At 38.4% G+C, this 144179-nt stretch overlaps 3 protein-coding genes across 4 annotated transcripts; all 3 read right to left on the bottom strand.

Annotated features, from left to right (window-relative positions):
• Positions 1 to 24914: 24914 nt before the first annotated feature.
• On the bottom strand, positions 24915 to 60531 carry FAM171B (family with sequence similarity 171 member B). 2 transcript variants are annotated; one of them, XM_055812805.1, is made up of 9 exons: positions 60225 to 60531; positions 40644 to 40712; positions 37647 to 37880; positions 36831 to 36923; positions 36380 to 36538; positions 35100 to 35267; positions 31257 to 31373; positions 30328 to 30451; positions 24915 to 30086 (listed from the first exon to the last, which is right to left on the bottom strand). In XM_055812805.1, exons 1-9 carry the CDS (start codon positions 60382 to 60384, stop codon positions 28751 to 28753), a joined length of 2460 nt encoding a protein of 819 aa, XP_055668780.1. In that variant the 5' UTR covers positions 60385 to 60531; the 3' UTR covers positions 24915 to 28750. The 2 variants fall into 2 exon arrangements, with proteins under 2 accessions (XP_055668780.1, XP_055668781.1); XM_055812806.1 differs by lacking the exon at positions 40644 to 40712.
• Positions 60532 to 63829: 3298 nt separating this feature from the next.
• Positions 63830 to 111134, bottom strand: ITGAV (integrin subunit alpha V). The gene is made up of 30 exons (XM_005237080.4): positions 111124 to 111134; positions 109654 to 109784; positions 97610 to 97701; positions 97018 to 97132; positions 95661 to 95722; positions 94025 to 94070; positions 92326 to 92451; positions 91873 to 91917; positions 91641 to 91684; positions 91497 to 91553; positions 90975 to 91027; positions 90359 to 90561; positions 88063 to 88254; positions 87909 to 87954; positions 87234 to 87335; positions 86413 to 86471; positions 85240 to 85394; positions 83565 to 83702; positions 82748 to 82815; positions 81400 to 81547; positions 80129 to 80221; positions 79012 to 79091; positions 76760 to 76840; positions 75604 to 75709; positions 74546 to 74704; positions 73005 to 73118; positions 71345 to 71458; positions 71141 to 71248; positions 69982 to 70104; positions 63830 to 69613 (listed from the first exon to the last, which is right to left on the bottom strand). The coding sequence occupies exons 1-30, from the start codon at positions 111132 to 111134 to the stop codon at positions 69518 to 69520; spliced, it is 2967 nt and encodes a 988-aa protein (XP_005237137.2). The 3' UTR covers positions 63830 to 69517.
• Positions 111135 to 127537: 16403 nt separating this feature from the next.
• Positions 127538 to 139366, bottom strand: ZC3H15 (zinc finger CCCH-type containing 15). The gene is made up of 10 exons (XM_055812614.1): positions 139148 to 139366; positions 136735 to 136836; positions 134650 to 134761; positions 132790 to 132942; positions 131608 to 131699; positions 130368 to 130550; positions 129541 to 129687; positions 129273 to 129377; positions 128905 to 129031; positions 127538 to 128345 (listed from the first exon to the last, which is right to left on the bottom strand). Exons 1-10 carry the CDS (start codon positions 139223 to 139225, stop codon positions 128152 to 128154), a joined length of 1293 nt encoding a protein of 430 aa, XP_055668589.1. The 5' UTR covers positions 139226 to 139366; the 3' UTR covers positions 127538 to 128151.
• Between the last annotated feature and the right edge of the window lie 4813 nt (positions 139367 to 144179).

Genomic DNA, 144179 nt, shown 5'->3' with positions numbered 1-144179 from the left:
ATTAATCCTTATCAAGAAGTGTATTATCAATGAATATTTTAGTAAGGTTAGTCTTCTGAACTCTCATTACAGCAATCTGTATGATTCCCTTCTCTATCTGTATATATTACCTGCAACAGCAAATAAAGAAGCATTAGGTAAGATTAAAGTATCATTGGCTAGTCCTCAGTAAATCACTTAATTGTAAATCAAGCTGTAAATAACATGGCTAGTCCCACTACATGCAGTAGAACTGCTTATTGTAACAGGTGAGGCCTTAGGAAGTTTTGTTTAGCATGGGAAGTTTTGATATCGGATCTTAAATTCTAACTTTTTAATGTTTTGAATAATAATAAAAAAAAATCACTAGGACCACAAAATCCTGACAGTGACATAGCAAAATTCTAGCATGGACCCATCTTTCCATAGCCAGCAGAGAAATACAAGACCTATTTATTTTATTATCCTGGATACCTTATGCTACCATGATCTGTGAGGGCATACCTCGACGTCTCGGAAGTCTCATAACTGTAGAAGATTTATTTAAATCCAAGGTAAAAATTAAGGGATCCATTTCCGAAATTTTCCAAAAGGAAACTTTCCTCCTAATCCCTTCAGAATATATTTGCAATTTAGATTAGCTCTTTTGACTTAATTTTTGAAACAATATCTTGTTCTAAGCAGGGCCACCATCATGAACTGATTTGGAGACAAAGCAGGCCATGAACGGGCAAGAGCAAAAGTTATGGTAGCAATGGAGAGAAAACCACCAAGCCCAACACAATCTGGTCTGCACAGGTCACAGTCTTCTTTAGAATTGGGGAGGAAAGCAAGGAGAGTGGAGACTACGGCTTGATGCATATATTTTCTTTCTTATTTGTCAGGCCTGTTGTCTAGGTGAGCTGGCACAACATTAAAAGGAGCTGGGAAACAGGGGCTGCAGAGGCATGAACAGAGAGAGTCACTAACTACAGCCTTAAATATTTCTCAGTCTGCAGTAGCTGAAAAATATCAAAACGATAACAGTATGATTTTACAAGAAAGTTGAAACAGTAGTTGTGTTCTAAAATTTAGGACAGAAAATTAAAGACACTATTTTCATTTCTATTTCTTATTGCTTTGCTTTTTTTGGAAATTATCCCAGGACATTTCGTGTTGGTCTTTTTACACTTCCTCAATTGCTCTATGGGGACTTCTAAAATCCAAGCTACAAATGAAGATGTGTATTTTATAATCACATCTAACACTGGGCACTATTAATAAAGGAAAAATTGATGTGCTTATATTAGTCAGAATCACATAATTTAGAGAGGCAGGCGTAGCAGTCTGGGTAGACTGAAAAACTGTATTCTCTGTAGACAGTACATAGATTAAAACACTGAACACTTCTTACATCCTTTCATAGTATTAGGCAGAGGCCTGACATCATGATTTGAAGACTAAGCAGCAAAGTCAATAAAAACTGTGCTCATTCCTTCATATTCCCTCATGCCATAGTTAAACAGAGAAAACTAAACTGGTAAGAAGTCACATGAAGTCATCTAGCTTATTGTTGACTGGCCACGACAAACTGTTTAAGCGATTTGATTTAAAAATAAATTACTTATTTCACCAAAATGCTGAGGCTTAACAATTTTCTGTTCCTGGGAAAATGGGATAAAAGGCACTCTAGGGTTCAAGAACAAGTTTCTTTATATGTACTTTTACGGGATTTTTTCATGTCATCTTGACCATGTAATTGATTCCTCATCTGTCTATTAGCTTCTCTCTTATGTGTAGATTACAAACTTTCTAACACAGGGCCAATCACTTGTAGTGTATGCTCCCCTGCATAACACAGTGGATACAGGGCCCAAGAATAAAATTCCTAAACACTACAATATCATGAAATACTATTGACAGTCATCAGTTTAGCTGTATTCCATTGATGACCACACTACATCAATTTAGCTTATAATGAACGACAGAACACAAACTGAAGATTATGGCCCACCTTCAGTGTAGTGCTTTGGGCCTTGATTTAAAAGCTGTGTTGGGTTCCAGCATTTTAATGAAGCAGAGCAATTACGTACAAGTTTCAGCAGCTTTGCTCTTGCTGAAAATCCATTTACAAACTGAGTAGCTATATTGTAATTTTATGGTTCCCCATCAAGAAAGGCATCTTAGCCAGAATTACAGACTATCACCAAATATCCTACAGTTGGAGGAGTAGGCAGGAAGGAGAAAGTCCTTTCCTTTGTCTGGTAATTAAAACGTAAAGCCTTCAGAGCCTGCTCAGCCTTTTCATTATGCATTTGGACAGTGCCCAGCAAAGTGAGCCCCAGAGTCCCCAATTAAAGTGTCTATGGTCCATTGCAGCAGGAATGAATATGCATTGAATACCTTCAATAGACAGTCATTCTTCAGACAGCTTAGGGTGATTTTTGTGTTTCCTAAAGGAGGAGGGCTTGAAAGGAAGTCACTCCAGCTGTAAACAGGAGTTTATCATATTCCACTTCCTTCTGAATTGTGTAACGATTTTTCTTTTTATGGCTATCTGATTTATGGCACCATACAAAGCTCAGCTGCTTACTAAAAGTGAATCTTAGCAGCACCAGAGGCTCCTTTCCCAGATTTTAACTCCATTCCCACTATGCCCCACAGCATCCATCTAGCAAATGTTTGCTGAAAGCAAACTGGTCTATAGATCAAGTAAAGATAATCACAGCACTCAAGTCTGCATTCAAGAGAAAGACATTAGTTTCCCACATTCTGAGGGTGTTCCTTTGCAATGAAACAGGAACAACCTACAGAACCAACACCTCTAATCCTTTTCTTGCTCAATTCTATGGTAGGAAGGAAGATACGGCTTATGCCAGTGTATCTAATATCTGAACTTTAAACTCACATGGACATTAAGGCACCTCTAGTCTGATCATCTGTATTTTTGTCAGATTACAAGAACAGATGGTGATATTTGATACAAAATAATCAGCTAATTTAGCAAGGAGTTGGGTATACATTTTCATAACAAGACATCTGATGAGGCTGATAAATAAAACTTCCCACGGGAACAGAATACTGGAAATACCACCCTTATAATAGAAAAATATAACTAATTAAAAAAAGAGCAAGTGAAGGTACACTTAATTATAGAAACCAGTGTTTACAACCTTTAGGCTACTGGAATTACATTTGCAAAATAGAATTGTGAAAAGGTGACTTTCCCACAGCTAATATATGCCAGTGCACAAACTGCTTTTCAATGTCACACTCTTTACCTAGAGAATCATTTTGCAGTATATACAGGTATTATCAAATAAAATAATTGGAAATAAAGCTGGTCAGGAAATTTTTATTAATTGTTCTTCAAAAAACATTAATTTTTATTACCATTAATACTGATTTTTTGGCAGAGAAGTCTTGATTGATTTCTTTGCCCCACAAAATTTTCCTGAAGTGTCTATTTCTATGTAATTTTTCACAAACAAAATTAACCCGCTTTTTCATTACTTTTTTGTATCAGAAGAATTGTCATTTTAAAAGTTTTAGGCTAATAATTGTGAGCTTTGCTTGCTGATTTTGCTCTATTAATTTTCAGAACTGAAATATATGACAGATTATTTTTACCATTCCTTCAGATTGTATTTTTACTTGGGAAGAGTATTATAGCTATTATAATGAAGCATCTCACCTGTGCTGAAAATGAGGAAAGAAGTTTATTTAAGAGAACAGGACACAATACAACTTAACTTCGTCTGATGTCGTGTATGAGAAAACACCCATTATCGACAATGAGTCAACAATGAGTTCAGCTATAAATTGAGTTAGCTGCTGCCTCTGCACATCTCAGAGAAATAAGCATAATACTCTGTGCAGTCTTTAAATGGGCTTTCTTAAACACACAGTAAATCTGCATCATTCGTATTGCATATGCTACTCATATTATACTCCACAGTTCTTACCAAAGGATATTCAAGATCACGGGATAACACTGCTTTGGCGTCAATGCAAAATCACTGGGGCTTGGTATTCCAGAGCTGAATGCTTCATTGTGCCACTATCACTCTGTTTGGTTCATTGCCCAGATTGTACACAAATTTCACCTGAGATTAACAGGATTCCACAATGCAAGAGCTCTGCCTGTATGCAGACTAACGAAAAGCAACATGAAAACAGTAACTACATACCAGGAGCAACAGCTGATGGGCCATCTGGTCTTTTATCAGGCTAACCTGTACAGGTTAAATGGGTTACTCATATCATAGAGTAACTGTCTCCAGCATAGAATAATGAAGTTATTCAGGCTGGAAGGAGCTTAGAGTTGTTGTGTAGGCCAACCTCCTGCTCAAAACAGGGTCAACAGAAAAATAATTGTACCCTGCAAATATATGTCTTAAAAGATATACAAATATAGTAAGATCCCCTGTTAACTGTCGCCCTTGTAAGTTCTGTAGAACTTGATATCTTTAATATTAAAAGACAATAAGTAAAACTAACAGCATCAGTAGGCAGGTCTTCCACACAAAATGGTATTCTGCTTGGTAGTATAGTATGAAACCTGTTTCTTTGAGCTTATGTACTGATTTCTCAGCAGGAAGACAAGAAGCAGAGGTATGTTTATTTGAACAGCTGAAAACAGAGCAAACCATTTATGACAGGAAGACTGTGACCTACAAGAATCTTCCTTATTAGCAGCTGTTTTTAAAAGCTGTATAAATCTGAAACTCTATCACATATAACAAAGAACTAGGAATTTCTTAGTAAAGCAAAAGATCTAAACTCTCTAGCTGATGTCTCAAACAGAAATTAAAAAAATTATAAAAATGGGGTTTTTTCTTTTGTGTCTACATGTCTTGTTCTTAGAGACAGTAATCCCTGCCAAAACAATAAGATTTTGTTAGTCTTCTTCACATCTTTCAGCTGGGTACCAAGGTCAGAACAAATAATAAGCTAGGAAGAGGTAAATTGCATGCAGTCTACAGTTCATGGTGCACAGGTAGTGCCTACCCTCACATTTTGAATTCTGGGTCACAAGAAAGTAGTGCTGAAGCACATGTGCATGTTCAGGCTGCATTGTAAAGAAAAAGTGGTGTGAGGAAAAGAAAGAAAAAAAAAGAATTTGAAAAATTCTTCAGTGGAGAATCAATTGCAAATGTAAGGAAAAGCATTTCTGACTTGAAAACAAGAGGAAAGGGTCCTCGTTTTATTGACAGAAAACGGGACAGAGTTAATGACAGTATCTCATAAACTCCAGTAATGAATTTGCATCATATTTGGGTTAAAAAATATGTGTCACATTTTAAATATAAAACACCATGATGATCATAAGCAAGCATTATATAGATTCGTTCAAGTGTGGGAAAAAGAAAAGTGTGGGAAAACACAAATGGGAGGGGTAATGAAACTTGTGCTGACCTTTGTAAAAAGTTCCCAAGAGTAAATACAAAGCAAATTGTAGCTCACATTGTGGCAAGTTTTTATGATGCCCTACATTTGATTTGTGAACTCAATAACAACAGTAGAAAACAGTGAGGAAATAATCCTTCTTTAATTCTTCAGTAATTCTAAGACAAAACCCACTTAAGTGTAAGCTATTTTTTTCACCCATACAATGCCCAAGAGATTTTTTCTTCTGTTCTTTTTTTCCCCCTCTTTTTTCCTTTTTTGGATGAGATTTTCAACAGAATATCAAAGTAAACTAAACAAAGCTGAAAGGAAAAAGCTGTGTTCCTTCTCAGGAGCAAAAAATGGGCTTCCATTATGCTGTTCCTCACAAGTGATGCACAGTCTTCTGACTATATGCTTTTATATGTGTTAACAGTGTTTAAAAATTATTCTTCCTGACTTTGCATTTATTAAAGTAATATTTTTCAAAGTATATGTACTGTTACCTGGAAATAATTTCTTTCCTAAAAATACTGCATTTTTTTGCATTCTATTAGTGTAATTCTAAGAAAACTCACGTAATAAAAGTTCTCAGACACTGGAAACATTAAGGCATAAAACAAAAAAGCCACTGCCACAGCCCTGCAAAGCCACTCAGCTGTGTACAGAGATCTTTCAGGAGCATTGCTGATGTTTTAAAAATCTTGAATTGCTGCCAGACTGCAAAATATGAAAGTAGTTTATTACTGCGAGGTGAGGTTTTCTAAAGGTCCAACTCTCATAATGCTTACAGGCAGTTAATACAGACAACACAATAGAAGCACAGAACGTGGCTAATGTAGATAGGAGTGGAAAAGTTTTTCTAAGAATTAGGGGCATATAAAAAATACTTCAAAGAGAAATGACTAAGTTCTTCCCAGAATTATAACAAGGAGATTTAGATTTCCCCACAGACAGAAACAGGATTTCTGCATTATCTTTGTTGCATCATAATGATTCCCTAATGCTTGAAACAAAGTCTTTGCCATCATTTACCATTTGAGACAGCAGTTTTCTTCTCTGAACCTGGAGAATAAACCTTTCCACACCTTTTCTTCACCAAATGTGAAAGACATCACCTCCACAGTCACATCATCCTATTCCATTATGAGAAATGGAAGCTTAGTCATTTTCATATCACTGTCTGTGCTTTTTCCCAAGAGTTTTCAAGAATGCACTTCTCCTCCTAGATCTGCATATTTAGAAGTGAATGAATGAGCCAAGGATGTACAGAATCCTCTAACCTGTCAGTTTCTTCAGAGATTATCCAGGAAAAAAAACAAATGGACCTAGAGTTCTATTGTTACTTTTTCCAAAATCTGTTCACAGTGAGGATTCCGAAATAGGGCACTGTTATTTGCCACTCTACCACAAAAAAAGAGGATAGCCATTATACAGGATGCTGGCATAAACAGGTGCACAAAACATCATTCTTTCATTTACTTTAGCCTGGTTAGCTCATACTTGGATTCACCTTGTAATGATTCCCTAAAGAAATGCAGTTTCTATCAGAGATTTCCACCCAACTTCTATTCTGTGAATCTCACTGCTTAACAGTATGACCATGCCCAAGAACGCTTTTTACATCCTAATTTTTACAATTATGTATTTGCCATTGAAGTACAAAATAAAAAGCAGTATGGAATAACTGTTTTCTTACTAACTGCTCATTGTTTTGACCTAAGCTTTTCAACTATTTTATAGTCTATTATTTAAAAACAGTACAATCCAACAATAAGTCCACAATGGGAAGGGCTGCTTTTATTCTGAAAAACCCCAAAACAGCCACCAAAGCACGCTCTCCTAGTTAAAGCTGACATCAGCTTGTACAAATTACAAAGAACTCCACCGCCCTCTTGTGATAAACGATCAGAAAACAAGCACAGTGTCACGGGATGAAGCAGCTTCCATCGAAATAAAATTCCTTTAGAAAGATAGTGAGACTGGAATGAAATAACTTAGATGGAATTATTTTTTTCTGCATTCTTCCCAACATCAGAACAGATATCATATGAAGAAAAGCAACACAGTACACTGAGCGTATTCTGTTTCTGCTTGCTCTCTAGGTAATAGTTGTTTGGCTTCCTGTAGTCATGATTCTATCATAACTTACACAGAGAGGTAGCCATCAGATAAAATTGCACAAGATAAAAACAAAAAGCGTTTACCAGTCAGTATGAATTCCTACCACTTCTGTCACTTAAGGACTGTTTCTATGCCTACTATCCCTCCAAACAGAGGATACCCAAAAAAGCTCCAGTGGCTTTATATCATCTAGGAATTTTTCCATGCCACAAAAATCCTCAGGTATAACCCAAGTGATTCATGGATATAAAAAGCAATTTCAGTATAACTCCTTGTGCTGGTGTTGCACAATAAACATAGCTTTCAGGACCACTATAATATCAGCAACTTCTCTTTAATCAGAGCACTTTTAGCTTAAATTCTTCACAAACATGGTTTGCAGAAGGGCAAGTGACTAAAATGGAGGAACATATGTGGCAAAATGCCCATTAAAATTTGACCTGGTCTGACATATCTCTCTCTGTATCTGCATCTATCTACACACATACATGAAACTACTCACAGACCTTGTATCTCAGAAATCTCATTTCAACAGTGAACAGAATACCATCTTATACTACACCAGCTTACTGACTCTACAAATGGCTAAATTCAGTGCCTATGTAATATCGGTGTATTGGGAAACCACCAGCATCAATTTTCACTGCTGTTAATAGAAATTCTTCATAGACCTATGGAAGGTATGAGAAAGCTAATTACTTTCAGAACTCAAGCAGGATGCCAAGCACAGGGTAAATTATCATGGTTCAAAAGGATTAGATTGACTCTTCCTTCCTATACAATATAATTTCTAACCCAGGATTTTATCCACAGGTAGATAAAATACATTGTAGATATTCTCAGTATGCAATCTCTATACAATGTAAATTCATCCAGTTTATTGTTCATTCCTTCCCTCTTGTTGCTTGGTTTTGAAAACCAGCACAGTAGCACACAATTGCCTGTCCAAATTATAGCCTACTTCTCACCCCTTGACATTTAGCTCTCAGTCGAGGGGAGCTGTTGTCTGGTAGCATCTCCCCTCAGCTCCCTAGCAATCTGACTTTATCTCTTGGTAGGTGTCCCTTCCTTCAGCTGATTATGCTAGCAGCAGACTCACCCTTGTCTCAGCAAGTGTCATGATTCTAGAAAAAGTCCTGGAAGTGGTTTCTTTCTGCTCTGGAAGTGGTTTCTTTCTGCTATGCAGACTGAAAAAGTATTTGGGGTCCAGAACATGATCATAGTTCAGAGCTCTGATGGGCTGACAACTCTGTACAGACATACTGGTCCAAGCTAACAAGCCTCCTATTGAGCATAACTACGAAAGAGCCTATTGTTTCCAACATGCACAGCAACATTTGAAGTGCTTGTGCAAACCACTTTCTGAAAATTTTCAAGATACAAATGCTCTGAACTACCCCCTGATGCACTGATGGTATTGCAAAGTTTTCATTCTAAACCTTCATAGAGATAAGTCCATTGAGACACAAAAGCTCTCTTAGTTGTTTCCCAAATAGTTAGGAAAGTGCATTGTCATCAGATGTGTTTGAAAACCTTTTTGTTCTTCAGAGCATCTCCAGTACCTCCAGTCTGCATATATAGTTCAGAGTTGTTTCACTGGAGGCTACAGACATCTGTACTAAGCAATACAAAGCTTTGAATAGAATTGCTAAGAATCAGTCTAGATTATCAGAACTTGACATGTTTAATGCCATTTCTATGAACTGCAGATAGACAAAGATCAAAAGGTTCAAAGTAATTAAGATGATCAATTGTACATTCAAACAGCTTGCCTACTCAGACCTTATCTGAACCAAATTACTGGACCTCAACAGTTCAACTCAAATTAGTCCACTGACTATCTTTGTTCAAAAGGTTGAGTGTTCAAAGCAATTCAATAATTACAGAAGAAAAATAATACCAGTCATATGTCCTGTAGAACCACAAGCATACATCCTCCAAGTATATCTTCTTTGGGTGGGCTATTGTCTCCAAATGAGCAGTTTAGATGTTCACTGAATAAAAGATCCCACTTAGCCTCAGCTCTTCTTTTTCTAGTTTCACCACATGTCTAATTTTGGACATTTCCTCACTGACTCCTTTTATCTTTTACTCTATTGGTGAGCGTAGGTTTTTCAGCATTTGGATTTTAGTTAACAAGAAGGGAGGCTGAGTATGACTTACAAATTGCTGTAGTGATGAATATCTCAGTTCGAAATCATGGAAAGGTATATTGTTTTTAGCCAAGCTTAAAGCAGATGTAGAATGGTATGGCCATACTGTTAGCTAAAACCATAACTCTCATTTAATTTTTCATTCAACATCCTATCTTCCATTCTGTTGCCTGCCCTTGCTCCTACCTTTAGCCATGCTTGACACTACATATCTACTCATCCTGCCTACACAGGCACAAGCTCTGCCATGTCATGTGGTCACACATCTCTTTTCCAGCTGGTAGATAATATTTTACTGTTAACGATCCACTTCCTCTCCCTTTTCTATCACCCCAGCAAAATCCCAACAAACTTTTCTGATGTATTGTAAAAACAGACATTTACACATCCACAAATTAAGTCTGCAGTAATGATACAGACTATAATATAAAACCACGTTCAAGCACTTTCACTCATGAGTAAAACAGAAGAGACTGACAGGACCATAGTAGGATGATGAGCAGAGGCTAGCTGTTTATACCTACAGTAGCACCTCTATAATGGAGCAGCAACAGCTACTTGCCATGATGGCCTGTTTCTCATAGGTCATGACCGAAAGCTCAAGTAACTATTATTGCTACTGTTACTCTCTACCTCAGGGCAGTGACCTAAAATAGTTTAACACCAGTAGTCTTTAGGGACAACCTCTGACTCCAGGTGGTGCCATCCCTTGGGTTAGGTGAAGAGTTTGACCGTGGTCTCTGAGCTTCAGTTGCTGTGAATGTACCGTTTCTTGCTCTTGGCGTCCCCTGCTAGACTTACAGGTGGACTAGGAACTCAGAAGGTTAGGTCTGAGTCCTATTTACTCATCTATCGTATCTCTTCACAAGACATTCATATCAGCTTACTGCTTCCATCCACAGAGCAATCCACAGTGGCAGGACACTGGCACTGGATGCTGGATCTATACCTCTGGAAGTCTAAATCCCAACTACTGTTTTCACATTTAAAGTAATCTAACAAGCTCAGCACAGGAAGCAATTTTAAGGCCTTTCTGAAAGTATATTAAGCTCTTGGCATAGCCATTGAAAGTGTGAAAACAAAGACATAGCAGGTAGAGAGTTGGGACAAATTGCAGTAAGACAGTTCACTGATGCAGTGCTGGCAGTGCTGCACACACTGGCACTGTCACTAGAACAAAGACGCCATTCCTCACTTCCCTAAAGGTGTGGGCAAGTAGTGGGCTTAACTCTATTTCTGTAGTCCTCGATTCCCACAAACATCTGTATGTGTTGTTTATGGTGTGGCCTAGAACTTCCAGGTAGTAGCAGCACTTCTTAGTAGAGCTTCAACTGGTCCTTAGAGACAGGAGTTGGAACTCAGTGTGCTTGACCTGATTTGTTCTGTGCTGAGCAAAAGCCAGAGAATAGGAACTCATATAATATATTGGGAAGACTTTCCTGAAGCAGTAAACAATGTACCGGAAGCAGAAGACAAGCTGCAAACAGTTCCAAATTTAGCACTAATGAACATGGTTCCAAACTACTAGCTATCAGTGCTAAAAACCTAGAGCTCCTGTTAAGCCAATTTTGCATTCCAAAATTACAGAGAAGTGGAAAACCTACTTTTACCAATGCTAAGATGTCATGACCCACAGCATTTCATTACATGAACTCACTAATATATTGTACATCATTTTGATCTCATTATCAACATACTGTATGTTTAAATGAGGGAATTTAGAACAAATATAAGGCAATTCACATTCTGTTTGTTAATTGGCAGTGTGAAACTGTATCTGTTCAGATGAACTTCATCTTCAATTCATTATCGCGTAATCCCACTGCAGCTTTACTTTTTATGGAGTAAGTAACTACTCTTTTAACATTATGGAGCCCCATGTCAGATGATACCACCTGTAAAAGGTTTGAAATGGATACCTGTACTTAGGCTATAGTAATATTAAACTGATCAACAATAGATAACAGTAGATAACCACCCTTCCCCGATACTGAAACATACAAAGCATATAGAATAGCCCTATTGGTTTATAGTATTATTAGCTATATACTACCTTAGCAGAGCTCCATCAGCTTTTAACTAACCTGACGCTCTTCCTGTATTTGTACTTTGTTGAACACAAGCAGGCTCAGAGCTTCCTGTGTGATGGTGATAACATATGTCTGACTTTGTTGCTGGCAGCTGGAGTGAAGGGGAAGACAATGCCCTTTGACCTGTGAAAAGCAGTATAAAGCTTATCAGATCCTCTCCAGATATCACCGAAGGAAATGGGCTGGAAGAGTTGGCCCCACATAGGAAATATATATAAAAAAACTGTCAGTACTAATCTTTTTTTAATGTCATTAAAAACACACTTTTGCAAATCTGAGTCCCTGCTAGACAATGTCATTTGTAAAAACTGAACTGAAGCAAAAGTGGAGAGGAAGAATTATATACCACACATTAAACTTAGGTTCATATCACTTGACATGACTCAGTAGTATTAAGACTGCTTCACTTTATGGTGCCAAAATAAATTTTTCTTAGTGATTATTCCTCTGTTCCACTTCTGAAGTAGACCTTTAAAGGTCACGTATTGTATAAAACATTATACACAACTTTGCCCACTAAACAGTTCATTTGGGGGTTTTGTTTATCTGCAAGGCCTTCTAGGTGAACTGGGGTAAAGTAAGATCATGGACCAGCTCCCACAAAAACCCCATACCTAATGAAAAACATATTGGTAAGTTATCATTAAGATAACATCCTTACTGCCCTGCCAGATACTGTAAGCACCATATTAAGCATTTAACAAAGATCATGCTATTAAAAATTGCTAAAACACCTATCTGATTTACCTTGCACTACATAGTTACAAAACCAGTTAAACAACATCAACACATCAGTTGAAAAAAGAAAAAAATACTACTTGGACTTTTTTTTTCATATAATCATTGAAAAAACCAAAACCTAAACAGAACAATGACAATGAACACAAGATTGAAAAGGTTATGAGCAGAGATTCAGGAAACCAAATTCTTCCTTTGATATGCTCAATTTGTGGCTACGACAACACCAGTTAAAAAGTCATTTTTCAGCATGTCCACTGACATAACAGGGAACATTACCAGCCATTTCAACTGGAGATGGATGCAAGGAGAAAAAAAAAAAAAAAAATGTAATCCATCAACTTTACATTAGGTAACTGAGAGAAAAAAAAAAACAAAACAAATCTGCAGTTGCCTTACCTGGCAAGCAACTGTAGCACTCAAAAATCTTTTCAAGGAAAATAGTTTAATTTGTTGGGGTTTTTCATTGCCCCTGTACCAGCATTAATACACAGTCGCATATAATAAAGTTTCGTGTTTCACACTCAGAACCCTAGTCCTCTTAAACAGAAGTATATTAAGAATGTATCATTTATCCTAAATCATTTAGGAGTCAGGAAATCACACTGGAGATGATGCTGATGGCATCAATATAAGAATAAGTAAATATTATTTCCATATTATTTTAAAATATATTTTAAAATAACATCCATGCAAGATTATTGACAAGACTGAACACGCAATGTTCCACCGCAGATCTGCCCCAGTTTATCAATGCTGTGCTCCGTTCCAGGTATCTGTCAGAACCTAAGCGTCATACTTCTGGTAGTGAGAAAGAGGCAAAGTAGGTTTTTCTGATCTGGGGTCTTTGTTGCATTTTCTTATATTTACAGCTTCTGAAATTACATGGGAAGAATACAGCTAGCTGATGTGTGCCAGAGTTTGTTACCTGTATGGCTTTACTCAGAAAGTACTGTTCAGTTCCAGGAGCTCACAGAAGTTTGTGTTCTATTGAACAAATTCAAATCCCAAACTTATGATCTAAACAGACAAGGCAGGGAAAAGGAGAAAGGAAACATTCCAGATAGAAAACTGAGGCACTTAGCAATTTTGCTCAAGGTCACTCAGGAAGTCTACAAAAGAAGCAGGATGATTAGTCTCTCCTCAGTCCTGGTCTATCGTTAAGCCACAAAGTCTTCCTACTTTTTAAGCCTTTCAATACTTTGGTTTTTTACCACTAAGCTAGTATCTCTGACAGGAGGTATATCTTCTATTTTCGTGATTACCAGGATATTGCAGAAATTTAGTAATTCTTTTTGATTTCCAAAATTTTTGATCCTATGCATCAGTCAATATTTAATATTGTGTATCTGTCTTCTACTTACTCATATTGTGTTCAATAAAGTTTAATACCGAGAGATTATGCAAAAAACATGTGCATAGACCAGTATATAAACTAGCAAGATAAAAAGTCACCTTCCTGCTCTCTGGCGCAATCAATCTTGATTTACAACAGCACAATTTCAACAAGAGAGGGGCAGAGTTCCCTTTCCTGTATGATTTCATGTAGCTTAAATTCTGGAAATCAGACACTTCCCAAGTAGATAGAAAACAGAGAATTGATCTTCCACAGAGGTGGGAACTGAAATTTTCTTCAACTTTCCACTTCAAAATTAAATTCAGAACTGGGCTGTAGCAGTATTCAGAACTGCATCCCATAAGGGTGAAATAACCCACCATTATCTGGACACTTCCTGGTAACAGTTTAGATAGATGGATAATACCACCTATCTGTACCTCTTGCAGTCAACAAAACTTAGGAGTTCAAGAAGCTGTTATGCACTGACATTAAAGATGAAGCTCTCATTGCCTTAAAATACAATAAAATAAATCAAGAGGCACATGCCGTCCCAAAGAACGGTAGAAAAAAAAGGCACTATTACACAAAAGTTATTTCTAAAGACCATTAATACAGCTGGATCTTGCCACATTGTGTGAGGGTTCTTGTACTAGGAATATGCTATTCAAGCTGCTAGGCATGCTGGCAAAGATATGTATCAGGTGATCTGCTTTGATGGTGAAGAAAACAGTGTCATTTTGCATTCAGTAACATTTCAAGAGGATGAGGGTTAAGAACGCTTGTACTCTGAGGCTAGTAAGTCAGACAGAACAAAAGGTGAATCAATACCAGACAAGCTCTAGAACAGGAATACTTCAAAAGCCAATTAATTTGTAAGAGAAAAATTACACATCTTGTGTCATGTTGTGGTACAGTTTGTGGCTGTAAATAGGAACTGTCTATCACATGTTATACATAATAAACAAATAGAACAACATGCCCCATGTGCTCAGTGAAAGGACTCCCTGTGCCACAACTTGGGAAAATTGTGTGTCCAAAATATATACCATGTAGCTGTTAATCTGTAACATTAACTGCAACAGTTTCTTTTCTGAAGCTCTTTCTCTGAAGATGTTCAGCAAAATCTGAAACTTCGTCCCTTATGTATGTTCATAATCCTATCCTTCAGAAGTACAGCAACGCACGTGGATTGCTAGGTATCTTTCTCAAACCTAGCATTGATAATTGCAGAAATCACAAGACCGTGGATTGGTCTTAGCTACTCTTAAAATTCCTCTTCGGTCAGAGCAGATACGTTTCTGTATGGCTGTTAACGTTATGACATCAAAAAGCGAAATGTATTTTTTTACTAAAACATCATTCATGAGAGTTGGCACAGTGGTGAAGAGAAAGAAAAGGACATGAACAAGCTGGCCCAGGAGATTTTGTAGAAAGTCTGTGATACCTAGCTAAAAATTGTACTCCAAGGACTTTGCTTAAGAATGTTGCACCAGGGGACACTGCCTATTGATCCTCTTCCAGCTCCCTACCCTTTAGCCTCAGACAGCTGGCAGGTGCCCTTAGAAATTTGTTGAAAGAATAAACTCTGAGGATTGACACATCACTTTAAGAAAAAAGTTAAAACCAGCCACTTGAGTCCTTCCAGTTCTACTTGTCTACTTGAGTCGACTCAAGTCACACTTGTGGCCAGCTTACCTACTTGCTGTGTCATATGACTATCAAGTCCCTGTGTACTTAGTGCCTTCCACAGCAGACAGTTCTTTCTGCCCCAGGCCCTAGGGTCCCCAGCTGTTTCTTTTGTGAACCTAGCACTTAAAACCAACTTTCTCTCTAACCTTGTTCTCACCTCTGCACTGATCTGAGTCAGGGTCCCGCAGCTAGATCAGTTTTTCTCTGACACTCCTGGTCTGCCGTGGTGGGTGGCATCCATTTTGCGGTGGCGCGGTGCCAGGCCCCAGGCTCCTGCTGCCTTCCCATAACCTCAGCTCAACTCCTCCGCCATCCCTGGGGGCCCCTCTGCTGACTCTTCCTGCCTTTCTGGGAGCTCTGTCACTTCCCAGCAGGGCTTAGTCACTTCTGTAACAAAAAAGCATCTCAGAGAAGGTAGCACAGGACAAGAAAAGACTTTCTTACGCCTTTGAAAAAGGTAAATGGGAGTTAGAGCCCCCATCACCACGTTATATCTGCTTATATGCCAGTAAAAACTATACAAATTACTCTGATATTATCAAAGGACTAGTAACGATTAATTGTTTGAAGAATCGGGACAACTTTTAACGTAAAGGTGAAACAAACGCATGTTTAGTCTATAGGGAGTGCAACAGTCCCCCCTAGCGACCGCGACACAAAATGGAGGCCGGCCCGCCCTCCTGGTACGTGCTTCCCGCCCTGTTCTGCTTTACGGAACGCACACGTCAAACCACGGGTATTACAAGCGCACTAAAAAGAACCGACGGGTGCCGAGGAAAGAGAGCAAAACCGGGTGAGGCGGCGGCCCTTCACTTTCTGAAAAGATCCCGCCGATAACGGAAAGCACAAGCTCGCACCACACACCGAGGGCGGTCACGGCTTTAAGAGACCACGGCTGCCACACGCCGCAGGCAGCCGGGGGAGCAAGGGCGAGGCCCGCAGGTGCCCGGGCTGGGCACGACGACCGCCGCAGGGACCGCCTCAGGCAGCGGCGCCGCTGAGGGGAGCGGCGGCCCGCGGAGGCCGGCAGCCCGCCGGGCGGGCGCTGAGGAGCCCCTGGTAACGGTGGCCAAGCGCTGCCACGGGGACCGGCGGGCGAGGCGGGAGCGGGCGTTGGCGGGAGCGGGCCGGGGCGCTCAGCAGCGCGGCCTGGCAGCGCGGCGCCACCGCCCACCTGCACGGAGCTGCTCGGGTTCAGCACGGAAGAGGCGGAGAGGGGCGGGAGGTATGTTTCTGTCGGGGCAAAGATAAAGCTGGTGTTAAAACCAGCCGGGCCAGATCCGTGTCAGACTCGCGAAGATAGCGACGCGGCTCCCGCCAACAGCCCGCGCAGGCCGCGCGGCACCTGCCCCCACGGGTCCCGCCGACGCTCCTGCTGGCCCAGTCTTCGCCCCGTTCCCCCTCGCCCGCAGAACTGGCCCTGCACTGGGGCAGGCTGAACCAAACCCCACTTCATCAACATAAAGTTACTAGAGTTTGGGCTAGGCTATTTTTTTTGCAGTCTAATAGAGTGGAAGGAAGTGAGCCAAAGGTAATCGTGGAGTGGGACTATGCCCTTGATTTAAATTAATTTCATTGAATTGCTTTAAATGCATTAAACCAATTTTACTACAGCAAGATTACTCAGTTCTCTCATCACGCAATGTAAGAACGGGTAAAACTGTTATAAGGCTGCTCCATTTAAATTGTCAAGTTAAACAACTACCTTTAAATTGATATTTTTACGTATCAGGTATTTTGATTACAAATATAGGGCACTACTGAAAAAGCATTGATGACCAAGAGATCATAAATGCAAGTACAAGCCTCTCTGTTATGGCTTGCACGTAGAGCTTAGGCACCTCAAATGCACAAAGCACGTCCTCGCAAGTTTTCATAAAATTTCTTTACAGATCACTATCTTGTTCCTCCTCCCCTTCTTCCACTTGAAAAAAAGTTTAGTACTCCCAGTCATTTTCCAATTTGTTTCATTTTTTCCGATACAGAAGACCTTGTGTTTTACCACTGACGACAACTGCAGTTTCAAGAAAAAAATAATATGCAGGAAAAGCAACAATTTAAAATACATACAGCAAAAGCTACTGGTTTATAAAAGCATCTTGTATTGAAATTAATCTAGTGCTCTTAAGGTAGTGGGTAGCCACTTACAAATTCACTGCTTCATTTAAGAAATTAGCTGTAGAACTACAATTCATCTTTTATCAGTTTTGTGTAAGCAAGTCCTTCAGCATAAACTAATACAGCTGCAATGACTTTCCTAGTTTAGGGTGATGTTTTTACTTTCACATCATGTAAACTTCAGTATTTCATGAATGCTGCAGATGTCATGGAGACTCGCCCTCAAAGCTATGGGTATCTGAAGTAAGCGAGCTGTGCAAAATGGAATCCTTTACTTATTTGACATTTGTGGCTTTCTGTCACCAAAACCACAAAGTTTACTAGTCCAGTGGGCATAATCTTTATAGCCAGGTTAGCTTTCTGGCATGAGTCAGGCTACTATGATCCAGATTCTCAACTGGCTTGTTAGATTTCATTTCCTAGAACCTTAGGAACTCAAACAACACAGAGAATAAACATCCCACAAAATAATTAGTCTAGAGGTCTTTTCCCAAGTAGTAACAAATGAGCTAAACACAAACAAACCCTAAAGAATAACCACCACTCAAGAAGTCACTTATTAAAAAAGTTACATACAAACCCAAACATAGTCAGTTGCACGTAGTCAGAACCTAGCTTGTATTTTTCTATCTGAACTAGATTTCAGAACATTTTACTTTTGGAAGTTCTGTATAGGCAAAATAAGTTCAGCAGAAACCAGCAAGTTGGCTTTCATCTTCACTCATCACTAGAATTTGTAACTAGTTTCTGGCTACAGAATATAGTGATGTGTGGTACCATAACTGTTCCCCGGGGGTCCGAGTTTCAGAGAACAGACTTATTTGCCAAAGCTGACTGTTATAGCAGAGAAATTTCCTACCTTGCATCATCTTCTCCTTGTGAAAATAGGAAGCTTCAAGGAAGGCCCTTCAGTGTTTTATTAAAGCACTAGCATTTACGAGATTAGCCTCCTGAATCTTGAATGAGAAGCAAAACACATTCAATTCACAAGCGTCGTGAATTATATTACAGAAATTTTTACTTCTTTATTCCATGTTTCAAATGATGGTCTAGGGTGTAATTATTTGGGGTTTGAAAAGCATTTTTAATGTTTGTTTTAACAGAGGTGACTAGAGAGAAAAACACTATGCTGTTTATCTTTCCAAGAAACAGTATTTCTAGAAAATCCTCCATAGTTGTTCATTTCCAGTACTTAGAAGCAAAAACTTTTTTACTCTGACAAACCTATTTACAAAGGCCTCTTAGGATTAAATGCTGCTTTCATCAATACATTTAATGAACCAAATTTAACTTACTGAAAAATTACTGAAAACTTCACAGTTTAGAAACATTTTTTGATTTAATTTTCCCTTGGACACTATTTTAGGTAAGAACTTGCATAAGTAATATTGTTAACAGTTTCTGTGCAAGTTATTAAAAAGAGTTTATTATTTTTTGGGCTGAAATGTACTGCAAATACTTGTTAGAGAGTACTTACTGCATTTCATAAATGGCAAATTATTACAAGTGAGGTAAGTGTGGAGTTCTGCCAAAATGCTTTTAATTTTTCTGTTTACTTTTGCTAGATGCTTTTTAAGTTGGGTCTTCTGGAAAGAAATGGGAGGATAGGCTCCAGTGATTGCATCAAGAATGAACACAACCTCGAGGAAACTCTTCTCACAAACACTATACCGGGAGAATGATAGATGCATTGATCAGAAAGAAACTGATGAAGAGGATGTTTGCCCCACTTGTTGGGAGAAGTTATTAAAGAAAATGCTTCTCATCACTTCCTGCAGATTAAGTACACAATTTGTTCTTTGTCTTCCTACATTTTTAATGATAGAATAAATGTTACAAGATCTGCTAATATAGCTAGCTTCTATATGCAAGGAAAAATACCTAACAAGTGTTATAGGCCTTTTCCAATCCGGAAAAATTCAGCAGTCCTACAAGTTGAAGTGTGGGTGGAGGGGAATGAAGAAAAGAAAAGGGAAGACTACTTAGCATTGCTATGTGATTTTTCTTATATGCTTCTGGAGATTAAAGAAATTGGTATTCTGTTTTGGTAGATACAGCCATGGTAACAACGTTCACATAACATGTATGAAAACTTGGCCTGACCACCAAGACCAACTGGAGAATGACTGTAGTGAAACACCCACTTTGAGAAGAAAAATTTGCACCTCTGAGGATCATTGCAGAAGAATTTAGAAACTCTAAGTAACATGTGACTGCAACAAACAAGACTTGATAGGCACCTTGGAATCCCTCCTAGTAACTGTAGAGTGTTTCCAGTGTTATGTGCTACAAGTATTTTTAAGCAAGTATTTTGACAGTGATACGCCTTTGAGTATATCTTACAGCTTGTTGCCTATTTCTCTGCCTTTATTGTAAGTAACTGTTTTCACCTACAGACTAGACAATATGTGCTTTGTAAACAAATAAAAACCCATGGAAAACAAAGCAAAGGGGTTTTTTTATTTTTAAACTTGCTTTTAGCGCGACACATCTCCAAACAGTTCTGTAGTAGGTATTTGGGATTGTCCTTTTCCAAATAAATTTAACTACTACTTTATCATAACATGTTAACTGCTTGTTACCCTAGCTCCTTATTCTGTTGATGTGGGTTTGGTTTTCCTTTTAGGTGTACTGTGTGTGTTGAGTATCACCTATGACATGAACGTTTCACTGGCTTTTGCCATTCTCCAAGTTTTATTTTTAGAGATTTTGCTTAAGATGTTTAATTGTATTTGCTACATCAAAACGTTAGGAAACAGATTTGTTGAATTGTTCTAAGCCTCTCTTATCATCATTTAAAAGAGTGTTTATCATCTCCGAGTTCAATTTGTCTCAATTACTTTTGCACATTACAGAAAAGAAATAAGAAATGGGGAGCTCTTCAACAGTGTTCAGAATTATTAGCCCAAGAAAGAACATTTAAAAGCTTTAACTCAGGAAATAATGCTGAAAAAGAGACATTATATCTTCAGGAGAAGGAAGATACTTACTTTTTTCCATGCTACCTATCATGACAAACATAAAATATTCTTTTAACAGTTTCTTTAACAGTATCTGTAGAAAGGGCAAAAAAAAGATTTTAAAGCACGTACAGTAATTAATACTGCTAATGAAGCAACAAGTAATCTTAACATAGTTAAAATTAAATATACCTAGAAAACTAAATAATTCTCTCCATGTCGTTTAGAAATACATAGCAAAATTACTGAAAAAATATTTTAGATTTTCATAGTGAAACTATTCCGTGGCTAACAGTATTTTTAAGAATGTTATTTTTTCACTTATATATATTTGATACAACAAATTATCAGAACCTAACTGACAGCTTTATTGCACAAAAATGGAAGAGATGATACGCAGAGAAACAAACTGTTGGCTACTGCAGCAAAGAAACGCATCCGATTGATGAATATGTCATATACAATCCTCTGACTTGGAAGGATATGCCAGCCAAACATTGAAACTACCCAACAGGCTCTCATGCAAATCTTAGCAAACCTGCAAAGCAAGTGGAACCAGTGGATCTACCTATCTGGAAATGTATTATTTCTCAGGGAAATATAATCTGAAAATTCTCAGAGTAGCTCCAGAAAACTTTCTAGCAAAGATGTGCCAAAGTCCCAGAAGGATTTAAGATTTTTTTAGCAACCTCCATTTAGGAGAATCTGATAAGAACAGCAGTAGAAATCAAAGTGATTTTTCCAGGCATATTAATGATTACACTCTAAGCTCTTTTGAAACAGCCTTTCTTGCAAAGTCCCGTACCATTAAAAAGGATGACATTCATAATGCTTTGAGACGCCAGCACCAGTTTGACTGTGGCAATACAAAGTAGCTATTTTCAAAAGAGATAGCTGTAATAATTCCACAACTCTAAGATATCCGAGGAAGTTGAATTTTGAAATCAATTTGTTCACAGGAAGCCATTCCTCAAAAACGGACAGTATGTGGGAAACGTCAGCCATCAATGGAGGCTCATAACAAGACCACCACCTAAACATAATAATCTGAACATTAAAACAAGAAAAATACATTTATTATTGGAAGGAATTACACTGCATACCAGTTCATGGTTGTCTTGTTTTAGATAACATTCTTAGTTTAATACTCCACATCCAGTTTTCTTAGAGACCAAGAAACAGTAAGTGACTAATAAAGTGTCATGAACTGCAAGTACTGTAAAAATTAACTCAGTGCTGCTCAATGCTGTGAGAAATGCTCATATATTAAATCTTCTCAAATAAATGGAGCAACTGATTTGGCTGGTGTAGATGTAATTTCAGAAAATAGCCACATACATGTAAAATTATCACTATTTCTTATTTGCAAGTTTTAAACCTTCAGTCAAGTAAATTACTCAAATGTAAAATGTAGAAAGCTTTTATATCCCTGAAAGACCAGTTAGGTAATGGTTCTTATTCAGAGGTATAATAAATCCAGACTCATTTCAACATTACCGCTGAAAACAATGGAGTCAGATATCCCATTTTCAAATGCGCAATAGTAAAAGCAAGATGGAAACCCACCTATTTATAGCATCAGGTACATTCTGTAAGATCTGATATGGTTTCCTGGTAGTTAATACTCAAAAGAGAAGCTAAGCCTCCAAGGAGTATACAGGAACCACCCACTTGGCCATTTTCAATCATGTACAGATGGAAAAACCAAAGAATTCCTCGAGTCTAACAATTATTCCCTAAATGGTAATATAATAAAATTTAAATTTTAGTAATTTTGGTTTTAAGGTTGACATTACCAATAATCTGGAATGAAGATTTAAACCTCAATACCTGCAACAAATGTAAAGCCTGACTGAATGAGAAATGCTTTTATTTCAACCCAGTTGCCAGCTGTTGATTAAACAGAACAAAGAGACATATATAAGAACCTGCCATTTTTAAGTTTTAGTCTAAGAATCTAAGAAAAACAGGAAATTCTTGTAGCTTAGTCAGATTTACAACTTGATTTTTTCAATTTTTTTTTAAATAGAAATCAAAATTTGATAGCACATTTTACAACTTATTTAGAACAAAAAACCCAGTATCACCTAGTCACATGTACTTTAATTCTTATTTAAATAAGTAATCTGTATAGTTTGGATTTTGCATTTTCTATGATGACACAGAACAAGTTAAACTACAGTCAATTTCGACATAAATATCTGTATTTACAGATTAGCCAATGACTAAGATGTAAGTGGAGTATGCCAGAAAATACTGTTCTCTTTTGTTCAATTGGAAATAAAATTCCTGTGATTTCTTCAGCTCCCTGTAGTAATTTCACTCCATCTATTTTGAAGTATCTAATGGATTTGCAATGGTTAAAAAAACCCAATTACTTCTCAGGATGGCTGAAAATACAAAAAAAAAAGCTGTGAAAGTAAAAAGAAAACCAATAGTTTATTAGAAGACTGTAGTTTCTCAGAGCATTAAAGGAGTGATCACACAACTCATGCAAGTGCCCCCCATGGTAGGAAAACCTTTGCAATGTGCTTGCCTGCAGTCTTGCAGGCTTTCTGAACAATGGTGAAAACACTGAAATGTGGCTTTTGTGAAGCTTAGAAAAAAAAAATGCTTGAGAAATACTACTGTCAGACACAACTAAGAATAGGACATTACACCCTGCAGTTTAGCTTAAGATCTTCTATCTCACAATATTGTCTTCTTCCACCCGTAATTAAGTACTTTGAGCTTATTTATAGCTGGAATTGATGCCTCTATCCCATGCACTGTGCAGACATACAGAAACAATATTTTATTTGTTCTTGGAGCCACAAAAAGTCTCTAAATGAAAGAATGGAAAATAGAGAGATTAGACATAAGAACAAAACCTGAGAAAATATTCTTCTCTGGGTTCTTCTTACCAATTGCAAAAAAATCAATTTACACAAGGAATAATCTTAGCTGCACTAACCAAGAAACAGGAAACTGATTTAATGTGGCTGCAGAAGTCTTTCTTCAGCAGAAATGGAACAGAGAATGTGACAATTAGAACTGGTAAACTTAAGGATAACAACTTTCTTTTGTCATCGGAATTATGGTGATGGAAGCAATACACAATTTTAGTAACATTTAGCAAAAAAAGTTTAAGTGAGAAGGGTATGTTCCTAAAAAAGTATGACTTCAAAGACATTAGAAAAGGCACTGATGACTTTTTAAAATCTTTATTATATTGCATAAGCTATAACATTTTACAAATCTTAGTTATAATTTCAGCAACAGATACACTGATACTGTAGTAAATACAGAGATGAAACACCACCTCCGAAAAAAGTAGAAAAAAAAAAAAAAGGTAGAAATACTTAAAACCGGGATGCAGAATATCAAGAATGTTTTACATGAACAATATCCATACTAGAGTGTTTTTGAAAATGATTGCCAAGGTAATGAACTGTTTGTGAAATATAAGGCTCCAACGTGCAAGGCGGTGAGCACAGTCAGTGCCATCAGTTCACCTACCTTTCAGCATCTCAGAGCCAGGCTTCTTATGAATTCCATGCTCTAACAAGCACTGAAAAGAGACTTTCTACACAGTAAGAGGTTGTAACTACTGCTCTAACATGGACTGAAGTGCAACAAGTGCTTCAAAGGAACTGAATCAGTTACCTGGGGAATAAAGTACCAGTACATTTTGGGGAGGGGGAATATAGGAACGTTCACTAGGTCTTAAAGAGACTGGAAAAAAAAAATAATTTTGTAAAATAATTTTCAAGCTGAGAGTGCCGATAATGACATTGTTGGGTTTTTTTAAGACTGGCAGGGGAAAACTACCTGAAGCTTTTTTTTTTTTTTGGTAATCAGAACACTGCTTTTAAAAGAAAATGAAGCTCAGATTAAAGTAATTTAAACCACCTTTCATATCAATTCATTAACACAAAGGCAGCTGCCTACTCTTAGAAATGTGGCACAAATTAGTGCAAACTACTATAAAAGAATGCTTATTTTTAACTCTGTAGGCATATTACTGTGTTTTTGTAATTCCACTGAATTAAAAAAAATTAAAGAGGAAAAGCTTGGGTTATATAAACAATACAAGTTAGGCTCCAAATTGAGGTAAAAATTGTTTCTAGAAAGTAAGAATTAAATACCTATCTCCATACGTTCCTTGCCATAGATGCAGAAAGTGTTAGCAGCTGAAAAAAAGGATTTTTATCATTATAATAGTTTTATATACAAACACATAGAAATTTCATTTTTGAAGTTTAAATGCCCATCAGATTCATACCTGTAAATCCAGTGGCTTCAAGACACTCTTGATTTATGAAGCTGAATCAGGTCCCATATGTGCATTTTTAAAAGATACTACTGTTCAGATTGCTAAAGATATATTTTTTTAATTTCTTTTTAAACATAAAATACAAAAAACAGGGTTTACAACAATTACCATCATCATCAACATGCAGGAGTCAGTATTCCAACATAAAAAACACTTGATCCACCTTTTAAAATATAAAAGCTAATTCTAACTATGAATTGAGGTTTATTTGGCTAACAGAAAGATGCCATAATGTGCTTTTCAGATAGTTAGGTGTCCCACTGATAAAATAAGTCTGATGAAAGAGAAAGGCACTTCAGCAGGCTAATTAATCTCCAGATTTTCCTAATATGCAGTACTAGACAACAAATGTAATATACTTTCTTTTAATTTGCACAATATTACATCAGTAATATTGTTAACCTGTTTTACTTTTTAACTAATGACAAGAGTTTAGACTCAAGCCCATTAATTTCATCCTCTTTGGTACAAATTACTGCATAAAACCAAAGCAGACAACTAAACATTCCTACAATACTGGATTATTTTCTATGCATTATCTCTAGCTCTATGTTGGTAAATAATATCCCTAATCATCAAATCAGTTTTGCTTTCAGGCTTATAAGGTACCAGAGTTCTTTTATTTTCCAACAGTAGTATAATTTTCCTGTTAATCAAATGGAATTTTCTCATATTCTGACACAGAAAAGAAGTCATGTATTTATTTTCAGTATAAAATTCTGCTTTAGAAAAGCCTTTTCAAGTGTAACCAGCAGCATAAGACATTATGTGATGCATGCTAGCAAGTTACAGACAGAAAAGTTGGTGTATGGGATCTACAAAGCAAGCAAAGACGGCTGTTGCTTGACTGGCATGGACAGAAGCAACAGCCAAAGACAGTCCCGGAAACGGTATTACCAGAACTGCAGCGTGCACACTCCAGAAAAGAACTTAAATACTCCACTACAAGAAATGTCCACATCCTCCTTAAGCAAAGGAAGAAGCTACTATCTAGTAGAGATACCAATCCTACGTATGACGAGATGCCTGTTTTTCAGAAAACTTTTTTCTATCTTTCCTCCTAGTACTGAGAAGCCCAGCAGAAAGAAACTCTTGCAAGAAGATCTGTTGCACTCCGACCTGCTTTGCTGGCTAAAAGCTCAACTGGATGCACAGCCTTTAAAGGGGCCATTTTGCACTACCATAGGTGCAGGGTAAAATTGTGACTAATCCAGACAGCCAAAGGCTCCTCTAGAAGGATGGTACGGAACCCAGCTCCACTCTTGGCCCTTGATCAGCTAGCAGAACAGAAAAGAATCTGCATTACATCACTACACCTTTTGGCACCATTGCCTTGAAGTTCCAAAGTTCTAACTGATCTTTCCAACACTTCTAATCTTTTTTCTTTGGTGACCAGATACCTACTCTGGTGCACAACAAGAACAGTGGAGCGCAAAACTTCATTCCTTTGAACTCATATGAATAAAGCCATTTACAGTAGTCTGTGTTTTTTAACAATACAAGCAAGTTTGAGGAATTAGGTCTTTTTGGTACATACAATGAAAAAAATACGTTAAAATCTGCAATATATTTTAAGTTACTGTAGGTGAACAAAATTACAAATAGAGACATATCAATTTAATATCAACTCCTCAAAACCATTGGCTTGTCAGGGATTTTCTGTTATGTTCAACAGAACAGAATATTCTTTTTGAAAAGGGAACCATTCAAACTGATGCAACTCTAAGAGCAGGGCAATATTAAACCTCAAAAGTCAAAGCAGCTTTCAGAAGAAATGTGCATCTACACAAAATATAGGAATTGATTCCTACTAATTATATAACAAAGCAAAGGATGAAAATATCAGTATTTGGGACTAGATTTTTGTCACCTACAAAATCCAGTGCAACTGCATATAGAAAAAAAGTATTGTGGAAATGTATTAGGTATAAGAAAACTGAATTACAGTTACCTAAAAAGACTACCAAAGGCATCTTCACCCCTGAAGTCGATGAATCATACAATTAAACTAGTTCTTTTGGCCAATTTAATTGTAGACTTATTTGCACACCTATCTCAAAAAACTTATTTTGCACTTTCATGCTTGTGAACTCAACAAGAACATCCTATTTTGTTCACAAAGCAACTGCACACCAGAAGTTGGACTGACGTACTGCTAGTACCGTTTTGGTTACTTTGCATATTCTTCTAGAAAGTGGACCAGACAACCGACAACCCCAATGCAACAGAGATACTTCACAGTAAGGTTTCCTGAGTAAATATTCACAGAAGCCCAGCTGCACAGGGAATTTCCCAACTCTCGAGTGTACTACAGGGCAGACAACTTAGTGCATCTCACCCCACAAATCAGATACAGGCAGTGTATGTTTGGGTCTTGGTACAGAACCTTAACCAAGCTCTAAGGGAAATATTTATAAAGCTTTTTTAGGATGATTTATAATCAAACTGCCAAAGCCAAAATGCTGTAGCTTATTTCATCAGGGAAACAGCTTCAAAGCCATGGAAAGACATTCTATATACTATATGAAGCACATTTAGGGATGCATCTACTTTTCTGTTAGCCAAAGTTGAAACTATCACTTTGACAAGATGAACATTAAAAATAAAGGATAATCCGATGGCCTTTTCTTTCCTCTATACATATCTTAGTTACATTTCATGCATTCATGACTTTTGGTAAATTTAAGAGGAGTCATAAGTAGTAGTTATATTGCATTATAGACCAAATTTTGTGATCTGCTTGCTCATGCTCATAAATCTCCCCAACTTTTAAAGCCTGCTGAACCCCCTCTGTGATCCACAACCTAGACAAAAGCAGCTCAGGCTGGCAAAATGTAGGCACATAAACCTCTGATGATCTTCCATTTGTTTTAAAACATAAAATAAAAACCAACAGTGCTGAACTTTCTTGCTAAATGAAACTATTTCAAAGGTATAATTTGCCTAAACTTGCATACTTTTTCATTATGGGCCAAACTCTAATTTACAAATAGGCAGGTACTCGGGACTACATTGTGGAGCACTACGGGCTCAACAGCATGCAGAACAGAAGATTTTAACTGACAACGAAGCCAAAACAAGACATGGCGATTACAAGTAGCAGCAGCTTTGACTGCTACCAGAACCAGTCTTTTTCTACTGGATGTGGACACTTGATAGCAGGTGTCAGTCTTCAGCGTCCACAGTTCATAACAAAGCAGATTAAAACAAAGCAGATGGGCAACATCTTAAGACAGCAGGGACGACGAACTGCAGCGGCCACAGAGCTTGTACGCTTCTCTGTTCTGTCACTGCTATATGACACGCCAACCTTTTGCACATGGATGGGCACACAGGGAGGGCAGTAACGCTACAGAGCTCTGCTGATAAATCCCACAGAGCTCATCTGCTGGTGTTGTGGGACTGACGAAACATTTTACGTTATACAAAGAAGTAGTAACAGATCCCTAGAAAAGTTCACATATAAAACACTGTACAGATGGTCACATCGATTAGGAACAAGGCTGAGGAATGGCTTTAACTAGTCTATCAACACATTAACATGTATGAAAAAAATTAAAATATGTGCCTACATTTCTCACCGTGCATTCCCAGAGGTGCGTCCAAGAATGACAGTCTAATTAAAATGTGGGCCTTCCCTATATTGCCAGCAAAATTAGAAACTGGAAAATCTTAATAATAGCATTTCCCTGTTTTCAATTCACATTGAATATAAATTGCCCAGTTGAAGTTTAGTAACTCAATCTGTATTTAAAAAAAACGTAACTTTTCTTGATACTAGAAAACAACATTTCCCTTGTAAACCCAACACTGCAGAATTACAGAAGCAGCCAAGAGGTCAATAACCAGCAGGGAGAGCAACACCACGAAGAACACTTTTAATTTATAGGAATAAGTGGCCTCTCCTCTCTTTTCTTCCAGATATTGGTTTTGCTATCTCTTTTGGTGATAGACAGTCTATCTCTTTTTTTAGCAGAAGAGACAGCCGGTTCATGACCTCCCGAAATAGTTTTTCTTCTTAGACCTTCTTCATCGCGCTGTTCTATGACTGGCCCATTCCCTCCATCCATAATGTGCCTCACAGCCTGGTCCTCTGGAGTGCAAACAGTGGTCCCGCTTTCACTGCTACTCAGATCCAGATCTTCCAAGTAAAGGATCTTAGAATGCAGCATATTTTTAATGAAAGTTTTCTCTCTCTCCAGTTTCCTACTAGGATGATGCTCATTCATGTCCACACCAGAGTCCAGACTGGTATCATTGCTCTCTGTTTTTCTGCCCTTCTTCAGATCTATGAAAGAATGCCTCACTTGAGCGATTGGCTTTCCATCCAGGGACACAAACCATGCTCGAGGATGCGGAGATGGTTTTCCTTTAGAGAGTTCCAATAATGTTTGTTCTGAAATACCTTGAAGTTCAGATGAAAATGGAGTCATTACAACTGCTTCATTCAATGTCCCAGGAACGGAGACAGATTCCAGTAAGCTATTAGTGTACCGGCCCCAGTTTGACGTTTGAGAAGGTAAGCCCTCTTCACTATCTAAGGTACTGTTTTCATCTCTGCAGACAGAAGGCTGCGGATGACAGTGCACTGGCATTTTCGGTAATGTTTGCATGTAACCATCACGATTCATGGGTTCCATCATGGGATTATATACTAACTGCCCTTTTCTTGGCAGAGTTGCTGATTTAGCAGGATGTAATTGTTCTGGGGAGTGGAAAAGGTCAGAGGTTTGAAGAATAGCAATAGGTTGATTGTAAATATGCATTAGATGTTCTGGGATATGGGAAAGCCCATACATCTCCTCTTTCAGTGAAAGGTATCTATTTTGGTCTTGGATGTCCCTAGGAGCCTGGGAAATAGCAGTGTTACTATGCATCGGCTGCTGTAAATGCCTAACTCCAGCACTGGGCTCCAACGAATGGGCTGAATTTCTTGGCTGACCAGTCTGACAGGATGACTGATAAGGAGCATCCTCTGTGTAGATTTTAAAATTGTCTCGTGATTTTCCATCTTCTGTGTCTATGGACATCCTTCTTTGAGGGCTGTATGAAGAAGTCTTCGGTGTATATAACTGTGACTTCTCCTTCAACTTGAAAGATTCTTTGACAGCATTGATGTGATTTATGTGAGTTGTTGATGTTGTCTGGTCTTTTTTTATGACCTCCAGCTTAGTTGTATTCTTCTCCTTCTTTTGTGTCCGACCACATTTATCCCTATGCAAAAGAGATGCAAGGTGACTGCAGAGCATACTAGACTGAAGATTATATTTTGGTTAAGAAGTTGTAGTGTAATACGACGTCACAAAGTTCAGTACAGCAGTAACTGTAATTTTTGAAGAAATATTAAACTACACATTATAGTTTAGCTGAGGGAACATGTCTCAACCTCAAAAGACTATTTGATCAATCAAATTTCATTCATGCTGAGATTATTAGAGCTTCTGGTTTTGCTTACCTGCAGTAACAAAGAAGAACAGCAAAAAATCCAATGATAATGACAACAGTACCTCCCAGTATGGCTGTAAGGAACACTGTATGATAGGCTGTTATGTCCTTGGAAACCGCACTAATAATGGATTCTAAACAGTCAAACAAAATCAGAACAGAATTAGTTCTCAAAAACAAGTCATTCCACTTGATATGCAGGGCTGTAGCTAATAAACCGTACTTTTCCTGTGATTTTGTGTTCTATGACACTATGTTCATCCTTCCCTTTTAACCTTGCTATTTCAGCAAACCAGAAAATACACAAATAGTGGCTACAATGGAACGGCTCTTCAAAGGTTCATCTCAAGTACTAAAGCCTTACCATCCACTTAATTACAGTCAAATTACATTTGTATTAGTTGCCCAGGCTGACTTAGAAACATGGTCTAAATTTCCTATTTAATGCTTCTGACAGAAAGAGTTATCTGTTTTTAAATGCTGAATTCATATGAAGAATCCATATTCACCCTTCATATGAATTTACAAAACATGCAACATGTCTACGGAAAACAGAATCCACTGGGACTGTTCTGCCCAGGACTAATTTTCTTGCTGTATTTCCTCCTGTCATACATGAGCGTCAACAGTAAGGGCTATAGTCCCACTAATTTTTAGATTTTCATAATCACAGTTCCCTTGCAGGCTTCTTCCAAAAGATGGCTATAGTATAAACATACAAGTTCAAATACAGTCTGGACTTGTCCCCTATAGCATTTTAAGTTCTGTGGTTATATGCACAAAGGCACACTATCAGGATTCAAGCAGAAGTTATCCAGCTGTTGAAATTATTGTGTCATTTTTCCCCTTCTGTTGTTAAATAAAACAATCAGGCTGACAGCCTTGTAATACATTGTTACTTAGGTTACTCAGTAATTTCTTTGCCAGTAGTTGCAATACCTCTTGTTCCAGGCAGTGGAGCTGCTATCCAGTAGCCTAAGTGTTGAGCAGTGTATGTCCATACTAATTGACCATCTGCTTCCTTTACCATTCCTAGCCCACGGCTTACCCAAGCACCTGGGGAAAAAAAAAAAAAGAAAGAAAAAAAAGGACAAAATATTGCACATGCTGTGCATGATTCCTCCATACCTCAAATCTAAACTATTAACAAAAATACACAAGGTCACAAGGAAAACTGAAACTTCTGGCCCATACACTATTATTACACAGCTTTAGCTAAACATGCAAACTTTGTGTCTTGACAATTTCATTGCAAATATCCCTGTGTGGACATTCACTTTGAAACAAAGCATCAACATTACTTACCAGAATTAGTTTAATATAATACTTTTTCTGTTAACAAATGTCTTTCATAGATATGCACACAAATAATTTAAAAAATCCTATTATATGAACGTAAGCATGTATGAAGGCAAAGACTGAAAAAAACCAAAATCAAGAAGCAGGTAATTAAAGCATACGAATACCAGTTTAACATTAGCTAGCAGCACTTAGTGGGAAAGCATTTTCATCTAATAGGCTACAACAGGATAATCAATGTTTGTCTTTAATGTTTCTGTCCTCCTTCCTGCCCCCAGGCAGGAACAGTTCAGTTAGCACAAGGAAGGTCTATCGCGAGGACACAGATTCCACACCATCTGTTTGGCTGTGCAAAGGTATTATGGTATGCCAGTCTCTACAATTAATAAAGCATGCAGTAGAAGAGACAGAATTATACTTAATGCACTTGAACACATTTATTGTGGGCCATCTGTGAAATTGTAACAACAGAAAACAACCCATATAAACAACCTTACATTTTCAAACTGCAAGTATTGAGGAGGGAGAACCACCAGCTTTTTTAAAACAATAATCAAAGCATGCAAAAAGTATAATTCATATAAGCCCTATAATTTCAACTTTCCTCCAGGACCCTTCTTAAAGCAAATCAAAGGAAATATCAATAAGACAGGAGATAAAGATGAGAACTGACATATGCCACACGTGCACACGCACAGACACAAAATATCATCTGCAGTAAAACTTGCAGCCTTCTCCTGGTACTTGTGATGGCTGGCAGAGGGCAATAGCAGCAGGAAACCACCTAGAGCCCTGAAAGAGGTGGTTTCTTAGTTACTTGAAAAACCACTTGTCCAGACTCAGGAGCAAGACCAGCTGGAAGAGTCTTCCATCCCTAACTCTGGTATGAAGGCAACAACAACAGACCCTCAAATTCTCTGTCCTACCAACTCTAAGGTAAGATGTCACTACACTGCAAAACTATTGTTTTACAAGTACAGAGATTGGGCTACTGCTAGGCAGATAAAATAAAACACAAAACACATATAAAAGGCAAAATCCAAATAATATAGATCTCCAGAAGTTCTCTTGACTGAAAAATCTGTAAGAAGCTATATATAATCTTTGCTGTCCTCCGCTTCAGTAAATTCTATCTCCTCCCCAATATATTCCATAGAAAATAGTCCAAAGAAAAACATTAAAAAGTGATTTATGAGTAAGCACATATTCTCTATGATTTACTGCCATTCAAACAGAAGGATATTGTTCTCAATTTAATGTTGCAATGCAAGCTTGCTTTTTTGTAATTGTATTAAAATCCACAAAGTACTTTCAGTACTAATGAGGCAAAATATTTAGTAAGAAGGAAGCCACATTCAATATACATCAACAAATTCTGCACCTATGGCAGCTGGAATATAATTACAAAGCTTATTTTCCAGGAACAGCCTCAATACTATTACACTTCAAGTAATCCCACAAACACTGCACAGACAGACATGTGAAAGCAGTTTCTGTCTTTTTTTTCTGGTGCATGTGGACCAGTCTACGCAACACCAAACACAGACCCGTTCTCTTACCACTATCGATGCTGACACTGAAGGTCTGGTTATTATCATTATGACATATTACACAAGGACTTCAGAATTTAAGTGCGTGTCAACATCTTGTTGGGGACATCCCACATGCAACATCTTGGATGCCAGAGCCTCGTTATTCAGTGCAGTGGTAGCCCTCCATTCAGCTCCGATGAGGGCCTACTGCTACTTACGGACAGTCTTGAAAGCTTGCTGGCGAGCTAAGATGTTCAGCTGTCCCCAGTCACCAGAACCTTGACTAAGGAATGCCTTGCTATTACTCCATTTCCTTACAAAAAAGTCGCTTTGCACGTGTCAGATCAAAGGTAAAAATACAAGAAACATGTTTAAGATTAAACATCTAGAACAGCGAATACAGTTGCAAATTTTCATGGTAGAGAAGAGATGAGGAAGAGGAAGAAAAAGCCCCCACAATTCTCCCTCCTTCTCCGCAGTTCTCCTTGTCATCTCCTCTGCCAGCAGTGAAGGCTCCATGCAAACACTATGCCTCAGTGAGCACCCATCACAAAATATTTACCTTTATGGAACCTCTATCAGAGTACACCTCGTCTAAGAGGAAAAGAACGTCTGTTGTAATTATTTTTATTGGGTCAGCATGCCATGCTCCTGTTCTTGCTCTGCCCTCAGTGCCAACATGCCTAAGGGGACATGTTGAGTAGGCCCCTCAACACCTGCATACCCCCACACACACACCCCCCTTACGCTGCTTTATACCCCAACCCAACCATGTGACAGAGCTGCTCTAGCTCTGTCAACTTTTTGTTTTAGTAACATTGTTGACCTAGTTTTCTGTTTATTGAGTTAAAACAGCTCAGCATAGGTACAGATGAGCACAGGAGCTGGCAGAAGTGGCTGTGGTAGCAAGAAATTAAAACCTTTTGTTCTATTTTACCATATCAGACTAAAACTCTTTCTTTGATGAAGAATGCTTTAATTGCCAGTTACCTCTCTGAAGTCTTCTAGGTGTATTATCTTCTATATTAAAACTTACCCTATACACACTTTTCGCAAGAGACGACCTAGCCAAATTTTAATGTTCTTTGTTCTTCATTAAGATGGTAAGTTTATTTCTTGAACATGTAAACAAAACTTTGTGAGTGTATGTCCTCTCCTGTACTTCCAACAGTGGAATAACAGCTTTTTGCCTTAATAAGGAGTAAGACACTACCCTCTGCACTCACTAGCTTATTTCAAGATGAAGTGTGATGGAAAGTGTAAGGTACAATGTAAGACAATCAGTACGGTCATGCACACACACCTAATACAGGACATCTAAATGGGATAAGTGTATGCAGCTCATTACTCACTCTTGACTAAAATTAGACATGAAGAGATGACAAAAGGTCCAGAATGTCTAATCCCCAGCCCCTTTTTCCCATGCATATTCTAAGAACTGTGTTGTTCCCTTTGATAACTCTTACTTCCCCTTCATTTCACTTTATGAATTGCTTTTGTTAACTGAAGTAATATCTATTCCAGTTTCTGCGCCAAAGGATCTTTAGAGCTATACTCTAGGAAAAAAGCATCCAAATCTTCAGTTCCGATTCGTTTTCCTCTAAGGTGGCATTCAGAAAATTACCAGGTTTAAAATTTAACATCACCTTTTAAGGTACGTTACCTGAATCCCTAGCCTCCCATGAAAATAAAAATTATGTTAAAATTTGTTCAATAGGAATGCTGATGAATTTTACTAAAGCTTTTTGAACCAATGAAAGCAGGGAAATTCCTTTGAACAACTCGAGCTAGTCAATCAAAAACCAATACAGAACCACTAAGAAAAATCATGACTATTTATCACCACCTCATATATTTAGTGCCATCACTGTTCCATGACACACAATGTCATGTGCCCAAAACTATACACCTGTGTTAAAAGGTAGAATAACAAATAATGTAGTCCACTTACCTGTTTTCATATCAAATGTCCATGCAGGTATAGCATCTCCTGATTTTACAGTACTTGTGGGAAGAGGAAGCGTAATCTGAATGGGACCATTTACTTTCAGTTCTTTCCCAGTCAAAAGAACGTTTACACATATTGCAGCAAGAGGAGCCAATTCCATGCTTTTGAAACCTGAATATGAGAAATACCTTGCCTGTAATTCTCCGTTCATAGTGTATTTTAAAGAAAAATATTTAGAATTAAGAATCTATCCTCTAACTAAAGGCAAGCCCTCATTCACATCAAGCTACACAGTCAGCTGTCACCGACTTGGTCAAGTAAAAATCAACATCTCTTCTGGACTTTTAAAAATCTTGTGATTAAAATAAAACCCAGTTATTTCTATACCATATCTCTAAAAGAGAAACAGACTTTTGAAATACACGTTCAATGCTGACTGTAGAACCAATAGTTAGGCAAAACTTTGCTTGGGGGTGGGAGAAAAAGGGTTCTTCCCCTCAGATGATTTGATTACAAAAAAGCTAACCTATGTGAAATATAGATAATATGAGGAGTTTTGTATAATTGCTATATATGTAACGTTGAATCAAAACTGAAGACATATGCAAATATGACTGCTGAATTTCTCCTTAGTTGAACAGTCCTCTTAAACTTTCCTGTAAGGATTAACTTCCTAATTTGGCAGTTATAATTAACCGAATAGTTAATCATAAGGCTCAAAGCACTCAGAGGAAACATTTCATATAAAAAGCTTTACAATGCAGCCTGAAAGTTTGTTTCCTTTGTTTTCCTTACACTACGCAGATACTTCAGAATGCACAAAACGACAGGATGGTGAAAGCCGCTGAAACAGAATTAGTAAATACCAGAATAATGTTAAATCTATGCAGGCCCTTAGGAGCTGGTTGTGAGAAAACTCCTTGTGCATCAGATATCAATTAGCTTCCACATGCCCTGAAAGGAAGCTTATTCCTTTAGGAGTATATGAATAATTTAAAACACATGCCAGACATTGAAAGAAGAACTCAAAGGGGAGAAACAATGCTCATTCCCTTACGCTTTACATTTACAGAGGTAAAATATAGATAAGAAAAGTTTTAAAATAGGTAAGTCAAGATATCAATATCTTATTATTTTAATTCAATGAAAATTAAAGGACAGTGACAAGTTCAAACAAGCCATGTAGTGGCCTTCTCACACGCTGAAACACTATGTCCTCATATGTGTTACAATTTGAAGATTTCTTCTTCTTGGGAAAACACTTAAATACTGTATTTACATACCTGATTTATTGAGAAGAATTCCTGCTGTATAGAGAAAGCTGTCCACTTTCAAAAATTGCTCTGGTACTGTCAGATAGGCTGTAACATTTGTAATGTTGTGGTTTGGTGGAAGCTTTATTAAAGATTTTGGAAACTGAACACTTGGTTGAGATTTGGCATCTGTAAAAGAGTGATGTCTTGTCTTAGCAATGGTAAAATACACAAACAGTGTTTTTGTAACTGTTCAGAAATCAATTTAGCACAACAACCTGTTTTCACCCATTTTCTCCATGGTTTGTGTATTTCTAGTCTAGTGGTTGTCACAGCCACACATACAGCTACACAATTAACTGAAAATCTGGCTTTGAGTAGTACATGAGAATATAAATTGCTAGATTTATTTTTTGGGGGGTATGTGTACAGATGGTTATCACAAAGCGTTTAGATTATGGTCTGCATACAATGAACTTACCAGACAGCTTTCCAGTAATTAAGACTGTATCTTCAAACAACCATATATTAGCTTGACTTTGTGGGAATAACGAAAGCGTCACAGATGAGTATACTGTGGAAAGCGGTAACATCTGTTAGACAGTGCAACCGAAAAAAATCCTGCAAGATCCCCGATTCTAAAGGAATAGTGAAAAGAGCAGTTGAAAAAAACCCAAAAGAGAACATCTGAGAACTGGATAAATAAATTACTCCTGCTGTCCAGAGCAGGAATTTTAGTGGCTAGGCAGGAAGACCTCTGTGTATGTTTGCTACTGTCTCATACCTTCTATAGATAAACAAGTGGCTAGAATTTTTAAGAGTCCATCTTGATTTTTTTAAAAAAAATCATGTCACTTTTTAAAAAGTATGCAATAGTTAAACATGAAAACTTGTGAGGAAGCACTGCTGAAAGGAAGATATAACTACAGTTATACGTGTCATAGTATATGTACAAGTACTGGCACTCCAGAAATCACTAAGACAACGTGATTTTTGTCAAAACACATTACCAGCCCTTTGTTAAGTCTAGGTAAACAATCTCTCACAATACACTCGGGTATGGCAATATAACCTACTTAAGAGTTAAAAAGGTCTGTTTTCTCTTTTTACAATAATAAGAATTTTGATAACTCTAACAGATCATTCACCATTATGTCTGCATTGACAAGCACATCCCTTGACTGACTTAATTCAGTCATTTCTCAGTTGACAGTAACTACCCCGACTGCTGAGGAAGACAGAAATTTAATTACCGGCAGATACAGTTTAATAATAGGACTGTAAGGCTCTTACGTACTTGGCATTCTCCCAGTCTTCCAAGGCAAAGGTGTTAACATGTAACCATCCTTGTACGATATGATAGTTAAACTTAATCCTAATTTGTAAGGAACTTTTATTAATACTGCTCCATTGTTTCCAGTAAGGGTAGAATTTGTCTTCGTGTAGTTAACAAACACTTCTACAACTGCCTGTTGCAGGTACTGATGGCTGATGATGTCATTTACTTGAACTTTTAGTGTAAAAACAGATCCTATTAACAGAAAGAAAAACAAGAGGTCATAATACATCATAACTAAGGATCACAACTTAAATTTTTAAAGAAAACCTACAGTTTATGCCTTAGCTATTCATCATGTACAGTGGGTCTCTATCTCAACAAGGGGTAAGCTCTGGCCAAAGGGAGGGGTAATCATACCCCATATTTATATCCCATAATTATATACCACAGAGAAGAAGGAAGCAAAAATCCTTGAGATGGGGCACAAAGATGCCAAAAAGCATTTACCAAACTCAGCAAATGTAACACCTAACCAATCAGAAAAAAAAAAAACCAAACAAACCCAAAATTACAAAGCACTTCTTCCTCTTTTTGTTTAAGCTTGAACAACGCATCTGTGACGTGAGACTCTACGTGCCTGGCAAGTGCTCTGCAGGATCACACTGATAATAGAGACGGACTTGTTATCCAAGCGTAACCCTCGGCTTGGGTCACACATTGGAAGATGCACCTTGAGTTTCTAAAAGCAGAGAACCTAATGTCTGCAGACTGTGGGATAACATGTTTATTTTCACATGTTCAAGATCATTATGAAGTAACCAAATGCATCCAGACAATTTAACTCTTAAACTATGATCTCCCACCATCTCCCAGATTTACAATTCTGGTCTCGTTTTCACTCTTCTGTATTGCAACTTCTAAATAGTATTTGTCTACTGCTAATTAAAGGATTTGACATTCCTTTACGATACCTTTTAAGAGATCATAATCAGAGTGACTGTGCAGCATGTTTAAAACAGTATGCTTGAACAAGAGTCTCAAAGATGCTCTTAATTACATTCAGTCTCTCCCACCTTAATTACAAATAATTAGGGAGTCTTTTCATAGACAGCAGGTACGTGAGAATAGACAGAATTCCATGTTTCATCTAGTGTGAAATTAATTTATTACCTTAAATTAAAATATGTATAGATCACTGTTGAAAATATTTTAAATACTGATTTTCCAGTATTTTGGTTATAGACATAATGCTATTCAACACCACTGTACTACATTATACCCAAAAATTTTCAAATACATTAATTATGAATACACATTTCTATTTACATCAAATATCAGGCTAAGATTGCTTGAAATTTATCTACATAATTTCATAATGAACATAAGTTCAATTTCATTATGTTATCTCCTCTATAATTGAGATGGACATCTCACCAAGAGATTACTACCATTGACCTCGATTTAAATGAAAAGGCCTTGAGAAGCTGAGCATAATCCATTAAAAAAACAAAACAAAACAGAACAACAAACCCCACAGTATGTAGTGAAGACATCCAAGTTGGGACTCCCTGAAATAAGTATTTATTTAGACCTGCTGTATGCATGCAGCATACCATATATTCAAGCAAAAAATAACCTGCACACAACCAAAGCTACACTGGCCTTAATTTATTACTATTTATCGCATACGCAGCAAAAACTCACCAGCTGTGCCAGTTTGATTCTCTACATTGTTACAGAAAAATCTACGTGTCCTTGTGAAAATTAATATATACTTTCAAAAAGAGATCCCAGTGGTACTCAAACATATTTGACTGATTAGAACAGAAAAAGCACAATAATCTTAGAACAATGTCATCTGTATTTTTTTCCTTATGCATGATATTTTAAGAATAAAAATGCTTTTAAACTGGTGTTGCTAGAGGGTTTTGAAATCACATAATGATTAAAAGAAATAATTTATGTCATGTAAGCAAATTATGGCTACTAAACAGATCTTCCAGGTGTTGATACAGTTACACTTACACTAGCATGATTCGAGTGGTTTCCAAAATTTGGAAGACAGGTCACTGGCCCTTGGCCAACGACTATTTAAAAGGTAACCAAATAGGGCAAGGACTTGTGTATGATATTTGGATCCTGTAATGGCTTCGAAGCCAGGAGTATCCCATGACCTGTTACCTAAAAGGTAAGAACTTCAGCTGTACAAAATTCAAGCTCATGCCAGTAAGAATCAATACCAGAAATGTCTAGTTTAAAGTAGTATTTTACCAGCTGGAATTAAGTCACAAGAAAAAGTGTAGTATTAGCAGCTGAAATATATCATTAAAAAAAATGAAAACCTAGAATACACTTAGAAAGACACTTCCTTCCAATCATTTCACCCTTTTAGTGTGTATTTTTCCACTTCCTGATAACAAAAAGCCTAACGAAAATGCAGTGATGGGGGAATCGCTGCATTCCTCCTCCAGCTGTTAGTAAATTTAAAGGTTATTTTGGGCAAAAATATTTCTTTTTCTTATCCCCTTCAGTTACATCCATATTAAACCCCAGGTTTTTTTAAGAAGCTTTTGGCTGAAAAAAAAAAAAAATAGACTGCAAAAATGGAGAAAGGTCTACTGTTTTCACTTTTTCTCATTGTGAACTGGCAAATATCATTGGTTGCCTGTAGCCATGCTCAACTTTCCTTACTTCTTTCTTCTACGGGTTCAGACATTGCCGCAGCTTTTCAAAACAGATACTCTTGCCTGAAATGGTGCTGAGAAGATGCTGAAGCATAGTTGTAAATGCAGACTGAAATCCTGGGGGGAGGGGGGGAGTTACCGAGACAAAGGTCTCCCATGTGGAAACAGGCACAGCCCTATACAATGCAAGCTCTGGAAGAGCAATTGCCTGTGTATTACTGTCATATGTAAACAGCAGTAACCCAAGTGAAAAATGCTCACTTCTCACCTGCTAATATTAAGAAACAGATTAAAGGGGACTATCTCCAGCTCTCACTGCTTTTGGCCTTACCTTTTGTGCCAACACAAGAGTCTTTCTGACAAGGGAAAGTATGCCAGTTAGCTGGGCCTTGTTCCCTCCCTGCAAGCAATATATACAAGCAAAATCGTTTAGATTTACCAATATCAACCAGAATACACTCTGCTAACAGTCACTTGAAGTTTGTGTGCAATGGTTTTGGAAAGACTTTTAAAATAATAATAAAAATCTCTCCATTCTTCAACAGTAACAGTGTGGAAGACACGACAGGCACACAGTATTATGCCTCTGAATCCAACTACTAGTGAAATGACAATATGTAAAAAATCCCAGTTAAAAAAGCCAGATTCCAACAGTAACAATAATTTTCCTCCCTCACAGCTACGTTTCACCACTGCTTTGTATACAACAGTGTACCAGAGCATCCTACGGCAGGCCAGCTTTAAGAGCCTAGTTAAAAGCAAAACAAACACAAAATCCCAGGAGCTCAGACCGTGTGTGCAGTGGTTGTACCACATGTATGACTGATCTGTACCTTCCCAAACATGACACCCCTTGACCAACTTCCTCCTCAAACCAACTCCCTCAAATGCCTTTAACATGCAAATTCAACAGACATTTAATGGCATGTCGTATTAACACTCAAGACATCTAAGAAAGTCCTGCTTTTTATTTTCTTTTTAGAAAGATCTTAACGTACAAGTCCTTAAGGACACTTTTAAGTCTCAAATATGAAGATGGCTGTGGTAGGATTTTTAAATCACAATAAAATGTACTGAAAAACATTTCAGATGCAAAAATGAACTGTTAGTTAACTGTTTAACAAAACCAAAAATTCAACAATAGATGAAACTTGTGCTTTTTTTCTGGTCACTAACACTTGCCAAACACAAGTGGGTCAGCTGTGTCTCAATATTAAACAGATCTGACAGAACTCCTACAATCAGAAGAACTCAGTCTTAGCTAATTTGATTTGTGCTGCCTCAGAGGAAGGGAGATTTGTCTCTTGGCAAGTCCACTGGAAATGCCAGCTTCTACGACATTTGAACATTTGCTGATAGATGTTCATACAAATGCAGCAGTTGACAAAGGAAAGCAAGGCCTTCTACCACATTTAGCTACTTCAGAAATGTCACAGCCAGTAAAATGACCTCATTTCTTCAAGCATCATCATCCAATGCCTGGAATTTGACTTCACATCATTGTCCTAACTCAGAAATCGTATCACAGAATTAAGCCAAAGAACTGCCTGGAATTGTAAGCTGGGTACAAAACACAACAGCGAAAAAGAATACTCTCATTATAACACCCCTATGCAATTTGTTCTAAAGTCTACCTGAAGATAAGCGTGTCATCTCATCACCATATCTATGGAGATTAAATTAACATGGTCAAGGCCAGAGACCTTACAAGTAGCAGTATATTCCAAACTACACGTATCATTAACTGTGACATATAGCAGTGAGCACACACATGCAGGGCACTGCCCTGAAAGCACCCCTACACATTCTGCAGCCCAGCCATAAATCCCTTTTCCTATTTATCAACAAGGGTCTATAGCAAAAGAGGTTCTACACCTCGAAGGAGGCAGTTACCCTCCTCAGACACACAACTACCCAATTAAGTGATTATCTTATGGAGCGGAAAGAACAGTAACTACAATTACATTATTCATTAGTTTCTTCCTTCGAAAGAGACCTTTCTCATCCTTGCCTAGAGATGTCTAAACCCATGCCAGACTAGGCACATGCTTACATGTGTTTTATGAAAACTGTCTACACTGTATTACATGCTTAACAGCTCAGCAGATAAAATGCATGCTGTGCAATTTGCTTGGTCTTAGCTGACTGAACAATCATTCTTCCATCTTTTACATTCATAGAACACTGTATTTTTTGGCTTAATATAATTAGGAATTTGAAAGGTATGCTGATCTGTAAAGAAGAAATCACATGTTCTAAGAATATCAGGCTTTACTACACATTCAGTATTGCAATGGATATCACCACGGGGGGGTGGAGCGGGCAGGAATCAATGTTATATATAATTTAGACAGTCAACACACATCTGGCTTTAGTAAAAAAAGGGCATATAAAAGCAATCCTCCTACACACAAAACCCAATCATTACTTCTTAAAATTTCCTTAAAACTACAGTAATGCCAGTGACAAACTACAAAAGCATATCTATAAAAAGTAAAAGCCTATTATACCTTTAAAGCTCATTAAAAATCCATGTACATAAAGGTGAGTTGTGGCAGCAGCTAACTGACATGGAATGATTTAACGCTGAAGTAAGCTGTCCTCACCACAGTGCACCATCAGTCTGCGGTTACCTTTTGCTCTTTATTAAGGTACAATGCACTGACACAGTACAGATTTTTCTGCCTTGCACAGTGCATTAAAATGACATAATAGGTGACCCCTAAACTCCAATAACTATTTTATGGCTATATTCTGAGAGTTACTGTCAGATACTAGGATAAACTCTCCGACCAGTTTCCAATTATGCTTCATATAGATATCAAATAGCCTGCAAATCTCATTAATAACCCCTACATCCTAACATAGTCTTCATTTGCTATTCAGTGTTCTTTTTATGTTCTCTCACTCCATACAGTCATTTATAGACCCTACATACAGATGGGCATGTACATGTATAAAGACATTTCTGACTCTATACAAACAATTCTACATATTCCAAACTGGTAACAGAATATCTGATTTAAAAACTAATTATGTGATTCTTTATAAAGACATTTATATGCTATTTATATGCTGTTCCTTTGATTAAAATAATAGCATAAAATAGATGCAGAATATTTTTTCTCCCTAAAATGACACAGGAATACTACTAAAATAAAAAAAAACATTGCGAATGTTTCTCAGTATGCAATTTTAACTTTGTCTTTACTCATTATTCACAAGTAAAATCTACACATTTTATTTTGAATACGTTGTAACCAAACTGAGAAGCAAAGAACTTCGCACAGTTCACAAAAGGTCTGAGAAAATTCAACAAATACCTAACCAGGTGTAAAAATCTATTTATCTGGAAAAGAGAATGCTACATTTACCTAAAAACAACACACACACAGGATAACAGATACAATCATTCTACCTGGCTGAAAAGAGAAAACACCTGAAATCTAAGAACTAGCTGACACAGTTTCATTCTTGCACTTAGCACAAGGTTAAAAGTTGTACTGCCCCTCTCTGGAATTACTCCAGGAGTTAAAACTTTCATCTAATTAGCAAACAGCCATGCAACTAACTATAACTATGAAGTGACCAGTAAAGAAAACGGGTGCATAATGACAGACCTGGGTTACAGTCATAGCCAAAGCCTGCCCTTGTTTAGGTTGATCTTTTAAGTAAAATGGCAGAACAATTACTCTAATTTTAAAGCAAGTATAGACTGCTCTTTGAAATGCACTTTGGAGAAAGAAAAACTGACATTTTACTGCCCTGTGTCAGGGATGCTGTTCAATAGTGTTCAACTATAGAGACTTACAAAGAACTGCTTTTAAGCAATACACAGATATTGTAAAAAAATAATATTAAATAAATCTGAACCCGAAGCTAATCAACATTTACCACCACATAATCTATACAGTACAGTTCTGTAGCTTAGCGCTTAGCAGTCTCTTTAAAAAAAAAAAAAATTAACACAAAATTGAACTTTAAGGTTTATATTTAGAAGATCAACTTTGGCACAAATTTCTGCAGCGGCACAAAATACATCACTGACTTCAGGGACTCGGCAGTAAAACCAGGTCTGAGAAAGTAGGACACCACAGTGTTCCCATTGCCCTATTTCTGGTCAACCAATTTCCACAGAAGCCATCAACAAAATCCCAATTATGAAGGAGCTAAGGCTAGATCCTGAGGGGGAAAAGCAGTGTCTTACACAGAGAACGGCTGTTACAGTCATTTTACAGGAGACAGTTTAACCCAATCTAGTCAAACCCAGATGTCTTCTACAAGCACTTCCTTCATATTCAAGAAAAACTGTAATAGATTAGAAATTAGAAAAAAATTGAACACACTGTTACTTAGGTGGGGGATTTGTCACCCATGAGGCTACTCTGGTGAGCTTTTGCTGGGGGAAGGGGGGGGGGATACATTTCTAACTTTGAGAGCTTTTCAAACATTTTCTTTCACATTTTCTTCAAATAAACCATTCTTTCAGCTACAGAGAAATGCTTCCTTACTTCAATAATGTATATTGTGATAGGCACATGCAGACCGCAGTGCCAGAGTCCTTAAGCACCTGTACACTGGTAAGAAAAAAAAAAGTTATTTACTAGAGGCTCACTCATGTAGATACATGCATTATTCCAGCACATACCGTAGTCTTCGAGTGGCCCTTCTTCCCACCTTACTAGGAAGAAACAAAAACTTTATGTCAGAAAACATTTCCTACACTATCCAATTCCTCAGTTCTGAATGAAGACTAGGCTGCATCTCTTGAAACAACTGGATACGTTTGCTTTTAAGACCTGAACAAAACAGCAGTGTAGGAAAGATGTAAACCCAACAATCTACCATAATCTCAAATAAAAACCATGTCATCCTTGCTCCCATTGCTTTCTGCTCATTCATTGCTTTCTGCAAACAGTCTTTCCCAGTTCCTATTTCTCCATGCATTTCATAGTTCTCTTGGTGGAGCTCTGCTGTCTCCTACCTCCCAGCATTCAGAGTAATCTCTGTGATGATGACTGCCCCTAATATTTTAGCCTTTGAGATTGCTGATCATGAAAAGATATCAATACTTTTTTTAAAGGTGAGGTTTTTTTGCAAGCTTCATAAACCAACAACAGAGGAGTAACTGCATTACATAAAATTAACTGCATTGAATCAAACCCATCAGGATGTACACCTCAAATGGAGACTTCAAATCTAGCAGACTGAAAAACAACAGGGGATTGCCTGCAGCAAATCAGCACATGATCCTGAGCAAACTTCAAGGTCCTAAGTAAATTAGTAGGTCAAAGACTAATTATTCTTTTAGTTCAAAAACAGACCCAAAATCCAGTTTCATGTTATAATAAAACTGCATCAGACAGCATGGAGAAGCTGACCATCTACTGAAATACATGAAAGTGTGATGTGTTTTACAGATATGACCAAGGCCTCTTTCCCTTCTAAAAGGGATTTTGGTAGCAGAGAGAATAGAAAAATCACACTACTTTAGAAATAGACTGGTTTTCTCAGTCATATATTCTAGGGGTTTTGTTCCAGCAATTTATAGACTTAGCACCACTTCCTTACATAGAAGTAACACCGAATTTTTATTGATGCTTTTGAATTTATTTACTTAAAGCAACTTTGTTGCACTTCAACAGAATAATTATTTTCCTCTTACACCAACCTATTTCAGGGGTTCTATTTTGTCTGCTATGCCTGTGCCTATATAAACACACTTCTTAAGCAAACAACAGAGGAAAAGGATGTTTACTTCTTTTTTAATGAGGAAGGTAAAGAAAATTACAAAGAAATCTTACTAGAAATCTTGTCCTTAACTATTAGTTTAAATGTATACCTTATGAGTACTTAGGCACTAAAACAATTTCCATAGTAGCAAATAGCCATTACATCAGTGTAAATCAACAAACTAATTTCCCCACAACTTTTGAAATCAGTTCCTCCAAACTCAGAAGCAACTTAGAAGAAAGATAAAATCTAATCAGGACTAAATATGGACAACATTCAACACTGGCAAACTTGAGCTTTCAATTTTTGATAGAGGATATACTCATCTAGCATCAGCTAATTCTTCAGAGAAGTCAGAGAGTTTAGAAACTCCTAGTATTTTTCAAATAGACATAACATTCCAGCTATCTAGTTCCGTGACACACTTGCACAGATACTGCCTGCAGCACTACCTTGAACTCTTTATTTTTAAAAAAATTACCACACCTCACAAACATGCAAACTGCTAATGCTTGCAATCATTTTATTTGATTTGGATCAATTTAACATCTGCACAGCCTTAGAGCTCAAAATCTATACTATTGCATAGGTAAAATAACATTTCAGCTTTTTCAATTTTAAGATCTGTTGTATATACAAGTGGACTGATTTAATGAAATATTTAAATAAATAAAAACAGCAAAACAACTGTCTTCTACAACCAACAGCTGAGTAATACTATTATAAATGGTTACACTTCCAACCAAGATCTCAGACCAGATGCATAAAAAAACCTGAGTAAGCATGATATTCATTCCACAAATGTTGACACGAACCAAACATTGATGAAATTAAGGTCCAGCAAAATCAATAAAATAAAATGGATCACTATAGACTGTGTCCTTCATGATTACTACTGTATAATCAATAAACACCTTCCTGGAATGATCATGTTTGTAAGAACTACGCAAGAACGTCATCAGGCTAATCCATAAAGCTGCTAACAACTCACCTATCCAGTGGGAACGTACCCCATAACACTTTCAAGTGCACCTAGTTAGATAAAGAAAATAGAAAGAAAACAAGCATTTCCTTTTCAATACTTTTATGGGCTACCTAAGCAAGAGCTATGAAATGTAGACATGAAAGCAGCTATGAAATTTACATCAGATTTTTTTTCCTGTTTTCCTTTAACGCTGTGTGGTATACATGTCATTAAAAAAACCCACTGAAACATTTTTAAGTGCACACCGTGTTCTGTGGTAAGGTACTCATTTGCTAAGTAGCTGCATTGTGTTTTTTCACCATTAGATGCTTTCCTCATTCAATTCACATACTAAAATCAGAATGTTTCACCACTCAAGACAGAACATGAGAACTCACAGGATTTTTTGTTACAGCATTATAATTCACATGTCTTGCTGTACTGGTATATTGTCATAAATAATAAGAACTTCAATACAATTCAAAATTTACACCTGCTAGTAAAGCTATGACAATTCCAATTACCATAGCAACTTTGCATTTTTATTTGCTGCTATTTCATTGCATCAGCCAGCCTGGTTTGGTTACTATGGAAGACGGAAGCTCAGAAATTCACCTTCCTGGGGCAAGGGGGAGATGGAGCAGACAAGATGAAATGCTGCAGTCTGCAGAACTTCACTTACTTAGAATTCATTCATTTTAAATATCATCTTCTGTAATCTCAGGTAAGTGAGATAAATGATTACTATTACAAGACCAAAAATCTTAAAAAACCTTATATATCAACTAAAGATAAATTTGCAAGTGAAAGATGTGAATGAGCAATTAAATACTAGCAACAGAGCTCCTGAAGCCTACAAAATAGAACACCTTTGCCCAGGCATTTCAGAGGCCATTATAACATTATTCTTTCATGCTCCATTTACTCACTGGCTAATACTAAACCTACGATGCTGCTCTTTTATTTTTTAGATGACTACCTGTATCATTCTACCTTGCATCATTGTTGAAAGAATGAAAAAATGAATATTCAAAATCCACAGTTTGTTATGGAATACTGGTGGAAACGTACAGAAGGAAAACATCAAAATCCACATAATGTAGTATTTAAAATATTATCTTAAATACCCACCAGTGCAACTGCAAGTACCTATTAGGTGATAAGCAAACATGCATTTCCCACTCATGAACTTTACAATCAAACCTTCATTATGTAAACAGAAAAAATATGTCATTATGCATCATCTTGACAAAATGAGACCATTTCTTGTAATTTCTAATGGCTTGTCAAACCTACCCTTTAACAGTCAATTGGACAGGGTAAGAATATTCCAGTAACCCTATAGCATGAATCAATTTTTTTTAACTCAGTGGGTTAGGTACCAGATTAGTTTCATGTTATTCTTAGTGGCAGCTAGTGAGTGGAATTAGCTGGAAAAAGAAAATCTGTGCAAGTTCAAACATTCCCTTAATTTGGCAGAGTAGAAAAAAACCCAAAAGGAAAACAAAGCAGTACTGTCTTCAAACATGACACTTAATGCCCTGAAGGTTTTAACCTTAAGACAAATATGCCTGCATAAACTCACAATGTTATAATATAACCTACAAACTAGTAATTCAAACGTCAGTGCACGTTACTCACTAGTCACAAAGGAAAGCTACTGTTGTATTCAGTGACATTATTCAATAACATGCTGGTCACTCTTCTTTCCTGAAAATACCTTTCTTCCCCCAAAGCTGCATAATTTCATACTACTTAAAGAAAACTATTTGCAATGTTACAGCACTGTTTATCTTCCCTTATAGGAAAAGACCCTCTAGTCCCTTGGAAGAAGGCCAGTGCGTAAAGACATATATGGAGAAAATAAAATTGCAAGTTTGCAGGCCAACATTTCCTAACTGTAGTCCTGTACATGCAGGACAGGAATTTTTTAATGCACTGGTTAGGAAATCCATACTGCAGCAACAAGAGCACCCAACAATCTACCATCTTTTCATACATAAATTTTTATTAAAGTTGAGTTTCATAAAATGAATGATCAAAAAGCATAGAACAACAATAAATGACAATTGATTTTTAGAAAAACGATTGCAGAAGAAAATGACTGCAGATTCCTACTAGTTCTAATTAAATAAAATTCCACAGATGCCGTAAAAAGAGTTTAAAAAAAAGAGAAGGATCTGTCAAATCAGATCATAGGATAAGGCAAAACAATTTAATCAAGATTACCCTCACAATAATGTAACTCTTCTGCACACATGGATGCCATTGAGGTACGTGTCAATAATGCATATATTAATGATTCGGCCACTGCCACCAAATCATTATTGCCTCTCTACCGCTCAGCACAGGATGAAGTGCTCCAGGACCCACAGCTGAAGGACAGCTGTTAGAGATGAACACGCTGCCCACCAACCGTGTCTCCAACACAACCACCACCACCACAGACACACAACTTCTCCCTTCACAGCAAGCGGCCAAATTCCTGTAGGGAATAATTGGAAAACAACTTAGCACCATGGAAACCTTTCTAAGATGATGGAAATATTTTTATTGGCACCAAGACTGAAAACGGAACAGTTTTCCTTCCCAGATTCTCAGATTCATTCAGCACCTCTGACATTGTGAGAACTGGACTGGGGGGAAGCAAATGCACTTAAGTATTTCTAAGACAATCTGTTCCATGAAACACTGAAAAATCCAGGAGGCAGAATTGTAGAGGGACACGTTATCTATACTGCGCTTAGTAAAAAAACCCAAACCCACCCAAAAACAGACAAAAGGGGGAAAAGGAACCTGACAACTAATTAAGAGGCATTCAGCCATGACAGATTCTTTTGCCCAATGCTGCACCAAAACTACACAGCATCTCACTAATGTTTTGCTGGGTCTCCATTCCAGTCAATTTAATTACAGGATTTTCTCAACATCAGTGGTCCATAATCCAAAGAAAAATCTCTCCTTCAGCCCAGTGAGTTTTCTCCCTTGCTCTCACAAACAATGAAATAAGCTCCTGTGATAAATTATCACAAGGCATAATTCATGTTATTAACAACTTCTATTATTCCAAACACAGTCTACTTATGTTGGGTAAATGCAGCACATCAAACTACTAATTTCTCCTGTTCAGTCACTTAATGAAAGCCTTCAAATAAGAGGAACATTTTCCACAATGACCCAAAAAAACTTTATAACTTCATTAGTGTCTATAATAGCTGGAGAGGGCAAGCACCTCCTTATTTATTCCAGCGAAACAGCCTATATTTTCAAATATCTTGACATCATTGACCTTTTTTCTAGTTTAGCTCGCATTAGCACAGATAAATTATTAGCCAGATTTGCTACCTCATAGAAAATAACTTATATGAGAGTGTTCCATTCAGTTTCATTTGGGAGCCTTGCCTATATAAAGTCATTAATAATAAGTAATTTATAATAAATCTGGTGTCTTAACAAATTTCATAACCAAAAGTCCATGCTACACACTAGTATCTATTTCAATGGACTGAGCCAACTGTATATATCATATTTATAAAACAGCCCCAAGTCTGCAGCAAAGGATGTAATCCCACTTTCTCCTAGTTTACATGCATTAGAGGAAAACGGCCTACCCAAAATGAAATGCAAAAGTTTCAAGAGAAACAGCAGCAGCTGACACACCCCATAGCTGTGTACAAGTCCAAGTCAGTGACTTGAGGAGGGGACAAAACGCACCCTCAAAGTCTGTAGGTGCCAATGAGCTGAGGATGCAGTCAATATGCTCCAAGGGACTTAGACAGAGATATGGACCAACAGGAACCGGGTGAAATTCAACAGGGATAAATACAAAACGATGCATCTGACCCTTTCCACCAGTACCAACAAGAGATTGACTGGCAGGGCAGTAGCTCTGCTGAGAACGCCAGGGAGTCCTGGCCAGCAATAAGCTAAACATGTCAGGAGTGCACCCTGGAAACGATGAAGGCTAACAGCACATCACACTGCATCAACAGAAGCAAAGCAAACAGCAAGAGAAGTAATTAATACCTGCCACTTAGCACTCGCTACACTGCATCTGGAAACCACATTCAGTTTTGGACCCACACAAAGAAATAAGCCTTGTTTAACCTTGCAAAAAAAAGGCTTTGGGGGACCCGAACAAGCCTTCCAAAACCCATGAGTTTACCCAGAAGGCAGATGCATAGCAGGATAACAAACAGCAACAGTCACAAATGGGTAGGAAAGGATCTGACTGGACACAAGGAAAATTTTTTTCTCTCTGAGGACAATCATTGGAATAGGTTGTCCAGAGAGGTTCTCCATTCTTGGAGGCTTTCATGGCCTGACAGCAAAGAACTCCCACAGCCGAATTCAGTATCAACCCTGCTTTAAGCAGGTCAGACTAGAGACTCCTCCAGCCTACATACCATCATGGTTCCAGATCTTCATAGTTACTTTCAAATCACAGAAAACACTGAAAGAAAAAAAAAAAACCAAGAACAAACATCATCTTCACTTGATGGTGGCTTATTTCAGCTGCTAATTTTAATACACTTAGCAAATCTGACTGGATGTTTTAGTAGGAGTACAGCATCCCATGATAATTTGGTGCTCACAACCTGATGCAAATCTTATGCTTTATTAAGGAAATGGGGTGAAAAGATGTACTTTAACTTGCTTGGCCTTACTCAATAACACTAGACATACTTTTTCTTGCATGGCCTAACTTAAGAACACCTGCAGTGCATAAAACCAGAAACACTGATTGTAAAAGTAAAATCAGGGTAATTAAAGGGTTGCTCGGACCTGCAAATAAAACAACCTACAGCATGAAACCTGAAAGCTACAGGCACGCTCCAGTGGAAAAGCTCAATTGTTGAATACAGGTAAAAGATTCATAAGAAGTCAAGAAATAAAAGTAGTATCTCAACCAGAAGAACACATTTCAGAAGAGGCAGATGAACTACTATTGACCGTCTACAAACTAAAAAAAAAACCAAACAAACAACCACCTGAATTCAGCTCTTTCCTGCAAGAAAAACTGCATCATAATGGGTCAGTGCTCCAATTTATCTGACTATAACTACACCATGTTTAGTAAAAGTGCTCAAGCAAATACTCAGTTGTACAGGCTAAAGCGCTCATTAATCGAACGACACTCCACAGACCTTAGAGTGCTTTTGGGGTGCAGTGGTCATGTCAATAATGCATTTCAACAGCAGCCTGTCAGGGACATGATGAAGCAGTTGTGAATTCTCTGTATTTTGCAGCTTCATGACCTCTTAATGCACATGATTCCATATGAGCCTCGCACTCATACCTGTAACTGCTGCATCATATTCAACACAGAAAACCCACTCCCCAGCACAGCTATCCACCACCATTTGCAGGTTAACCTGCTATAGGTGTCGGTTGTACACCTAAGACCAAGACCAAAACAGACACAGTTTTCAAAATAAGACAAGGAAAATCAGGTTGACTGCCAAGATTTTTTTTACCCTCTAACCCATCAACAGCCACAATTTATTTCCACGTAACCTCCATGAGAAACCACCTCTTGCCTCTTCCACTGGTAGGACCGCACTGTCTCAGGTACCTGGCACCACCAGCAGTAAGTGCAGAATGCTGAAGTGAGAAAGGTCATGTGGGAAGTCCAGCAGGAAGATCTGACCCGGTGATCCATCTCCTTCAACTGTCTCATTTCCATATTGTAAAGGGTAACAACTCTGCCCTGAAGTCTGACTTACATCTTTCAACCAGAAGAGCCCCCACGATGAAGCATCATCACAACCTCAGGGAAGAGAGAGAAGGACAAGTAATTGAGGGGGAAAGAATAAGGATAGCATGGGAACCCAACAGGATTCATGTTTGCACTTGGTGAGCTTTAGGGGGCTTATACATGCACAGACAGGAAAGAACATCGTTCCTCAGCCCTGCCAATCCCAGCAGGTCACACAGGATGGCTCCTGGGAGCTACACCAGACAAGAACACACATCAGCAGGATTGAGCCATGCATGCACCTTCCCAGGTGCTCTTGCATAAAAGCTATGAGGCTCTGCAAGTGGAACTGAACAATGACGAGGACGATGGTTCACCTAGCACGGAGGTGTCGCCGAGGTAAGGTCAGCCTATGTCCTGCATCAAAACTGCTCCATCAAGTAAAAGAAAAGACAGGTCACTGTCATGGCAGGCTCCCTTCTGAAGGGAACAGAAGAGCCAATATGCCGGCTGGACCCACTTCTTTGGGAAGTCTGCTGCCTCCCTGGGGCCTGGGTTAAAGATGGAAGAGAAAGCTGGAAAGTTATGGCAGCTAGTCCAACTGAGATGGGAGGAGATTGTTTTCACATCATCTACAGACAGCTGACAACTGCTTGTGAAATTCATAGCGTACAAGACAAGTTTTTTTGACAGAACTGCTGGCACCACACATTAGTCTAGTGTTCTGCCCGAGAAGCTATGCTTAAGGTAACTGGTGCTTTTGGTGTGTCCTCCACACACACTGGATTATGCCTGTTGATGTTTATCTCCTAGTCACAAGAACCTGCTCATAATACGGTATATGTGTGCCTTCTCATACGGAAGGTCTGAGCATCATCCCTTCCTGATCTATGTCCCTCCGAAAATGACAAGGCAATACATTCTAACCTTAAGGTCCCCAGCACAGGCTGTTTCAGCAAATGCACTTTCATACTGCCAACTGTAAAGCTGGGCAACCTCACATCCTCCCCTCCAGCATGTGTTGGCATCAAAATTGCTCTCAAACCTCATATACTCCTTACAACATGTAGTGATAGAAACACAAAGCAAGAAATGCAATAGTTGCCTTGCAGCTTGCTGAATACAGTTTCTTGTAGAGATGTGCAGCAGATGACAGTTTAGGAGAACATGAGGTGTACTGGAACACCTCTAGCAAGTTGCGATTAGGTAGGAGGAGCTAGATGTGGTAGTTCTACCCTACTGAACACATAAGCATTATTCAAGAGTACACTGACCCCTACGGTGCAATGGAAATTCCTGATCACGGGATCTGGGTGCTCCTACTGCACACCAGATTGCTAGATCTATGAATTAGGAATTAAACGGAATACCAGGAATAATACAGAGGACTCAACTGCTCTGTCACATTGTGCTTTAAATCCCCATTCATTAAAGAAGAATATAGTCTATAAAAAAAAATGCAACTTTCAAGACAACAAAGCAACCTGCACTATATTTATAAGTTTGATATGACAAAAATAAAGTTTATTTTGATTAAGCTTTCTTCTCAGATCTTTGTCTGTCTTCAAAGACTTCATCTACTGAGCTAGTTCACAGAGAAAGCAAGCTATAGATCCCCAGTGACCCAGATAGCAGTTGCGTTCCAAATCCCGAAAATGCCTTTTTCGCAGCCTGACAGCAATTCTGTGAATGTTTTTACATATCAATTGGCCTTTGATGCTGTGTCCTCTGCCAACAGATTGACAAGAAATAGTGAAACTTTAATAAAATAAATAAGCACCGCAAAACCTACCACCTTGCAATAGGTAGCTTCCTGATGTTATTGATTACCCTTGCTTCCTGCCACTTTCTCACCGCATAACTCTGGGCCCCATTTCTGTGAATACTAAAACACATTTCTGCCCTTGTCTCTCTCAGTTCTTTATAATGAAAGCTACTATCAGCACAAGTTTCTTGAAAACAAGTTTTCTGAAGTACAGAGTGTGATGCTGTATAATACATTACAAGCTTTAATAAAAGCAAGCTTTCAACTCAGGAGAGCTGCCTACGTCTTCAGAACTCCTCAGTACCTTTTTGTTTATACTGATTCTCATCCTGAAAAATAAAAAAGTACCTGTTTTTTCATTTGTGCTCTACTGTGGAAAACCCCAAACCCCTCTTTTTCTTGTATAAGCAACTGATTGACCTAAATCATGGAACACATGGACACATGAATGAAATTATCTGTTAATATATCTTTTTCATTATTTATTTCTGTCTCAAACTGCTGACGCTTTATCACCTCTCCAGTGTCCTAATGCCCTTCCTGATATTTTGTTGCACTACTAAGCCTTAGATCAGCACAGAAAGCTAAGCCACTTAAGAACATCAGCTCAAATAAATCAGGACAAGTCTAAGTCTTACATTCTTCCTTTACTTTCTCACCTAGCCGAGAAACTATTATTGCAAATCCCAGAGGCTGAGAATGCTGAGAAAAGTGAACAGCAAGCCAAAGGACATTTTCTAAGTGTATTTCCATAGGTGAAGTTGCTTGCATTAAGCCATTTTGCTGGGGTGTGCATGTAATACTTTTGGAGTTCTACTTCATAATGAAAATTATTTTTCATGCAATCAGAAGTCAGCTTTCCAAAGTTTCATTAAGGTTTTCCATATAAGAAACACATAGATTCCCAACAAATGTTTACATCTGATATACCTAAAACAAATCAAAAGTCTTATTGTAAAGACTGCAAACCATCTCCTCCACGTCCAAATAGAAAACAGTTACTACAATTTAACCCGTAAGCTTTGACAACTTAACAATAAACCTTTTCCCGACACCAAGTATATTCCATTAGCCACTAGAGAAGAAGGCTGTGCTGTTGATTGTGTATCTATTAACCACAGTGCTGATCAGAAGTCTCTAGTTAGACAGCCCTGACTTCTGGAGCAGAAACTGCATCCTACATAATCCCTCAGTGAAAATTACTGTATTTCCTTCTTTATAGGAATGCTACAGAATCTCCTATATAGCTTTTATCTCCTCACTCATTTTCTTGGGGTCTGTATCTGACTGCGACAGCAGCTCCAGAACAGAACTGAATTTTTTGCTGCCATACTCATCCCCTATCCAGTGACTACAGAGACAGTAAACCATACAGGTTGTTCCACAAAGGGACAATCAAGCTAGTCACACAGCACTGGATACTTCATTTTTTAAAAAAGTGCATCATTATATATTATCACTCAGATTCCAACCCAGATTAACAGAACAAGATATCAAAACCAAATGTTCCTCTAAATATCCAAGTACCACCTACACACCAATATGCAAGTTAGTAGGAAAAACATTTCACAACTAGAATCACTGAAAACAAAGATTACCAAATCAGTAAATCACACTTACAATGTGTCAAAGAAATATTTCTGTTGCGTTATCTCAAATAAAAAGGAACCACGAGAAAGTTATGTCCTCCTTGAATGATCAGGAAGACAACATACATAAGAGTTTTTAGAAAAATCTTAACTAGAAATCTCTTGTCTGGAATACTGGTTTGCATTAGATAGCAACTCATCATCACATGCAAGCAGTCACTATTGACAAATGGGCACAGGATCAAATTCACAGGCAGCATCCAAATAGCGTATTTGTTTCCAACAGGTACAAAAGTAATCTCTTATATTCTTCTGGGTTTGCCAGCAATCACGTATTTATCTGATCAGTCTCAACAATTAACTGCAGAAATGTGTACAACTATTCCAATTCTCTCCTCTCCTTTATTCAGGACCACCATTAGCTGCCACCACTTTTTAATTTCACCCTATAAAAATCAAGCTAATCTTCCCATTGTATGCAAAGTCACCTGCGTTAAAAAAAAATAATAAAAAAACTAATAAAAAAATTTCTTCTTCTCTGAATTCTGGGATATAAAGCAAATTGGGAATGGTCTATAACAAACCCATGTCAAGTCTTCTTGCTTATACTGGGATTACAAAAGGTATAGAGTACCCACAGCATAGAACATGTAGTTATAGGGCAGAAACTTGAAGGAATAACACCTATTTTAAAGCATAGTTCGAGTCTAACTTAAGGTCTCGAACATGGAAAAAAAACTTTCAACACTTCCAACATTAAGATGGCATATGTCATCCTATGTGCTGTCTATACATAATGTGACAGCTTCCGTTTACACAACTGCTGTTTTTTCCAGAAGAATCTTGTACATTCAGCACACATCAGATCTGCCATGGAACTGATGCAGTTAAGTATCCCTTATTCAATTAGTGGTCTCTGCTCTGTTTATTGTGCTGTATCTGCATTATGAAGAGAATAACAATGTACCACATCCAAAATATCCCAACCACAGTGAATATTAAAGAACACAACTCACATCTCCTGTAAAGAATGCATCTCAATAAAGATAAACAAAAGGGAACAAAGAAAACCAAAACAGATTTGCCTGGATCAAAGCCAGGACTATAATTTACTGAATTCTGTGCTCAAGCCCACTGACTTCAACACTGACTATTTGAAGCTCCCAGCAACTTCTCTTCAATTGCTTCTGCACACCAGAGTCCAGATTTCTGAACTGCCACATAGAAAATGGAAAAAATGAATAACAAGGAACCAAGACAGGTTCTCCACTTCAGGGCAAAAAAAAACTGAGGAGAGAGAGATGGATCTCTCTGGTTAGGGTGGTGATGGCTGAATTTTGGAATAGCTACATCCCTTAGATAACACAAGTCAGAGTAACTCCTTGAACAGAGTTCCTCTTGTGCATGTCTTCTCTGCCTTGCTTTAGAATTTACTTATTTCTTTTGGCAGCAGTGAATTTGTTGTTGTTTTTAAGGGAGGAGAAAGAGGAGATTAGCAAGAAAACCTATTCAGTCATGATGTGCAACTACCTTCTCACTGCTGCATTTACATGTCAGCAGTAGAGTCCGCACTCAAAACTTTTGTACACAGCTGTGCTGACTTTAGCATCTCTTCTAGACAGCACAATTATTACACTGGCAGAAGCCTGTGTTAATCCAGGAGGGAACTGATCTGTAGAACTGAATAATTAGCTTCGACAGAACAGGGACATCGATACAGGAACATCAACTGAGAAAAGGTTGTGAACTTCAGCCTTAGCACAGCACCTTCCCTATTCTAGGAGGATAAGGCTCATTTGCTCCAGCAACACCGGGGTCACAAGCACGCAGCATAAATCCAAATTCAGCCAGGCTCCTCCTTACTTCCAGAAGCCGCTGCCTGCCTGGCAGTTCCCAGCACAGGACCTGCAGCTGCTGCAGGAGTGGCCTCTTCAGAGCGTTCCCCTTAGGGATTACTCTGCTGCCAGTCTTCTGCTGCAAAAGCAACAGCCGTTTATCCTCCCTACCTTTTGGCTGTAAACCATCAAAAGATAATTTCATGGAATAAGACATTAGTATCCGATAAATACATAACTGGAGTCAGGCTCTTCCTTTTTAAAATTTCAAAAACATCAACATAGCAAAAATTACTTACATGCTTTACTGAAAGGAAATACCACACAAAACTCCAAAGGTTATTAGCAGCTTCTTCATAATAATGAAAGTTATGAAGACCAGCTAATCACTGCTACGAAAAAGATTCATCACTATTGCCTTTTTTCGATTTTTTATGAAAGAAAAAATTAATCAAGATCATTTAGAAAGCCAGCCAACCAGTAAAATAAAGCTTTAACTGTATTTAAACATAACATAAACGAATGCTGAGGATCAGCTCAAAAAATACATTTTTAACATTCATAAACTGGGATTGATTGTGAAAGCTGCATACTACAAGGCACTTTCAGGACTCTCATACCTCAAAACCTATGAAGCAAAATAAACAAATAAAAGAAAGCAACAGCAACTAGGCACGTGGGTCTGCAACAGCAACAACAGCAAACCAAGAGCATCAAATTGTTTGGTACCAACAAAGACTTCAGCCAGGGCTGAAGGCAACGAAGTAACAGAGCTTCTTGAAAAGAAATCAATAGCTGAAACCAAAGAAGATCACTGAATTACAAAAACTGTGTCGTCCCCCCCCCTTTTTTTTTTGCCACTCAATTTTTAATGAGAAAAACATTCACTGCACAAGTCAGAAATGCTGCCAATGCCGCCTAAATGGGGTTTGCTGGTGATTAATGGTATATTCCTCTAAAAGCACAGTAAGAAACAAAATAATGAAAAAGCATCAGCTGAAAATGAAAACCAGGAACCAAGCTGTTTATCAAATACCCTTCTTTAAGGCCCTATATTTTAAACGTTTTGGGGAAAAAAAACCCAAAAAACAAAGCTACACAAGAAGGAAACCAAAAAGCAAGTCAAGCAAGGCATTTTAAAGAGCCTATCAGGAAGATTTAAATGTGTTCATAGTCTACCAAACCTAGTTTCTTGTTCTACATCTTTAAGAAGTTACAAGTAAAGACCATAACTCAAAATCTTTGCTTATATTTCTTAATTAACATACATACTTTGGCAGCTTTGCAAATTGGCTTCAATTCAGCAAAATATTAAGCATATGACTAAAACGAAGAACATTTTATACCTTCTTGAAGTCAACTGGAAATAGAAACATGCATACATGTTAAAAATGAAACATATGCTCCAGTGATATGCCCAAACAGAGCCTTGGTGCTAGAAGGTCTTAAATAATTCATGTTTGAAACCATTTTGAAATTCTTTGGTGAAAGGCAATACGTCAAGAAGAACACTGTTTTTATCCCAATTGAGCCTGAGCCTTCAGAACAGACACATTATTTTTTACACCGGGTGACAGAACAAACACCTCATCACCTGCCCCAGTTCTGCAAGGGGGTAACCTCACAAATCTGACCGTAGCACCACGGCCTAATACTGACATAAGCACATGATCTCCATACTCTCAGCTGTTGGATAAACGACGTGTTTCCTCATTCTGCAGAGGAGACGCAACAACCAACGAGCTCACCAGCCCCATCACCCATTTTTGACAGGCTCGAGACGCTTACACACGTTATCAGCTGGGGTTTTATTTATTTTTATATTGATGCAAATGTACATCCAAATAAATAATTGAACATTACATATATTTTTATACGTATATTGCACCTCTCGCTCTGGTGACTCCTGCCAGCGGGCAGGAACGCACCGGGCCCTTCCCCGAGCCCGTCCGCCGGGCCCCGGGAGCGCCCCCCGCCCGGCCCACCGGCAGATCCCGGGACATTAAAGATGGATCCCGCTCGCCCCGCAGCAGCCGCCGCGGCTCCGCTACCTGCCTCATGCAAAGCACAGCGGTGGACCCCCCCGTCCGTCCCTCGCACGGCAGCACAACCCCCCCGGTTTCACAGCCCAGCGGCGGCAACGCGGCCCCGGCCTCCAGCGGCGCGGCCCCCAGCAGCCCGGAGGGGGGGCGGCGGAGGGGGGCGCCGAGCCCCCACCCCGGAGGAGCGGGACGCGCCGGGTAGCGGGGGTCCCGACGGAATGCCCGCAGGGAAGGCGGGAAGCGGCTATGTACCCGGCGGCAGGAGAAACGGGGCGGGGATCGGTACCTGAGGCCGCCGCGGCGGCGGGGGCGCCCCCCGGCAGCGCCGCCCGCTGCTGCTGCGGGAGGGTGGCGGCGGCTGCGGCGGCGGGAGGCGGCCGCCCCATCAGCAACGCGGCCGCCAGCCCCAGGAGCAGGGAGGAGAGGCGCCCGCAGGTCCCCGGCATGTCGAGCAGCCCGAGGGCAGCGGAGGCATATTGCGGGCGAGGGCGCGGGCGGGGGGCCGGGACCAGCGGCTCCGGCGGCGGCGGCGGGACTGCGGCGGCGAGCGGCCGCCCCCACGCACGGCAGCTGCCGGCCGGGCAGCCGTGAGCCCGCCCCGCCCCTCGGACGTGCAGGGGGCGGGGCCTGAGCGCGGGGCGGGGCCGCGGGGCGGGCCGGGGGCGGTGGGCGCGGGCTGAGGGGGTCCTGTTCCGCAGCGGGGGGCGGCCGCCCCGGCGGGAAGCCCCGCTGCCTGCGGGCCCTGCGGAGCGCGGGGCGGGCTAACGGCTTTCCGAAGGCGCCTCGCCGTTAACGCCTGGCGGTAACGGCCGAGGGCAGGGAGAGCCGGGCCGAGAGGGGAGGGCGCGGGGCCGGCCGGCGCTGCGGTCTGTAGCCGGGTGGGCGCGGACATCAAACCCGCCGCGCTCGCTGGCTTTCAGCCCCCTCCGAACCGGCGGCGTTGAAGTCGGCTGCGGCCACGCTTGTTGCTGAGAGCGCCAAGGCGTATTTGCAACCCCGGAGCATCCCGTCGCGTTAGAGGGCAGACGCCTCGGACTGCCGCGTGCCCGCTCAGAGCCGCCCGTACTCCGGCCCTGGTGAGCGGCAGGCGCGGGGGTGAGCCTGCTGTGTTCGTAGCATCTCCTAAAGCTTTCATTCCACACACAAGCGTGCCTTTGCCTTACTTAGATGTTTATTCACATTAACGGTCCTGATATCAAACAACACGTGTGTTAGAATTAAGGATACACATTAACTTGGGTAAAATTGGAATGGACGTTACCTAGGGTGGGCTCACAGAAAAACTCCTGAAGTTGTTGACCGGCAGCTCAGACTGCTACACCTGAGCAAAGGCAGCACATCTGGACAGATGAAACTTGCACCTTCATCAGCACCAAAAAAACCCTCTGCCACAAAAAACTATTTCATTTGATGGGACCTTTCTTTTACATAAGCAAAAAAGCACAACAACGAGGCAAATATTTACTTGATGTGGAACTCTCCTCCCAGCAGCTCACATGGAGAGATTCTGTTTTGTTTAGAAAACGTTTGTTCAGTACCTACTTGCCCAGTTAACAGCCCCTCAGCCAGCTTCCTATTTCAACCTTTTCTCTGGGCACTGCAAAGAAAAAGAGGCTGCTTCAGCACAGCCAGCATCGCATGTTCTCAGGTGGAAGAAAGGGGTCCAGGGCAAGCCAGCTGGTGCCTTCAGCAGGCCGCTTCCTGCAAGGAACTTGCCTGACAAATGGGTATGGGGTATTGAGAAAGTGTGGTTCGCATATTCATTTCCATATGTTTTGTAGACTTGGGCTCTTCGAAAGATAACCTATAAGTTTATTCGGGGGGGAATAGTTGAACCAACGTGGCAGCTGCAACACTTTAAGTTAATATTGATTATGTGAATATGCACAATTATTCATTTATAAAGTTCTGAAACAAATTCGTTAAATACGTGATAAAAGTTTTATTGCAAATGGCTCCAAAAGAGGAATAACATGTGGAAGTTAATTGTACTGCATTTAGATAGATTATTAAGAAGGGATTAGAGCACACAATAGCACCCATTTCAGGAAAGAAAAAATCATAATCAGATTTAAGTTTTCTTAACCAGATTTTCTTTGAAAAGAGATGAAAGTCATTTATTTCAACTACCTGAATATTTACTAGAGGAATTATGTCCAGCATTAACTCCTGCAGTCTTTAAAAAGGTTGCTTACCCACTCAGCAAACAAATTACATCCGTTACCATCAACCACTGAAGGGACGCGACATGGCATCTGCTATTTTGTCAGGAACTGAAAAGCATGTACAGGAATGACACAGAAATGTAAACGTAGGTATATTCTGCAAAACTCTCTGAAAAACAGTAACACACACACATGGTCTACAGGTGAAATTATAAAGTCCAGTAATGTGGTATTTTACTGTCTGTTGGTTTTTGTTTGTTTGTTGGTTTGGTTTTTTGCTTCTCACACTTGGAAGGTCTGTATTGTGCATTTGTATCCTGCAAGCTTAAGTCTTAGCACATCCTCTGTCTCTGTCAGGAGAGGTAATGATTCAGCACCAAACTTTTAGAAGGTTTATCAGAAAGATGAAGTAAACCAGATTGATTGTGAAATATGATGTGAAAAGATAGGCCGCTGACAGCACTAACCCTAATTCTTTATGTGTAAGAGACAATATATTGCTGAGACATTCATACAAACTTTTGTTAAAAAAAAGGAGGCAGTCTCTTTAATTTTTACTGTGTTCTTAAAATTACTTGAACTGGCAATTTTAAAATATATTAATGTACTAATATGTAATAAAGTATTAATGCATTAGTAATTAAATTACAAACTCACTAATGATAAAAGCATGCAATAAAATACCATACATGTATGCAAAGAGTCAGAAACCTAGACACTGTAAAGGAGCATAATTCAGGTCAGGCGGTGGAGTTGTGTTTATGTAAATAACCTCAAGACATGGACCATCATTTTGTTTAAGGTAGTTATGGTGTAAGATGGGAATTCGAAAAACGACTCTGTTGCCTTGTTGCTGTTATGAGACAACTGTTGCCACTAATTCCTCAATAATCATTAATTTGGAACTGCTAGACAGATGTAGTGATCACTGTGCTCGTACCTAACTGAAGGTATCATATTTAACAAAAACTAGGCCTGCGTTGGCTGCAGTGGGTATTGAACAAATGGAAGAGTCATGCTTTGACTTACTGCTGTGATGTATCTTAGGCATATTCAGTGTAGCTACTGTGAAGCTGCTGGAAGTGGTTAATTAAAACACAAATATCAGTTTTTCATCTTTTCAGTGTCCCTTTTTACTATTTTCTTTAGGCTAACAAATTCTTTACTAGCAATCCAATGAACCCAGCAGCGTGGAGTTTTTCTAAAGGGTTCACAAGCACCAACATTTATTTCTAAGTAAGTGTTCTAGCAATGTAAAATAAACATGTATGCCTTTATTGTCACCCCATTCACAAAGATGAATATGATTGTTAATCAGAAAGAATGCAATACTAACATAAAATTAGTCTAATAATACAACAAGAAAAGAAATACCACCTCTGTGAATTTTCCTAACCAAAGGACAAGAATTCACCATTTTTTACAGTGATGTGGCAGGTATAAAAATCTGAAATACTTGCTTCTGGTACACAAAAATTTTAGTAGGAAATCAGTTTTCTGGTGACAGAATATAATTTGTGCCTAGATCCTCTTTTTTGCTTGTGATTACAATTTTTTTTGATTGCAGGTTAATGTGTGCCACTTTAGCTGAGAATGTGGAAGTTGTGTATATGTGACCTTTTTGTATTTAGTAGATAACTGTGAATTACAAACATATACTATGAAATATTTTCAGGTGAATTAAATGTTTGTTAAAAAGTAGGTCAAGAATTAAAAAAATCCAGAATTCTTGTTAATTAAGAGGTATTTTATTCCAAAATTCTAAATATCAGAGTCAACTCAATACATACATTTTTCAGTTTATCCAATCATAATATTTTGAAATTGTATACATATATAGAAAAATACAACCTAATAAAATCAATCAAATCTGAATTAGGATTAAAAGAATGAGTTGAAAAGATAACCATAGCTTAATAGCTATGTATTTGATATCAGTACAAAATTACTGTGCCACAATACCCACTTTTTTAAAAAAATTATAATTTAATAAAAATAAGGTGACTTGAAATGCATATTGCTCTCCTTACGTGTACCGAAAGCCTTTGAAACAAGTTCATAGTTACTGAAAATATTCCTGTTTATTTACTACACGACTAAAAAATCCAAAATGCAGTACTCTCATTAGTATGTTAATTTTCTGCTTGTGCAAACAATGCTCTACTGATTTCATGCACGAGCAAAAACAAAAAAGGCAAAAAAAAATATCTATTACAAAGAAACAAAATGTTACATTTTCAACATACTTGTATCATAGCAAATAGAGGTTTCCTTCATGGACTAGAAAGGGCCACCTAAACCTGTAATAAAAGTTTTTTGAAGATTCAAATGCTACATCAAATCTTCATTTACTTTGCAAAAGCCAACGGTCAAGTTATTCAACCTTAATGCAGCATATTTGGTGAAGGTAACTGCATGAAAGTTTAGATTTCCTGTGTTACATTAAAATTCTACACAATAGAAAAAAAATAGACCAGAATACTAAATACCATAATCACATGAAACAGTAGCAGTACTACAAATTCAAACCCATTATTGTATAGTCTCTAGGCGAATTTTCCACAGTGGACCTAAAGAATATTGTACCAATTCTCAATAACTCAAGAGCTAGTAATGGATACACTTTAGAATATACATCATGTTTCACCCAATGTGGGCGATCAAAAACTTCTTATACCATTCATTTATCACCTCAATTTAACACACTGGTTTTGTCAACATCCTTAAAAATATTGAGCATTGCAAGTCAACAAATGCTACATCCCTTCTTAGGCAAACAAAAATAAACAGATGACTTGGCAGTGAACTAAATCTGATCATGTTATATTGCACTTGGGAATTAGTAGCTACAGATTCAGTACCAAAGAGCTCAGATCCCACTCAAGTCAATGAGAGTTACTAGAGAGCTCAGCATACAATCATGATCCAAACTGTGGATTTATTTGTGATAGGATGCCACTGCCAATAGAGAACTAATGGGTTCTTCCCATCACAGAAATGGACAAACAAAAAGAACCATCTCTTTGCTGTAAGGCTTATATGACACCATCTTTTTATTTTTTATATGTCAATATCAGTATCACTTCACTGCTGAAACCTGAGACTTTCTTGAAGTTCATCATCCCCCCTCCATCGATATTGACAGAATCTGAACATAAATCTTTTCAAAACTTTGTATAAAGGTGGCTTTTAAAAATTCCTTGATCAGTTAAGCATGACACTTCCATTCTACTTTAGTGCCAACTCTTTTAAAGTTAATAAACAATTCATTTCTTGGGCAATTAACTTCAAATATTTCCAAGGGAAATCGCTATTTCAGTATTTCAATTTTCCTTTTATAAAATCCTATTTTATTTTTTCCCCCTCAATAACAGCCAGCAGCATTGGCCACAAAGGATCACATTCAAAGCCAGCTGCAATGAATGTCAGGTTTTCTGTGACTTCATTAGACTGCAGAATAGGTCTTAGTCTGGACAGAAGACAAATACTGACTAGATTTTCACCAGGCTAGTGCTGCTCTGTGACTATTTGTGAGGGTGTAGGAAAAAAATACTGCAGGGCATATGCCAGGGTAACCAACGGCAAACCTGAATGTTGCAAAAATCTAAGTGCAATATGAATCCTTCAAATCACCAAGAACATGCTGATTATAGCCGAAATATTTTCAAAATACCCGTGAACGTTTACCTTAAAAACCCTTTAAGCATGGACACGAGTTCAGAAATCTTTGCTTGGAATAAATGTTCTATAAAGAAAGAGCATATATAATAAACTTTTTTAGAGTTTCCACAAGCATTATGTGAATCAAAGATCAACATGTAAATCAAGATTTAAAACAGCCATATAGGACAAATAAAATTATAAACTTGTTATTGATACCTAAAAACATTTCCGCAAAGATTTCAACTTATGTTGATAAATGTATCCCATATGTGACTTTACAGTCATGCTTAATCAAAAGCTATCTCCACAATTTGGTAGTTTCTTGAAAGAAATATAAACCTTTAAATTAGGTTCCTTGCTTTATGTTTTCTAAATATTGTCAAACATAGTAATAGATAATGTGCATTTTGTAATATAAATCACTTTCTAATATTGATCATGAGATGCTGCAATAATTGCAAACTGGAGTACTTACAGAATTTCATACTCATTATAAAAGATATAGCTCTCTTAAAATGTTTTCATTGTCTAAATAATTACACAGCCATTGATTTTATATTAATAAAAAATATGTTTCTGAACATAACTCTGAAAAGAGGACTAATTCTTTGTTACTGTACTTGTATTTTTTTAATGCTTGCAGTATGCATCTTATGCATGTCGATCTTGACTCAAGGGCATTACTTTAATTCCAAAATACAGTTCTAAAGTTTCTTTCAAAGTTTTAATATCATTCTACAACATCTGCTATAAGAATACATTAATGCCTCTAAGTCAGTATGCAATATATACTGACACAAGTACATACATAGTCTGTGATTTTATTGCTGAATCTAGAATGTGATACGAAGTGTTTCCTGCACCCCTGTTCAGGAAAACATCCTGGGCAGAATCTTCCTGAAACACAAATGTTACCTTAAACTGAATTTGGGTTGTTATATCTATGTTCACTAAGTAATGTGTATACTCCATTTACATATGCTACTATTTTCTTTAACCAAAGTGGAAATTAGTGGACATGGGAGAAGCAACTATTTGGATTTATTCTCCAGTAGAATGCAAGAAAATAAAAATCACTTAAGTCTTACTTTATATAACTTCAATAAATGGAAGAAACGGTCTATAGCTACAGTAGTTGTACCAATGAAATGTACCTTTTTATCCTGACAATGAGCAAAATGAGAGTTCCAGTTGCCACAGTAAAATTAAGATACAATTAGCACTGACATTAACAGGCTAAAGTACCCCTTCCATGTGAGCTAAAGAGATCTTGATCGTGCTTTTTTGTTTGTTTGTTTTCACCTCCTTATAATGCCTAGACATGCAAGTAGTCTCAGAAATTTCAAGTCACCTTGGTGTGTACATGTAATGAAAGCACACATGTAAGAATTAGAGCTATAATCTGTTTGACAGTCTCTTAAACCTCTTAACTGACTAAGATTAAGATTGGGTAAAACCAATCTTGTTGCATATAGATAGTAAGTTGACAAAGAGTGTCAACTAGAAGCCTGTGTTAAGTAACTGAAAATGTGTTTCCCAGAAGTCACATTTTGAGGCCAGGATCATATCCTGACTCCTGATTCCTTACTGGATTACTAGTAACAATACTAGAAGCAAAGAAAAAAACAAAACGTTGGGCACAATAAAGACCTTGAAAATTCAGTGAAAGCAGAATGATGCAATATAACCTTTAAAATAAACTAATTATATCTAAACATATTGTCTAAAACAAAAACATGTATATGGGTAAACAGGCAAGCCTGTGTCCAATCCATGTAGTGGCCCCTGCAGATTTTGTGCTGTCTCACTCAATGACTCAACGCCATCACAGTTGAGTAAGAAAGGACTTTTTTTTTTGAGTTTTGAGTAAGAAAGTTTTGAAAGAAAGTAAGAACGGAAGCCACATGTGGGATTTTAAATCCCAGAAAGGATGCAGAAATAAGAGTTGAATCAAACTTCATTTCAGGTAATTCTTGGTTTACTGGGCTTTGCAGTATTTGTGGGGGAAGATGCAGCTTTGAACAAAAAGCCCCAAGATACAAAACCAAACCAAACCAGAGTTTTTGTCCTTTTAAAAACTTGTCGACATAGAAATGTCACTGGTATAATTACGGTATAAATTTTTCTTTCTGGATGTGGCTGCATATGGGGAACTTATTATGTAATTTATTCCCTTATTGGAATAGAGAAAAAACAAATCTCATAAAAGGCACCTTTACTTGCAAGCCAAGCAACCTCCTAATTTGCTGCTGCATGTCTACAGAAATGCATACAGAAAATGTTTGGTTCTCTCGTAAGTGTAAGAAGCTTCATCTTACCACACCAATGCTGAGGGAAATAAGCTAAAAATGATGTAAACCTCTGGACTTTTGGTATGTTTAAAGAACAACAATGAAACAAATTTTGGTAACGAAATGTATTGAACCTAATGAAATGTCTTGTGCAATGAAATGTCTTGTGCAATGAAACATACAATGAATGAATTAAATAAACCAAGCCAAATCAACCTTCTCTTTTCAAACCCTTATGCATTGCCAGCTCTACTCTGTTTCATTTGACAAGCTCAGTGTTCTCTCAGGGCAGGTGGCAAGGCAGACCGGAGTGTGGCTGAAGTACTGATGTAACCTAGACGCATGGCTGGCAGATAGTCTAGTCTCCGTATTACTCCATCCTGCACTTGACATGGTCAACTACAGAATGTGACAATTAACACATTACAGTGCATCAGGTAACCTGTCAGAAAATATTCCCTCCACTGTTTTGCCAGAAACTGAGATTCAATCCAAGTAATACACAGACTTAATTTCAAACCCTGTGGGGGTTTGACCTGTGAACATAGAGGCTATGGGTTTTCTCATCAGACATTTCTGTTGGCAGCCACAGCCCAACATCTTGTCTCTGGCAGCACCTGAACGGATCCATGCTGCCAAGAATTCTGTGGAACACCTGGATTCTGCTCCATGGACACACACAGCAGAGTCTTTGGATCTTGCCCTGGATCTTTTCACTAGGTCCCACAGAAAGTACATCCCCAGCTTTCTACCACTCGCTTCCATTTCTGCAGGCTCAATACCTGCAGTAAGAGACCTAGGACCTGGAGAACAATATTTTTAAAGTCTAGAGGGAAACCACAAGACAGATGAATGAGCAGTAAGGGGAACAGGCATGCAGAATAGGTATCAGGGAAGAATGATTCCACTGAATAATCTCTTTCCTATTTTTTGAGCAGAAGGAAAATCATCAGCAGAGTTCATGGGTCAAAGAATATTCTTCAGTTTTCTAAAACAACCTATGCTCATTTTTTTGTGCAGTTAGCTTTCAAGAGCTAGGAAATGCAATGTAGTGTCATCCTGCAAAAATCAACTGGAACTAAACGTGTAAACCAGCAAGTATCTATGGAAGCTGTTGGCTTCAGGAGCAAATGCAGAATCTGTGTAGCAATGCATGTAAAGTTGGTTTGTGAATCAAAAAAGACGATGACTCGTACATCCCAATAAGTAAAATCATAGCACTACCTATTACTTAATTTTCTCACACACAAATTGGCACAGATGCGTTAGTCACATGTATGAACATAATTAATACAAAAAGGAGGATTTAAATATATTGCTATTATTTTGTACGTGCTGATACCTTCTGAGACCAGCACCTTTGCAGTCATGAATGTTTTTTTCTTGAGGGGGAATCCAATATTTGTAGCCAAGATGCAGGCATTTAAAAATTTCAGAACATCTTACAGATAAAACTCTGCTTAAGCTTCTGATGTTCCTTCCCCATTCTCATGTGGTTGCAGTTGTTCTCTTTCTTGTTCTTCCTGAGGTGGTCTCACACGTTTGAAAAAGCCCATCTGTGATTCAGAGAACCATAAAGAAATTGCATTGTGATATTCAAAACATACACACATCCTTTCCCTTTCCTTCTTGATCAGATTTTAACTGATTTGTTATTTTATTTTCTTCCCTTCTAATCTCTTATTTTTGACCTTCAAAGCTGATAAATACCAGCTGAAAAATTAAACTAATTCAGCACAATCAGACATCCACTTTTATTGAACTCCTTCCTGACAAAGCTGAAAGTTTTTAGTTACCCAAAAACTTAATGGATTCAGATGATTAGGGGACCAAGGTATTTCTGCAAGCTGCTGGTACTATTTTAAGTAATATGTCACTAGTAGGGAAAAGAAAACAATAGAAAAACCCCAACTACAGTACTTACCCTGTACATAACAAACACTAGAACAGCCAAGAGCAATAATCCTGCTAGGACAGCCAAAATTATAACCCATACAGGCACAGGCATAGGCTGTGGTTGAATGCCCCATGTAATATTTGTAGTAACCTAACAGAAAAACACAATAAATCACACTTTGCATGGCAGTGGCATGCTAAATTAATTCATACAGTTTAAGTCTTGTATATCTTTATTCTATAGTGTTTAAAATATTCTTAATACAGCATAAATTATTTTTTCCCTCCAATGTGAGTAAAGAGCTACAGATTAACAGTGACATAAAGACTTCACTGACCCAAATAGGATTTCTAAATTAAATAAAAACAAGGGGTTTGGGTTGTTTTGTTGTTTTGGGGTTTTTTTTGATTGGTTGGTTGGTTTTTTGCTATCCGTCATGCCAAGGCAACATGTGTTCTGTAATGCTTGATGATTTCCATTAAAACTGTAGGAATCTGACACAATAGTTGGGAATTAGAGAAAAATAATTCAAGTCTTTTCCTTTTTTTATTAGAAGGTAGTATTCCTTGAAACAAACATCAGCTCCACAAAGCTTAGAAGAGAAAAAAGTTAATAATAGCCATTAGAAAGCATATTAAAAAATAAATCAATCACGATCCTTTTTCAACTCCTTTCTTAAGATCTTTTATGCTGTAGTGCCTTCAAATAACTTTTAACTGGGCAGCCCAAATAAATGACCTATATCTTCCTTTCTGTTTTCACCCTGTCTCCTTTCTCTTTGAAACTCTCTGGGACACAGATGGTCTTTTTGTTCCACATTCACACAGTATTTCATATAACATAATAAAGGTTCATTATTCAATTTCTAATTGCTACTACAGCAGAAGACAATTTTCAAGTAAAATACTTCTCAAACAACAGTGGCATTGACAAGAAAATCCAGACTGTTCATCAGTTTTTTCATTTTCAGTTAAGTCTTCAAAGCTACAAGTCTTGTTACTCCGGTTTTAGGACAGAAATTTTTGTTTTACCCTCAACTGTATCTGTATAACGAAAATTCATAGGTGAATAGTATTTGATAAAATTACAATTATACCAAGCCACAAAAAAGCTACTCAACAATTGTTCTTATATTAATTTCAAAGTAAGTATGTATGGTAACTCAAGCTGCATGTAAATGACTTACTACTGTAGAATTGTGGATATCTTCAAAGGAAAGGTTCTTGTAAGGGAACTCTATAACATTGAAAGAAGCAGAAGATTTGAGAGAATAGGAGTGATTCTGATTTTCTTTCTGTGTAAGAAAAAACAAAATTAGCATTGCACGTGGATACAAAAAGCACTTTTTTTATGTTTCAGAAGCAGGGACAGAACATTCAGAGTCACTCACATTCATGAAAGTTTGGGTCCAAAGGCGTGATTTTAAATACAATATTGCACTCTTTCCCCTTTCCAGGTGGCCAACTTGACAGACTATCTTTAAACAATCAGCATTTCCACAGCCCTGCATATAAAAACAGGAAGGATATTCCAAATACAAAAATACTTGAAAAGTTGTTAATGGCCTTACTTTACTCATGTACATACTTTTTGTCCTCTTTTCCTGGCAAAGCACCATAGGCTATTCAAATATATTAAGTAACCCCCAGTACTGAATAATTACTTAGGATGTCCCAGAAGTTTGCATTCAGAAAAATACTATGGAAGCCAGTTGGATCCCAAAGGTGAAACAGCTGGCAGTAGCTTAAGGTATGTGTTTTATCTACATATGTAGGAAAAAAAGTTGGAGGGTAGGTGGCAGTGCCTGGTCAATTCAGATTACAATCCTCCACATGTTTTTGGATAGGAAAACTCACGGCAATTAACTGCAGTTGGTGCCAACAAAATACACATTGTTGCATTCAGTGGAAGTCTTCAAACTTCACTGCCTGACCTATCTATAAGCCATACTTAGGACTACTACAGTTCAACTGGCCTTTCTCAAGTGCATTTCCACTAAAATCCATCAGATAATACTGATGCTAAACCATCAGTATTTCTAAAAGAAAGCAGAGCAAAACAAAGCCTCATGCTATAATTGTGATTTTAGCTGTACTATAGATAAAAAACAATGTACAGTGTAGGTACATCTGCCAGTGTTAAGTACAACTCAGTGTAATTATTACAAAGAGTGATGTTAGTCTCTGTGGTGAAATCCTGCTAAGACATTGGGAAGATCTGGCAAAACCCAAGCCCTCTAAAAACTCAAACCATTTTTAGAACTGCATTTACAGATACTGAAGAATATTTGAAGCTTCTTTCTAAAAAAATTAAGTAACTTTTCTCACCATAAAATAAGAAATAATTCCTATTTTCACTTTCTTTGCTCAGCCCTTCTTTTTTTTTTTTGGATCGGGGCTGTACTGCCTTAGTCCCATTGGTCCACCCTAAACTCCCAAGCCCTTCTCTGAGCTGCCTGCCTGTCCTGTCCTGCCCAAAGCAGGGATGGTTCATGTCTGCAAGCACAGTTACAAAGGCAGTGATACGGTAATATGTTTACTTTCTATTACAGATTATTTCCAATCTTGCTTAGAATGACGGGTCCTCCACGTGTGTGATTGCAGAATGTCCACTGATCAGCTAGGAAACATGTTGTGAAATCAGCTGCAATTTGTAGCAAAGATGATGACTGCAGCAGTCACCTGCTTCCTCTCAGTTAATTTACCAGCCTTCCTGCTATGAAGTACTGATTTTCAATTTCAGGGAATAGCACAGTATAGAAGGCTGACACTGAACAAAGGGCCCAACTTGGCCTTCGTTTTCAAGGACTTAAAATGTAACAGCACAAAACTGTAGGCATATGCCTCACTGGCTGACTACCCTGAGGAAAACTGATGCACATTGGAAGAAACCCCAGAACAGCTCCAGAGCATATGACATTTTTGTCTGTTAACTTTAAATACCGAACATGGATTTTCTGAAATTATTCTTCATCTCATGGAGCTTTCATCTCCATCTTCATTTAAAAAAACCCAAAAAATATTATCAGCCTATCAATGCTGAGAGCTTACCAAAGTATGCACATCTCCTTCAATGGCAGTTATATCCCTTCGACTGATACGATGATCATGGTTATCTTCCCTGCTAAGTGTTTCATTCTTATCATCATCTTTAGAAGCAGAAATCTAGGATATACCAAGAAACACCAAATCATAAATAATTCTTACATTTTGATACTTGTGGACTTCAAAGTTAAGGTCAAGAGGACATATACCTGATCAGGTTTCTCTCTTTCTATCCTAGCTATTCTTCAGGACCTGGCTTTACCTACAGCTGTAATTAAAATGCTACTCCTGCCTTTTCTAGATCACTAATGCAGATTTCTACTAAGAACACAGAGCTTTGAGTATCTTAAATTTTCTTTAACTCAAAACTTTTTCATATATATATTAAAAAAATGTTCTTAGACTGCAATAAATAATTCAATTTTGCAATCTTTTATTAAAGATTTTTCCTTGACACTTCAGTTTTTAATTCTGAAAAAATAGCACTAGTGTGGTACTGATGTAACACATACCACTGTACATATGTACACATGTCCAGACATACACAAACCCTTTTTTTAGGAGGGGCTTGGACAAGTATACAGTAGATCTAACAAATTATTTCAGTAATCCCTTAGAAATTCCCAATGTAAGATTGCAAATTTACATATGGGACTAGGCAAAGCCATGCTATTTGTCCTCTACATAACAAATTTATATGGCAAAACTTACAAGAGAGTTGTAAAAAAATACATTATTACAAATGGTATAGCAAAAGCACAGGGAATTTTTATTTATATATTCACTAAAGTTGCTTTCTGTTTATTAAAGATACGAAAGTATTTTTTTTTGTTCTATACATTGTGTATCTTCCCTGAGTCTTTTTACATGTTTGCTTAAGTTCTTCTAGAACGACTATACTGATTTTTACCACTTGTTCTAATTGTCTTAGAATTCAGCTCTCTGCTCTCAATCAAATTTGCTGATTTTTATCTGATGTTTCTTTGTCTAGTCCAACCTCGGAAAAAGGAGTTTCTTCTGCTCTGTGCTGTGCAAACTGCATGTTTTGCTGGCAGCGATAGCGTACTTCTAAGCCCCACTGAAACACCCCCATTGACCTCTGATGGCATTGGATCAGCACCTAGACAAATAAGCTAGAAACTGAAAAAATAGTGCCATTTTCCTCCAAGAAATAAAGCCTCAACAATTTACATAACCAGCCCAGAAGCATCTGAAAAATTTTTGTTCACAACCACACTCAATATAATTACATTGCTTTGGACTTAGGACTCTTAGGGTACAGTCTTCAAGGGGGGAAAAAAAAAAAAGAGACAAATTTATCTTTGGGATGATAATCTGTTGTCTGCCTTTTATTTCAGCTGCTATATACTTTGACAAGTACTGTCAGACTTGTGCAGACAGCGCAGTCTTCTTCCTCAGCAACAGATGAAAACATAGCTCAGTGAACTCAGCGTTAGATATTCTCAGGGACTTGGGTATTTAGAGTGCATTTCCATAACAAGCAAACATACTTCGTTCCACTCAAACAAAAGGAAAGTCCTGCTTACCTTGATTTTCAAGGGATTGATTTCCATATCAGAAGTGCAGTTCATGGGACCATCGATTTCATACTGAACAATATACAACAGCGTGTAGTTTTTATATTTGTAAGGCCACTGCAGAGTCATCATCACCTTGCTGAATGCACTTGGACCATTGTTTCTTAGCTAATTATGAAAATAAAGTTAACAGATGTAAACAAAACCAATGCTGCCTTCTTTGTTAATCCACATGTAATTGTTATTTTATATTTCAGCCATAAATGATACTGCTGCTATACCCACCCCCAACCGCTTACAGCAATAGCATCAACAACTTCACCTAAAAATGGTAGCTAAACATCAGACTCCCGATAAGCAAGATTTAAAATTACTTCTGTAATTTGACAAAAATTACTTTGAAGAAAAGCTATATGGCATTTTGTCTTGAAGAAATGTAAACATTTTTTCTTGAAAAAAATGTGGAGTTTTTTGTAGTCTATTGCATGAATCACAACCACTGTACATGCCTCAGCCAAGGGACTCTGAGCCAGACACATAACAGCCATAAGTTTTGTTAGATAAATGGTCTCTTAAGTTCTAGAACAGCTGTTAACTATTCTTATTCACACAGCACTCTCAGTAAGTTTTGTTTAATTAAACAGTCTAGATTAAAACTATGATCATTCTAAGGAAATTTTAAATACAAGTTTTCAAGGCAAAAGACTTTACAATAATGATTCAGAACAGTTGGAATACAAATGAGGATACTAAATAATTTACAGTCATGAGTCATTTTCTGAGTTCAAGTTACTTTAAATGTTTCATCTAGATTTCAAAGGGCTAGAAAATAAAATATGTGTAATGACGTAAAAAATCAGCCACTCTTGTCACACTAACTGCAGGCATTCCAACCCTTCCTCCAGATATCAATTACTGACCCAGCATTAAATAAATAAAACCTTTATTTCCATGGAGGAACAAAATGAAGACAGAACTTATCAATTACTCCAGAGAAAAGCTACACCAAAAGATTAATTTTCATTTATCAGAGAACTGTGTAACTGAAGTCAGTAGTAATTGCATACCTCATAGATATGCTGAACTAGAGGCCCAATATCATCTTCTGTTTCTGGATTCTCCTTTGGCTGCCAATTTGCAATAGGAAGGAATATGTGATCAGGAGACGATACACTAAACAGTGGAGCAAACAAGTCATTATTATAAAGTAAGAAACAATGTCAATCTCCAGAACATCTCAAAAAAGTCAACACACTTAAAATACAATCCGCAATTTTTCATCCTTTGTATATAAAACCATAAAGAGCAGAGCCTGAGTGGCTTGTATGTTAAATGTTCAGTTTTCTTCTCTACATGAAAAGATGAACCCTGTATTCAGAAACATTTTTTTCCCTGTCCTAAACTTTGAATTCATCCTACAACATCTAGTAAACCATTAACAGAACTAAGATATATACATGTCAACCAAAATATACAAACTGTGAAATACTTTGATGATGAGAAATATTGATGATGCAGAGACTTATCAGTACAGTCACAAAAATAATTCAGTGTGCACCGAAAACAGTGAAGCTAACAATAATGCTTTTCAGTTGTGCCACCCGCTCCTCTCTCGGATATTAACAAAATTAGGTCACAATAATGAATGTAGTAGAAATTTTAAAAAAATATTACTTGGGAATCCGAGTTAACTAGCTGAGCAAAAGAATTGTATAGCTTTTAGGTATCACGTACAGATTCCTGGTAAGCAAAAGCAATGGACGTAATGGAGTTGTTATGGTATTAATGCTATGCTTAAGACTGAAAAAGATGAGGGCATTGCAAATTTATCTTCAACAGGATTTTCGAAACCTTTGGTTTTAGAAAAGGTTTAAGGTTTTTTTGGATGAAAACTGAGTCAGTTAGTGGCGGAAGAAAGTGACCTGGAGAAAGGTGTGCAACTGCAAAAAGGAGGGGTGAAATTTTTTTGTCTTCCAAAAAAACCTTCTAGTAACAGAGGCACAAAATTCCTTTTTGGAATTCCATTTGTAATTATTTAGAATTATTTCAGAACTGAAAGCCCAAAGGGTGGCTAGAAGGAACCATATTTTCTTTATAATTAAAAATTCCCTATGGCTTCCTGGAAACTTAGGCAGACCAGAAAGAAAGTTCATTGAATATAAAGAAGCAAACATGCAAAGCTCATTTGAGAAAGATGCTTATTAAAAAAGTATCAATGCTTACCCTCTAATTTCAACAGCTGCTGAAATTGCAAGGTCAGCCTGATAGAATGCTACCGGACTTAGATTGTCATACAGGTTGGAGCTGCAGAGAAATCAGAACTTAATGTCTTACATGAAATAAGCTAAGTATTCAAAAAAACCCTTGAAAAAGTAATCTGTAACAACATGACTCCTGAGCCATTGTAGGAAAATACAATTGCTAAAGACTAAGGAGCAGATTCCAGCAAGTTCTCACTTAAATGCATGACAGTCCCACCCTCAGCACAGTGTGGATGTCCCTTAGCTGGGAGAAGTCAATAAAGGACACAAAGTAATGCTGGCTCTGTTATTTAGCTGCCACATTTAAGAAAATTCAAATGCCAGGGCTGTGGGATAACATCAACTATATGGCTAGCAGGGCCTTAAGTTCCACTTCAAGACATCTGTTTTGCTCAGGGAATTCTTGGCTTCAAACTAGGCCCTGGGCAGACAAGTACATTAGGGCTATTTTTGCCTACTGCTCTACACAGTGTTTAAACCATTCAGTGAATACAGTTGACATCAGATTCCTACACTCCAGATACACCAAGATATGACAGATATTAAGGCACATAGAGTCATTCATATGTAAAATTTCTTCAGACTTTCTTTGTAAGCAGAGAAGAAGAAATACAGAGAATACTCCTATTCCCCTCAAAGTGCAGCTGGGAACAGAATCCTGATCTCCTTAGACACACGTGATTATTCTGTCTACTTAACTAAACAATTTCCTTTAGAAAGATCTTCCTAAATCCACTAATTGTTCTTCAAAACTGGTGTAATAAAAAAACACATGCAACAGTGTTTTCTTCCCAACCTGTAAATACCTCATTCTTTCAGAGACCACAGTTGTCGTTCTAGGAAATGGGCCAGCTTCGGAAATCTAGCTTTGTGAGTTTAAGACAACTAATATGATCTTTAAAACCTCTTCACGATAATACCTTGATAAAGCCTGTCACTATGAACTGTGATTGCCATATTTGCCTGCATCACTGTTCTTGCACTCAGAAGTCACGTAAGGAAATTCCTTCCATAAAATGTGTAAAATGTTACAGGAACTTCCCTTCTCTTCCATCACGACTTAAGTAACCTCACTAACTTTTTTCTCCCTGTGAAAGGTAGTTTGTGACCACTGTTAGCCCAAGGAAGGCAACTGACAAAAATTATTTTCTGCAAAGAACTGGAGTCATATGCCACTGGCACAGCTTACTAGCTGATGAAGAGGGAAAAAATATTGAACAGACAGCAATGTGAGATCAAAGAGATATTTAATGCTGCCAAGGCCTTTGATCAGTATGGCAAACCACTGGAACACTAAAACAGAATGGCAGGTTTAAACTTATTTAACTCTTGTAGATGAAAAATGTGTATGTGGATGAGAATAATTATTCATTACATTTAAAAAAATGAAGCCTTTAAATGGAAAAAACACCACCCTTTTGGTTCACCATGAGGGAAAAAAACGCAGCTGTATTTGCACTGTCCATTAAGCTGCATAAAAATGCATTGAGTAAAGATATTCCTATTGATCACATCTCTAAATCTTTAATATCATGTCCAGTAGGCATAAATACAGATTTATATACCATATTTATATGAAAGCGCTGGTGCTTATCTTAAAAAAAAAAAAAAAAAAGAGGAATGCTACTGCTTTGTTCCATTTAAATTTTCAGTCTCTCTTATGCTGGCTACTGTAAAACACTTAAAATGGCTCACTGCATGTTGCTTCTGTTTAGACCATGTCACGCATTGCCTTTTCTGAAAGACTTACACTGCTCGTCCTCAAAATACATGAAATCTGAAATTCTGGTTTTACATCAGAAAGATTTCAGAGTTCAAACATCAGTTTTTAAACAGGGCTAGAAACCCAAAGACACAAGTCACTCTGTGACACTGCACAAGTGTCAGGAGACCACAATGGTATGAAGGTACAAAAATACGAAGTTTTACTTAAAACACTGTAAACGGTTTTGTTCCTCATTATTAGTATTTCACTTGTGCTACGGTCCGTCTAAAAGCTGTAAGCAAAAGTGACTGCATTCACACAGAAAACTCTTGTTTTCTTACATTTATCCCCTCTATTTTAGAACATATTTCATTAAAAAGATGCATTTATTTTTTAAACAATTACGAGGCAAAGACCAGAGATTTAGTCCAGAGTGAAAATAACTGCTTAGTTCACAGTTTTCTTAGTGTTTTCTACCAGGTGAGATACATACTCATAGATTTCCATACCTTCGGATTTGCAAGGCAAACTTCACAGAGGTATCCATTTCAGACTGCTGGTGCACACTGAACCGCAGGCCAGCTAATAGCTTTAGAAAAAAATCACTGTGGTTCAGTGGAAGTGCAATAAAATACATGAGAACAGCTTCTTAATACTGTTATACTACAACAAAATTGCTTGTGGTCATAAAAGAACACACACAGACAAATGGAAAATAAAACTTATCCAGTTCATCAAGACTAGAAATGTACTGTGCTCTCTGTAGATTTCAGCTGATGCATCAATGCCACAAAACAGAAATGTAAGGTTTACATCATGGTCACCCCTCTTGCTTCAGTCATTTTTACACGTAACTGAGGCTCCTTCTGTGTTGCAAAATGTATTGTAGTCTAAAGAACAGGACACACTTTAATGATTCTAAATTCAGTTCCCAAGATTTGTTTTAAGTCAGTGCATGACAGTTGCTTCAACTTCTGCACTGTTCAGCTTGATATTCTTTGAAAGACCGGAAATAGCATTTATTCACCTATACAAAATGTGTCTTGGAAGAAAAGCACCATCAAAGTGTTGATAACTGTGACTGATTTTCACTGTATTTCCTCAGAAAATAAGACTTATTATGCCATATCATCATAGTATCTGCCAGGTCCTACTAATAATTTTTTAATTCTTCCAATTTCAGCTACATTTGGTGGAAGCGCAGAGGTCCCAACTAGACAAAACTCCCTCAAACTTGACTAAGTAAGACAGAAGAGAGAAGCACTATTAGGTTTCCACTAAGAGAAAGGTGTGTTAGGAGCTAGCTCTTTATTATATACTAAGAAATACTTACCAGATAAATCTAAAGACAAACTCATGAGGGATCAAAGTTCATTAATTCTACTGTTTCATGAGCTACTTTTGAGTTGCATCATAAAACTCAAAAACACTCCTGTCAGCCTGCAATTTCACTGGAAAGTTGAAACCATTACCACTGAACTAACCAAACGTGGGCAGCTAAATATGAGCTAGATCTAATCTTAAATTCCTGTGAGTAAACATCCTGCCCAAACAGTACTGTGATTAAGAAAAATGCCAGCTGTACTCTTCTATGAGCCATCAGACATCTGTCAGTCCAAACCTTACCTTAGTTCCTGCTTTCATGGGATTTCCCAGGTCACAAACTACCATGCGAGTTTGATTCTCTGTTTTAAATGCACAGGACAGTCTTGCTAAAGCCTGCAATAAACCACAAAGACATATTATAGAATGTCATTCTTTACATCTGGACACCCAGATGAAAGTCTGGAGACAAGTTCTAGAAATGCTGCATTAATTTGAATATAATTTCTTAGTCCTAACACAGTCGAGTACTAAAATTAAATTAAATCTTAGTATGAAAGCCTCCATGGAGACAAATATTTTTGATACAAGATAGATGCTCTTTCCAAGGTTATAAAAAGAAAAATTCAATACTCGTGTCGGGTAGCACTGATGATTTTTGTAACATTAAGCATTGATCCACATGATTCTTTAAAACTATGTGAAGAAACTTTGTCAATCTGGCAAACTCTCCATAGGAAAATGAAGATCGGAAGGCAAAATAACATGAATACTTACTAGCTTACTCAAAGAGGTCTTAAGAGGAGCTATAAGATTTTGAATAAAGCCACATCACAAAGCTCTAGAATAGCAGAGGCAAACTGGAGAACCAAGCCAAGGCATGGTCCAACATATGTGAAGGATGTAGTATCAAAGTTGGAATTCTTTGATATAGGGTAAAAATAGTCTTCCCCTTAATATTCTGCAACTTTACAGATACACCGATTGATCATAGATTCTATCAAATAAAAACAAGGATGAAGAAAAACTGAAAGTATATTATTTATATATAGCTATAATGGGCTAAAATAAAATTTGGACTATACCCATATATCTCCAAAGAAACAGAAGTTATACAGACATTTTAGAACACAAGGGAAAGTCAGGAAATTAAAGTAACAGTCTGTATACTCAGGATGACTGACACCTACATACTTAGGTGGAAGAGAACAGCAATACTCAACATCGCTTCTTGCTTCACAGGTGCCCAGCTCTTTATCTAGCACATCATACACTAAGTCCACATTTAAAGAAATCAACAAGGGCACTGTTCAAATGAAGACTTGTAGCAGATAAACTCTTTGTGTCAAAGTCCATCACACAGATGATTCTCCTTTGTTGCTAGCACTAGGCTATTAAACTGGAACCGTCCAGCTGGGTGTCATATAGCCTTGGGGCTTAGAAGAACCTTATCACTTTTTCAGTGCTTTAAGATTGAAGCATAAAACCCACCACTGACAGACCCTCTTCCACACACTTCCACAGCAACACCTGAAATATGACTATGTAAAGAAGAAAGAGAGTTGGAATTTTACCTCATTGTTACGAACAACACCAATGAAATCTGCTTGGGGTGGGACAATGACAAAGAGTTCTGCTTCATAGGCTCCTTCCCCTTGATTCTCAGCACTGACAATCAGTGTCAAGGGATTGTCATCACCAATATAGATCTGCTTCTGATCGCTACAAAAAAACAAGTGTAAAAATGAGCTCTGCATTCAGCTTTTCAAGTGTATGGAACTGGTTGAACTTAGAGAAACGAGACATTCTGAGATTACACAAAAGACACTGGAGAAATCTAGAGGCAATACTTATGCTCCAGGAGTATCAGGAGAGTTCTACACTAAATTTAAAAAAACCCCACTTGTCTATAATCACAAAAATGGAGTAAATACTACATGCTGTTTTGTAAGAATCTTTTTTTATAACATATACAATAAACCACAAAACCACCGACACCTTTTTTTATCCAAGAACAACCTATGAACAGCTAAACCACCATGTACATTTTGAATTACACGCTTGCTTAGGAGAGGTAAACGCAAGCATACATTTATAACAAAAACTGATGGAAGGCTCAACTACAGAATACAGCTGAGACCTCTGTAATACATTTGTTCCAGACACAAAAAGAATATCTTTCCAAGCACTTATTTTCATTTCACCAACTACAAGGAAACCTAACTGTACCTGCACCGATTTAAAATGTCTGTGAAGCATATGCATTAATTAGTATGTTTGTGAACTGTACTACCTACATACACATGCATATGCTATAGCTCTGCACTAAGGACATGAAAATAACCAGATGACGTTTATAAGTATAGATAATACATTAAGAAAGGCTTTTGGGCATACAAAGCACAAAAAGCCCAAACTCATGAAAGATTTTTGAGTTACAACTTGTTTCTTTTCTTCAGGTTTAATAAAAGGTACTTCCAATACCAACAGGGTATTTTTCATACATGTGACAACAGAGCCCTAGTCCACCCCTAGCTGGATAAAATCAGGCCTGTTCACATCTTCATGTGTCTGTCTAGTGTCAAATAACAGAACAGTAGTACAATTGCAGCTAACACCAGTTTTATGCCTGCTATGCATGCACAGCTTTGCAAATATACAAATAAATACTGTGTACTTATAGTGGGGGTCAGGGTGGGGATGGTGGTGTGTGCTCTCCCTGTATTACGTACTGAAGACATTAGGTTACAAAGCAGAAAATGGGTTTTCTTTAAAACAAATAAGCATGAGTTTAGATTGTATACATTCAGGAGTCCTATTCATTTCAAAACATCCTTTTATTAAAAGTATTACAAGCTCTTGAAGTTTAGAATTCAAGTAGAGAAGTTAATTGCCCCTGTAGTATTTTTCTCATGTATTTACCTTTCTACTGAAACCTCCAGCTTTGGTTTGCAGACATTATCATCACCACAATCCAGCAGAATATGTGCCTATGCAAAAATCAAATGCATACTGTTGTAATAATTCCTCCATCTTTTCTAACACACATTTCAATAATACTGTTTCACCACCAAAATTTTTTTTTCTAAATAGCTGGTTATGAGACACCTTCATCTCATTAACCTCACAGAACAACTCAGTTTTTATCTAGGCAGGGGGTGTGGTGGTGGTGGTTTACTGTGCCTCATCCTGCCACACTGCAATTCTAGGACTCATGTCTACATATCTTAATCCTCTTTCAATACTTTGAATAATCTGTTCACCTCGAGTTGCATCTCTACTACCCTCTTTACAAACAAGAGTGAAATTTTGTATAAAGGGCAGAAATAGGAAAAACTGTATTTATTACCTTAAGAGAACTATAGGGATAAACATAATATACATAGAACAGCATACTATGAGCAATGGATGAAACCCTCCAATTCTTCAAATTAACACTTTCAACACTACAATAACTGCTTTTCTCCAGAAAACTGGTAATTAGCATGCACGAAAAGGAAGTCCAGCACTAAAGAATAATGTGTCAAAAAAGAAATTTGACACAGAGAGAAGAAAAAAAAGATAAGACAAACATACAATAACCATCAATTTTCCCATAATTCAAAGACTAAAGCCTAGATGTCTATTTTGGTATCTTAATTTTTTCAGAAGTCCTAACACAAACATAAGTATTGAATAAGTACTGAAAGCTGAAAATATGTTGTAGGATCTCTCATTGCAGATTGTGTAAGAAGTGTACCTGTCTGCTCATATTTGCAGGAGTGAACTGGTTGAGGATAGGGTGCAATCCTGTTGCATCTGCAGCTGTTCTGTAATCCAGACGATATTCCATAAAAATAGTAATGGGAGTTAGTTTGTCTCTAAATTCAGATTCATCCTGAGGAAACCAAAGATTTGATTACAATTAAAACATGCAAAGAAAACAACTACAATAAAAATATCCTTCAAAAGTCTCAATAGGCAACAAGCAGTCATCCCAAGAGCAATCTGAGCAGTATTTTTATTTATTGTTCATGTTGTAGAAGGAATGAGAAAGCCAAAACAACATTAAAACATCTGAGTTCTTTTCAAACTAGAAAATCTCGTCAGAAAACCTGCAGTGTAAATTTGAAGAAGAGCAATTTTAGTAGTAACCTGTTTTACAAATGGAAAACTATAACAGTGAAGAGCTTAAAGGGCTATACAATTCTGCTTTTTCTTGTCAGACAAAATTCAGTATGCTTCTAAGATATTAATAGATATTAATCTCTGGACTTGTGGTTTTTTCCTTCCTAAAATTATTAAGTTGAACTTGGAGTTACTGACTTTCCTATTGTTAATTTCGAATCACTCTGTTTATCAAATGTCAAACCTGCCTTCCAGAGTACTTACAAACCATCTCTTAGCTTTGTATTAGCCATAATTTTATCTGTGTAATTCGTTACTATTAAGTAGTTAGCCACTGATTTTACCAGTGTAAACTCCGCTTCATTATTCTCAGAAATTAGAATAATGAAAATTACTGACTCTACAACAGCTCATTGCAGGGTCCTACTTCAGAAGCTATTTTCTATGGCCAGAAATCTATTGCTAACTTAACTGGCTTTGCATCCAGTTTCATATAGGTCACGTGTCATTACTGTCATTGGTGGAGAAGTGTTAAAGCTTTACTAACACTGGGATCTGGGCTATTTCCATATATATCCCACTCAGAAGGCCAAAGAAAAGTATTACTTACCCTCCATGAATCCCTAATGATTACTAGTATTCTTACTGTTTGGTTTGGTTTTTTTTTTCTGGAGAGGGGAGTAAGTATTGTTGATGTTTGATCTGTAAGTCCTCAGAGATAAATGTGAGCTGCATCTAACTTACATAGCTGTATTTTCACATATCTTTCCTTATTTCAGCCAGTGTTTGTTCTACTGGGTTACACTTTTTAATTGTGTTAGCATCTGTCCACATTTGTGGGGACTCAACCAAAAAGACTGAAAAAAAGCAAACTTCGTATTTCAGCCTTCTCTGTCGCCTCTGTTATTTGCTCATCTTTGCTTTTTAGCGGCAGCTCCGTATTTTCCTTTATTCTTTTCCCTCCAAAGCAGAAGCATAACTTCTGCTTACTAACTTTCAATATTCCTTGGAAATTATAACTAATTTTCTGCCTAGGTGACTTGTCCAAGAAGTCCATAGCAAAGTTCACAATTGAATTTCTAACCCATTTAGTGACCAGGACCTTAGTCACCATAATATCCATCATTCATCCTCTGACAGCAGTGATAGCCCAGGACAGAGACACAGCTTAAATAATTCTAGGTCTATCCATTGGGCATGAAATTCTTCTAGCATTTCTTTTTCCTATTTTTTTTAAAACACGTAACATGTGGAACTTGTAATAGACAAGCAAAAATTATTTGCCTAAAATGTAAATGGCTACTTACCCTCAAAAAGGCATCAAGTTCTTCACAATTCATTTTGCCTCCTTTCGTAATAGTCATATTCTTAGAGTGGCTAGGCTGTTTGCTGTGGAGAAAGAGAGCTCTCCTTATAGCTCCCTTCTGCTTAAGTTTATCCAACAGCAGCTCCACTTGGAAATCTGTCCAATCCAAAGCATTTAGGTTAGGGATATTTCATTTAATTAAACACAGTGCTGATTCCCATCAGAAATGGAGCTGAATGCTGGTTTCAGCTACAAGGAAAACCTAGTGCTTGGAACTTTCAAAACTTCAAGTTATTTCAGTATAAAATCTGTTACTGCATTAGTTCTCAAAGTAGTAACTAACAAGCATTGTTGTTTTCCTAAATTGGACTCTTTTTTCCTTAAAAACTGGAAACATAGAAGAGCACCAGTACATTTGTAATTGCTATAGAATTGGAGGAATAAAGGTTAAATTATTTCCTCCAGATAATTTTAAAGCAATCTTGCACATAACACTTATTTAACTGTACTGCTAATCTAATTACTTCAAATATTTGATATAGATAATGACATTTAAGTAACAGCTATTCATAAGAGTCTTCCCAGATCATACCACCTCTATAAATGCCATACAAAAAATAAGGATAAGCTTTTATAAACAGTGGACAAAGCCTGACTGTAGCAGGCTGCCCGCCATGTTACAAAACCTCTTAGAGACAACTTAAAAAACTGTTTAGAACAATCTTTTCCTGATTCTTATCCAGAAAACCTGATGAAAAAAATCAGTGCTATCAATCAGAAGGTCATGATTTCAAAAGAAATGTGAGAAATCCGTTGTGGCTTGTCTGTATTTTTCAGGCCTAACAATGCACATGCTTGAAAGTATTCTAAAACTCCCCTCAACAAGAGTTGATCTCATTTCAGTAAAATACAAAGGACTTTCCAAGACTAGTTCCACCAAGTGGTTAAACAGACGCTTAAAGTGCCAAGTATGCTCAAATCCCACTGACTTCAACACAACGTCAGCAAAAAAGCGGCTGAAGACAGTCACATAGATGTATATGGTTACTGAACCGGTAGGACTGTGCTGTAAAGGACAGCCAACTGTTTCAATAATGAAAAAGAACAAAAACCAGTGCTCAGGTCTGCACACAATATAAAGAGACTTTAAAGTTTTAAAACTAGCAGAACTTACTTAGTGATTTAGGGAGCTTTCCTTTGCCATCAGCTTTTAAGCAGAACTTTACTTTGAAGCTGTTTTGGGGGAAAAGAAAATATTAATTTTGCACACTTTTTCTCTCATTTTCCTCTAAATTTTTTTACTGTTTTTCTCAGTTCAAAGGTATTCTCTTTTGAGACTCTAGCTCACTCCCAAAAGCTATTTTCTACTGGCTGGAGAAAAAATATAACCTATTAATAAATAGACAGCAATGCAAGAAATGCAAAGTTTTGGAGTCTTGACTTATGTAGAAACAGTCACCTGTGAAGCTGAGTGTTTATTCCAGAAATCAAATGTGGCTCATTTATTTTTAAAGCTAGAAGGAACTGGCATACTGCGCTGAAAAGGAAGTTAGCACTAGAAAGGAAAATTGGCTTTGCACAATAGTCCAGGAACAAGAACCAAAACCAGTTTGCAGAGCAGATCATTTCCCAAGTGGTTTCCATAAGCTCACCTAAAAAAGTAAGTTAATGGGTAAAACCACTAAATAAGCTGTGTGATCCACTACCATCTTGGGAAGATCTTTCTCTCCTCAACACAGACAGCTGGCAGTGTGCAGGTAGGGTGTAACTTAGGAGTCAGTCTAGCATCTGTTGAAGACAATGTGGGTCCTCCCAGTGTTGTCAGAGAGTTCTTATTTTGCATTGTCTGTTCTTTCAGAAAAATCTGTTTGATTGCCTTTTTTTAATTAGCTGACTAGACTTCCTGAATCCTTTCAGAATTGAAAGCTTATGAAAACAAAAACAAAAAAGTCCCCCCTCCTCTACCACAAAGGAAAACAAAGATACCCCGCTTACCAAGAAACTTTTACATCTGACAGTGAACAGGCTTTGTTTTCTGGGTTTAGAATGGTTGGATTAACTTCCAGGGCAGCATTTACTCTAATAACGGGTCTAGCCCTGCAAAGAGAACATCCTCTTGAACAGTATTCCACACCATGTTAGACCATACCCTTCCCATCAGATTGTGAAATATACACATACACACTTAAACAATATTCAGGGAAACTGCAAGAATAACAATCATTGAGTAGACTAGGGAAAAGCAGGAAGCTTTTCCATGCCTGTTCATTACCATCAGAGTCAGAACATGGACAATTGTGTTAAGAAGTCCTACTATTTCTAGCACAGAGAAATAAGGTATTTTCCCAAATTGAGCAAGTTTGGATGAGAGCATCAGCGTTGCAGTGTAATAGCTAGCAGCACCCTGTATGTGTCAGTATCTAAAAACCTGTCACTCAGAAAGCCTTGAAGACAGCTTACTTCCATTTTTTCTTAAGATTACTGAGAAAGATAAATAGCAGATGGCAGATGTAGATTTACTCGGTGAAAATAGCAGTATAACCTTGTTTTACCTCCAGCAGTTTGGAAGGTCGAGTGGCAGAATTTCAGTCTTCCCTGGTCCTGCTTGCTTTTGTAACTCAGGAATGCCACTGAGCTCTTATTTATGTAAAAACATAGAGTGATACTTACCTATATAAAACAGCTGTGTCAACACCAAAGGCTCCAACAATCAAATCTAGGAAGAAAGGAGAAATACTACATATTACAATTTTTTAAAATATGCTGTTAGTCAGAGGTGGGACTACTCTTAAATGATTCTGAAGTGACATTTAAAGCAAAGGACCTGGATATCCATTTTTGTCCACATCTGTGGCTCCTTTCAGCGAGTACCCAAAACTGGGTGGCATAGTGCGAGCAGCCCACTGCCCTTCAAGAATTTGAGATGGGACTGCATTCAAACCATTTGCTCTTCCATTGTAGATATAGACAAGTCCTCTCTTGTCCTCTCCACCATATGGTGCAGCAACTGCAATATCTGTAAACCGAAAGAACAATTGTCAATGTCTCCAGACGCAGACTAAAACATATTTGTGCTTACATCAATCAATCATTTCTGATATTACAGTTTCAATATGTGTCAGAAAGGAATAAATGCAACCAGCCTTTAAAATGCTCATCAACAACCTTTTTAAAAAAAAAAAAAAAAAATTGTACACTGGTTTTTCTAGAAAGTATAAATGTTTAACAAGAACATATATTATAGATTTTTGTATGGGGTTGAGGAGAGAGAGAAAGGAATAGTTCTGCAAATACTTCTGCACTGCAGTAACTGAGTTGCAGCCAAATCATATGGATCTGAGATGCTTTTTAGTGTATTACACACCCAGAATTAGTCACTGTTGGCGTCAAATCACAAACCTAATGAAATGGTCAGACAGTCCCACTTTAACACAATCATGATCCTCCAAAGGGTGTGACATTTTAATAATAATCTGGGAATTTTAAATCAGCCTAAAACAATAGCAGATATCAAATTCCAGTCTATCCCGATCATGGCTTGGCCATATGTTTTATGGAGAACTTTCAGTTACTGCAATTATGCTATCTCTTAAAGCTTAATAAATTTGAGAGTACTCTTATCAATGACTAATAAACAGTAAGAAAAAAATGCTAATTGGACTATCCGTAAGGACAGCTTTAGAAGTGTACATATGATCTAAATTCAACATTTCTGCGGCTGGTTCAAATACCAGGCATGAAACTCTATACAAAGTATATTACATTACTCCCTCCACTTCCCTTAAATTTGAGAAAGTTGCGTGAAAAGAACAAGGACTCAAAAATTTACCGTTTCGTGTTTTTGACTCATCTTTGCAAACTTTATGAAAACAGTAGAAATTCCAATCTTGCACGACACTGCGACGGAAAGTGTTTTAATTAACACTCCCCAAGTGAAACAGAGCCGGGGGTGGGGTGGGGGGAGCTAAAAACCCCAGACTAAATAATGGCAAAGTGATTCAAACAAGGCAGCTTTTGTTATGGTTTTCTCAGTTACAGTGTATTTCAGATTGAAATATGATAGTATCAAAACATTTTTTGGATAATCTCATCAAGTGACCAGATTTTTGACTATCAGCTGTAACCTTTCCAATGTCTTCTGTAAATAGTTGCAGTGATACTGCATCTTCACATGAATCCTGTATGCTATTAGCAACTAGAAAGGTCCGTTCCAACCCAAAACTATTATATGATTTTATGACTTAATTAAAAAAATAAATTAGAGATACCTGGGAATTTGAAATATTAGCCTGTTATAATTTTTGATCTTCAGAAAATACTTAGCCTGCAAGCAGAATGGGAAAAACAAAAGCGAGTATTTTTTTCAGGAAATACTGGAGTATGACCTGCAAAACAGTTTTCTCCCTAGGATTCCTGGAAGTCTCTGTCCCAAAACTATGTTATTCTTGTCTGTTTCACTGTTCTCAGTTCCTAAGTGAAAGTAACAAGAAGCACTAGCAAGGGGTTTGAGAGTCTACAGCTTCAGTTATATCAGACTTAGGCTTCTCATCCAAACAGTTGCTCAAGACACACAGCTCTTGGTACAGTTGGCTGTAGTTGTTATGGGATATTTTCACCAGAATCTTCCATTTTGAAATAAATCATAAGTAAAAAAAAAAAAACAAACAATATCTAGACTTTTCTGTCAGAGCATTTTTAACCAGCTCTCTGAAACAAAATCTTCTTTTCAGTCATCATTGTGTTTCTGGAGAGGAAAATTGGCTTTAAGCAATGAAAAGAGGAGAATTATACTGAAGATGTCCTAACAAGTCACAACGGAGAATCAGATATTTCATTGATGTTTCTACTGTACTTGTCACTTAGAGAGTAATAAAGTGATCAGTGTAACAGCTAAGATAATCCATGCTGTAGTTTAAATGGTATAGTCTCTGCTCGATGCATACATGTAACTCCTGTTAGCATTCTTGGGAGTAGCATACAAGCATCGAAAGGAGTCTAGACCTTCGTGTCCAACATTAAGTCATGGTTAGAGTGCCTACTGTTTGTGTGCAGAATACACATTCAGTGTGCTGCCGAGATTTCTACAAGTGGAAAATAGTGACCAATAAATGACGTCCTACCGTTGAAGCCATCCTGATCTAGATCCCCCAGAGGTGCAATAGAACTGCTGAATCTTGCAAATATCTCAAAACCATTCAGCTTTGTGATCTGAAACCCTCCAGAAGCTTGTTGAAGGCAAATGGAAACTTGGCCGACCTCTTGAAGCTTCCCGTCAGAACCTCGATCCATAAAAAGAGGGGCTCCGATAAACAAATCTGTGTAACTGGACCAAAGAAGGATAAGGTTCTTCAGTAACAGCATGAAAATTCAGTTTCATTCTCTTAAGCACCTGTTAGGAGGCCTAACTCATCAGTGAACTCAATATGAAGATGAAAGTTATCTATCTTTAAATTGCAACTGAAGGCAAAATTTATTGACAAAGTAAACACAAATATATGAGAATTTAATGCATTTAAAGCACGGGAATACACCCATGTACGTTTATGTAAATAAATATAAAACCAATTCTACAGTTGTCAAATGCTGAGTGCTAGTGAGGAAGTGTGTCACACAGTTACATGTTAAACCAGTAATGAAGACAGAAATATATATTGTAGGAAAGACTTTTTAATAAAAGCTTCTTTTTTTTCTTTCCAGAAACAAGTTGGGTAGCAGCAGGGAAAAGAGGGCACTTACTTGTCCCCATTGATATCTGTGGCAGCCACTGAATACCCAAAATAGGCAGCCATCTGGAAAACAAAGTTCAAACCAAACTTGTGAGTTGCAGCAATATAAACACACAAAGAAGTTTATACAAGGCTGTACAGAAAAGAAGTTAGGGAGATGATAATATATACCACAAAAATTTTTTGTCTCCTTTCTCCTCATGTTTTCCTTTGTCTTCCTTACTCTATTTGCAAGTAAACCGATCAGTTACCTGCCCCATTCCCCCTTTCATGATCCAGTCCTCTTTTCCAATTCTCTAAATAGGCAGCATATCTTAAATTTAAGTAAGTTTTTCTAAGAAGCACTACAAAATGGGAACTCACAGAACATGTATTTTTAGGATTCCTACAGACTTTGTAAAATTTTTGGCACATAAGCTAATAACATTCAGAATATTATATGTTCTAGTACACCCTAAACACTGTCTCCACGTGTTACCTTCCTGTAGGAATAACCTCCTGGACACTCACCCTGCTGAATAAAGCTACATACCTGCTCTCCAGTGAAGTTGTACATGGAAGACATGTTTTTCCCATTGTAAATAGACACCTGGACGTGAAGAAACACACATTACGGCATACCAACAATATTCATCTTTTTTATTTATTGTGAAGTTTAAAGTTTCAAATTTCCTACCATGCCCAGAGTTCTTGCTGCTCTTGGGACTCCTGATACGAAGTCTGAAATATAAAGCAAGACACCCAGATAACATTCAGGTCCTAAAGTGCAATGACTTTGCTTGCACAGAGTAGTTCATTCCTATGCTTTATGCCTTTTCCTGCACACTGTATCATTTTTTCTGTAACATTTATTTGAAAGACCTGCTGAGCCTATTAACAGGATTTTTTTACTGAAACAAGGGTCTTACCTTCTATGCCATCACCACTGAAGTCTCCAACAGCCACCGAATAACCTGATAAACAGACAAAATCAGTAAATTACTTTAGTAACCTTATTCAGTAACCTCTAATTCAGGGATGCTGATGAATTACAGTCTACTCATGCAGCTGTTCATAGTCTAAGCTGCTTAGAGACAATACTGATCCGGTTGCGTTTTAAGATGAAGTGAGAGGACTGTGCACAGAGCACAAAAATTCATGGAAGTATTTCCATTTATTTTGTCATCAGGTGCTCGTTGAATCAAGCCTATGACAAGATAACTAAGCTTCTGTCATACATAAATTACTGCATTTTCAGGTATGTAGCTCTTCATTTATCTGTCAAATGTTTAATTAATAGCAGCGTGATTTAATCTTAAATAGGAAGAGTGCAAGGGAGTTTTTCAAATGCAGCTAGGTTTTCTTCCTTTCAAACTACGCACCCAAGTAGCTGTCATCAAAAGCAGCACTGGCAGGTCTGGTTGCTAACTGGTCATCATACTTCGTACTGTAGACTTTAGAGTCATATTTAGCCACAATCTCTGCCACTCGATCGGAAATAAGTTGGCCTAAAGAGAAAGAAAAGAAAGAAAACAACTTTAAACCACAAGTAAACAGGTATGTACTCTTTCATTAAGCAACAGGACTCCAAGAGAATGCTTGCTTCTAAAGCAACAGCTGTTCCACAAAACCAACCAGAAAATAGCAAACAGCAGCAGCACTAGAAAGGATCTAAGTGAAAATCTGGATCCTACTTCAGCAAAAATCTATGCACATATTTAATCAAAAGCACACAAAGCGTTCTCACTGAAAACAGAAGCCACTCCTACATGTAAACCACGACTTAAACGGGACTGGTCAGTTAGGTAACAGTAAGCATATGCTTATGGTATTGCAGAACTGAATCATTGCTCCTTGTCTAAATACCACAACAGGAGAGCTTAATATGGCAGACAAGAAACTATTAAGATGAGCACAGCGTATTACCGCCTTCTCTGGTCACACTTCACAGCCACTAGGTGGTGACTGCACTCCATTTTTTCCCCTTCAGTTTAAATTAATTCTTGACTCACAAAAAATTTCTTTTCAGAACAGCACTTACTGCACATACATATTCATACCTGTATGAAGTATAAGGAGAACTACTCCTCCAGCATCTCAAAACGTGGAATAAAAGTTCAGGGTGAAAAATCTCATTTTTAGAAGCACACTATCGTCTTCTATTCAGAGCCAAGAGATTTTTTTTGGGGGGTAGTAGTAGAAGAGAATAAAGTTGTTTTGGCAGATGAGCTGCCACTTTTGCCAAAAAGCAACAAAATGAGTATACAAACATCATCTATATTATACCGTATCTGCAGTTTAGTTTCAATTGTTCCATTTTGTTCAGAATTTAAAACACAGGACTGGAAACAAGCCTCCTGTGCTGCTGCATCTACAGCTAGGCTACTGTGATACAGAAAATCTTTCATGAACATTAGTATTTACTTTAAAAAACAGGCAGCAGAGTTTGGCAGCTATGTCCTGATTGTAGCAGCACCAACTTTTGAACAGAAAGCTGTAGCTAAACGCTGAATGATCCTGCAAACAAATACTGACTGAAGCCCACATGACCAAAATATGTAGGTAATGTTCTGTGTAAACAGTGCAGTTAGAGGTAAAATGTGCACCACGGCACAAACAGATCAAGATAAACAAGTGCAATATGTCTTTGCTGTCAGAAGAAAACAATGATAGTTCTCTTTGGACAGTACTGTTCTCATTGAAAGAAAATACATCCTTTGTATGTGTGTTTAGAAATTAAAAAACATGTAGATATTAAAACAACAAGCAAAATATCCTAGAGGAAACTTACCCTGCTGGTGGAAACAAATTCCACATTCCTGAGAAAATGCCTTTAAATTACATCAGAGTTATTTAAAAGACAAAAGACGCATCTATACAATTATTACTTCAGCTTTAATCTATGGTTGCCTTGATTATTCAGGAAATATTTTCAAAGATGATGAAAGATTATTTCTGTTAGTTTTCTTATTGACAAAGACTTTTGACAGTGGTTGGAGGAATGCGGATACAAATGACTAAGAGGATAAAGAGAAAAATCGAAGAGGTCAACTTCTCTGTGACTTAAATGATATAACTCACCTTGCCAGTAAAAACTTCCAGGTCCTCCAAGCAGCACTCTGTCTCCCTTGGAGGTGGCGGGGGGGAAGAAAAAACACAGTGCGGGCGGGGGGGAGAAAAAAACACATTAAGCATATCCAAAAACAAAGAACATGTCCTATGTTTATGGGAAGTAATTCCATGCATGTATATCCACTGTAGCTTCACTGACCCCAATACATTTTATTTTTTGAAGGAATGATTAATTAAAAATGCATCTTATAAAAACCTAAGATAGCAAACAACACACCTTCAGTGACTTGCTTCTCTAGTTCACCCATTTAAAATTCTAGGCAGAATTCTGCTTTTATTGCAATAGATCCTTCTACCCACATAAGACAACAGAAATACAATTAGGAGAAAATTTTAAGACTGCTACAAGGCGATTGTAACATGTTTTTAGGTCTGTACAAAAACCAGTTTCATCATCTGCCCCTGCCTCTGTAACTTATCTTTAGAAAAGTTTAATTCAGAAAAGTTGTCATGCTATTCCCCTACTCTGTGTTCCTTGGTACAACTGCAATCCCCGAACCATTTGAAGGAGCTTTAACCACATGAGCTATACCAGTGCTGGGAATTTGCTCTGTAAGTACTGAATTGGGCCACAGGCTTTGCTGCATAATTAAACCACTTATTCAGGTTTTAATCTTAAAAACTCCCATACTAACCACTCAGAAAAAACTAGGTCAGAGATTTGGAGATACCGTATACCCTGGCCTGCCCACTCAGCTAGGGTTTTGGATTAGACCCCAAGGCTGGTTTTAACTGGGGCTACAGTCTGCACCGTAAGCCTGAAGGGTCCATGCAAAAAAACCTCACTCACAGCCCTATACTGCACTTTGCAGAGTTTCCTCTGGAGGCAAAACAAGAGCCTCCTCGGGCAAAGAGTGAAGGGAATGACCCAATCGTAAGATGTAAAAAAACCCCAAAATTGCCACATCACAAATGGAATTTGTGTGGTCTTAACATGTCCGGACTACGTTAAACAATTTCACTGTACAATACAAAAAACTACAGTTAGTCCTCAGATTTGTGCAGTTTTACTGTGCTTAGATTTAAAAAGTAATTGTGATTTTTTTAAAAAAAAAGGAACTATAAAAGGCAGCGAGAACAAAAGTAGAAGAAACTTAAGACAGACAGCAAAAAAAGTTCTGTTAGCTGATGAGAAAAGCAAAACATATTTCACATTGTTTACCAGTTCCCTTTAGCAGTAAGTTATTCTTCCTCAAGAAGTAATACTAGCTATGCACCCATCCCTTCAAAATAAGCATCTCAAAAAACCTGACTACTACAATTTATTTCACTTGAGGACTGGCTGCAGCAGAGATTTGGAGCATGAGGCTGGAAAAGCGAATTATTTGTTCAGGACATGATTCCTACGAGAGATTAAAGCATGCTGCTGTGAAGATGTAGGGAGAAACTGGTTTATAATACTGGAGTGGTTTGAAGATATTTTTGTTTATTTACAAGGACGTGTTTGGTTATGATTTTTCCCCCCAGGAACGGTAGCTTACATTTAGTTTCATAATAGCTGTGCTTGCATGTGGTCTGTATCAGGGTGACTGTTAACTTGCAACTATCTGCTGACTCATAGGAATCGAGAAAAAAAATCACGTACCTTTGTAAAGTCAATACTAAATCCACCTTGACAAAATCCCTGTCCATCTGCATCGATAGTGGCTATAGAAAAGAATGAGAGAGAGAAATAAATAAATTATTATCAGTACTAGATCTGATGATTCTGTGGATACTTCCCAATGCATCTTTCTAAGTAACCTTGCACTCTTGAACTTGATCTCAGAATTTTTTTCTCCTAAATTACTATCTTCTCTTTATCAACAACTCACAACCAAATGCTGTAACGCGTTTAGGGCTGGCCTAACATACATAACAGAATATTAACATATATTCTAGCCTTATAAAATCAAAGTAAATAGTAACTCCATATTCCTTTACTATTTAGTATTTAGAAGTCTTTAATCTTCAAAGGTTCAGGGAAAAATATTTGCAATTTTAATTCAGGAAATAAGGTATCTGAAAAACGGGGAGTAAGTTTTTCTTTTGGAACGGAATAAAAATCTGACAGGTATGTAACTGTAAGTTGTGTCAAGTACTCGTTTAAGACAACAACATGCAGCATACCTGGCTGAAAAAAACCCTACATACTGAGACTCATCCCAGCAAGAATTGTTATGGCTCAGTTAATCCTACAACTATAGCACTCCACAGTAGAAATGCTGAGACCCCCTTATCTGGAAGTGTGACTACTTAACTAGCATGATTTAGTTTAGTATATGCTTATTTAAATAATTCTTGTTAGACCACACTGGATTTCATTCCTGCTATTCACCAATGATTTTCAGAAAACAAACAAACAAACAAACAAAAAAAAATCCTAGCTTGAACATTCAATTTTTAGACTTCAGTATTTTTTAAAAAAAAAGGTTTTAACCAACTCAGCTACATGATACAGATGGAAAGCATTTTGAAAATAAGACTCGAAGTGTTCAACAATGAACATAATTAAAACAATACATCACTAGGTATGTATGCATACATGGAAATAGAACCTACCTGTGCAAAACCTTGTCTTCTAAATTGAGCTTTCTCTTTAAATTCCTCGAATAAGAATAATTAAGCTTCAGAAAATTCTCGAGTTGGTCTCTGAAAAAGCACTTGCTACATAATTTCACTCAAGTGATTACTGCAGAAGTATCACCTTTCAAAGACTGAAGTCCTCAATTCCAGTGATACTAGGGATCTAAGATTTTCCTCTGGCCCACAGTAGAGAAAGCCAGGTCTGCATCCTGAGCATCAACTGGAGGAGAACTCAGATGTGTGGACCTAGCTTAGGTTTTTTTCTAATTGCTATGAGGCTACATAGGGAAGGCAGAAACACCTGTAAAACATCCCACTTCAAATGTACACAAAATACAAAACACAAGAAATTCCAAACAGAAGTGCTCTATGCTTACTTGACCTGCAGGGTGCATATTCCACAGATTTAGATCCAGCAAGCAGGTAACAAGTTCCCACAGGTTCCCTCTCTTGTTTTGTTTCAGTTCTCCAGTGGTACAATGGAGCACAGGCCTAAGGAAGAACACATGGCAGTGAGGAAACAAACTCCTCTTCAAAATACTGGGGTTATAGATTAATACAACAGAATTCCAATTTTTTACAGAATAGTAACCAAAACCAAAATTTTGACAGGTGTACCATGTTTACTAAAGATTTATGCTACCAGCACTGGGACAGAAGTATCACCAGTTTGTACTTTTAGAAACAGATGATCTATTGCAAGAATATTTTCTTAAAGCAACAGGTGTAAAGAGTTTAAAAATGTGTAACACATTCTACTTCAGCAAACTAATTCCTCAAAAGCAGACAAAAATGCTATAACTTTTGTTTATAAAGAATTAAAAAAAGGCTAGCCAATAAATTCTGAAAAAGACAAGTCATGCTGATTAGTGGGATTTTATTTAAATACTGAGCTATTTGGATCTTTTCACTTTTTTTCCAACTACAATAACCCAGTGCTGAGGCTTTTGAAGTGCATCAAAAACCTACCAGAATTTTATCATTTTTGGATCTCACAGAGGCACCAAACCACTGGTGAGACTTAAATTCCAAAGGATCATCAGGAGCAAAATCTCTATTGCCTGCAAAGAAAATGAAAAAGCAGCATAATTTCACAGGAAGCTGTACAGCAAGAACTTTTTTTCAAAAAAAGCACCCAAAGTCATTGGTTTTGATGCATACAGAGAAAAGCAGAAAATAGAACCATTGGAGGGTATCACCCTTTCACAGAAATAGGCTTTAAAAAGGATTTATTACTTGTTTTTACACTTAGGGGCAAATGCAGCTATTTTTACATACAAAGCATTAGCACAATACTCATTTGTTCTAAGAGCACAAATTTTATAACATCTTTGACAGCGCCACAGTAAATACCTCATACTTAAGATATTTGACTCTCAAGTCAGATTACAGCACTGCTCAAGAATCGGTTCCAAAGCCAAGTTAGGACTAACGCTTCTAGAAGAAATATTGCCCTGATGAAATTATGTGAGTCTTGCCTTTGGCTAGAACTGGGACAGGAATTTTTCTGCTCTTCTACCATGTACTAACATCTCTATTCTGAGTGGCAATGAGCACACTTACAAGCTACAAGTAAAGTGAAAGAGTATTCAACAAAAATATTGCAGTTTTCCATACAGAAAAGTAAATTAAATAAGGGGTAATTTGCACTGGTGACTGTATGTTGACTGTTCAGTGATGAAGGTTGGTAGAAGCAACTTACAGAGCGGCATTTTGTGAACATTAGAAGTCTTTAAATCATTTAATGTTTCTTACTTCATTGGAACAACAATGGAAACTTTGCCAGCCTAATGAGAAAATAGATGTAACACTCTGGAAAAACTGTTTTACTTTACAAAAACTTTAAAAGTCACCTAAATCGCTGGTTACAGTGTGCAAAGCTAAAGGAGTCAGCAAGGTCAACAGCCACACGTGGCTCCCACAGACCGGCTGCGAAGCACAGACCCGTGGCCACTTCAATCGAAACTCCCTCGCTTGTCTTATACCTTGTGAAGAATGTTTTGTCTTGAGAGACTGAGTTACTTCTATTAGGAAAAACCCATGAAAAGGACAACAAAAGTGATCCTAATCTGCAGAATCAGCCAAAACAGGTAAGTATCTGGACTACTTCTGCTCTTAGATTAGAACTATGTAATCAGTTCCAACCACATAGAAAAACCACTATAGTTCTCTACAATGTTAATTTCATCAAAGGTAATTAAAGAATGCCCACTTCCATCCATCACCCTTTCCTCTGCTCCTTGATTAGACAGGCGCCACAGACACGGAGGACCGGACACCCAGCACATCACACAGATTTATGTACACTTGAACATTTATACTGTCACTCTTGCAGACAGAAATGCGGTTTGGAGAGCTGCATGTCATCTTCTCATGGTACAGGAAACCAAAACCAGACCACAATGTTTTCCAAATAGGAACCGTCTTCAGCACACTTCCAAAAACCCTGTTTTATCACCATCTTTTCACTTCCTTGCCTCTAATTCCTGAAAATCCAGCTAAGGACAGTTTTAACAAGGGATACAGTTGCACGACAGTTCGTTTCAGCTGAAGCTGCCCCAAAAGGGATGGCAGTTCCCATTGACTCCTGTCCCTTATGGTCCTGCTGCCAGTTTCCATGCGGCAGTACTGCCTTCTGGTCACACAGTCACAACCTGAACTGCCTTAAGCCTGAACCTACCAAACCAGTATCCAGCTGGATCAGGGACCAGCCCAGCTGACTGCATGGGGAGGGAAGCAGCGCCAGCCTGCTGAGGCAAAAACATACGGCTGGGAACTCTTTTTGGCAGCATCAGGGACTTAAAATTGGTTTATTCTGCTTGTAACCACACCCAAGGTTATGGAGCCTGGAAGGACAGATTTGGCTTCTGCCCCATATTTGTCCAGGTACTCTCAAAAACAAAGAAATCTCTTGGCTTTACTTGCCAAACAAAGCTTTAAAAAATGTAAAACTTGAGAAGTTACTGGATACTTACACAATGCTACGTATCTAGGACTGAAGCGAAAGGTAGTATAGCAGTTTTATAGTGTAAAGGAGAATGCTATTCTGCTAGGTACCATAAAAGCGTCTAGGATGTAAATTTCCCATTTAAGTTTAAAACAATAGGCAGCAAGTGGAAGGAATGTTCTTGTTGCAATGGCCAGTAAGCAGCCATCTGGCATTACCAGCAATCTGGTTTAATCACAAGGTGTCAAGGAAATCATTTCCTTCAAGTTTCAGCTGAATGCATCAGCTGAGACAGCATAAAGAAAACCCCAACAAAACAACAAACAAAAAAAGACAGAATACTGGTTACTGGTGCCGCCTACCCATAGTCTACGTTGCTTGCACTGGAAAAGAGGGGAACCAGCAGAAGAGAAGTCATTTAACCAGCACACGCAGCCAGAGCAGCCCCCCTCTGCCTTTTCCATGTGCATTCCTGAGCTGCAGGTGCCGCCCCTCATCAAGGAAGAATCAATGTCCAGGACAGCACCTACAAAAGCATCTCTCTCCCTCAGTATTTAGGGGACAAAATTATTTCTTCTACAGTAATCAAAAATCCTTGATTCAGCATTGAGGATAATAATAGAAACCTCTCTTCCGTTTGATTTTAATAGGTAAGCATCTAGGCTTTGAGATAGAGTCAGAAGCTGGCATATAAAAAACTACTCTCCAAATCAGAATGCAAATGAACACAACCCCAAGTTTATTATGTTCCAAATGTAGTTTATTATGTCCTAAATGTCACGACTTCAGAAGACAGCATCATAATTTCTGAAGGCCTAAATAACAGATTAGGAATTCTTATGCTTAACCCACACACACACACACCACAGAGTAAAACGTGGTCCATTAGCCAATCTGGCTAAATAAATGTTCTTTATTTGTAGTGTGCTACTATGGCAAAAATATTTTACATACATCTTAGTCAAATTGTCTAATGTCAGTGCAGATGCACGTAACATAAACCAACTTCTGCTACAAGGTTAAGGTGCCTTACATTGAGTTTATCCTGTGTTCAAAGCTCCTTTAGGTTGTCTAAAACTAAGTGGGGGGTCTTGGGCAGAGGGGGTTGCTGTTCAGCTTGCAACTTGCTGTGACACAGGAAAGTGTGTTAGGACACAAAAGCTGATAAAGTAGTAAGTACTACACTGGAAACATGGACTTTTCAGATAAAAAAATGCAAACATTAAATACAGGACAAATCTGACAGTAACTCTCCATTAAAGAAACATAAACTTTATTTACCCACACTTATTCAGAATTCTCCCCAGGAAAACACTGCGTAAATAGATTATGAGACATTCCTTCAGGTCCAGAAGAGAAACTCATTCTATGAGGGAATCTGGAAAATACCCTGTCATCAGAAATCCCCTTGCTTTAAATGAGAAACCACTTGGGCTTCTGTTCCTGACTGAGGAAAACAAACATAAAGGACACCTACATGGGAGCTCTCACTAAAGCAAATCAGAGTTAAATAAGGTGTTTTAGCTATACTCTAAAGTAGATTTGTCATGGGAAGACACAGGAGTAACTTCAGATTTCTCTGTTTTAGTATAAAGAGCCAGACTTTATTATTATTTTATCATGGTATAACTTTTTTATTAAAAAAAAGCCTTCCCCCATACCCTTTAAAACCAGTACCTACATTAAATGAAGCAAACTGTAATACAGGTAGGATTTAAACACAGGGATTTATAAATCCGCACCAACATTTTGATATATTATAGTCAGCTTTACTACCATAATTTTCTTACAACCACTGTTGGTTTTCCTGTATTTCTAAATTCTTTTACAGTGTCTCAATAATACCTTAGAAATGTCTTTAAACCAATGATACACATTTTAAAGAGGCACTCAAATAAATATACCTCAGCAATACAAACTACGTTCTGACCAGATTAATTCAAGAAAGCGTTCAGTTTTTACACAACGCTATTTGTCAGACTAATGCAGCTGCCACAGGGACTTCTGCTTGATGGGTCATTAATTCCAAGATTATGTCATCTGGCCATGGGGTATTATTTCATATCTGTAAAGGCAGCTTATGCCATGTTTTTTCCTTTGCTCCTTCTCATTGTAGTAGACATCACATGATGACTTAACATAACTTTTTCATTAGGGAAAAAGGGCTGACATGCCAAGTCAACAGCGCTTTGTCTCACAAATTACTTTCCAGGTGGGGTGATGGTGTTGTCAAGGCAAGAACAGAAGTGCTTTAAAAAATCCATTACATAAGTGCATTGCTGCTGCTGGACCAATGGAACATCTTCGCTTTACTGCATTACGTAGGATCTAAATTTATACATGAAAACTTCTGTGGAGAGATGCTGAGCAGAAATTGCAGAAAAGGGCGGGGGGGGGGGCCGCGAATAGCCTAAGCTATCTTCAAGTATAATGACTTCTATTGGCAATCAGCTTCTGATAGCTGACACCACCTTTTTTCACTGTAAATGTTATCAGTTATAGAAACAATGGTGTTACTACAAAGCGACTGCAGCTGAGTAAGTTGATCAAGTTGTAACTTGCAGCCCGGCTGTTTGCATAGTAATGAGAAAACTGAACTAAAACATTTGCCCTGATCCTGAGTGCCAGACTTAACTGAGGTAATCATGAGTCAAGAGGCAGTGAACCGACAAGCCTGGTTCAGTGGCACCATGCTATCAATACTTAAGAAATTGTAAAATGTAAATAGTCACCCGATTCACAGAACTTCCATTAAAAAAACTGTTCTTTGTAACTATGCCAATTCAAAGTAAATGATGTCACCCCTGCTAGGTAAAGGGAAACTTTATGCAGCTAGCCAAAAGAAAGACAAACTTATAAAGTATGCAAGAGTGCTGTTTTCGTAATATCAGAGCTTTACGTGGGATAAAGCTAGCTATCTTCCATGCAAAATCTCAGCAATTTCAAACTTAGTTAATGAGCTAAAAGCAAGTGAGTACAAGCTTATCTTTACTTGTAACTCCCCATGCTGGGAGGCAGATGATGGTTTAGCAACCTTGGTTTAGCCAGAGTGTTTTCTTCATGACTCAGGGAGGCTGGAATACAGAGCTTCCCACTATTCCCCTTCCCTCTTCTGATACATGAATCCTGCTTTTTTCCCCAGGCAGTGCTAGAACAAAAGCATCTGTTCCCTTTGCCGAATATAAATAAGACACTTTTTTTTCCCAGTAAGTCATACAGTTGATATCCAGCTACACACACACAGGCAGAGCCAACAGTATTCACACAGGAGCATACCTAATCACAAAAGCATGAGCATTTTTCCACTGTCAGCTATAACAACATGTGGAGGAGGTTTTATACATTCTGCCACCCTCTTTTGTATTTGCCGTACCCAGCGCCCAGCACAGACTTCAGTTACCAAACTTCAATGGGACTAAGATAATGGTAGGTTTAGTGAGATAAAAATCAATCCATTTTACTACAAATGAATGAATGGTCTTCACAAGATTTATTGTTTTACTGTTGACTAAATCAAGAGCCTTTGAGATTGAAATGCCCATATAGATTACACCCTAATACCAATAAAACAATCTGCTAAAAATAGAAAGCTTGCTATTTACACAAAATACCACCCTATCCCACACTTCCTTATCCATCTCCTTATTCAGTAAGTGGAAAGGATAAGAGTTACGAACAACTGACTCATTTGCACAAATGATCAAAATCTCCAAAAGGCAAATATAAGCTCATGACACCCACTTCAGTCATAACTTCCCAACATCAGCAGAACTTCTGCTGCACAGTGCTACAGCATAAAGCTGCGCAAGGCAGTTAAAATACCCACTTCAAACTAAATAGGTCACAGATAGATACAGCCATGCCAAACTGGTGGTTTAGGCTTCTAAACAAAGGCTCCTATTGTCTAGAATCACCCACTTGGGGACGGGAAAAAAACCCAAAAACCCAACAACGAAACGTGGAAACATGAGGAGGAATCAGGAGAGTTTTCTCTGTGTATCTTCCTTTTCAAAAGCTTCTTTCTCCTCTTTTAGCACAGATCAAAATAATCAATCTTATAAAGAATTTCATCAAAAAATACTTAAGAACAAATCATTTCTCTAAAATTACTCTGGTGTGTCAATACACATAGGAATGGGGGAAGAGAAGGGACACTACAACTGTCAAAGTGACAAAACTTTATACAGCCAGAGGCTATGCTGAATTCTTTTTCCAAAACAATAAAAACACACCACAGAGCTGAAAACATTTGCGATGTTTTTAGTATTCAGCAGCTTCTGTAAGTTTCCCCAGTCTGGAGGTTTGAGATCTGATACAGAGAATTGAGAGAGGGAAAGCCTTTAGCAAAAGAAGGAATGACAATTTTGCAGTGCATTGATCTGCTCTACTACGTGTCTCAAAAAAGCAAAACAATACATCATCTGAGCAAGCAGATCTGTGCTAGAAACTAAATCTGCTCAAGAAATCTGCAATTCATTAGCATAGAAGTTCAAAGTTGTTTTATGAGCATATTTTCCTTTGTAACAGTTTGTAGATCTGTCTGAATTTCATCAGATTATTTTAAATACAGAAGCTCTTGAAACAGTCTCAGTGCTGTACTTTGTGATGCTGATAAAGAGCTGCACTTTCAAATGTCCTGTACCGCAGCGGGTACGTCTCTCAAAAGTTTTCTTTTGTGAGAGACACTTTATCATCAGAAAGGCATTTTGTTATATTTTTATGAAAACCCGTGGAAGCATGAAGAAATGCTATTTCTACCAACCCACTTCTCACTGTTCTTGACTGATGAAGAGCTAGGACCCCAAAGCTGAAAACTGAAGTAGTATGAATAATTATGAAGATTGTTTCCTTTTGGAAAACAAGCACATAGGAAACTTACTTGGTTTACATTAATTTGCTACATATTGCTCACATGTGTACCCTCTGATTAACTCCAACTGGTTACATGGGTCTCTGAAGAATTTTTTGTTTATTTGTCAGAATGAAAATTCAGAGCGGTCCTGCTCTCCAAAGTTCCATGGCCAAGTAATGGAGGTATTTATCTAGATGTCAGACAATTAGCTAAGTGTATCCACCCTGCTATATTCCATGTATGCCAAACTGTAAAATACATAAATTAAAATATAAAGATGACTTGCTAATTTTCCTAAAAAGCATATTTGGCCAGCCCTCTGCTCGCTGCTTTTTGTCTGGCTTTTCAGCTTTTCAGACTCCTCTTGCACAGAAAAAAAAGTGTTTAATTTTATACACAAAAAAAAATGACACCTACACAAAACAAATATATCTTGCAGAAAAACCTTTAACCTTACAAGAATCTTTTCCCTGAGCAAGATTACGGAAATACTTTCAGTAATACTCAGTACTACCTGTGCAATCCTTGCTGCGCTAGTCCACGAAGGCTGCGGAAGGAGAATAGGGGAGAGAACAGACGTGCCTTTAAAGCAGATGGGTTTGGACCTTTGTCTCAACACTGATCAGAAACAGAAAATCGACTGCTATATTAGGTGCATTCCTTTTAAAGTTTACCCACAAGAAATATGTTTTTCCTGGATAAAGCTGCTAAGTAGCTGGCAGATGAAGCCAAGTGCTAAGCTTTCTAAGAGAGGAACCACCTCTTCAGTCAGTCCTGTAAAAAGAGTGGTACTAGGGCTCAGTAAGCTGTGCGAGCAGTTTTTCCACCAGTTGCTTTCCCGGATTCTTTCTTTTTTATAAGATTCAGAACACTCCCTTATTGCTATGGATTAAAACAAAAACTATATTTTCAGTCACAGTTATCTGGTGTGGAGAACGGGTAAGAATGAAGACAAATATTTACACACCTTGACCTGTAACTTGTGGGGTTTGGTTATTCGAATGTGAAACATAAAACATCTTGCTAAGGAGAGGATTTACTAACACTGTTTATGCTTATGACAATTTTGAAGAATATACAGTCTTGAGAACATAAATTTTTCTCCAGTGCTTATCCTGAAAAAAATACAGCCTCCTACACATTCTGAAACTCTGAATGTTAACTGAGTCAGAGGGGAAAAAATCCCAAGTATTTTACATAATAATTCAATTGAAATTGTGGCAATGCTGTGGCAATTGTAGCAAGAAGTGAAGATATACAAGGATACATATACCAGAAACTTCAGTTTTGTGACAGCGGCATGTGTAGCTACTGAATTAACAAGGCAAACAGTAATAAGGCAAGAAAAAGTTCAGCACTTACACAGGACTGTTTAATCAGATCTATTTCTATCTAGATTTGCAGGATAACCTGTTAGAGTAGCAGATCCAAGCACTGCTTCGTATTTCAGTTTTGCAACAGGATCAACGAAAGTGTGCAAGTGATGAAGCTCGCTCTGGTGGTTGGTTCCCTTTTACCTTTAACCTTTATGTGTTTCTAAAAGCAAAAGCCAGCCTGAAATGCATGCATAGTGATACTTGAAAGCCTTTAAAAAAAAAAAAAAATAACTTTCTGCCCATGTACACACAAGCGCATGCAGCACAGATCCATGCCCCCCTGAATGAGGGCATTTTCTTCCACACATGTTTGTTATGCAATTTTCACATAGTCATAACTAAGTTAAATCAAAGCCAACTGATGTCAACGCTAAAATACTCAGAAGCCCCACAGCGAATCATCTTTACATTTGGAAAGTGTTAATGTGCGATACAAACATTTTGCCTTCCAAAGCCACCATGTATACCAGAACGTCAAAAGCAATTAGTATAATATGCACAGAAACACACACGCACAGACATATATACAGCATATTCTCTAGTGTATTTTTACATGAGTGTAACCGCTGTGATGGGAGATCTAGGACAACGGGAGATCCCTCTTCCCCATCGCAAATATATTGCTCTTTTAAATGAGAAAATACGCTGTGTAGGAACAGTGAAAGAGCATTTTTTTCAGCCAGCATTTAAATTTTGTAATATATGCTTTAATGAGTTTTTTTATGTTACAGGCTGGTGGGGAGGGCACCGAAAAGGGAGAAATACATCTATTTTCAGCATTAAGAGCTACACGAGTTCCATGAATGGACTCCTACTACCCAGCTCCCCTCCCAAAAGAGCTGAGTTGTCATGCACAGAAGAAATAAACAAAGCAGTGGATTTGGTACCACAGGAACTATCAGCTTAATGACTTATCATTTTCCTCTAGAAGAGCTGGGGTGAGGGTAAATGCAAATAACTACCAGTGCTGTTGTAAGGTAAGGGCTTGAACAACTCCTGCAAAGATTAACATAAAGCAGCTGGTACCTTCTCTCCTGGGCTATGTAACACCTGTTGCATTTGCCTCATGACTATGCTTCTGTGCTAATACGGCACTAAAGCCAAAAGAAAGTGTTTGAAAATAAAACCCAGTTCTGTGCAGGCACTACTGTGCAGCTGAGCTCAGTGTGGCCTTTGTACAGACGAGGAAGAGAAAAGGACCCATAAAGCTGGAGGAAATTTGACTGAAAAGCAAGGAATGTTTAAGAAGAAAAAGTAGCAATAACTGAGAGAGAGAGAAAACCCCTGCTTGCTGAACCTCTGTAAAACCCTGCTCTCATATTTATCTGTGACAGAACCACGAGACAAGTAGACAAACACAACCTCACACAGTCACAGAACAAGACTCACTCTTTCCTCCGTTCCCTTGTTATGTTCACAGCACAGAAACATGGCCTCTTCTTTGCTCTCGGGCACTGTGTGCAAGACGCAGTGGCCCAGCCTGGTCCAGGACCCACCGGCTCTGCTATCTGGCTCAGGGAAGCCGGAGGAGGAACAGGGGGCATGCCTTCTAGTAATTATAATTTTACAGCTCCATAGATGGAGTTTGGCAATGACAGGTAAACAGAGAAAATAAACACAAGTACAAATATTGTCATCATTTTTACAGCTCAGATTTCTCACTAGCTGTAAAGAACTAGAAAAGAAACCCATCTAATTAATTACGCAGAACCTATGCTGCTTTTACTGTTAACAAAACAGCTAAATGATCTTGGAGGGAGGGTGGGGGATGCGAGATAAAAATCTGCCTTGTACTGCAGGACTCAGCAATACCTCTGAGGTTACAAACCATATTCCACAAATGTTGAAGTAGTGATGGATGAACCTCAGCTCTCGCCGAGGTTGCGTTTAGTCATCTACAAAAAGCACCTTTGCATTAGCACCACAAGTCAGCGGTCAGATGTGCTTCCTATTTTCTGCAGTGAATCACAAGCCTTCACTAACTCATTACCTTCTAAGGCAGGGGCAGGCAGGAAGGGGGTTTACACTGTGTCAGCAGTAAGACATTGTCATCATAACATAGGGAATCAACCATTGTATTATGCACAGAGAAAAAAACATTTTGTCTCAGTGCATTTATTATTTTATTATGCCGAAATACAATGCCCCTTTTCACTCAGAGAATAATTGACAAATGCATTATTTCCCAACTCATTGCCACAAAGCTGGAACGAGTTAAAATGTGCCTGAAAGAAATCCTCTTAAGCCATTATGACCTGCTATTTTTCAATTTCAAGTGATTAACATGCCCATTACTTAAAGGCAAATTACAAGCAAAACTCTGTTTGTTTGCCCAGTAGCGTATACCTTAAGCACAGACACACAGCAAAGCAGCGTGGCCTCTGCATCTGTTTCCTCTGCTTGGCATATGGAAAAGCCTACTGCAAACATTCACGGTGCAAACAGATGAGTGCACTACAATTCTCATTGGAAGATGCATCTAGAACCTTTTTCATCTGTCCCTATCAAGAAGTATTTTAACTATTGTATTAGTGATGATTATTAATTAGGGACATTAGATTCTTTCTTTAAAAACAACCAACCAACATATTCATTTTCTAGTAAACAATAAGCCCAAAGTAAAAATAAATTAAATAATTAAAAACAATTTTTGCTGTCTCACACTGATGCAGACAAAATGTCACACTTTGCAGCTTAGTAGAGTAAATAAAGAGACTGATAATGACTTGGGGTTTGTGTGTACCATTATGTACTACTTCCCGCTCCCCCTGCCTCCCTGAGAACTGATAACATAATAACTTCCAGGAAAATATATAGAGATTTCAGAAATCTGAATACCAACGACATTTGGTGGTACACCTAGACAATGGAATTGAAAGAAGAGTTTCTCCACTCTATCACACACGATTTACGAAGGCTGCATAAATCTAGTATCCTTTGGACTGCCAAGCCAAAATACCAGCAGAGGCAAGAATGAATTACAGCCAATTAGACCTTAAAAGCACAGGTGCTTCCTCTGCCCTACACAACATGGGTCTTACTAATCCACACCCGTGACATGGAAAGGTTTTTCCACTTGCCTGAAACATGCTGTGGAAAACAGGATTCAACACGGAATGGGCTGAAGCAGAAATGCAGTGCGTTCCCATATGACCTGCCACAGCCTATGGAAATCACTGTGTGTACCAGAGTGTGAAGACCGAGTGAAATGTTTTAATGTCAGCACTGTTGCTGCCCAGCTGTAGTACACTTCAGAAATAAGTAATGCCCTTGACCTGAGGCACCCTGAGTGCTGCTATCATAAACACCACAAATACTATGAAGCTACATCCAAGGGGAAAAGGTAAAAAAAAAAAAAATAATCTATTTTTTCAACAGCAAGTTTATACTCCCAGTTTCACATTAAACTTCTGAGTATTTCTGCCTCTACCATCTTTGGTGATAACTAAAAAGTATCTTTCATTACATGCCCTGTTCTAAACAGGCAATAAACCCCTTGGGATTTATTGGGAATGAGGTTGCTAAAAGTTTTAGGATTGCTGGAAAGTACAGAGGAGAAATATAAACAGGTTAAAACAAAAGAAGAATAATGTATGCTCACTCAGGCTTTCAGCACATACCAAGGGACAACAGAATTCTAAGAGAGGAGGGGAAAAAAGGGAAGTGGAATAAAAAAAGAAACCAACAAAACCAAGCCTTGACTACTTGCCAGTCCAAAAATGGCTGCATTCACATCGTCCATCAAGAAATCCCACGAGTCTGAATCCCCTTCTGCTCTCTCCACACTAGGATTAGAGCAGAGACACCCCATCTCCCCTCACAGTGAACTATGTGTTACCTGTGGAGTCAAATATAATCGGCTGGCAGTTTCTGTTTGAATTCCAGTTTACATTTGAGCCACCTGGCCACCTTCTACGATGTTGTGCTGGGTAGTGTTTGCTTTTGGAGCTCCCACCAGAAGAAAATATTCTGCAGTGAAAAGAAGAAATAAAACAAAGGTTTTAGACACTTAAGGCACAAACATGACCATCAGAGTAAGTTCTTTATGACATCTAAAGAATTGCTAAGGCAAAAGCCTTGCCCATTCAAATCTAAATCTGACTAGAAACTAATTTGAGTTTCAGATAAATTCATATTAGGCTTTAGGTCTTGCAAAGCAAAAGCAGGCAAAAAAAAGAGACACATTTATCATAAAGAAAGAGACAAAAGATGCTAAGAGAAAACTAAAGTATTAAAACTGTATTTGAAATGAGATAAACACCTTTTTTATTCTTTCTTTCCTTTCAAAAATATGTAGGTATGCAGAACAGAAATCACGTACTTCTGTAATTTAAGTCATCAGCTCGCATAATTTCTCGTTAATTTTGTATGTAAGAGTCATTCACAGAAGTCAGTCAAAAATAGAAACAATATATAAACAAAACAGTGCTGCTGAGCTCAGAAGGTACTAAGGTGGTGAGTCAGCCTAGTATTGGCAAATGCTCTTAAAAAGAATCGAGTACTCAACTGACTGTCAACCACAGGTTTGTACATTAATGAATCTTTTACTGAAATTTATGACATAGTACTCTCTTATTAAGATCTGTTGTATTTCTATCAATCTCTGCTTATACAAACATGTTAAGAGACTCTGAGCAGGAACTGCTAGAGATTATTATGCCTGTGCAGGTGGATAAAATTCAGAAGTTGCACAGTAAGAAACAGACCGAGTACAAAGCCAGACCAAATGAGGTTTCCTAGCGTCTTCCAACAAGGCTATCAACATCTTCCAAGAACTCTGACATCTCTGAGACACCACTTGACTCATTAGCAGTTTCCTGAGGGAAGTCAATTTTGAAGTATAGACAGTCATTGACACAAGGCATAACACTACATGCTTCCTTCATCAGTAATCTGCTCTGTTGTTACTGATTAAGGACTGTTTACGAGAGAACAGAGCTTTGCAAGAGCAAGTCTTATCATCCTGTATTGGGCATTATGGTTCTTTAGTTTTGCAACTGGGTTAGCTGCAGAAGCTGCGCAAGACTGGTTGGGAGTGAAAGTCTACGGGTAGGCAGATCCAGACTTCTAAAACTTGCTCTGGTTTTCAGTCACCTTCCAGACTTCATTTTAGTACAGCACTAAGATTTCTTAACATGTAAATACCAGGTATAAACACACAGCAGCTCATCAAAGCTCAATTAATACAAAGACCAATGTAAGCTACTAGTTTTTCAACCTCAGTGATTTTCAGAACCTTAAAAAATTTCCTGGTGTGGACCCTGATAGAAAATCCAGGCTAGCTTGGCACCCATTTTGTTTTCCTTACCTGCCACTCATAGACTCTCTAGATTCCAAGAACAAGAAATTTGAAATGCTTTCATCAACCCAAAATGTTCTCTCTGGTCATAACAGAAATGCTTAAAAATAAATGCCAAGAAAACACATTAATTACAATAACAGCAACCTATTAAACAAGTGGTAGCTTGCCTCCCACTTTCGTATCACTAGCTTTTGAGAAGCACCCCCATAATTAATGTTTTTAAAATGTGTTTTTTTTAAAAAAACACTCCCATACTAATAATATATTTTAAATCTTTCTTAAGATAATCTTTGCGATGAAGTTTATTAACAAGATTACCAATAAAGGAATCATTAACTCTACAAAGGTTTAGTCACCTCTTTTCCCAAAGAAAAAAAATAAAAACAAAAAAAAGCGTTGTTATCATCATAGACCAAATGAGCAGATTTTGTCACAGGTCTTATAACATACAAATTACCTAAATATAAAGAAGTCTCTAGTCCACATGCTTTGGGAAAGGGAACACAGAGGGAAGAACCATTATTTCTGTATGCTATGCTCTGATACTACCGATCTCCTACATGATGCAACCATCTGCCCCAAGACAAAGCTGTGGATGAGACTGGGAGCACACTGACATCCTCAGCAGTTCAGCTTCGGGAGGTGCACTTACAGGAGTAATCCCTTCCCACTGCTTTGCCATAGGCCAATAACGAGAAACTGGTATCTCCACGGACTTGTATACTGGAAGACAGACTATCAAACGCAGTTCTTTTAAAGCACAGCGTGTATGAGAAACCTTTTTCAGTTTCTGCAAAGTTATGTTTGGTCACTTAGTACTACAGTTAACTTAATATTACAGTTATGCCCTCTGTCAGGCACCGCATAGCACCCTGATACAAAACTACCACTTTGACTCCTGAAATAGGTCTTTCATACTGGACTTCTAAATACGCTTTATTTTATACCCAGCAGGCCAAACCAGACTATGGAACAGCAGCTGGAACGTTCAAGAATTAATAACACTCCTTTGTTGTCAAGCTAGTCAATCTAAACGGCTTTAGCTCAACTAAATTTACTTAACTTCTAGTACTTACGTAAAGAACAAGCAATAAATAAAAATTCACCAAAGTGACAGTAAAGGTGTAGAAACAGACAGGTGTAGTGACACAGAGGACACGCAAGCAAAACAACCTAACAAGGCTTATTTTACTAAACATCTTTCGCTAAGCATGCTGCAAAACAGTTCACTCAGCTTTCTACCTAATATATAATTGCAGGCATCGCTGAGCTCGCTGTTCACCACTACCCTTCTTGCCCCTCCAACAGCTTAAGGGAACCTGCAGGCACTTCCAGTCTGCGTTGTGTGAGCATTGATCCCCCTCAGATGATGGGGAAGACACAGGTCTGTGTCTGGAAGACACCACATACACTTATTTCTGGCTATTTCAGGAGGCAAAATACCAGTCTCCATAGGCATGAAGTCAAAAACTGAACACCTTAGAGCCTGTTCCTGTAAAACCTACATAGCTACTGTGTTTCAATCATGAGCCTACATTTAAGATAAGCTAGGGCTGATCTTAGCAGATATAGACTAACTCCTAGTCACACCAAAAAACCGAGAAAAGTCCCTGAAAAATATGAAGGTGTCTTCCATGCTGTCTGAAAAGCACTAGTGCCCAAGTTTAAAAAAAAAAAAAAAAAAGCAGCCAACCTTTTCTTTCACAGACATGCACTTGGAGGTCAAAAAATAATGGAAATGTGCCAAGCAGGGATTTCAATGAGAGCTGAGTCACATCATTCCTTATCAGGAAACATGGAAGAAAGTTTACTATATGTATTTAGCAGTCTCCTGATAACTTTGCAGCCACACACGCTGACTTAAAAATAAAGGGAGGGACACAAATAGAACCCTTTTCCTTTTAGTACTAAGAATTAAAGGATTAAGATAGCACAGAAAGATGTTGCAACACATGCAAGTTAAGACAGGATGGCTTCTAACATTTGTAGGCAATAAAGAAATGCAAACAAGGCTGTCCGATGTACTGCAAAAAGACTTGCTCAATCGCTATAGAATTTGTTTATAAAGTTTTACGAGTTAAGGATCGCGAGAGAAATCCCCTCGGCGAGAAGGAAGCCAGCATCTCTTCGAGCTTAACAGCCCTTTCTTACGACGGAAAGGAAGGGAGGCAAAAGCTGGATCTTAGCGTAGCCTGCACTTGACAAATACGGCCTCGTTCGTTACAGCAACAGCACGACTTCGGAGTTATCACAGGTCTACCCAGCGGCCCGAACCGCACCGGCAACCGCACGTTGCGCGACGCCCCTTTCACGCAAAACGCGCACGTCTGCGGGCGGCAGCTGCGGCGGGGGGGGGGGGGGGGGGGGGGGGGAGGACGGACCGGCCCCGGCCCCCGGCGCGCCACCGCGCAGCCGAGCGCGGCGCCCCGCCACGGAGCCGGCATGATAGACAGCGACCGAACCGCTGACGCTTCACGGGACAGACCCTCAGGTGTGCCCCGTAGCGAGACAAAAGGACGGCACCCGCCGCCATCCCTCCGCGCCGTACGGGCCACCCCCGCCACCGTGCGCACCGGAGAGCGGCGAGCCGCCTCGGAAACGCCAGCGGCGCCAAGTGTACGCCTCGTTCGAGCCCAACGGCCGCACGACATCAGGCTCCGCTGCCGGTTGAAGGGGTCCCAGCAAGCAGGGCCACCCCCGATGGGGGGGGGGAAAAGCAGCCCGGTTGGCGTGCCGGCCCTGCCCGTGCCCCTGCCCACGAGGGTCCCGGTGCTCCGGCACGGCTCCACCGCAGCGCTCCCCATCCCCGCCCCGGGCCCCAGCAAGCGGCTCCCATCAATTAATTGCTTCTCCCCGAGAGCCGCCCCGGCGCCGGCTCTCCCCCCGGCCCGCAGAGCGAACGCAGCAGCGGCTCGGCCGCTGGCACCGGGGGCTGCGCCTGGCCCCCGCCTCGCTCTCCTCATCCTCCCCCGGGCTGGCCGGGCCCATTCACCTCGCCGGGACAACGGCACCTCGGCCGCGGCCCCGCCAGCAGCGCGGAGCGGAGTGAGGGTCCGCCGGGCCGGGCCCCTCGCCCCGGGGAGCAGCAGTCCCGGCCGGGCCGGCAGCGGCTCCACGGGGCGGGACGCGGCACTTACGAGGAGGGGTCGGGAGCGAAGAAGTCCACGGCGAAGCCGAAGTAGCTGCCCTCTGCGCCCGAGTAGACGGCCGGGCGCTCCACGTCCAGGTTGAAGGCGCTGCCCGGGGCCAGCGCGCCTCCCAGCACCACCAGCAGCCACAGCCGCGCCATGGCCCGGCGCCGCGCAGCGCTGCCCTGGCCGGGGCGGAGGGGCCGCGCGTTTCCCGCGGCCGGCGGCGGGGCGGGGAGCGGAGTCACTTCCTCCCGCCCTGCGCCCAGTTCCCTTTTCTCCTCGGGACAGGGGCGGCAGGAAGGAGAAGCGGCATCATGTGGTGCCGGGGGCGGGCCCTGCTCCGCACCGGGCCGGGGCTGCCGCGCCGCTCCCCGCCCGCCTCTCCCTTCCGCCAGCAGCGAGCGGGCAGGGCCGGGCCCGGCCCACGCAGGCCCTGCCCGAGGGGCGACGGCGGCTGCGGGGGCGAGCGGGGCACGGGCCGTGCCCCCGGGGCTGGGGCACCTGAGCCTGGCCGCGGCGGCCCGGAACGGCCGAGTGCGAGGGAGCGGCGGCGGGAGCAGGCGCGTCCCTGCGGCCCCTGAGGGAGCCGCGCCTGGCAGCGCTGCCTTGGCGGCGCCTTTCCGCCAGCCTCGGGGACGGCCCGCTGCAGGGGGGCGTCACGCAGCACTGAGAGAAGTTAAGTGCCTGTGCGGACCCATCCGAAAAAAAAAATAATTTCCACTCCAATAGCATAGTAAGTGAAATCACTTCAAATGGCAGGTGGCAGCTGCGCACGAGAGCCCTGCCAGCAGGAACAGGGACACTGAGCGCCCTGTCTGAGACCTGGGTACATAAAACCTCCCGGAGGGCGTCTCACCTCCCATTTTCACCTCTCTGGGGAAGATGGGGCGAGCTGGACCCTCCGCAGTCACAGCTGGTGGCCCTTGGGCCATCTGCCAACAACCAGAAGATGCTGTCACTGTCGCTGAGGTAGCCGTGGAGCCCTCACGGCCTTGCCCACATCAGCCCACAGCCCGGGTCAACAACTCACTAGAGCAGCATTCCAAGGGAAGGAAAACATGCTGGAACACCTGTAAACTGGAATTAATTCATACACATTTACAATACTATTCCCTAAAACCCAACACCGCTACCAGGTAATCAGTTTCATGCTGTGGCCACCACACGTCTCACCTTTTTAGCCTTGCTTTGCTCATGGGAGGGTGATGAAACATAAAGGGAACAAATCATCATGTTTCAAGCTCTAAATACAAGTTAAAAAATATCCCACGCATTTAGCAATGGGCCAGATTCAAAATTAAGGGAATCCTGAAAGAACATGGTTTCTAAAATAAGCATATGAAAACCCACAAAGCTCTACAAGAAAAAGCCTCAGAAAATGCATCGCTTGGAGAGATTATGCTGAGGCCTCTTTAACAACAGTGAGGAATTCTAGCACAATAGCTGCAACAAAAAGTTGAAAATCCTGTCTGAAAGGGCTTATTTAAGAATGGAAATTACATCAGTTACAGTGTCTTCCTAAATATTGGTGTAAGTCCCCACCCTCAAGCTTCTGAACTGGATGTGGGAACTATTGGTGAAGTTTTGGACTTGCATTCAACAAAAGGTCATTTTACTTTGAAAACGGTTGAAGTGACTAAGTGGGCTTCTACAGACTTGTTTCTAAAAAGAAATAAAAAAGGTGCATCAGGTAGAGCTAACAAGATTCAGAGCAAGCAAAATTAGAAGTCACTTACTGAGAAAGTTTTCAATGGAGAGCAATCATCGTGGCAGAAAACAAAACTATCAGGAACACTGGCAGGCAACTCAATACATAGAAGCATTAAGTTTGTGAAAGAACTGCTAGTTAACCTACTGAAGAGAGATGGAATTTAATAATCATGAAGTATTCCTGAAGTTTTGATGCAATTGGCTTAATTCAATGTGTACAAAGTAGTGTATTAAAACTGAACTACGTGCATTTAACATTGTCTGTCATCTTTTAATGAAATATTCCTTCAAAGAACCCAAGGACTTCTGATACCAAAAAAGAGAAGTGCTTTTTCCATCACCAACTCATGAATTACTTCTCAGAATTAGTATCAAGTTTCCTGTTTTCCCTTGGCATGCAAATTTACCGTCACTGGTGGTGGTGGTTTTTTTGGGGGCGGGTTGGGGTTTTTTTGGTTTTGTTTTCTTTTATTTATTTATTTTTAAAGTGCTGTCCAATCCGCCTACATTCACTGATACTATGGTATTTAGGCTTACAAGAAAAAAAGTATGATGTGTAAAGGATTCCAAGAGAAAGAACTGAACATTGACGTTAGGTGATCATTGATTTTTCACCGAGAAAGTTTCATTAAAAACTTCAGTATTATCATATCTTAATACAGTCAGATTTTATGATAACAGACAAGCTAAATGAAGTAGTATTGAAGCCAAGAGAAACTACTACAGACTAAGAGAAAGAAGCTGTGTAACGGCAACCTTTTTAAAGCTGGATGTAACATACATACATTGTATTCTACACCATGGATTCTTGACAAGCTACTGCTACTTACTGTTAGTTTTTTACAAGTTCACTTGGAAAAATTACCCATATGAGGAGAAAAACAAAACAAGGGTAGAAAGTGAGGACTGCACGATAAATAATTTCATTGAAGAAGGGTTGCTACTTCAGTGTTCCATTTAAAAAAAGCTTTACAACTGAACTGTTTCCTCTCATCTAGAAATACACACGTTACCTTCGTATTTGTGGCACTGTTGCTGTCCTGTAATAAGCAAATAATACATATTGTTCATATCTCTATTTCAAAAAATGTATTTTAAATGTAGGTTTTTCAGCAGTCTCAGTCTGCAAAGGAAGAACACGTCCAAACATTTCCATTTATTTGTTCTCACAACTTCCCTGTCTACAGCAAAGTGTATCACTGCCTGGCAAACAGCAGCATGCAAGGTAAGTGGTTTATTCAAATAAATCCATGGCAGAGCCAGAAAGAGGAACCAGGTAATCCTGTTTTCCAGTCACTTGTTCTTGACACCAAATGATAATTCCTTAGGGAAGCCAACTCAAAAATTCTTATCCTATGAAGAAAAGGAGGAGAGTTCCAATACCTAGGCTTGATACTTGTTGCTCTTTTTCCTGACTTTGCTGCCGCTTCAAAGGTAAAAAAAAAAAAAAAAAAAAAAGTCATTAACAAAGATGGACTTTTATTGTTATTTACAGACTTCTCTTACAGCTGTTGTACTAGACCCGATCAAAGCACAACTGCAGATGAATTAATAAGTTCCAAAATTCTAGCAAATAGGGTAATAAACTAAAAGAACAGAGTTGGTTTTATGTACTTTGATGAGTAAGTCAGTAGCTTAAGGAAAAGGAGGATTTATTTTCTTCACTTGATTAACTTTACAACATTAGACAAACAGTGAAGGGCAAGTTATTTTTAAGGTATCAGAATTGTCTTACCAACTGATACATTTTGGCTTCCTAAGGACAGGTTGTACAGCACTACTGCTTGTCGTCAGCAAATCGCTAAAAGACGGGCCAGAGAAATAACTCAGACTTTACATAGAGTCAGAAGTTACTCATCCCCAGGGAAGTCTTTTCTTCAAACCACTTCCTCTTTTCGAGAAGATTATTTCTTTTTTGACAGCTGTTTTGTGCTTATCTGCTTTCTCCCAGCATCTGGGCCGAGAAAGGTGAAACTGCCTGTTACTGTCCTGACTCAGCACCAAGCGCCCTGCTCTGCTCCCACCGAGTTTAGTCACCAGTTGCAAGCGGAAGCAGTGGCGTCGCTGCTGTCTGGCCTTAATTCAGAACACAATCACAGTCAATCAGTCTAGACAGCCTGAGAGCATAGCCAGATCTCCCTACATGGTATTGTACACCCCCCAGCCTCAACATGGGGTGGGGGTGGAAATGAAGTGTACAGGCTTGGGATTATACTTCTAGTCAAAGGCATTCTTACTGTAAATGAAGGGAAGTATTTTCTGTTGCAGAAGAGACTGAGCAAGCGATTCCATTGCTTGCACTGAGCTACTGTGTCAAACAATCATGAGCAGAGGAATGAAAGCCTAAACCAGACTTAGCTGCTAACATAAAGCAGGAAACACCATTCCAGTGAAGATGCATTTTTTCTTTACTAGCTGGTTTAGTTCTCAGCATGACTAACAAATAGATAACAGCTACTAAGGTCATATTACAGGATCTAAACAAATGAATTCTATGTTTCTATATTTATTCTCCTGTTATCTCTAGTTTTCAGTTTATAGGCTACTGGCTGAGGTATTCAGTGGTGAAAATTAACCACTGAGAAGTTGGCAGGACTGGGATTGCTTTTAACAAGGCACCAAAAATTTTCTCTGTATTTATAATTGAATGAAATGATTTTGGAATTCTTTGGAGTCAAAAGAACTGCTTTCCATTATTCAATAGATAAAACAAACTTCCTGTACCAAGTTGTTAGTCTTGTTAGTATTTACTCTTACAACCAGTTATTACACAGTTGAATAAAATTTTGCAAAACACAAAGCACTTTTCAGTACACAGGCACTCGGGTTTTTTTGCTGTTCCTGAGTTTCCAGCCTGTAACATGGATGGAGTATTTCAGAATATTTTTCCTTTACAATTATGGTTCCTTCTCACAACGTTACACTCATCAGCAAGAAATGGATAAAGTCCTATAATTTGCTAGAAATTGTGAATGTGTAAGCCAGCACAGTTCTACTTAAAAGGCTCAGGAAGATGTCCTGTATGCAAGCAATAATCTTCAGCCTCTTAGCAAATCCACTACTTCATAGTATCAGTAGTATTAACATCTGAAGCAGAGAAAGGATTACCACCGATTTGTTCATCGATACCGCTGTTAGTCTCCCAGAAAATCCTTTATCAACATGAGAGTTCAAGTACATATTTTGCTCTTGTGCCATCTAGACACCTGGGCTTGTACAGAGGCTTAGCTGCCCTGGACAGATTTTTTAAGAAAACACTCAGTTTCTAACAAGGCAGTAGAAAGCAAGACTAACTTGACCAAAAAGATAGACTTCACATATTATTTTGGTTTAGTGAGTTCACGTCTTATTTCTATTTCAATATTAATATTTCATCTTCAATTTCTTGAAAAAAATATTAATCTGAAAAGTATGGAAGCATTACTGGATGGAAAACCCGAGGAAACCACCACAGCTATGTTGTAAGCTTGATGTGCCTTATTGCTCCTATGAGCAGCCCACCACATCAGCAACATCTCATTCGTCACGCAAAAGCTGTTACTGCCCTATAGCCTTGGGCTAAGGTTTTCTTCAAAACAATGAGGGTATGACTGTGTTTTAAAATCGGCTCCTGGCTGGTGAACAACCCTCAGCATAGAGTTCACAATCTTCCAGTCTAAAAAGGAAATGAATCATACCAGGATTTTTTTCCTGATTTGTTCACTACTGATAGCTGTATTACTTCAATATCAGTCAATGTCTGAATGAATGAAACACAATCCCCTTTGAGTGATTTGTAGAATGCTTGTCACTTACCAGGCCTTTGTTTTTGTTTTGTTTTGTTTTTCTTTTAAGAGTAGCATTTCATAGCATCAAATTCAGGGACAGTTCTGATTTATAAAAGGATTCATATTTCTTCACTGTGACAAAATTAAGCATTATAAATCATGTGAGGCATTATAAATCATGTGTTTCTCAGTTTTTGCTTCACAGAGCACTTCTGCAGCTCTAACAAATGTATCCAGATGTTGCTCAGTAACAAAGAATTAAATATTTTTAAAAAATATTTTTAAGCAGTACTTTTACTCTAGAGAAAAGGATCGACAGGAAATAATGTAATAAAGCAGCAGCAGATCAGGAAAAAAACCAGTCTCTGTAGTATTCTCTGCACCATCTCAATAAAAACGTTTTAATAAAATCCATGCGTATATGAGATGTAACAGAAAGTTAAATACCACCCTATTCCATTAACAGATGGGGTGTGGGAACACACTAGCCCAAAAGGGAAAGCCTGGGAAGTCACCACACCTACCCCCATAGTCAGCGTGACGCCTTGGGCTAAGCACAGAGACAGGGGTCTCATATCTTCTGGTGCAAAAGGTCTCAGCAGAGCTTTCTAGAAAGAGATCGGGAGAATTTGTTATCTAGAGAATGTAATGGGTGTGGCTTTGTGCTTTCTAGAATAGGAAAAGAAAACAGATGAGAGGAAAACATCAAAATTGCACACTTCCTTTGCTCTTTGATCTCACACAGAATGTGCGTATTGTGTACAAAAGATGTTTCTGTATTTGTGTCTCCTACTCTACTGGAAGATGCTATGCAAGGTCAGCTCTGTGTAGCCCACAAGATGGAAAAGCTCCAGCTCCCTGTGCTAGTGACCACTGCAGCAGCAGCTCCTTCACAGCCCAATTCCATCGGACTAACCACACTTAGACCTGTACTTCTTCCTAATCCACCCTTCTGTTTTCACCCTGCAGAGCTCATAGATATGAAGCAGGCACAATTAATAGAAGAGTGCTAATATTATGCCTGATTAAATAATCATCCCTTCTATTTCTTCATCACTCTTTTCTCCATCTTTTCCTTCCTTTCCAGAGAAGGTAAATTGATTGCTATATGCCACAAATTTAACTCTACTCTTTTGCATTCACAAAAGATGCTCCAGAACACACTGCTTTTCTGCAGCTCCCCAAAGATGAGGAAGAAATAATTATTTTTTCCATTATCTGGTTCTTTAGCTGCATCTAAATGTCTAACCTAAGAACCTTTCCCCTTTCTCCTTGTCACTGTTTTCATATAATTTTAAGTACTGTCCTTTCTGAGGAGCCCATCAGCCCTTGAAAGTGCATACAGATCACAACACACACTGTTTTTATTTAGAAAGTGGAAGTGACTATGCTGGCAGGAATACTTGTGAAACAGTATTCTGCCAGGAGGAAAGAGAAACAGAACACTTCCCAACGACCAGGATGTATAAGCACATAAGACAGGGGTCACTTTCTACAAGTTTTCCATTTATGGAGAATTTCCAGAAGACGAGGCAATTTTGAGTTTTCTTACATTCTTGCCTGCTTCTAGTAACATAGAAATATAGGAGATCACTTCTTCCTGCTACAGAGATGCTGCCATTCCTGTGCACTCTAGGGCAAATAACCTATTTAGTAAAAGTGTGACAGTTCATTATGTACAAGTTTATTTGTATTCCCTAGTTTTTGAGCATTTGTCACCGATTTTTCTATTTTTTTTTTAAATCGTGCATTTCAAAAGTAACCTAATAAAGCTCAGTCTCAAACAGCAGTCATCTTTGCTTTTTAGTTTACTGTTCTGGAAACGTAATGCCACATCTTGCACCTTGAAGCATCTGTCCTCCAGTGCTCCTGTATTACAGTAACACTTCCACGTTCCTGCTAAAGGACTTGGAACAAAGCCAAGTTTAAAACATAAAAATTCCCTGGTTATCAACAGGAAAAAAAAAATATATCTTTGGAAACCGCTCTATGCTTAGTAATGAGTTCAGACTTTAAAGGCTTTGAGAATTATACGGCAAAATAGTAATCGGGTGCAGAGCAAGTAGGATTGAAAGGCAATAAAGCCACGCTCCTTTCTATCTGATACTGTAACCTGGTATTTCTGTGTGGGATAGAATCTAAACCTGCTATTTATAGAATACACACTTTTTGTATTGACAAGATTGAAGAGCTTGTGGTATAAGTGTAGTTCTGACACCTGCTAGGTTCTTGTTCGAAAGAAGAGTTCAAAGTTAGACAACAGCAGTTAAACTCCTGTTGATCCCTTATAGTTTATTCCCTCTTATTTTGACTCTAGTCTGTCAGACCCTTGAAGAGACAAGATCTTTGCTGTGTCCTTTCTGACCAACCTTCCTAACCCTTCTTCTCTCCATTTTCTAAACAAACCCTGCAGCGTTTAGAGCCAGCTCAGGAGAGCACACTGCTGGGCAATCCTGTGCTTGTGCCCGTGGTGAGAGCCCAAAGGGAGAACACTGCCAGCTAGTTTACACAACCATTACTAAGCTAGTTGATATGGATTAGAAAGGATAGTCAGGAAAGCCTCCCTTATGTAGTGTTTACACTTGGAAGAGACAGAAGACAACAAGAAGTGATGAAGAGTAAACATTTCTTAAATAGGAACTTTGCTGTTATCCAATTATAAGGAGGCAATAAGTTGCAAATACAGATTTAAAAAGATGAATTGACCTTGAATTTTAAAGTAGCCTACTGTTCCCAAACCACAACATCTAAACTACCTGACATGTCAGACATTACTAAGATTGGTAGAAAACATTGACTGAGAGTTTGTGATGGGTTTGTAATTATCGTATAGAGACTAAACTACCATAATGTCTTTGACACCATTTTTACACACTGTGTTCGGAGCACAAGACCAACAGCCTCAGCATCAGAAGGTAAACCAATGAATAAATAAATAAATAAATAAAACAAGAACGGAGATAAAACATGAACAGGACAGAAGGTCTCCTAGAATGGCAAGCCTGCTAAAATTTATTAGAGGCTTGGGAAAGTAAGGTTTTAGCAGGTTTTCTACAACTACAAGAAGTGGACTACAGCCACATTACACACTGACAAGACAGTTTGATTCCAACACAGATCCAAGGATGCAGCAGCCATAGCACACATTTCCCTAATGGCTGGCTATACAATGAATACTGTTTTGCCTCGCGAACCTTCTGCAACAATTTGCTCCTCTTCAGGAATGCTTCTGCTTCTTTCCAGGCCTTTTTTTTTTTTTTTTCCCCCTCCCCTCTTTTTTTCTTTTTTTCAAGCAAAGCCACGATGCTTTCTTTTCCCTTGTATCTTGCTTTAATTTAGGAGTCCATCTCATTTTTGAAGTCTGATCGAGTATACTTTGGGAACATCTCTTCAATTTTAAGCCAGACTTGCTCAAATTTATGTCCAAATGTATTACAAAACTTTGTAACCATTTTCCATCACAAAATGTAAAACAAAGAAGTTACCTCCGAGGTATCTCTCACTGAAAAAATTTTGATATTTTATGATCAAAATAATTGATTATTTTTGCTATACATTTCAATAATGTGTTATGAAGGAGCCTATTGTGGTCACATATTAGGGCTATAACATCATCAATGAATAAAACATCTCAGCCTTATTGCTAATATCAGCAACAGCCACTCTCTGTAAAAAGACAGAGCATCTATTGAGACGAAAGAACTAAAAGTGACAGACTAAGCCAAGATCACTTCCAAGCCTCCAATACTAGTGCGAGGGAGAAAGAGAAGGGCAATTTGCAGATATCACTGTAAAAGCACTTAAGGTGATCATAGCTACATAAAATACACCTAGTACAAAGACTATTTGCTCCATTAAAGATTTTACCAATTAAGGCCTGTTCATAGCAGAGAATCAAGCATCTTAGGAGGAGATAGTTTCTAATTCTGTAAGGGGGAAAAAAAAAAAAAGTCTGTAGCACTGAAATACATCAGGAGAATGTGTTCTTCACAACTGAAATCCATCAGCTCCTCCTTTGATATCCACTTTCTCTACTTAGCATCAAGTCAAAGCAGAGGAAGGCATAGGACATCATTTCCTCCAAGTATTTTTTCCTAGAGATCCGATAATGCAAGCTAGTAGGAGTCACGTTCAAAACAAGATGTAACAGAACTGTGGAACTGTTGGGTTTCCAAAAGATGCTAAAAACATATAAGGATTCAAGGGAGCAACAGCTCACAATTACTTGGAAGCAAAAGCCATCATGGGCTACATCTAGTAAAGGAAACTTAAATTTAGAATTGTTGGAAGCTACACATGACAAGCACTCCTGAGAAGTACATGGGCTTGTCCTTTTCTTACCTTTCTTCCCCCGGTGTCTGGTTTCTGCAGCATGATAAATGGTCTTTTGTCCTGATGCAGTGGGGCTTCTGTTACAGTGCTTTTTTGAGGTTCCTCTGTGCTTCCCAGATACCATTTTCCCAGTTATCTTCCTATTCTTATTGATACCTTATTGATATTCTTATTTCTCCTGAGATACTTCAGGTGAATATAGGTGAGAGATATCTGCATGAGAGCCATGTCACCCTCTCAATTTAGGACTGCAATAATTTCACTGTGAAGGAAACAAAGATCTAACCTTGTAAGATTTTTAGTTTATCACTTTAGTTTGCAATCACTCTACAGTTTCAGTAAGTTATTAAAAAGAAGCACATGGAACAAGAAAAACAAACACTGTTTATGAAACTTCCAAAATGTTATTTGCAAGATATGTAAGTCTGCAAAACATTTATGCCTGTGTTGCTTATTATATTCATGTAGTTTTTAAAGAGGCACAAGCATTGCAAAGTAAGTAGAAATCAGTATTCAGAATGTCTGAGACATACTTTGACACTTTAAATTCCATGCAACTGTGTAAAGATCTGTTAAAGGAAAATACTCCTAAAAATATATCAGTACGTATGTAACTTCTTTCTGTACAATCTATCTGCTAAACAAACACAATCTGTTATGACAATACTCAATTGCCAAGAACAGTACCACTGCTTCCTCCAAAGCTTATCAATAGTAAAACCTCTCCTTGATAAAAACCAGTTGGGGAACCTTATCCATTAAAAAATGGCAACATTTCTGTTCCAAACAACTAGTAGATGTAATAATTAGTGTCAGTATTTACATTTGATTTTTGTCCAAATTTTTTCCAGGCCTTTACCAACAATGTTTGTTACAAAATAAGTAGAACTCTGAGTAACAAAACAGTGGCAAGCATAAAATTCAGTCATAGAGACCTCAAAAAAAAATTCCTATAAAAAATTAAAGCTGGTCAGTTTCAGCAATTTTTGTATGTGATGGAAACGTGTGATGGAAAAATGATGTGATTTTAACATACATCAAAATTTAAAGCCAACAAACACTCTACTCCCACAACAGCAAACACTAGGAAGGACAGGCTTAAGTTTTCTACAGCATTTTTTAAACTGGTTTTGTCCACACAAATGTCCAGTAACAAAGGTGCTGTGAAGGCAGAGTGCTACAACAGCATATTTACTCAAGAAACATTGAGGCCACCGCTATATTACATTTGTCACTTAGTACTCATTTAAGTTACACAAAAACCAAGATGATGCCAACAGTGGTGCAGGCTGCAAAAGAAAGGAATGATGTTTATTGTGGAGGGGTTTCTTACCCGGCTCATCCTTCACAGCCTGACCTGGACCCATTAAGTGTCTTGGACCAAGCCTTCCTGCTCCTCCCAACAGTGAAACGCTGTACTTTTGACCGATACAAACCGGATGGTCACAGAACACACTATTTTTGGATTCATATTATATCTAACTTTTCCATAAGTGACTCGTTCACTTTGTATCAGATTAATTTTTGGAAACTTGCATCAATAGGAACAACTCAGTGGTAAGTCACCTTCAAGCGGACTCCATTCCATCAACAGTGCTCATTTCCAAAACATTAATAAATTCATCTACCCCAAGTAAGGCCTTTGCGTTCATTTTTAATTGAGCATTTACTGACTGAAACTCTGTCAGCTGCTAGTTTAGGCTTCTTTAACTAACAAGATTAAAAAGTTTTAACAGGTTATAGTCACACTTCAAGCAGAAGAACGAGTAGCAACGTATTGGTACTAAACCTTAAAAGCATGCCTGAATGCTACATTAACAAAAACTTCTTTGAAGGCCATCACCTGCTTTCACAGTTAGAAATCTAGACAGACCAAGTTAAGAGGCTAGAACAAGTCCAGTCAGGAGAAGTGCCAAAGGTAGTCAAGAGGAAAGGGTGAAAACAAAAAGGGAGAGCAAACTATTGCTTCACGTGGTCAGGAAACAATCTGTCAATAATAATATACGAAAACAAGTTTTTCTTCAACTTACAGATACCCAACATATTTAAATACTCTACAAGGTCACTGTCTTAATGTTTAAATGATGCACGCACAAATGAGTTATGCACTGTAACTGAACCCTTTAAACCTAAAAGAGGTCACACACGCTCTCTCTCTGCCCTTCTAGCTGTGTTTTATTTGCTGAAATTAGTATGAGTTACCCTTTCATTCCTCCACTGTGAAACACCAATAATTAAACATTGACAAATGTGGCAAAGACTTAACTTACTTCAATCAGTTACACAGATCGGTATGATAGAAATCAGCACTATGTACAATACAACAGCCTCTAAGACATGAAATATAGAAAGCCACTTTCATCCTTAATAATGATTAAATTACTTTTATTCCCATTTAAAATATACAACTTTGAAAAATTATGCATCATACATTCAAATGAATTGCATTCTTAAGTGTCCTGATATCCAGGTATCCTATTGCTGGCCAGTATAGTACAATAATCTGTCAACACCGTTTATGGAGATTTTACTCCTATGGCCCTAAATAAATAAATATTTCTATCTGATATTGTAGCTTTTCTTTAAACACTTACATTTAGAAGTCAATTTCAGTAGGCCTCTTTCTCACAAACATTGCTTCTTGTTCCTATAGGAGAAAAATCCGCAAAGATCCCAAAAAGGGCAAAAAATGTCTAAGTCAGCTATTTCAGAAATAGCATTCAAGATACAAGAGCCAATTTAGCAGTGTAAAAAATAACCATTCAAGCTAATATTACCAACCAAAAGCCATTTGAGAAAACTTACTAACAATGCCATAAATCTTAATGGTGTTTAAGTAATAATTTAAAAGCTTTATAAAAATAGATACAAACAGTATCATTAGTACAGCAATACTGTTGCAGATACTATTAGCAGTATGGCAAGGATGCATAACCTACAGCCCCCTTCAAAAAGCACCACTGAGAAACTTTTGATGGCAGGAATTCAATGAATTTTAAAAGGACACACTGACTTCACATAAGCCTGACAAGTGCTGCCTGCAGGGTATAACACTGCTCCACTTTGAGGCAACTTCATACTGCATAACTTTGTGTTATTTATAGAACACCACAAAGACAGAGCAGGCATTTTATGTTTTTTTTTTCAGACCTCTGCAGAGCCTGAAGTCTTTGCTAATATACAAAACAGAGTGGGGAAAGAATGAGACTCAAATAGCAATGAGTGATATATAGTATGTATTAAATCAGCGGATGCGTAGGAGATAAGACAGTAGGGGAAAAAACTCAGCTGCTGAGTTTTACACTGCATAAAGTGTAGAAAATAAAAACTGTAATTTGTTAGCCCTAATTAAACTGAAGCCAACATCACCCCTTCCATATCAGGACTGGAGAGAAAAATGTTTATCACTGGATTAAAAAAAGAAGCAATAAACAGTTTGGTATGATATCCTAACTTAACAGAGAAAAATCAACACAGGTATTTTAAAGTTGATAGTTTTTATTTACAGTTTTGTTGGCAAAAGGCTGTGGGAAAGTTTAAAATATTTTAAACAGAGGGCATCATATTGTACTGTATGATGTATCAGTTCACAATCTTCAGTATCCAGCTGATCAAATAAAGCTAATTACCACTTAAAGAAGCATAATCTGCATCAGCCCCATTAGAGTATACCGCCTAAAAACACTTCAGGCAGTTTCTAATCAAATACAATCACTAATAAAAACGTAGATCTGGTGAAGAACGTATACTTTGGGTTTTATACTGTACCTGGTATCAAATTGCCCACTTATACTTGCATACTGGCAAAGCAGTTACACTTTCTACTTTTAGTTGAAAGTTATAATCTCATTTTCTGCAAATTCAGCTGTCAGGTAATTCTGAACTACTCTGAATATTTTACTGTGAGCATAGTCAAGACTGGAGTAGATGAGACTGAAGGAAAATATTCCTGATATATGACATGCCCATCAGATTCAGCTGGGTAACCATAAACATCCTGCTTAAGAATTTTATTCAAAAAGGAGAAAAAAAAAAGTGTAGTCAGTTTTCATTTTGTCACATAGAGATTCAACTCCTCACTTGAGCTTTTTAATTCATTCTTCTAAATCAAGAGTGTTTAGTTCTTCTTCTAGTTCATCCAAGTCCTCTCCAGTAAAAAGATTTTCATCAACTGGAACTGCATCAATAACTCCATTTTCCAGCTCCCCATCTCCATCGTTATCTTCTTCTAAATCATTCTTCTCACTGCTGTTTATATCACCACCAGAAGCTTCACTTAATTTATTATCTGAAAATAAAAATAATTCTTACACATTTCAGTGTCACAAGCTTCTTAATCACCAATACACAATCCTACTGTACAGGCTTTAAAGTTTTAAAACTATAAAGAAGGTACCCTATTTGAAATTTACATAGACTTACATTGGTTAAATTGCATGTAATGGATTAATATGCAGGTTTGGATCATTAATTATTACAACAGTTTAAAACCAAATGTAACTCAAACTCCCAGCTCCTCAAACTCCTATTTTCATAACTGGGTTTAACTTAATGAGCCGTTTTTACTTGTTGTCTGCACTTAGAAGACTCCAGGTCTTAAAGAAAAGGGTGTGCATTTCAGAAGTGCACCAATATCAAGACTGCTCTAAGAAATTAGAAGCTAGCTTAAGCTAGCTAGAAATTACAAAGAAAAAAAAGAAAATGCTTCAACAAACAAACAAACAAACTTCAAGTGGCCATGACCAATACCTTTCATTTACACTTGACAGTAATTCACGTCTATCTACCTCTTGGAAAGCTCTTAACAATTCAATCCTGTATTGGTGATGCCTAAGTCATGGACTTACCATCTTTTTCTATTGAACTGTATGTGCTGAATCGCTCAGGACTAGCCACAGTAATGCCAGTTTCATCAACAGCCTTTGGGACATAGAGGCTCAAATCTACATCGTTTATACACACAGGGTCTTCCATCTGCAAAACAAACCAAGATGCTCTGCATGAATTACCTTCCTACAGAAATTCTCATTTCTGCATCATTTCTAGTAAATTATTTTAAACTTCCTTTTGACACAAAAATTTTGACAAAATACACTCTGCAGTGGTGTGAAATTTGAAAACTGAGCTTATTAACTGCACTGTAAGAACTCTCAAATTAAAATTTTCAAACTTGAATATAACTTGATATATTCTTCCAGTTAATACTGTTCTGTACCTCATCATCTTCTCCCGTTCCTTGAACATAATGGGTGTCATCTGCTTCTTCATCATCTGCATCAACCAACTCTGGTCGGAACTCAAATACTTCACGCCCACTGATCTATTCAGAGAAAAAAATAATAATCTTAATTTATCACTTAATAAAATTTATACTGCTGTAAAGAAGAAAAGCGCAAAAGCAAAGCAATTCCATGCCAGCTAACTTATCACAAAAACTTATTTACTCTTCCTTCTTACATTAAGAATTGGACTATAGAACATACCACCAATGCTTTGCCAGCTTTAAAATCTGCTTTCCTCCGCTCCATATCTTGCTCAGCCTTATCAATTTTTTCTTGTCTTTTTCTTCTCTTCCATGCAATAAAACACTCTAGAGTAATTTTGGTAACATTTGGTCCTAAGGCAGCACGCTGTCAAGTAAAGAGACTGATTAATGCTAGAAATTGTTTCCTAAGGCTATAACAAATTAAGAGATTTAATTATTCTTTTCCAGAAATAAATGAAAACATTCCTTTCCAGTTCCTTCCTCACTCTCATCACTGTTAAACATGCACCATGAGCTTATAGTTTGACTCAACACATTATTTTCTAGCTAGTGAGACAACTCAACAAGAAGAGCAGAGGAGGAAAGAAACCAACGATAACAGCCCAGTATCTCCTCAAATTGACACACCAGGTAATGGTGACAGAAATAAACACAGCAGCAACAGAACACCTTCAGAAGGCACCATTCTCTTGATGTTGTTTCCTCATTACAGAGTTATGCAAAAACTAAGCAGGCAGTGAGCTGGGGATGACAAAGGGCCTTAGAAGCAATTGTAACAGGTAAAGGAAAAACAGCAACAAGAAATAGATGCCTCCTAAAAAAGGATTAGCAACACCTGCACTGAGTATGCAGCTATAGTTTATTCACTAGGTAATAGTTTCTAAACAAAAACATGAATCAAATACTATACATTCTTTACCCTAGCTCATACAGCTAGGAAAACATTTTATACTTCTTAATTATTAATTAGAAAGTTAGTTACAACTGTCTCTTCAGAGTAATGAAAACCAATACCACCAAATGGTACCTGTCTGACAACTTTACCTCTTTTTCTATTAGATCTTCTAAAGAAATTTCATCTTGCTTTTCCTCCTTCTTTTTGTCTTTTTTTAATACAAAACCTGGAGGGAGAGCATGGCGATACATGCAGTTGTCTCCTCCGCCTGGACAGACCCAAAACCATCCATATTTGTTGTTTTCAATAGCATCAAGGAAGTATTTGCAGACCTGTATAAAACAATGGTCGTTAACACTGCATTTACTTTTCAGTCCCTGCAATTCACACTACACTACTACATGTCTTAAGTACAGTAATTCAAAACCAGTTCAAATAAACATGTTACTAAAAAGGTAGACAAAAGAAGTGCAACTTTTTATATAAAACTCATGTAGTCAACAGTTTTTCCCCTTAATATAATCCCAATTTAAGATGACAGGATGACTCAGAAGACTAGCAACTGTGTACTACCGTAAACCCAGCAGGACATGTAAAAGCATGCTGACAGTCTGTCTTCCTGCTCACCAATGTCAGTGTAGTTTTAATCAAAATAAATTCCATCTGCCTCAGATGTTACACCTTCCAGCTCATGACCCTGAGGTAAAGATGCTGTTCTAGAACTTTTAACAGCCAATTCATAGTTCACACTTAGCCATAGCAAAGTTTAACTTTCATATTTTGGCACTATCAGTAGAATATGTAATTATCTGGTACAGAAAACAAGGTAAAATAGTTCTGAAAAAGGGATTAAGATATTATGCCATTTAGTGCACAAACTAAAGAATATTCTTGAAATTAGAGATCAGGAATTACAAGCGATTCTCAATTGGTAAATTTCAGCTTACAGGAAAAAAATTAAGTTTACGTGTTTATATGTCACCCAGTACATAAATAACTCAATATATATAGCAGTCACTAGAGCTAGACAACAGACCTAGCTAATCACAATACTTGAATCTTCTAAGCAAGCATTAGATACATGACTGATTCCTTTAGCATTTCTATTTTGAAAGCACTTCATCTACTACCCATTTGTAATTTACATGAGAAAGTATCTTCTGATGACTGAAAGAGCTTTGGGGTTGGTTTTTTTTTTGTTTTAAAAATACATTATTAGAAATACTATCAGCTCAACTGGATACTCAGAATATTGTTACAATATTACATTCAAAATCTTTCGCTAACAACAAACATGTCTAATACTAGTCTGCAGTTACTTTTTTTTTTTTTAATTGAACTAGAGAAAAGAAAGAAAAAAACCACAAAAAAAGAAAACAAGCCACATACTATTTGAGTTTTGGGTTTTTTCTTTTCCGCCTCACCATGCTTCTTGTTCACCACTTCTTCCAGCTTCTTCTCATCCCAGTTATCCATTGTATCTAGAAAAAGACCACAGATGGTTTAAAAAAAAAACTCAAATACTAAACAATGCTAACAAGATCCTTTTCTCCCTAATAACAGTTTTAATATGCAATTCTTATATTTTAGTTTACAGAACTGAAAATAAAATCAAGATTTTATTCTACAGTTTTCAAACTGTCTTATGCTGCTCACAAGACAATTTCTCAAAAGCCTTAGAAATTTATATTTTGACACGCATAAAGTGTGTTTCAGTTCAAGACTAAAAATGTATCATTCCATCTGTACACTACCAAACATAGACAAGGAAAAGAAGAAAAGGATGAAGACTGAATAAAAGAGAAGACTGGAGGATAATGTCCAGAAATACAGATAATACATTTTGAGTATCAAAAGAAAGAATACCAAACTTAGTGTTAAATTTAAAAGAAGGTTCCATCAAAAGAAGCAAGACCACCAATGGTAACAGTAGTAGTTAACCTATGGGATCCTATCACATACATTTACTATGACAGAGGCTAGAATTCAAATAAAGACTGAGATGCGATGTATTGTGGAAAAACGAAAGAAATAATTCTGACTATAAAATCTCTAACACCTGCTAAGTAAAAGCAAAATCCAGAGTACTTAGTAAAAAAATGATTTGGGGAACAGAAAAGAAGTCACAGAAAAAATTCCAAACTGTCTTGAATTCTAGAACTGTGCATATTTGGGCAAGCACTAATAATAGTTCTTGAAGGCAACTACAGTTGCTCATTACACTTCCTCCTTTTGCACTTCTGTTTTATAGAACTTAGAAGAAACTAGCAACCATAAGCCAGACCAAATACTGTACAACTTCCTACTTGTAGAACATAATATGTTTACACAGCAGAATTTAAAAACCACCATCCAACACCACTAAGTCATACTTCTTTTTCTAAATAAGGTCTAAAGTGTGAGCACACTTCTTAAGCGAATGACACTGTTGTTCATAATTTTGAACATAGTGGTATGGATTGCCTTGGTCATTGGCCAGGTTCATAACCACAACACAAGAAGCCTCTTAATCTTAAAAATTCAGTTTCAGAATCAGAATAGTTTAGTAGTCATTTTCTAGAAGTATTATACCTTTTTCAAGGTCTTCATCTCGTGCATCAATGTAGACGCTTCGTTTTTCACACTTCCTTTCCAAAGACAAATCATGAGAAAACTTGCACTTGTCTCCTTTAGTGCACTGTCCTTGCTTGAAGAAAGCACAAACTACAGATTTGGGATCAGCACCTGAGTGAAGAAAGTTTTTATATTTTTATACTACTTTTTAGCAAAAGCTGTATATTAAAAGTTCTGAGAACTTTATCTACGATCATACATTCTTTAGGATCTGTAGAAAATGAAACCACGTTTTTAGAAAGTGGAAGTTATTTCATGTGAAGTTCATCCCAAGTAAATACTTCATGTCCTGAACATGTCATATCTACTTTGTATAACATCTTTCCATAAAGTATCAAAGCTGGCATTTTACTACTTAAAAAAATACAGATAGCAGCAAGCTTGAGTGAATCATTCATTCATATAACACATATGAGATAAAATTCTGTGCAACTTCTTCCCTATAAAATAAACTATTTTTGCCTCTAATACACAGAGAAGCATCTTCTGGACGTCAGCCTTTCCTTAACAGATCAACACCACACTAAAATGAATCATAATAATCTAACGCGCACTTATTCAGACCACTTTAAAAATAGAAATAAGATGGCTGCTCATAGCCCCCAAACAAGCAACTGTTATGGTATTAACTATTCGATCAACCTAACTACAGTTTAAGTAAATATCAATTATTTGACCATCAGAAGGTGAGAGAAGAAATGAAAGCAAGTAGAAACATATTTATGAGGCACAACTCAATCAGAAATACTTTACTTGGAATATTCATTAAGTACTCACGTAAGATTTTAACCTCAAGTTTTCATCTTGCTGATTTCGCACTGGGTGCAAGTCACCAGCGACTAAAGTAGGTACAGCAACACTTGCTTAAAATCTTCACTAAAAATCTAGTTTTTAAACAGTGAATGGATCCCTAAGAGAACTTCAGGTACTGTAGCTCTCCTTGTTGGCAATCTCAGTAGAAAGCCAAAGCTTTACTTAGGACAATGTTAGTCTTCTGAAATAACTTCAAGTCAAAAGCTACTTTATTTGGAGAAGGCTGACCACTGTGTTACCATCATCAGAAAACTGGCCTTCATGGCTGCTAAGCGCCACAACGAGCAAATACCAGGAAGACATACATGGAAATCGTATTTGTTTAGTCAAAAAATTGTGTGTAATTTCATTAGTTTGAAGATTAATAAAACAAAGTGTTGATAGCATTTAATCCATTCCCTAAGAGTATTATCTTCCCCCCACACACACATAGCAGCCAGTTGTAGAATTTCCTAGAATTACCAAAAACTCTTAAAACTTACATTTCATCACAAAACTAGTTTGTTCAATAACTGGATTCAAGTTAGACTGCACTTACAAAACCAAGGTGATGTGGAACAGAAGTAATTGGAAAAATTTTACTGTTCTGACTTGTATTAAAGTTTTCTGTGAAGACAATAGTTACATTATACTCCTTGTCATACCTGGATGTTGATGTTTCCCTGGGGAGACAGGCTGCTTTAAATACCAACATATACACACACACAAAAAAAATCAGGCTGCTCGCCCAGAAGCATCTAATTAATGAACATGAATACAGCAAAGTATCTATAGCTGCCCCGTCAATATCAACGTAGTTTTTGATATTCTAATGACCTAGTAATGCCAGATGACTTCCTAAAAAAGTGTCAAATTGTTACTGACAAAGTACTTGGTACACTACATAAAGAAGGAAACAGACATATCTAGTTTATTACAAAATGATCTGGCATTTGTAAAGGGTTATTTTACCTGAAGTGTATATGTGAATAAGAGAAGATAAATGAAGAGTCAAGTTACTCATACCTTTGCTAATCTTCTGCGCAGCAACCACAGGCTTGAAGAGTTCATTTAATTCCTGTAATTCTTTTTTCTTATCTTCTTTTTTTAATTTCTTCTCACTTTCTGTTTGAGCAGCCTATAATGACCCCAAATTTGAAGTTATTAATATAAAATTAGAATGACATTACTCACTTCACATGAACTGCACATAAAATAGCAAATCATTCTAAATTAGTTTCTAAGGAGAGGAGGGAAAGAACCTGTGATTTCTGAATTTCTCAGAATTCCGGCCCTTGCATGAACGGCCAGTGCCATCTAGTGGTACCGACCTCCCAAACCGAAGGGATTTCAAATTTGTCCAGAGATGCAAGATGTTGGTAGGTACCATCAGATGACAGTTACCTCTATTCCACGTTTGCAGGCTAGGAAATCAAGTGAAAGATATTGAGACTATGAGAGGAAAAGTTAGTTGCTCTTTTGTGATACATCAGTAGTGCAACTATTCAATGCCTCAAGGTCTGCACAAGGTCTTTAGTCCCCCACATGCTGCTTTGCTCCTCTTGTATACTGGTAGCAATTCCAGGAAGCCTGTCCATAGAAGTTGGGAAGTGCTTTTGGAACACTATTTGTCTGAATTTATATCAATTCAACATATCAGTGTTGCACTGATAACTTGTGGTTTGTAAGACAAGAACATTTATTTTATAGGTACTATAAATTTATAGGTACTATAAATAGGTACTGGAGAATTTGGCAAAAATACACTAAACTGTTTTAGAAGGGAATTGGTTAGTTTGGTCAGTTTTCCTACCGAAAGTTCACAACTCTTATATAACACGCAGACCCAAATATGTCAACTATGAAAAGTAGTACTTTAAGAATGCTTTAGTTTCACCCTAGGGCTCTAAAAGCATGAAGACAAAGCTTTAGGGTTTTGGTTGGTTTTTTCTGTTGTTTTGTTTTTAAAAAAACCCAAAAACACAACAGAAAAAAAGAACCAGAAATCCAAACCACCAAAAAAACCTTGACATCATTTCCATTTGTATTTCAGGACACAAGAAAAAGTGTTCTTTCTTTCTCAGGGACAACCCTAACTGAAAACTATTTTACAAGACAAGAAAGGTATAATCAGGTCTAAAAATTAGCTTCTGACATCAATAGCTACAAGCATTTGAGAAAAATTATTTTAGTTTGGCAATTTACATACTGGTATTGCTATACATGCTACAGATTCAGGGACTTCATACAGAAATTTCAGCAGCACTGTTTGAGTAACACCAATGTTTCTGAGGTAACTTCAAGTATTCCCTTCTGCTACAAGAAATTATTAGTACTAATGACCCAAATATCAACTTCACTTTTAAAGTTGTACTTGACATTTGGTAGCTCATCCTTACGTTGTGTTAGGAATGTAACATGAAATATGACATCACAAATTTAGCTGACGCAAACATAATTATTCTATGGGCTTATTCATAGAAGAGGAAGCTGTGTGAATACTTAACAACTAGCTTCCCTATCAGTCTAGGAATAAGAGACCCGGCTTACTTCCATCATATTTTCATGAAATCCATGCTTTCTGATTAAGTATAATCTAAACATTGTATCTCAACTACATCACATTTCTTCTCATCATACAAAAAAGCAGCAGAATAGTAAACAGTGGCTCAAAACTCCAGTTTCTTTGACCAGGTCACCAAATACAATTTGAAGTGGAAACAAGTCTGACAAGTCGGCATGTAATAAATACTTCCATAAGTAGAATAACAAGCACATACAGGCTTATACTTTTTTAATCTACCTCCAACTCCAGTTTTAGTAACAACTATTCTTAACTGTTCACCAGTTCTTAGATTAGGTGGGAATTAAAGAGAAAAAACAACAGACTGTACCACTGTACTTTGCTGATAGCCAGTTTCAATAATTTAATTTCAGGTATGCCTTTAGACAAGCTTTGTGAGAAGGCTATTAGTTAAATCTGTGCTAGTCACAACACATTAGGCAAGTAACATCAACTTTTTTCTACTTCAGTATTATATGGCAATCTATATGTATAGTGAAAGATGGCTTGACTACACTGTGGGAAAACATTACAGACTGAATGCTTACCTGACGTGGATTTTGCTGACCAAATTTAACCTGGTGAGTCACAGCCTTGATAAACTTCTGTTGTTTTGCACCTTTTTTATTCTTTAGGCCAAATGTTTTGTCCTAAATCAAGATACAGCCACATTAATTAAAACAAGTTTAAGCTGTTACAAAAACCCAACAAAACCCCCCAAAAAACTTGCTAGCAACACAAGCAATGAAGAAACAGTATGGATGATATTTAAACCCCTCACATCCCCTTTAAAATTTGCTTTTTAAAAGAGCCTACTAAATGTTGCTTTTGTGTGAGCTACTGCTTTTATCATCAGACCTATCTGTATCCAAGTATTAGAGTAAGAGTATACACAGGGTATTTTCAGGCCTTTCAAAACAGGACAAGATGTTTTTGGTGACCACCCAAGTAACATCTGAAGAAAAGATGAAGACTGAATAGCTATAAATATTGGGCTTTTTTTCTCCTATCTGCATGAAATGACTTATTACTTTTATCTTCAAGTATTCATATATAAGTGTTATAGATTTGTTGTTATATAGATTAATATAGCCACATGTAACACATTATTTTTTATTTTCAAGTATTTTAAGCTTTTCATTTTCCAACTGTACTAACATGAAAATAAGTCCTTCTCCTATGTCAAGTCCAGACAAGTGTTTTTACTTCCTAAAATCCACTGCAAGGAGTTTCTGTTTGCTGCCTAAGCCAATTCTTCTACATCTCCAGTTTTAATGTTAACAGATAGTTTTCAATACCAAACCTACTGAAAATTTTATAAAGAAAAAGACAGGTTATTTTCACACAAGCATCTGAAGCAGAAATTATTTTCTGTAACTATAATACCTATTCTAAAAACCTATCCACACCTTTCATTTGATACCAATATTTTTTTGCTTCCAAGAAAAAGTAACAGTTGTTCATCCAGTGATAATACCTCAGTTCAAACATACTTTTGGAAAACCTAACAATCAAACAATAGATTATGTAAGACTTACAAAATAAACAGTTCTGAATTTCCAGAGTCATCCTGTTTTCATTTACAATGTATCCCCTATCAAGAGCAGCAAGCCCTCTGTTACTTTATTCTAATTTCACAAGTCTATAATTTGTCAAAATAACTAGCTGGGAACAAAAATAGCTCATGCACACATGTTATTTCTGTGCCAAACACACCACAAAATATATAATCATTATGTATGTGAGTTATGTAATAAATTACTGTTAATAATCAACGCAAGCTTTTCTCCTTTCAGCTGCATTTTTTTGTAATAAAAATCAGATTTTCCCTATTTAGCTGGATTCAGCAAGAACATCAGACACACTGAAGCCAAAGAGCAAGAACAACCACTTTCCTAACGTTTCCAAAAACCACAGAAACAATATTCTGCAGTGCTAGATTTAAAAGAACACTTGCATTACACAAATAATTCTGCCTAAACAGCTAAGCAACCAACAGCAATCCTTCATGCCAAGATGCAGGCAAACATTAAATTTTCTGTAATTGCTCTCTTCTTGTACTCTCAACATAGCTTTTTTTTATATAGTGGAAGATCTGCATGACTATCATAATAATTATCACACACAGTTACACACTACAGCTGTTTTTTAAAAATCTGGCTTCACCACGGAATTGAGCATCAGAGGTTTAAATAGAATAACAGATGCTAATCACTGATCTTCAAATTACTTGGCATTCAACTTCTATGAAACGTTAACTAAACTGTTATTACAGAAAATACTTCCTTGGCCGCCCAAGTCAGATTGTATAAAAAAAAAAACCCAAAACAAAGCACACACGTGTTTTGAGCAGAGTGAGAAATGCAAACTTATACCTCAGAGAGCTGGGCTCGGAAAATACAGAAACACACAGAACAAGGAGATGGAGAAGGGCAAGGACAAGAAAGAAAAAAAAAGGAGGAGCACCCTTGTCAGATCACCTTCAGTCCAAACACAGCTCTGGCCTGAAAACGTCCCGGCTGAAAACCCTAGCCCCAGTCCAGGACGGGCAACGGCCGCCAACACAACCTAAAAGGCGACGGTCAGCGAGTACTTTTGACAGGTCTGGGCAGCGCTGGGGCCACCGGGGGAACCCGCGTCCCCCGGAACGGCGCTTCCGGGCTGGCGGGGCCCCAGCCGGGTGTCGGTGCGCACACCCCGCCGCGCACGGCAGCCTTGCGGCTTTACAGCCACCCTTGGCCGTTGCCGCTGCAGAGGCGGCCTGCGGGCCTGGCCGCCGCGGGTCGTGACAGCGGGCCTTCGGGGAGGCCGGGGGCCCGCAGGGAGCGAGCTACCCGCCTCCGAAGGGCAACGGCAGGAAGCGGCAGGCCCCGGCAGGGGCAGGGAGAGGCGCGGCGGCTGAACAGCCTGCCCGGTGTCGGCCGCGGCCCCCCGGGCCCGGCGCGGCCCTGCTCGCCTCACCTCGATAATCTTCTCCTTCTTCTTCTGGTCCGCCTTCTTGCTGCCCCCCGCCGGCTGCTGCTGCTTTTTGGGGGGCATGGCGCGGAGGGCGGAGCGGCCTCGGCGCTCGCTCGGGGGCTCGCAGGGCCGCGGGGAGGACGGGGCGGGGCGGGACAGCGCCGCCGCCGCCGAGGAGGCGCTACAGATCCCGCTCGCGACGCCGCCGGCCGCGGAGCACGCTGGGAAGGCAGCGCGGGGCTCGCCGCGCGCAGGCCCAGTTACCTCCCAGCAGGCAGCGCGACGGCCGGCCGCTCCGGATGACGTCACGGGGGGGCGAGGCCACGCTCACTGGCGGCCGGGGCGCCCACGCTACTGCCGGGGGACCGCGGGTGGAGCCTCGCCGGCCGGGGAAACAGCTGAGCGGGGGGGGGGGGGTGGCGACCCCCGAGGGCCCTCCCCGGCCGAATCCCGGTTCAGCAGCGGGAAAGCCGCCTCCTGGTCGTGTGGGAGCGGCTGCCCAGTGGGAACTGTGGCCGGTTCCCCTCACGAGTGGCCGCCCGAGGGAGATGCGGTTACCCCCGCCACCTCCAGAGGCGGCGGCCGGCCCGCGGGCGTAGTGTGGGGCTTGTGCCATGGAGAGCCTCAGCCCCCTGAACAGCCCCAGGCAGCCTACTCGTATCTCTGCCAGCTCCAAGGCAGCTATCTAGAAAGCAACAAGAAGTCCAATTACTGCCTAAACGGATGCGGAATGAGGGTGGGGTGTACAGGTGTGTTACCTGCAGAGGTGGAAGGGAAAGCTGAGGAGAAGGGTCAGACACCCTGATCAGTGGCACTGCACAGCCCTCCGAAGGCCAGAGGAGAAGCGCTGCTGGAAAAGGGGTAGGTAGTGAACAGCCTGCCAGCAGATTTGTGCACAGCTGAGTGCAGGACAACCACCAATGCCCACCTTAGCGGTGTCTGTCAGGGGAGAGTGCCTGAGAGCTGAATCACTATTGGCCCTTACTTCACTGACAGAGTGGTGATGAGTAAGGTGACAGCACATTCGTGCATGTACATAGCTGTATTTTTTGCTGTGATGTCTTTGCCAAAGGAAAGCAACTGCTGTATGAGGGCACAGGACATTTTGCTGCCTATTAACAGCAGTGATTTCCTCCAGATCAGTTACGACATGGCATCCTAGAAAACCTACAAACTCAAGGAGACAATCAAATATCAGGGAGAAAACCAGACTCTCCTACACTACTTCAACAGTCAATAAATACATCCAAAGTCAGCCACTTGCATGGCCATCTTGTTTCTTCTAAGTGCCACTTGACAAATACATCTTCCTCTAAGAACTGCCTCCAAAAAAACCAGCTACAGCGCTGAATTCTGATTCTGTGTTGGGTGCACTGACACACTTGCTAGGGATTAGCAGGAGAAAATTTGGTACTGCAAAGAGCTTGGATGTTTGAACATTAGCTACCTATTGCCCAGGGGAGCTCCGCTAATAAACCATCCTTTGTAAATAATCAGGCTTTCTGTGTGCAGAAGGTATGGTGTAAGTTAAGACATAAGAAGTGGATCAGATTTGAGTGCGTGTAATAACGGTAGTCTACCTGAGGTAAGATAAGCTTTCCATTTATCCTCTTTTGCTTTCAAAGAGCCAAGGCTGGATTTAGGTTCCACCAAGAATGATACAAATCTTTCTGTGGAAAGGGTGAAACAATCCCAAATTGACTCCACATGCCTAAGTAGGATCATAAATCCCATGGAGTTTCTTAGCCTTGACATGCACTGCTGCTTTCTCATTCAATGGCTTGCATGCATGTTCTCTGACCGTTCCACAAATTTAATTTTTACTTTGTTTTCATGAAGTGAGCTTTCATGGCTCCTTCCTTCTCACATATGGAGGAGTTTGTGCAACAGGAAGAAATGCAAAACATAGGTACTGTTTGGTGTTTGCAAGTGGTATGTTTCATCTAGAACAACTAGAAAAAATGTTTTGAAAAGAAGTGGAAAGAAGTTGGCAGATTTGCCAACTTTTGATTTCTGAAAAATGTTCCAATATCGAAATAGTAGTTGCTGATAGATTTTAAGGTCTGTTTCAGCCACTGTAGCACGAATTTCCTTTGTCACTTTAAGTAAGGTGCTTAAGTCTTGCTAAGATGGCATTTTATACTTTGTACAGTAAATAAACTCTTCTGTTCCTCACCAAGTTTAGAGTTTCTGGTCCAACCTGTATCCAAAAATATTTTAATAACAAGGCATATTTTTGAAATTATCGTGTGGACCAGAGGTAAGGAAACAGGCCATTCTGTAAGCAAACAGCAAGCTGTTCTTACAAGACTTTAAGTACCCACAGATCCACAACACAAAAGACCCAACTAGTTCAATAAAATACCTTAATTTTCAGAGTGCTCAGCTAAATAACTGTACCACAATTTGTTACCCATGTCACTGCTTGTATGTTCAAGAAGGATGGAAAGTTTTGGTTCTACATAGTCTGCATAGTACAGGTGAAAAATTGCAGATTTTGTTTTTAAGATCAGAATCACAAAGCAGCATGAGGCAATGGAAGGTCTAAGAGGCTAATTGATTACCCAATGTAATACAGTATGCATGTTAAGATTTGTAATAATGATTTCTTGATCCATCAGAAAATACATTGCAACAGACAACAGTTGGAACATAACACATGAGGAATTCAGTCTAGAAATGAGCATATTTTGCTTGAGCTATTGGGATAACTTGCTACTTTAAGTCAGTCAGGCTCCTACTAATGTAATTGTGATTCCATTATACAAAAAGTTAGGCCATAATATTTTCCTCTCCTGTGAAATAAATGTATAGCACTTGTGGCAAGTTTCGTTGTATCTTCCAACTTAAATGAAAAATTATTCCCATTTTGTTGCCTCCTCCCATTGTGATCTGAAAGAATTAGTGGAAATGAAGACTATAATAAATACGGTATTTGATATGGATTATAAAAGCCTGCTCTATGGTCTGACTACATTCAACCATTCAAGTAGTTCATGTCCTTCATTGTTGCAAGTTCATGTGATGTATTTTAATCGCTTCTTCAGCTAAGAAATAATTAAGTCAGTTCTGAGACTCAGAACCAAACAAAACCCCAAAGTTTAACACTCAGTAAGGCCCAGTTCTACATCAACACATACAGAGCTGCCATAAATTTTGGTAAGAGTGCCTTGGCTGCAGATCCCTACATGGCTGACAAGTTCTTCAGATAAACTTGAAGAGCAGAAAGAACTTCTTGTCAATGATATCTGGTAGATTGAGATCTAAATGTCTAAAAAATACTATTAAAAGTAAATGGTTATGTATTAGATACTGGGGAAGAAAAAACACGTATAAATTGGTCAAAAATATATTGTAGGAACCAATCATATCTAGAATTTTCAGTGTTGAGCAAGCTAATCAGTCAATATTGAGATCGTACTTCTCTATAAAACATATAATCAAAAGATTTATCAGTCTAAGCCTAAAGAACAGTATTTCTGGTTTCTACAAATCTATGCAACTTGGTTCTAGTTTACATCCAACCTAAGTTTTAGGACTAGCTGAGGCTTGAATTATGAGCAAATACAAGTCATTACTATATACAATATTTCATTTAAAAAAATCCTAATAACAATAGAAGTATCAGACTTAACATAACTCAAGCTTTTTGTTTTTTTCCACTTCTTCCACTTTCTACTTATACCCTAGAAATTAATATCATTGCTCCAGTTCTTATTAAAATAATTGCTTTATAAATAATTCAATTAACAAAAAAAACCCCCTTTAAGGTATTTATGGGTAGGTCAAGAAGCCTACTGTACTTTATCAACTAGTCTGTTTCACTAGGTTATGCACATATCTTCCACAATTAAAAAAATAAGCCAAGTTTAATCCATTGTACTATTCTTTCCACAGAAATAAATTGTGAAAGTTAAATGAGTATGACCTTATAAGAGCACAGCTAAAGAACTGCAGTTTGCACCTGAATCAGAACAAGAAACAATTTTCAAATCAATCCCTCTCTGTCAGAAACCAGCAGTAAAGTAGTAACTCCTACTCACCTGAGCATTGCTTCTGGATTTCAATAACCCACACTACCCCAGCAAGGACACCCATTTGCACCTCTTTGTCTTCCCAGCTATCTGTTTTCATAACATTCATACCAAAACAACATTTCAAACTTCTGTCCCTCCAACAAACTTTCATGAAACTGAGTTATAGACTCAAAGCTGTCAGAAAGAACCTAATAAAAACAACACAAACTTTCCCATTTTTCTTTTTAAGAAACCTTCTCTAACATAGTCAAGACAAAGACCTATTCAAACAACCTCAACACATCTTTCCCCAAACCACACCAGTCTCTAGGGGAGGGTTTTATAAGATAAAACCTAGCTTATTTGGTTAAGTCAGCTGGAGATGTCCTGGCTAATAGCAAGAGTCACCTGAATAACATTAATTATCATCTTATATCCTGAGGGAAAGGCAGGGTATATATGTGTAGTGCTTTTCAGAGACTAGCAATTATTTGTAATCCTTGCTAGAAATTTAGTGAAAAGTGACTGTGGTTTTGAGTTTCTCTGCGTTGAGTTTGTTTGCATTAATTCTTTGCATTAATTTACATATCTCTTTTTGGTCAGGGTGAAGTCTGAGGGGAGGCTGCGATTGACTGGTTAGAGGAGAGGATGGGGTAGGAGCCTGGAATGCGGGATGTATGGCAGTCCTAAGCAAATAAGATTGCATACCCATGTTACTGTGGTAAAATTATTGTCCCAAAAGTGGGGTTTTCAGCTAGTACACAAGCCAATACATGCAGGTTAAGGTATTTATTTCATTACAGGTTTGTGTAAAGTAGGGAGTAAGATGGCATCCCACAAAGTTAGCTCAAAACTCAGAAGACCAAGAATAGTGTTTGTACAGTGTAGTTAAACATAGGCGTTTTCCAAACTCTATTTAAAAGACACTCTTGATAATTACTTATACACAGTGGTTTTCTACTGGTCTATGTATCTCTTGCTCTGCTTTACAGGGTATTTTTAATTTACTAGGTATGTCC

The sequence above is a fragment of the Falco peregrinus genome, chromosome 8, assembly GCF_023634155.1.
Source record: "Falco peregrinus isolate bFalPer1 chromosome 8, bFalPer1.pri, whole genome shotgun sequence".
Taxonomy (NCBI): Eukaryota; Metazoa; Chordata; class Aves; order Falconiformes; family Falconidae; genus Falco; species Falco peregrinus.
Note: the sequence above shows the minus strand (reverse complement) of the source record. Positions and strands in the feature narration are given on the sequence as shown.

What these genes read in the sequence shown, in the direction of transcription:
- FAM171B (XM_055812805.1), bottom strand. Translation starts at nt 60,384, where the DNA reads ATGCCGGGGACCTGCGGGCGCCTCTCCTCCCTGCTCCTGGGGCTGGCG. An exon ending in GAAGACTGGGAGAATGCCAA is followed by an intron (nt 36,924 to 37,646) that starts GTACGTAAGAGC and finishes CGCTTTCCACAG; the next exon opens with TATACTCATCTGTGACGCTT. An exon ending in GTTCTTCTTTGTTACTGCAG is followed by an intron (nt 30,087 to 30,327) that starts GTAAGCAAAACC and finishes TCTTTTGCATAG; the next exon opens with GGATAAATGTGGTCGGACAC.
- ITGAV (XM_005237080.4), bottom strand. An exon ending in CAGTGGTGATGGCATAGAAG is followed by an intron (nt 91,685 to 91,872) that starts GTAAGACCCTTG and finishes TTTATATTTCAG; the next exon opens with ACTTCGTATCAGGAGTCCCA. An exon ending in TCAGATGTAAAAGTTTCTTG is followed by an intron (nt 86,472 to 87,233) that starts GTAAGCGGGGTA and finishes CCCCCAAAACAG; the next exon opens with CTTCAAAGTAAAGTTCTGCT.
- ZC3H15 (XM_055812614.1), bottom strand. Translation starts at nt 139,225, where the DNA reads ATGCCCCCCAAAAAGCAGCAGCAGCCGGCGGGGGGCAGCAAGAAGGCG. An exon ending in TGCGCAGAAGATTAGCAAAG is followed by an intron (nt 132,943 to 134,649) that starts GTATGAGTAACT and finishes TTCTTCACTCAG; the next exon opens with GTGCTGATCCCAAATCTGTA. An exon ending in GAACGGGAGAAGATGATGAG is followed by an intron (nt 129,032 to 129,272) that starts GTACAGAACAGT and finishes TTTGTTTTGCAG; the next exon opens with ATGGAAGACCCTGTGTGTAT.